Below are 140,480 nucleotides of genomic sequence, written 5' to 3'. Positions count from 1 at the left end.
TCGCCGAAGTGGTGGGGTGGGGCGGGGCGGGCACTCCGGTGGGACCGAGAGGTCAGACGCTTCGCCGAAGTGGTGGGGTGGGGCAGGGCGGGCACTCCGCCGTCACCGGAGATCAGGCGCCTCGCCGGACCGAGAGGTCAGGCGCTTCGCCGAAGTGGTGGGGTGGGGCAGGGCGGGCACTCCGGTGGGACCGAGAGGTCAGGCGCTTTGCCGAAGTGGTGGGGTGGGTGCAGGGCGGGCACTCCGGTGGGACCGAGAGGTCAGGCGCTTTGCCGAAGTGGGTGGGGGTGGGGCGGGGCGGGCACTCCGCCGTGACCGGAGATCAGGCGCCTCGCCGAAATGGTGGGGGTGGGACGGGACGGGCACTCCGGTGGGACCAAGAGGTCAGACGCTTCGCCGAAGTGGTGGGTTGGGGCGGGGCGGGCACTCCGGTAGGACCGAGAGGTCAGACGCTTCGCCGAAGTGGTGGGGTGGGACGGGGCGGGCACTCCGCAGAGACCGAGGAGTGGTGAAGTGAGGCCGAGCAGACGCCACGCTGGGCAGTGATACTGATGAGAACACATCAGCGGGAGACGCGTGAGACGCAGTGGATATTTTTCATGTGGTGGAGCGAGATGGGTGCATGCGCACGCTCTGGTCAAATGGACACTCCGTTGCTGTAGTAGGGTAATACCGGGAGGACAGTCTGCTGGGAAATAGAATAGACACCCCGCTGTAGTGATGGCGTGACACTTGGTGAGCACTCCACAGGGATGGTACGCTGAAGGCCGTAAGAAGTCACCATCCGTTCCCAGCTCGAACGTTCTCATCCCAGCAGCTGGTAACGCGCCTAGCTCAGCGCCAGGGTCGGCTCCCTTTCAGCGCTCAGTTTGATCCCGCCCCTCCGAGCGGCTGGCTTCACCTGACGACACTTAGCACGCCGAGCGTCCACCGCGCGCCCGGCGACAGACCGGCGCGGCGGCGGCCTCCAGACGCCGCGCTTGCGGTAGGCCGTGCGGTCTGCCGGCCGCGGTGCCGCCGGCCGACCGGCGCGCGCCGCGACCGCCGCCGTCAGCGCGGCGTCATGTGTGCTGACGGATAGTGCGTGCGCCGCTACCGTCCCGCCGCCGCGTCACGTGCGATGACGGATGTGGGGCGCGCACCAGTGACGGCGCTGCTGGCTGGGGTGCCGCCAATCCGGGAGATAGAGGCGCGCGAAACCCGGTGGTGTCGCGCTCAGTGACGCAGCCAAGGAAGGGAGAGGGGGTACGGAGGCTATCTTCACGCTAGCGCAATGCTTTACACTAGATACTGGACGTTCTCGCAGGAATCCGGTCCAATTTCGCAGGAAAACGAAGAAAATTTGACAGTTGCCCTGGGGAAAACTCTGGCCACGTTTCCGATGACGCTGCGTGTTTTCGGATCCCAGGATTACACTCGAAAGGAAACTGCAGCGAGCGACTGCAATGTCGCAGTGGACGGTACCCCCATTGAAGACCGCAACGCTGATAGAGACGGTATCACTATGTAGGTGGAAGCTCTGGTGGAGGAAGTGTGTCGTCGGTGATGGACGCGGCAGCACTGCTGGAAGCAGTCGCCCGGCGGGAGGCAGTACGTCGTTTGTGGACTTAGTGTCGCCGCTGATGGTGGTAGCGGTGATGGTGGGAGTACCGCTGCCTGGACCAGTTGGCGGCTGTTTCCATTGCGTCATCGTAGCTGAAGAACAATCGTGAAAGCTACTATCAGTCATGTTACCGCACGAACGTATCATGGCGTTGCCTTGGTAGCAAAGTCGACGCTAATTTGGGGAGGCAGGCGGCTGAATCGGACAGTAACGAATACGCTCGCCAGCCAATTACGGTGCTTTGAGATGAGCGTTTGACAGTGTTCCAAAATGACATGACAATGGCCACAGCGGGTTAATTCCGATCATGAATGACGTGACGCGTGACATTCGCTTGGTGCTCGTGTCGTCAAGGCTCACGCCGCCGTTTTGTTCGCAGGCTTGCGCTCCGCGAGGCGTCTGCAGGGAACAAAACGGTGCCGTTGACGACTTTGACAGGGAGGCGCCGGGGCCTCAGGCATTCTGCGAGCTATACGGGTGGCGGTTCTTTAAACAAGAACGACGACGGCTTCGATTCCGGGTCGTCCAGCTGATTTTGGACGGCTTGTCGACAGGCAATGACGTGGTTATCTGTATTTCCGTCGAAGAATTTGTTCTCCCACCCCCGATTCGACTTTTTCACAAAACAATCCTGCGGCTGCACGGTGACGTCTTGAATGCTCCCAGATACGTACTGCCGCCCCGTATACTTTGCGACTCTCATGCGACGTCTTCGAACATTGGAGATACCGTTATCCCTCTGCGAACTTGCGGATCACAAATCCTCAAACCGTTGGGTTAATTGCTCACCTGTTTCTTTTCACCAGTGTTTAGGTGCACGTCCCCGCTCCACGCACCTGTTGCCCGGGACCAGACCGTTTCAAAACTACCGGTACACTGTCGTTATCTGGCCTCGAAGAGTTGAGATCCCAGTTACTCATGGACGTTTAATCGCACTGTAGTTGCCAGAAAGGACTTTCAGTGTATGGTCAGCTCGCACCAATGACCAGACCAACGATTCAGTAAAGTGTCTTAATCTACACATTGCTGCTGGAGATACAAAAGCACTTAAACCCCCTGGTTCTCCATGACGCATGTGGTAAATGGACAATGCATTACACGCCTTGTCAACTCTACCACTTGGGAGCAGTGTTTGGACTGCACGCCGGATCCTTTATCTGAAGTCTTCGGCAAACCACTGCGCAGAACGCGCCTCCGGTACATGAAAGCCATCCTACTCTTCTGGCGTAAGGACCGATCCAGCCTCGACGCAACCTCGTCCGTGTCCTACTCCTGGTCCGTTCCTGATTCCCGCCCGCCCCCTCGTCAGTACAAACCCGCCGCTGGGCCCCCGGCGACGCAGGCGGGCCAACATCTGCCATCGCAGTCCGTTACCCCCGACCCGCGCGGTCGTGACCGTCGAGTGCGCGGCCACGGCGGCGGCGGCGGACGAGAGGCGTGTCATCTCCGCCGGCGCGTCAGCTGCCGCCGCCGCCGCCGCCAGATGGACGGCCGTCGCGACGGAGCTGTCGGCGCGCGGGCGACGGCGTCGGCGCCCGTTGCAGAGCGCGCCTGGCCGACCGGCGCCGTTATGGGGCCGCGCGCCGCCGCGCCGTGTCGACGCTGGCGGCCGACGGCCGCGTCGAGTTTAGGCGCGCGTCGGCCGCTTTCGATTTTCAGCGCGCCGGAATCTGGGCCAGCCCGCCGCGAGGAGCGCCGCGCCTGGAGCGGCTGGTTTCTCGGTCGCGTGAGGCGTGCGCGCGCGGGTCGGGAAGGCCGACCGGCGGTGGCGCCTGACAAATGATCGCGGCTCGATCTGGAGGGGAGGGGTGTGGGAAAGACGCCGACGGTTCCGGCGACAAGCTTGGGCGTCCTTCGCCGGCGGTGTTTGAATGAATGGAGGTTCGGTGACATGAGGGACCGTTCCAGTGTGATCTTGAATGTTTCCATGGTATGCAAGGTTCGTGAGAGTTTCCCTGCATCATTATCTGTTCTGCAGTCGCTCATAATAGAATTTTTAGCCGCGTGCTCAATATAATTCAAAAGCCTTAAGAATTGTTACGTATGCTGCCGAGGAGTGTCTTCCCCTGTAGAAACCCGCCGGTTCTGGTCACAGGGTCTCTCAGGCCGGAATTTCAGCCGACCCGTCCCGGCCGGGTCAGGTCGAGCCGAGTGTGCTCGGGACGGGTTTTTGTCCCGTTCCGCCCGTCATGGTGGTCGCTGTCCCAGAAAGATCGCGTCGCCAGCCCGGTAGAGCGCCTGGGAGAGACCGCGGCACGGCCGGGCCCTGGATGGGGAGACCGAGGCATGCCTGGGTGCCGGAGGGGAAGACCGCTGTGCGCTTGGGTCCCGGATGAGAAGACCGCGGCATGGCTGGGTCCCAGAGGGGAGATCGAGGCATGGCTGGGTCCCGGGGGACCCGCGATTCGCCTGGGTCCGGGACGGGGAGACCACGGCACGGCTGGATCCCGGGGGGAGACCGCGGAATGGTTGGGCCCCAGAAGGGGAGGCCGCGGCTCGGCTGGGCCCCGGACACGCTGGCGGCGCTGCGGCTAGTCCTGCTGGCCGCCTGCGTAGCTGAGATATGGCATTCCAGCTGCCAGGCGGCGGCTGAGGAGAAACGTGCCGGTGCACGTACCGTTAAAGATACTCCTCGGCAAATTAGGTGGGAGTGATCGATAGCAATCTTGCAGGCTTGCTCTGGCCCTGCTTTATCGGCCTGCATGCCGTCCGCTGTTAAGTGGTGGTCTGCTTCAGACCTTTTAGTAGCACCGATGACGAATCTGTTTGCCTTGCGGCCTCAGACGTCGATGTGTTCTGCCACAGGGTTTTGCTCGCGCTCAGGCATGCAGTCATACTAGCCGACAGGTCCACACGGAATCCCTGCGCGTTAAGTTTAGAAGACTGGCGTTACAAGAACCTACAAGCAAAAACAGGCGAACAAGCGAAACTCGACGGGCCTGCGTTAGTGTCGCGTTTTTGCTTTACATCGCCAAATCCAGAGAAAACATAATAGCCTCCCACGGCTGCGCGAGGAGTGACATAAGCCTTCCCACTAATGCTAGGCTGCAGACTCCCCGTCTGGCTGTGAGAGTTGACACGCGTTCTGCACAGGAGCGTTCAACGTGTTTAAATCCCCATGCAGGCTGAAGGCGTAATTAGGCGTTGGGTAAACGGATTTGATTTGAAACGTGGAGTTTGACACCGAATTTTGCACCTAATTCAGGCAAACTACTGACGCAACGCGCTGGTAGCCGTGTCTCGTTTCAGGCATATAGCCTGCTTTGACAAATCAGCTCAATCTGCGTGTGGTGCCACTACGAACTTGTGGCCCAGACGGTGATGTAACAGGCGACGGTACAAAGCTCAGCTAGATATGGAGTGCATCAAAAACGCGTGCTGCAAGAGAGGAAACTAACAAACTTGACGAGTTTTTATAGCGCAATTCTAGTAATGAGAACGTTGATGGCAGACAGCGATGGTCAGTGATCACCCTGATGACTGACGAGTTTAGGGCGCGCCTACTCCGGAGGCCTCTTTGTGACCAGAAATGGTCAGAGAAGATGGCAAGGATAGAAACTTTTGCAGCGATCAGATTTTCATCGTGGTCATAATCTGGCCATAATAAAATGTAAGCTTGCTGACGACAGCGCTTGAAAATGTCTTCCGAAGCCATCCCTTGGTGTCAGCCTGTTCCTGCAGCCCGCCGGCCATCTGGAGCACGATCGCTGCTGAGCAGCGCAGCAGAAGCTGTGTTCTCTGAAAGTCGTCCGGAGTTCTCCCGAGCTTTCAGACCGAACCGGACCGGAACGGACTGTACCGGATACCGGAACGGGCCGCGGTCCACCCGCGTGGGCCTGATCGAAACAGTCCGTCCGTCCGGACCGGGCCGGAACAGGTCGCGGCACTGGCCAGAACTGCTGAGCCGTTACCACAGAGTGTGGTGGAGCCGGCGGCGCGGCGGTCAGGGCTGGTTCCGCGAGCGACAGCCTCAAATCGGGGACGGGAGGCGGGGCCCTGCACTGGTGTGGCTGCCACATCCGCCTCAGGTGACACGACCGGGCCCGGCGTCGGCGGAAGCTGCGGCCACCTCTGCAAGGCTCGCCTCAGCACCAGCGTGGTACCAGCACCAGCGCCAGCACCAGCACCGCGGAGGTTGCATGCGTCACATTCTGAGGCCTGGTCAAAACTTGAAATGAGGGCGATAGCAGGTTTCTACCTGCTCCTCAGGAATTTGACCTCAGAAGTAAGTTGTGCATAATTTCGCCCAGCATTTAGAAGCATCGTGCGGAAAAATTCGCGACGTCGTCAGTGGCTTAAGAAAATATTTGTCCACTAATTTGACAGCAGCTGGTGAGGTTTCTGCATCTCACTATTTTGTATACCTCACTGTGTTTGCTCGTAAAATTCGCCGCGCCTGACGTGAAATGCTTAAAACTACCAAGAAGATGCCAGAGCCAAGCTTGCATAAAATGTCATGCGTGTTTAATCCAATCAAAAGAATTTAATGTGTTATAGAGCTGCGGAAAACAAAGCATAAGTGAATGTAGAAATTGCTTTAAAATAAGTCAAGCATAAGCATCCAATAGCCAAACAACGTTACGCGTATTTTTGGGCCTAGAAAGCTGAGTGTTTCTCGTTGCTGTTCACAATGGCAGTCATAGTTTTTTCTTATATGTATTTTTTCTTATATATATATATATATATGTATGTGTATATATATATATATATATATACATATATATATGCCGTGGACCTGATCATACTTCTCCATAACTATCGATGCTCTCGTAGCGGGGTAGATTATGATATAAGAGAGAGAGAGAGAGAGAGAGAGAGAGAGAGAGAGAGAGAGAGAGAGAGAGAGAGAGAGAGAGAGAGAGAGAGAGAGAGAGAGAGAGAGAGAGAGAGAGAGAGAGAGAGAGAGAGAGAGAGAGAGAGAGAGAGCGAAAGAGAGAGAGAGAGAGAGAGAGAGAGAGAGAGAGAGAGAGAGATATATATATATATATATATATATATATATATATATATATATATATATATATATATATATATATATATATATATATATATATGCATGTAATTTCATGTATCTTTATATCTTTTATTCATTTATCTCATGCATACTTAGCTGGTCAAAGGTCCGCGGAGGAGGCGGTGCTTTGACCAGCTGGTCGCCCGCCAAAGAGGGTTAGCGTGGTCCGAGGCGGCTGCGTCGGAGCACTACACGATATGATAAAACATCCTATCTAGCACGAAGGCTGCAGACAACAATCCGATGGCCTGGACCAGCCTTCTTCGAGTGGCAGGTTCAGAGCACACGCAACCTCGGAACTTCTCGGAACCCAAACCCGTTCCTCCAAAGGATGCGAGGTAACTTTTAAAAACCTGAGAGGCCGCAATAGCGTTTGGGTCGGGATTTGCTTGGCAAGAAAGGAGCAGTGGAACCCTCGGTGGGGGGGGGGGAAGGGAGAGGGGGGGAGGACAGTAAGACAACATGATGCGTTTTGATTAAACGTGGTGAGATTAATAATTACAGCTCAGCGTCCAGAGTCTGGGTGCTGCACTACCCCACAGTCCGACGATGTGGCGTCTGGCAGGCCCTTTGACGGCACGGCGGGCTCACGGTCAAAGTGAGGAGCGGCTCACGGTGCGGCAGCGGTGCGGAGAGGCTGTCCTCAGTCCGCGCCGCCTCAACCGCCGATGACAGCCATTGCTGAGGGGCTGCGGCAGCCTTCGACAGTGTAGAGAATCGATATACTGTCTGACAGACGTTCTGGGGGAGTGGAAAACCACCCCGTGCTTGAACAGGCTGTGCCAGGTGTGGAGAGCAAACGAATGGTGTAAAAGGTTCGTCAACGGCGTTGAGAAAATTCGCAGGCTGACCACTGAGGCAATCCCAATAACGTCCGGCGCTGCGTGACCACTTGCAGTCGGCGTGTCCAAGACCCCAAATTAGCACCACGCAATCCAAGTGCGCCCCATCCGAGGCACTGAACCTCAAACCGAACGGATTTTGTGCAGCCTGTAAATCGTCCAATAATTACCCCTCCACGGCTGCCGCTTGCAGCGGCAATACGTTATTGAGGTATGCACGAAGGTGAGCCACGCCCCAATGACCCGGTGCTCGCGGTCAAAGGCTCAGCTCCAGTCCCCACCCAATCCCCCCCCCCCCCCCCAGCCATCGGCTGGAAGAGCCTCCCTGCAATAGACGGCTGCTCGGAAGATATATGAGCGCTTCGATCTGCACAGCGGCGCGCTTGCACGACGAGTCGGCATGTACCGCTCGGTTGTAGCAGGCTAACTACCTGCACAAGCTGACGCGCTTGGGCGGAAGATAAGTCCTCATTTGGTCCTCTGGGTAATGAGGAAACTGGTAGGCATGGAAACAACGGTGTGAAGGGTGCGTGTGTGATTAAAAACCGAGTGGCAATCAATCCGACCAACAGCCAGCTTGAACCTCCGGCTTACTCTGCTGCTCTAAATCACTGCCAACCAAAACCAACTCTTTATCTCCTGAGTCGCCGGCGGTACCCTATCGCTGTTCCTGCTCTCCTGCGTTCACGACCAGACTAAGTCAGTAGCTTCATTCAACAGCAGGCATTTAGCTACAGTTATGCAGCTACGCTACCAAGATTCTTTTCGGCCAAATTGGATGTTCCTTGCGTTGTTCATCCTTGCCTTACTCACACCTAAGCCATAGACAATTTCGTCAAGCGTAGCGAAATATCTCCGGAAGGACGGATCATCAAGTGACTGAGGAGGGCGGGCGCTCCGTCGTCACGTGCGCCGGGAGGCAGCCGTGTTCCGGCTGCGAAGCGATCGTTTACGGGACCACATGCCGTCGGTGCGGCGGACGAGATCCGTTCAGTTGACCGCTCGAGGGGCGTCGGTGAGTCGGAACAGACGCGGAGCCGGCGGCAGCGTTCGATGCCGCCGGCCGGCTGCTCCAGCGCCAGCCGGTCGGCCGGGTCTGCAGCTGGGAAATGGTCCTGTTCGCTGGGCCGCGGCCGAGGCGCTGGCGGAGCGGAACGGATATGCTGGCTGGCACCGGTCGTGTTTGCTGGGCTGTGACTCTGACACCAGCAAACCGGAGAGGTCACGTACGGACGTCATCGACGCTGTTGCCTGGTACGGAAACGCCCACGCCCGACCACACGCACTCACCAATAATGAAGTCGTATTTCTTGAAGAGCCGTTTCCTGTTGATGGGCCTGGACTCGGGATCGACCAGGTCGTAGTGGTAGTAGGCGATGGCGGTGAGGAGGAGCGGCACAAACCAGACGCCGACGACCAGCGCGGCCGCGGCCGACGGCGCCGCGGCCGTCACTCCCAGCACCGGTATCAGAGGCATGGCGACTGAGTCCTTGCACGGCGCCGTCCGGTGAACACCTCCCCCCGGCACAGGGGTCACCACAGCGTCGCTCAGGGACGCTTCAGCCTCACTTCGGGGTCACAGCAGCCGCTGAGTTCCGCCGCCGCGCGCACCGGGGCCGCACATCACCGACTGCACGCCGCCGAGGTGGTCAGGTCGTCGCCGCTGCCGCCGTGCGAACCGCCCATGGCCGTGGCGCCCGCGCTGTCGCTGAAGGAAAGTCCCTCGCCGCACACTCACTTCCGCCGGCAGATCACGCGACCGCCGCTGTAGCCGGTCTGCGCCGCCGTGTGGCACGTGCTGACCGTGGCGGCTCTCTCGGCCCACTGACCCGCCGCGCGCGCCGCCGTGCCGCGGCCGCCCTGCCCGACGTGTTACATCAGCCGACTTTCGCCCTCGCCTGTCGCCGCCCGCCGGCCGAGCCGCACGCGCTGACCGGCCGCATGTGCGTGCGCGTGGGGACGCGCTGGGTGGCGCTGCTTTGCTGGTAGGATCGCCCCATTAGCGCGGTATGCGGCCCGCACGCAGGCGCTGTGGCGCTGATCATGCTGCAGGCGGTTACCGGGCTATGGATAGTGAATTAGTGGACAGACGCCGGCGCCGTGCGTATTCAGCCGGGGAAAGTGTGGGTGAAGTGACGCGCTTGGAGGTGTTTACTAAACGATATTCGAGTGATTCCGACGGTCGACCCGCCTGACCCATTTGCCGGGTGGGCCCTCAGACTTCCAGGCCTTGGACCAAGCCAGTCGGCTGCTTAGCACGGTTTATGAGTGTGATGAGTGGCAAGTTTCGATAAATTTTGATGCGTTTGGCTAATACGGTATATTTTTGGACGGCAAATCCTTACCAATTTCTCCGCAGCCCCTGTCTAAAAATAACCGGTTATCATTTTGACGCAACAACTCGTGGTAATAACCACAGTCTGGTTGTCAAACCCGTTTGGTGAGTGCCGAGATATAACTTGAATACATTTGACACTATATTGCGCTAAAGCATCTGCCTGCAGATGTTATACCATGTTTTTTTAAGAACAATAGTTGTTCGAAATGTTTCAGTTCAACAGCACCTGTCACCTCTCCAAAAGAAAGAGCAAGGGGGAAGAGATAGGGGGAGAGGGAAAGAGAACGAGAGCGAGAAAAAGTCACTTTATGACCTTCGTGGGTTGCTTATAACATAACGCTCAAAGTCAGCCCAAGTTATCTCGATGGTACCTATGATGCATTCATGCTAGGATCGGTACGGCCTCTTGATGTTCGTCTCCCATTCCAACCGGCCACACAGGCCACACAGGCTTTGGTTCCCAGAATTCATGGAAATTCTACGCATCGATCTCCTTTATACGAACAATAGATGATAATAGTTCCCCTATCACACCAGCTTGCCTATTCGGGTGCTTAATTGCCTCGCATCTGAGGGCGAGCATCCCCAATTATTGATCAGCGGGGAGTTTAATTCACAAGTGGTTGGAAAATGATCAATTGAAATGGATTATTCCCTGATGCGGGTCACACTTGTTTGCCCAGATTAATCCCTCGCCAGTTTCGCCAGGTCCGGCCAGCCTCCGGGAGGGATGGAGGGAAGAGTGAGGGGCGGTGTTTGGTGCGATTCCCTCACTGATCCCACGGTGGATGTGATTAAATGCATATTTAGAGATCAATGCGATCCGTAATTTTCACTGATATGTTATTCTGGTATCCCTTGCAAGAGACCTGTTAGGTTGAGTTAAAAGTTCTTTTGGGGGTAAAAGCATGTATGCTTCAGGTCCAAGTACTCTGCCATTGCGACACAGTTTGCTCATACGCGCAGTGAGGCTTGTAAGAGCCAAATAGTGACACAATCTGCTTCAAAGAGGTAATGCGATATCATCCGAGGTCATTCCATGGTATCCCATAACCCTAACCTTGGGTGACCTTGTGCGACATTGTACATATGATCTTAATCTAAGACGGCGACATTGATGTATTACGAAACCTCTATAAGCACTACTTCGGGCGTCTTCAAAGCATTGGATCCGACACCACGCGAGCTTTAAATGTCATTTACGTTATTTATGACACACTGCGGTCACCTCTGCTCATTGCATGACTTGTCCGAGAAAGCCGATCGCAGTTCAAGATCTGACTGTATGTGACTTAATGTTATCATGACCTCCGGCAAGGTCTAGATCATTAACTATGTGCATGATGTACATGGCACAACACCTTCATACCATGCAGCACCAGTGGAAAAGAAGACCTGACGCACTGACGCAGAATCAGGAGTGCGTCATGGAGGATTGTTCTCCCAAGTTTCTTGCCGTGCATAACTTTAAAAACGATGTAAAATGTCAGCAACCTGAAATGGAAGGCACTTGAAACGCACAGGCCAGGTGTAAAAAGGTGGTAGGCTTGGCCGTAAGTGCCGTCGGTCGAATCTGCACGTGTTATTACCTCCGGGTGATAGTGTGTCATTAAGACTTTACGACGCATTCAGCTACTGAGGCCATGTGGCATCGCCTGCGCCTCCCCCCGGCAAGAAGGGCGGGCACTGCGAGGAGTCGAACCCCGTACCTCCGGTTTCCCACGCGCCACCGGGTGATAGGTACCGGCCACGGGGCAGTGCGTGTGCCACCTCCATAAGTACCTTGACTGGCGGACTGGGCCGGCACCCTTAGTGAGGAGCCTGGCTGATTTACAACGGCTTGTGGGGATGGGGCTGGGTGGACTGAATCGGTCGTGACTCCGCCCCTCTTTCCTCAGTCGTGTTTCGTCCTTCATCTGCGCAGCGCCCCATTCTGACTTCTAAGATTTCTAGGCTCTTTGTTCCTTTAGCCGGTGAACCAGCTAGTAGAACCTTTTTAAAACCAATGTAATATTGAGCTGCTATTCGTAATATCCTGCTTGTACTTTGGTGCAGAAGCTTGCGGTGCTGAACTCACTGTTAGGGGTCCAAATTTTACTTTTGGGGGACGGGCAATGGCCCGCCCAAAAGAATATAACTCGATACCCGTGCAAAGGAGCCATTTGCCGTGGCTTCGATCCCAAGGTCGCATGAACGGCAAACAGTTTGAACTAGCTAGATAAGAAGAAAAAGTCGACTTGTATAAAAAGTCAAAGAACTCGACCTCTTTGAATAACAAGTTTTCACCCCGCTGCTGTATGACCAGTTACGAGCCGAGGGAATCGAAGCTGGTTTTAGAGCTGTTGTCAGGGAACGAGTAAGAGTCAAAAGGGCAGCTAGGAACCGTTGAGCTGAGACAATACCGTGGGCCAGAGACGAGCACGAGCCAGCGGCGGGGTCAGAAATGGTAGCGATGGTTGCAGGGGTGTTTCTGGTGTTCGTGTGGGGAGAGGCAGCGCAACGGGACGTGCTGGGGCCAGTGACGGCTCGGTCGTCTGCCATCAGGGGGCAGTCGGTGTCAGAGGCCAGAGTCGAGTCTGTGTCAGAAGTCGGAGCTGAGTCTGTGTCAGAGGCGAGAGTCGAGTCTGTGTCAGAGGCCAGAGTCGAGTCTGTGTCAGAAGTGAGAGTCGAGTTTGTGCCAGAGGCCATAGCTGAATCTGTCTCAGTGGCCAGCGTCGAGTCTGTGTCAGAGGTCGGAGAGGAGTCTGTGCCAGAGGCCAGAGTCGAGTCTGTGCCAGAGGCCCGAGCTGAGTCTGTGTCAGTTCCTGTAGGATTGGCTTTGCCATTCCCACACTTCCTGCCTGTGTCGGGCAAGTGCGAAGCTAAAATATGGAATAACTGAAATGTTAAACGCAGCGGAATGAAAAACAATGGTGCGTTGTGGACCAAATGCGCAGTGGTAATGGAAAAATTTCCGGAACGATCCCTACTCCGCACAGGGACCCGTATTCGGGGGGGGGGGGTGAGAGCGGGGGGAAGGATGCCCTTTAGGACGGCACTTTTACACGGTGCTCAAGGTGAAGGCTGCAGCTCAACCCGGGTAGGCGCGCGTTGCAAGGATTAAAAGTAAAGCGATGTGTGAGAAGAAAGGGATGCCTTGTGCCCGTCTCTCTGCCTAGGAGCAGACGTAGCTTGGATTTGTTGCCTGGATTAGAGCCCTTTCAGCCAGTCACGACCATTGCAGGTCCATGGGATGAGGGAGAGAGGATAACGGTGGGATGGAGCTTTACGCGCCAGGGGGTCTCCGTCGAGCACAAGCTCGCACAGGGACCGTATGCGGGGTATGTCTTGGGCGCTTGGAAGGGCCGTACCAAGGGACACTTGAGCCCTCTCATGGCTGGTGTCTGTAGTTTGCCTCGGATTAAAGCAGGCAATGGGGGGACGCAGGACAAAGCAAGGATGAGGATAATGCAGGCGTAGATATTTAGCAGCGACCAAGCGTTCATATGTAAGTGACCTAAGTGCAAGTGACATGAAGGGTATTACATCACAGCAGACGCAAGCGGCGATAAACACGCTAACCACTGTCATTACATGCTCTGAACCCTCTGAGGAGCCATTAGATAGCCGTACTAGGGTTAACTAATGATGAATGATAGCCATGGCCAACGGACGAGGGACGTGCGACACGATTGCCATCTATCGGCGGCGGGCGGAGGCAGAGCCAGCCCGGCCACCTCCCCGGCAGACGAGCAATGAATGGGGTCAGGGGGCCGCGCGACTCGGGTAAACAGGTCGTCCGGCGGCCAGGCGGGCCTCGGCTGCCAAACATGTCCGGTGTGGTGGACGGTGGGGGGCGATACCTGCTCCACGGACCCGGAAAATAACAGGGCAACTGGGGTCGGGTTGTGGTGGGTGGGAGCGTCACACAACACACTCGGCTTTATCGTGTATGTGAGAGCATGACATTACATCGGGTTTTAGAATACGGGAGCCTGAATGGTTGGTTATTCGGATGCATTTTGGCATGACAGTATCAGCCCAGATTTTGAGCACCTCCTGTATTCGCGCGTCTTAGTTTTTCAGCGCCATTTTTTGACTGTTCGATGTTCCCTCGTGACCATGAGCACAGAGGGCACGTCCAGCATCGACACTATAACCCATGTTTCTTTCGATAAGGTCGTTTAACCATTACCTCCTGCCTCCTGGCGTAATAAATGTTCATTATTGTCAGCATGAAAACTCCTAGGTTATGTTGTCCGACCTATATGAGCTTTAAATGATAACGGTGACCTCTGATTGACGTGATGTCACGCAAATTCTGACTGACCGTATTTGACATGCGGACTACTTTGCTGGCCCGAAATATGTTAATAACGTAGTTCGCAGCCTTTCTTTGCAGATGGGTAGCATGCATAAGATACATAACGGAGATGCATACTGGGCTGGACGTGGACCATACCAGATGTACCGTTACAAGAGGATGTCAGGAACCGGGTGCGCACCTAGTATTTTGTCGGGTTATAGGGTCATCTCAATTTCCGGCTTGACCATGGGATTAGAGGCTCTACAAAGCAGAACGGGAGTTCACCATCATAAATATTATTTTTTCCCTGTTTGGGCTACAAAACCCTGCATGCGGCAGCAAAATCACTTTTGTTTCAAATTAGCGACCCTTAGAGGTCAATGTTATAAAAAAGAACGCCACTGACGTTCTTTTTTCCTGCAATTTTATGTTACAGAATGTAAATGTCACCAAACCGTGCGGTGAAAACGTGCGCCACAGAAAATACGTCATGAAAAAGCAGACTATGGGGCTGTTTGAGCATTATAAAAGTAGTTGTAAGACAATCTGTAAGACAGAATCTCTGGCGCGGCACCACGTCATAGATGTAGACGACAGACTTAACGTCAGATAAAAACGCCACTCTACCCTGACGTTTTTGTGGACTACGGCATGACATTCGTGCGTTCGGAGAAAGATTTCAGCTATTTGAAATGGGAAATGAAACCAAGATTGCTCCAATGCTGTCTCAACCATGTTTCCTGCAGTACCTTGCACCTTTCTTATGTCCCGTTGTGGGGAAAGCAATGGTAAGACACCTCACCGAGCACCTTGCTAGGGCATACGACCACGTACGGAAAATAACAATGAAAAACGAAACGCAGGTCAATTCTTAGAGCAGCGTAATTGATATGAACAGTGTGTGAACTTACAACATGCAGATGCCCACACTTCACAGCAGGAAACAGACCACCATATTCCCTCGTACTGTCATGCAATGTCAACTAATTCCATTTTAATGGTGTGATGGAAAAATAACAACTGTTGTTAACATTTTGGCAAGTGTTATCAACAACCTACCGGTTAGGCGCGTTTAGGTGTTTGCAAAGCCTAGGCCAAGAAGCTGGAAGCTTTGTCTGGAGCAAGGCTCTATTTCTTTTGCAATCACAGACGCTGCATTTGTTATTTCACTTTAAATGACTTTGCATGCCAACATAATGATTTTGTTTGATCAGAAAATGCGTCAGCTTATTGTCGGAGTGGAGTGCCACGTTTGATATCCAAACTTATCAAAGGTTGAATTTAAACCTGGGAGGGCTGTCACGAGTTCACATCTTTGCGGCTACGCACGGTAATGATCAAAGTAATTGCGTTCGATTTCCGCCAAAAGAACTTTCACTTGTTCCCTTTTCCACGATGGTGAGGGCAACCATAACACCATCGCAGATTCGTCGATAGGTAACCCGACGACTTTTGATTATTTACTCGGGCTTTTAGGTCATGTGGCTGTACAGTAATACAGCGCCATATAATTGAACTACATTATTACTATAAGGTGCACATCATAGCTCAACACTGCTACACTCATCGGTTTAAATTTAGTCCATTCAGCTCGCAGTTTGTTTGTCAGGCCATGTTAGGGTGCCACTTAAGCATTTTGTGCAGACTGCGAAGCAGCATTTCCACTTCAGTCTTATAGTGTGGAGCAGGGATGAGGCGAAATAATCACGTGAAATTTTGAGCCAAAAATGTTGGGAAAACAACAGAAACTTTAGCCCGTCACTTCTTCACCGGATTTCCTCCACTTTGTTTTCATGCTACAAAAGGCACAGTTTTTTTCTTACTTATTGCTCGCTCACTGTATTCACTCGTTCGACTCCTCTCCCCATCTCCTTGCGTACCACCCGCGTGTGATCACCCGATGTACTGCTTACGGAGCCAATCGGTTATCCTTCAGCAGATTGAGCGATGATCCGTGGCGGATGCGTCAGGCCGTTTCAGGCGGGGGGAGGAACTAAGGAAGGGCTGCCAGGAAGCTGTCATTGCAGGACTTCAGATACATGTGCCACTCGATCATAGTTCGCTTGCAAGTTACAATCACTGCCTGGGGCAATCACTGCCAAAGCACTATTAGCTATACTGATGCTACCAAATGTGTATTTCAAAGGACTGGTGAGAAGCACTTCTTGATGTTGGCAACAACTTCCCTTTATAGGACGTAATCATATGATTGTCATATGATATTCATATGAATCATAATTCAGATACATGTACCACCCTATCATAGTTTGCTTGCAAGTTACAGTCACTGCCTGGAACAATCACTGCTAAAACACTATTAGCTATACTGATGCTACCAAATATGTATTTCAAAGGACTGGTGGGAAGCACTTCTAGGCGTTGGAAACAACTTTCCTTCACATGACATAATCGAGCAAGATAATGGCGCGCTTTTCATGACAACAGTGTGCCAGACTTGGAGCGTGTTGGTTAGCTCATATTTCCTTGAGAGGGTTAGAGAATGCCAATAGCATATCAAATTATAAATAATATAAATTAATAATTTGCCGCCAAAATAGAACGCTAAGAATACGACTTATGGGCCGGAGGTGATTCAAGAATATCCATAACTGCGAAAGATCCCACAGGCGGCACGGGATCTTAGGGAAGGCCATGCTAGTTAGAGGAATCACATACTAGGTACAGAACTGCGAAAAATCGGGTCACGTCACGGCTTTTGTGCATACATGGCTCAAAGCCAAACATCAGCCAGCTGTTCTCAGGACTCAGTAACACCGACAAAGGCTGGAGAGTAAGCTGGCCGAGACGCCGTGTACATGCAACACACCAGACGAGGACGCTAGCTCACACTATGATTCGATATGTCACATCCCGTCACTCGCCTCCCCCGTGCGCGGACTTGTAATTCTGTAGGTTGTTTAGCGCATTTGCGAGAAACATTATTCACAGAGATAAGACATTAATGAAAGCCTTTTATTCCTCGGAGAAAAACCAGGAAAATGGAGATGTAGACGTGTTAATATTTCGGCAACATGCCCTTATCGAAACAATGGCAGTAGTTTATGTATAAGTCTTCTGCTATTGTTTCGATAAAGGCATGTTGGCGAAATATCAGCCCATCTGTATATCCATTCTCTTGGTTTTTCTCTGAGATATAAGGCTATTACTACTGTTTTATATATGTAACTTGTCATTATGTTCTCAGTAGGTCTTATAGTGGCTGGCAGGGATTTTTCTGTGGTCCTTGTAAATTATTTGCGGTACAGCTTAGAATTTGGGAAATTGTAAGCGAAGCTTGAATATTCATGCATCCTCACGCTTTTCTGTTAAGTGGGAGCAGCAATATGATCAAATAGTGGTAGAACCATTTGCTGTAAGCAGGCTTCGGTTGCATTCGCGGCAAAATTGCTGCTTAAGCTTCAAGGTGTCCACACGCTGTGACACTCAAAAATAGCCTTGCGAATTTGCCCTTTTGTTTTAAAAAACTTACCTCAATCATTGTTCCTAAAATGTCAAACTGTGAATATTAGTCACATAGTCATGAGTTTGACAATACCTGGTCGCTTTTACATCAGATTGATGAATTACCAAGTGTTAAGCTTTGTAGCTGAAAAGTAGGGGTTTCCCGGCAATCGATTTGGAAAGGCAGCTCGCCGTCTCCCCCTCCTCCCTTCTCCGCCAAGCCCACGCGTTCTCGATACGGTCTTTTGAAAAATGCGTGATGTTTTAAAAGGCTGTGCGTCCATCGGACTGTAAAGTTTTGACTTTTTTCTGTTGCCATTCAAAACAATGTTTAGACGATTGAGGGCATACTGGATGGTATTCCTATTTCCGGATCCTTGTTATCTCTGAATTGTCTTTTCGTTTTCGTTCGTGACACAATCACACCATGGGCGCAGCAAAGGGGGGGGGGACCAGGCTCAAATACCAACATTTGTTTTCTTTAGCGACATGATGGCTGCTGACGGGAAGAACACAAATCAGTGTGATAAGTTTTCACCGATCTCCCCCCCCCCCCCCCCTGTGAGGGGCATGTCATTGTTTGTTCTTCCATTTATCGTTCGATTCGATCAGACGCGTCCGATTTAGTCGGTGAAAACAGTTTTCTCGAAATTCCTCTGAATAGTTCAGAGTTTGGAATTGAAGTAGCTGCTCCAGCGGAAGAAATTCCTCACTTGTGACTGGACTGCCGTTGCAATTGGACCCCCGTTCACCACTTGTTTTGAATATTCAATCCAAAATTTTCAATGGACGGATTTCTGGGGTCAGAGCTCACGCTAAGCAGAGCTTGTTGCCTGAGCTTCGACCTTTGCCATCCGATCGTGCATTTTAGATCAACGTCAGAATTGAGTGGCGGAAGTTGAACGTACCGCAATGTTCGGCACGGTCCGTCCTGCCCTTTGACGTCACCTGACCTCTCCCAACCACCGCTGCCACTGGCCGCAGGCCATTACTGTCTAGGGCAAATAGCGAGCGCCTAGAGCGACCCAAAGCCAGCCCGCCGCGGGTGGGTGGGTGGGAAGACAGGCGAGCTAACCAACTGAGCCATCAGTAAGGGCCTCATTCCTTGCCTCCTCCGATTACGGAACCTCCGTCACGGTGTTCACAGTGCTATGGCTGGCAATGATTATTGACGGCACTCGTGACAACTATGGAAAGTATTCCTATGAGCGTAGCACTTTTCATATGCCTTGCCTTTTGCAACGTGTGGGCTCTGTAATGTTTGCAAAACACTAATTCGTAAAAATGCTTGTGTCAGAATGCTGCCGAAATTTGAAACACTCTTACGGAAGCAGATATGACAAAGATAACGCTATTATCACACTAATTCAGTGAAACGCTATAAATGGCTTTGATTCTCCCCTATGGATCTTAGCTCGGTGGTTCTTAAAGCGCACTTTGGGTTTGGGAAACACCATATCACATGGTCTATGGCAACTCGTAAGTTCAAACCGAAACCGATGCGCTTCTCGGTAAATGGCCTTCGCCGCCCGCTGAGCCAATCGCAAACGCTCGTTTGTACTGACGTCATTCATACGCAATGCGCGGGTTGAAATAGCTCAAAAGTGGTACGTCAACCAGGGGCGGATCTAGCCTGTAGTTGTTGTTTTTTAGGGGGGCAACCGTTCGTCGACAGCTGGCTGGTGTGGGATCTGAGGTCCAGTGCATGGTGCCTCTCGCGAGCACCTAGTAGGGACACCATTCAAGCGCCGAAATGCTTTTGAATCTTCTATATACAGTATGCATGTTTACAAATCCCGTAACATAAGATATTACTCTCAAGAGTCAATTGGTCAGATGGGGTTTATTACAAATGGTGATCAGGGTGACAAACGGTGAAACAGGGTGATCAGGCCGGACAAAGGACGATTCTAGTGGTTATGGAGCGGTTACACCTGGTTACACCTTAGCGGTCTACTGGTAAGTAGACGAAACTTTTATGAAGTTCTGGGAATGTTTTGGGTGCAAAAACATACTCTCAGAGTTTTGGGGGAGGGGCCATGGCCCCGTCCCCCCCCCCCCCCCATAGGATCCGCCTATGACGTTAGCACCGCAACAGGTTGACGACGGCCCTTAGCAGATTCTACTGCTGTAATGACGACAGTCGCGGCAGCTGCGGTTTTTGCGGCCTAGGTCTTCACTCTGGGACTACCAAGGAAGAAAAGGGTGTAGTACAGAGATAAAACGTTGGCAGCGTAATTTGGACTCGAAAGATTAAAATGACATCCTTATTGTATCTAAATGGTGCTGCAGTAGCGCTACCCAGTGCTATTACTAGATGTGACTGGTTCCGGACTTTCACCAGAGCATGTTTTTAAAGCATGCCCTGAAAGTGGAACGCTCCCTTCAAGTTTGCTCTGAGCGTGCCTCTGGATCACATCATGCCATTTATAGCCGTGAGGCTAAATCGTCGCGACCGTTTGACTTCGTCAGCAATTGACAACATAATAAATTGAAACATCCTGTGCTCGCACGCTTTGGCTTCATTCGTTTTAGACCATCATTCTGTAGTTTGTGTTTTCTGTTTACGCTTTGTCCTACCGGTCCTTAGCCATTCAGTCGGTAAGCTGTGGCGTGGATTACGCGCAGCGTGAAACGCGAGAGGGGGCAAAGCTTTGCGCTTCTCCATATGGCAGGGTTGCATATACTTCATCATAGCCTGATGATGGAAGACAAGTGTGCTGATGGAGAACATACAAGACTTCACATCGTATTACCGGAGGAGATCACTTTATTAAAATTTACGGTTACTTTTCTCGGTCGCATTTGTTGGCACTGCAACACACACAGGGAGGGTTGCGATTTTTAACCCGCAAGCACGTACTGTTAGGATGATACTCAAATTAGTAATACATGTTAAATACATCGTGTACGTAATAGGCTTTTGGAATGTATACGGCTAGATGGGTTTGGAACCGATTACGCAGTTGCGTTGATAGGCATATGATGAGATGTCGAGCTGATCGAGGAGAGATTAGAACAGCCGGAGAGCGCTGAACAGGCCACGGCCAAATGATTTAAGTTACTGCCGCTACAAGCTCAAAGGCTCTCTAAAATACATAACAAAAAATGTTGCACGTGGCTATTGCCTGCGATTCTCTTAGTAATTTTCATTCCATTCACACCAATTCTGCGGGTTTTTTGTGAACGGGCGTCTTTGAAGGCTAAGCGAGACCGGATGTGACGGAACGTGGTCTGCAGGCGGCGGTGAAAACCGACCGGCAGCCGGATCGGCCGGCGGCGGACAGCATTCTTGCTCGTGGACAGGGCGGAAGCCGGCAGGCGGTGAGCCTGCGGTGACCTGCATACGCCGTCGCGGCCGTCAGCCGGACCAAACTGTGCCGGAAGAATCGGTCGGAGCAGTCTCATCTGATGCAACTCAAAGGCGGAGAGGGCGAAATAGGGTCAGTCGGCGGTGGAAATGTGAGGTTGGGCTCGGCTCCAGCGAGTGTGAAGGGACCGGCTGACGAAACACCTGACTGTGAGGGCCTGGATGGACTGGCGAGTCAGCCATGATCAACTTAGCGGCGGTGCAGCGTCTGGGCCGCGTCAGAGCAGCGCGAATTACAAATGAAGTGTGTCTTTGTCTGATGCGATGGACAACGCTGCCTGCTCAGATTCTAACTCCATGGGGGGCCCGAATCAAATGGTATGGGGAGTAAATGGTGTCTATTATAAAAAGTCGAGCAACCATTGAATACCAGAGAACTATGCTGAGGCATCTGAATGCCTTAAGCCAACAATATGCACGCCTTTCAGTCATAATTCATAAACGCAACGAAGGACGAAGACCAGAGGTGCAGACACTTTACATACGTCACAAATTTTGCACGGAATCATCCCAAAGCGCTTTCAAAGGCATCTGCTCTCAATATTTCACCAAAATTGGTAACGTTGCATTGCAAGCTTATTTGCATCGCCGCGATTCTTTTAAGCGCGCATCTCTTGACGGTTTCTTCCCCGGCGAACGGCATGGCTATCACGGCCCGAGTTCGCCCCTGTGCGCCGCGCTGTTTTGTTCGTCAATGGCGAGTGGGAACCATCCCAGAAGCACCGATGGGCATCCTCTGCCCTTGTAGAACTGTGTGTAAAAATAATGTCATGTTGATGTCATTGTGCGCTCTACATACACGTGAAGTTGATGCCTGGGTGATCATGGTCCGCCAGTCATGCAATGAGCCGCTGTCGCACTCTCTCCGCCCTACCTGTGCATCTTCGCTGCTCGTCCTCAGACCGCCGTTATGTCCGCAGCCGTGTCTGAGAACCTGTGGAAACGTCATGTCAACTGATAATCGCACTGCGATCCAGCTTATTGTGGTAACCACGTCACAGTCGTGCTGACATGTGAAAGGATTCTTTGTGATCGCGTTTGGTATCCACTTGAACTCCATTGGAAGGAGAAATGAGCGTGTCCTTGGTCCCCATCAGGATGTGGGTAACTACAACGCCTGCAAGCTTCCGGTGTGGCCTCCAAAACGGTTTGGTGAACCACGATGTAATTTTGGTTACGTTTATTTGCAACATTATAATTGACCTGCAAGCTCTAGATTGCCTTGCTACGGATACTTCGCATGTCTCCAATTTTCAGTTGGCAAGCCCTATGCAGCTATATTTGTGCATTGTCTTCAGCGGTAAGTTCGCGAAGAAGCTTATGTCCGGTTAGAAAATAGGGCTGGAATAAGGGGAATCACGTATGACATTGCATGGTGTATTGCAATTTGTCAGCAAAATATGCTCGTTAAACTAGATTGTTCTGGGTTAGAGGAGAACGTTGGCAACAAGCCGTGCTAGCAAGGAATGCCTGTGTCATAGCTCTCCGTTCCAAATATTCGATTAATTTTAAGTGTCAGAATACGGAAAACCCTTGACCTCGGCTCCACGGCTCTGCACGGCACCAATATAGGCAGTCGGCGCATTTGTGGCACTGTCTGCCTCAAATGCATTTAGCATTGTCCGCCTTGTAAAATGCAACTGAAGGACATAGACACGTCTCATCAAGTATTGAAGCTCATGCCAAGTCGGGCTGCGAGGCCTTTAAACCACGAACTAGAATGACTATGTTGAACTATGGATTTGCACGTTTTTATTCTTTTGAGGGGCTCACACGTTTTTGTGATATATCAGACCCGGGGAATGAAGTACGCCGAGACTGGCATGCTTCAACAGGCGATCTCACGGACAATCACCCAAACGTGTGCGACGTCATGCTGCACGGGTCATGTGGCACGTGCAAATCGTGATTTCGTCCATTTTTAGGCTTGACGGGGGATTTCTTATGACACTTAGCAACACGAGACTGGCATGCTGCGATAGGTCATTGAACGGGAAATCCCCTGGTGTCACAAATGCGGGGTGGCACGTTACACGTGGTCGGACACACACCAGCCAGGAAGATGGCCTTTGCTCTTTCCACGAGTTGACACGCTTTATGCCAAATCTGGGCGCCCAGGGCACGGAGCCACTGGGGAGCTGCATGCGTTGATGAAATGGAGCAGACAAGGACGTTGCATGAATTTTCCTGTCGCACGTGATGCGTGTAACGCGTGCACGAGCCAACAAGATAGATTTGGCCGTCACCAGCCGTTTTTCACATTATGCGTTCCATCTCGGCAACCAGGGCACGTAAAATAGTGATGATGGATGGCTTTTACTTAGGAGGAAGGATTTTGCTCTTTCCTACAGTTCTTCATGTCTTGTGCGACATCGCTGCACCCAGGGCCCGGGGCGCACTCGGGAGTAGCATGCATTAATGGGGAATCAAACGGACAATCACGTGATATAGACTGTAGCGTCACGTATGCACGAGCCAGGAAAATTGACTTGGCCGCTACAGACCGTTTTTCACTCATCAATACAATATAACGCTGTTTAATACAACGGCAGTGCGTGCTGCCATCATTCAAAAGGCTGACAGCTGCTGGAAGGGGCTAACAGCACCGGCTACCTTCCACGATTAATCGCCGATCCCATGGAATAGGTTCGGCTGTGTTGCAGAGAGCGCAGACGAAATGAGCTCCCTTACGGGGGCGGCCGCCAGAGACCGCCAGCACCGCGCGCGGCCCGCGACCGAGTCTCTTTCACACTTTGCGCGATATCTCGGCAACCAAGACACCTACAGCCGTGATTCCAACTGCACAAGATACATGATAAACTTTTTATATTTCACACTAGCGCAGCGAAGCAATCGTACAAGCGTTCATTATGTTCTAATGTAGATGTGAGGAGAGAGCCGTTACGAACTAGCTCAGTCGTCATGTTGTGGTGCCAATGTAAGCTTTTATTACTATCATTCACGTACGGAGCAAGGTGCTAGGAGTGGAGTGCAGCAAGTGTGACAAAAATAATTGATGAATCATCCACTTAAAATGCAAGCATCAATGAAATGGTCGCAATGCCACTGGAAGCTATTGACACTTCCAGATACACCAACTCTAGTAAGGCGGTGGTCCCAACAATGGAGAAAGATCCGAAAAGCTATAAAGCGGGCCCTCGCAGTGCACGTTGCACAAAAATAAGACGCCAAAATGAAAGAAAACGAAATCTAGAGGATCACACTTTCGAAATACAAGAATGTTGTTTTTGACACTCAGAGTTGAAAAATGCGCATTTGCAAAAAAAGCATACGCACTAATGCACTGGAACATCAGCAACACAAGACAATATCCCGGAACAGGATACCCAGCTTTAGGCTGGAAACCCCCTTTGCTGGATGGCTCCCATTCTAGATTTATTCACTGTCGACATTCAGTTGCTTGGAGATGATGCATGTAACAGCATATAGGGGAGCACTCGGTGCCCCGCCCCCTCAAATACAGCCCTGTGGGGAGGCCCACTGAAAAATATATCTCCCCTTTTCTCAAAACTCGTGGTGCCACTCCTACATGCAGCCACCTCTAACATAGTTATCTCTTTTAAGCAAAGGTCGCTAGTGCTCATTTTTGGTCCGTGACCCTCTTGACCTTCAGTAGGCCCTAGTGGCCTACAACCTACGAGATTGTTTCAAGTTATGAAAAATTCAAAGAAGGCATTAAGAATTACGCTAGGGCGCATGTTTTTCAAAGAATAAAAGGTTGATCGGGGTCATTTTAGACAAGTGACCTACTCTAGCCTTCATAAACTCCAAATAAGATGTCTGTTGGCGTCTCTGTGATCGATGAATCGGAAACAGGCGTCAAAAATTAGTACATAAAGCAAGCTTTCCGGTACAAAGGCAGTCCGATTTGGACATCGGTCAGACCACCAAGGTCAATGTAATTAGCCAGAATCCTAGAATAAAATGCCTTATTGCCTACGGAACTATGTCAAAAATGAGTGGCTCCGCCTAATACTCCATTCTCGCATCAGATTGAGCGATACGGTGGGAAATGCCCTCGCTGATAAGCGAGGGCATTTGTCCAAGCGTGGGCATTGAGGGCAATTGTCCAGAAGTAGACCTCATACAGGCCAGCTACCTTACATTTGCAATGTACACGTAATTGGTGAACCAAAACATCGGCTATTCAAATTTCCTACGGCTTTTCAATCACATGATTCCTGGCCTATTCATGGCTAGCCGGCAAATCGATGTGATCAGCTGATGGCTGCTGACTAAGACATAGTTTTGCTTTGTTATCAAGGAGTACAAAATATCGAATGATTTGAAATGCATTAAGAAAGTTACACACAAGTATAACAGGTGTCACAAGTTTAAGAAGCAACGGAAATGACACATGCGACGTCGGCGGCACATACAATTATTTTCGACAACTGCGCGTAAAAATGTATCGGCATGTACCCGTCTGCTGCTCTAAGGCTAAGGCACCAAGGTCAATAGGGATGGAACCTGAGCGATCAGGGGTGCCGCGGCGGGTCAACAAAGAGGCTTTGGTCAACAAGCATATGGTCTTCAGAGCAAGAGAGAAGAACCATGACCAGCGTGGTGCCCCTGAACGATTGGGCGTGCCCCGGCAGGATGACATTTAGGACCCTGACCAGAGCACAGGACCCTCTCAGTAAAGGGGTATTACCCAAGGTCAGTGTGCGTGAAGTGGCGCCCTTGTGTGGTCAAGATTGCCAGGGCACATCAATAGAAAGGGCCTCGATAGGAGTAAAGGGTCCTCCGCAAACGGGATGGAAAGGAAAGGGCTCTAGGTCAACGTAGAGGGCCCGCTGAGTATCGAGAATGCCTCGGTATGTTACCTTACATGGGCCCCAGCAACAGCGTAAGGCCCTCCGAGCAACTGGAAAGATCCCTAGACTCATATGGGGGGCCTTGAGCGACTGAGTGCACCCTTGAATATGTGGCCCGGCAAAAGCATATGAAGTCTTTCGGGTGAATGGGAAGAATTCGTAAAGTGCCCCTGATCAATCAACAGCGCCCAGGCATGTTATCAGATAGTGCGCCAGCAGCAGTGCTGGGTCCTGTAAGAAAATGCAAAGAGATCGAGGACAGCGTGGAAGGCTCTTTAGCGATCGCATTGGCCTAGCAAGTAGACATGTGGGGCCCCGGCAACAACGTAACGTTTCTTGTTGGTGTAATGAGCCTGAAAATGTTCCCCAATCACCAACATCTCAATCAGCGAACAACTAACCTTGTCTGGAGCTTATCGGTCCCATTGGGGAACAAAGGGAACATGGTTCCTTGCCTCCCCCGCCCAGCTAAACCTGCTACTGGTCCGATCAGCCTAGCAGATGGGCCCCAGCTAGAGCATAGGGTCATCCATTCAAATAAGAAGTACCGAAGACACAATATGAAGAACCCGAAATGATCAAGGTAGAAAGAGCAGATTAACAGATGTGCCCCCGACAAGAGCGTAGAGTTTTCCACTCAAACAATAAAAGCCCAAAGCACAATGTAGATGGCTCCCAAACAATTAAGTTTTGGTAAGCAGGTTAACTGATAGGATCCTCGACAAGAGCGTGTGGTCCTTCATTCAGGCAGGAAGCATCCAAGACCCAAGGTATACGGCCCCCAAACAATTAAATGTGCCCGAACAGGCCATCAGAAGCCGCCCTACATACAAATAAAAATTACCCAAGAGCAAGCGTGGAGGGCGCGCGAAAGATCGAGTGTACCCGAGCAGGCTATCAGATGGCCCCCGACAGGAGCGTAGGGCCCTGCATTCAAAATCAGAAATACCCGAAATCTAGTGTGGAGGGCCCGAAAGATCAAGAGTACCCAAGTATGCTGTCATATGGCTCCCAAATAGAGCGTATGACCCTACATCCAGGGTCATACATTAAATAAGTGACAAAGAATTGGAAGGGGTCTAGGGGCCTAGGGACCATTGGAGAAGACCTGTGGGCATATCGTTAGTGTGTTAGCAGGCTAACAGACACCAACGTGATGGGCCTCTGGTTGCCAAGAGCACCCAGTATGCTAGCAGGAAGACCCCCAGTACCAATGCGGGGCCCTCCGAGCAAATCCAAAAAAGTCAAGGGCAACGTAGGAGACTCCATCAGGGTCGGATTGACCCTGCAAGTGGACATGAAGGGCCACCTGAAACAGCGTAGGGCATCTGAACAGCGCAACAGGACTTAAAACCTCAATCAGCTCTGCTTGCGGTTGTTCTAGGTCGTATGTAAGCCTATAACGGCTCAACACTGTTACGCTTGTGTAAAAACTGCATCTGTTTGCCCGCCTATGGGCCCTTCCGGAGCCTATGGGTCCATCGTGGCCCAAGGGGCGGGCATGGCCCCGTGCCTCCCACCGCCCCCCCCCCCCCCACCCCCCTAGGTCCGCCCCTGCTTCTAGGTGGCCTGGTAGCTGGTGAAATCGTGGACACCTTGTATTGATAAGGTGACATTTGCATGATATATGAAACCAGTATGCATATGTTTAAAGGTTGCGTGAGGGAGAAGGTCGGTTGAGGCTTTTCCAAGTTTGGCGTATTGGACTTCGCTGCAATACCCCGAAATGGCTAATGTGTGTTTTGAGATCAAGACGGTGATCTGCGGTCACCATTTTCAGCGCATGCCGTTTTCGATTGGTGTTATTACGGAGAAAATTTTTGCAACGGTGCCTGAGTGTTGTTGGTTGCATGGATGGAGGCGAGGTGGCGCAATGTACACATAGACTCTCTAAGTCTGTCTCTGAGATCGACAACAATTCGACAAAGTCTGTCTCTGAGATCGACAACAATTCCACCCACATTCAATCACAGATGTCATGTGCTGGGTTCAAAGGCGTAGGAACGTTTAAAAAAAAATGGGGGCAAACTCAGGGCGTGCCTCAGGAACTTTTCTGTGAAGGCAACCCGAAGATCGGGGAGAGGGGACTCTAGATGGAGGTTGTTATCGTTCTTTATTCAAATTCCATGGCTGTTTTCCTAAACATGCACCTAGAGCTGTTTCCCACTGGTGCACAATTTTGCCTGTTCGACTCGTCAATGTCATTCGGCTTAGAAGGCTGTACAGCTTCCCAGAATTATTCGTCCATTTCAACGTTGTCTTTCATGGGGAGGCGAAATTCTACGTGCGAATAGGCATTTGGGATTATTGAGGAGGCATCTGCCTCCACAGGGTAAATGCCAAAATACGGCTTGGACGTAGGTTGGTGAAAATTTCGCAAATCGATGCCTCACAGTGCGACAAATTTTGTATGCGCCTTCATTTTGCTGGCTGATTTTCAAGAGTTAAGACTTGCCGCAACTTTTTAGACGGCATCAAATTCGAAAGCCCGGAACTGTCAAAAGCAGTGCGACAAAAGCCAAACAACTGGAAATTCTCCTTTAAAATCAAGCAACAGAATGAAGACCTCTCTGTCATATATTCCTTGCCTGGGCCCTGCTACCGTCCGCCACCGGTGGCCACTGTCCTGGGCCAGCTGTCTCCCGCATGACTGACCGCGAACTGATCGTATGGGTGCTTTGTTGCATATTTCTGGATCAGCATTACTACTAATTGCTCTGTAAAACATCTGTAAAACACCTGCAACATTATCTTTTTCCGAATTATCTTACCTTACACCACACCATCGCAGAAAAACCTCCGTTAAGCTGCCTGCCCTAGGTATCCCAACAACCAACGAACATTGGCCCAACGAACATTGTATTGCCCATCATTCAACGTAGGCGGCTTGATCTGCTTTTCTGTGTAGGCAGTGGCGTAGCTACAGCCTTGCCAAGGAGGAACACGGTGTTGAAAAACACCCTTCTTATCGTGACCTCACACCTCTAAAAATGCCCGCATATAGTCACGTGTTAACAAGGGACACGGATTTCTTCGTTTTATTGATATTTTTCATTTGAAACCAAAACGGAAAACAGGAGCTACCGTGAGATCAATTCTGTTTGTATTTTGAAATCCATAAACTGCAAAAATCGGGCGTTGAAAGATCGTTTGAAATAAATCGCCGGCACCTTTAATTTACGATGGCTTTGTGGACTCTTTCTGAAACGATAGAACTCAGAAGCTTTGTCTGAATTTCTATCTGCGTTCTATAGACGTTAAGGACATTGCGAAGGGACATTGTAGATTGATATGTCAGATCGTAAGTTGAATATGAAAATTTAATTGTAGATCGAGTAGTCAACAATGTGTATTAACATGATCAAGCCATGCTTAGCTGGAAATGTTCAAGATCCAGTCAGAATCAATTAGTGATACAATTTATGTAACGTGTTTGTTAACATGCACGCTCGCAAATCTTAGCAACAAAAACCTCCACTCCGGGCGTTGCAATCTCCGTATTCCGCACAGCATTAGTCTGGTAGCTAACTTCTAGCTGTGGCTCATCGGTGAACAAAAATTATAATACTTCTGAAATAATTACCTCTAGACACTTGCATCGATTAGTGATACCAATTATGTGACATAACTTTGAGCATGCGCACGCGCAAATCTTAGCAACAAAAACTTCCATGCCATGCGTTGCAGTCTCCCGATTCTGCGCGGCGTCAGCCCAACAGTAAATACTAAACTGTGGCTAACGGGTGTTTGCAAATTAGGACGTTTTTGAAAGAAGTACCTTGGAGCATTTCAGGGCATCGAATCTTACATTTAGAAGACAGTCTGGGCGCATATTTCACGTGCGCGGTTTCTAGATTGACGATAGGAATGGATTGGCACCTAAAACACCACAAAGCGATGGTGGAATCTGGCGGGGGAATTGAAAGAAAAAAGTAAAATCTTTATTTTTCGTGTTTCAGTAGCTATTAATCTGTCCAGAAGACATATTATCACGGCGCCCGCCATCTGGTGACACTTGCAGTGGCCGATGCCGTTCGGTTTCACGGAAGCCGCAACCCAGGCCATCACTATCATTGCACTCGTGGTTGCATGCTGACATCTCCAAACATGTCTGTATAATTTGTTTTAGGCTTTTCCAAGTTTGGCGTATTGGACTTCGCTGCAATACCCCGAAATGGCTAATGTGTGTTTTGAGATCAAGACGGTGACCTGCGGTCACCATTTTCAGCGTATGCCCGTTTTCGATTGGTGTTGTTATGGAGAAAATTTTTGCAACGGTGCCTGAGTGTTGTTGGTTGCATGGATGGAGGCGAGGTGGCGCAATGCACACATAGACTCTCTAAGTCTGTCTCTGAGATCGACAATAATTCGACAAAGTCTGTCTCTGAGATCGACAACAATTCGACAAAGTCTGTCTCTGAGATCGACAACAATTCCACCCACATTCAATCACAGATGTCATGTGCTGGGTTCATAGGCGTAGGAACGTTTAAAAAAAAATGGGGGCAAGCTCAGGGCGTGCCTCAGGAACTTTTCTGTGAAGGCAACCCGAAGACCGGGGAGAGGGGACTCTAGATGGAGGTTGTTATCGTTCTTTATTCAAATTCCATGGCTGTTTTCCTAGACATGCATCTAGAGCTGTTTCCCACTGGTGCACAATTTTGCCTGTTCGACTCGTCAATGTCATTCGGCTTATAAGGCTGTACAGCTTCCCAGAATTAGTCGTCCATTTCAACATTGTCTTTCATGGGGAGGCGAAATTCTACGCCCGGATAGGCATTTTGGGTTATTGAGGAGGCATCTGCCTCCACAGGGTAAATGCCAAAATACGGCTTGGACGTAGGTTGATGAAAATTTTGAAAGCGAATCGATGTCTCACAGTGCGACAAATTTTGTATGCGCCTTCACTTTGCTGGCTGATTTTCAAGAGTTAAGACTTGTCGCAACTTTTTAGACGGCATCAAATTCGAAAGCCTGGAACTGTCAAAAGCAGTGCGACAAAAGCCAAACAACTGGAAATTCTCCTTTAAAATCAAGCAACAGAATGAAGACCTCTCTGTCATATATTCCTTGCCTGGGCCCCGCTTGCATGCTGACATCTTCAAACATGTCGGTATAATTTGTTTTACTGATTCATCCTGAAAAAATGAGCGTTCTCAGGTAAATATGGGATAGCCTTATTCGTTTTTTTATAAAACTTATCTCAATGCACCATTCAGCAAGAATGAGGCCATCGCTCTACTCAACAAAATTAAGACCCCTTATTTCCTTCCAGGCAAGGGCTCACGAGTACAACACCCAGCGCACATTAACGCTTCAGGTCAAGGGCTGAAGGGCCATTCCGTCCCATCGCAAAGTGCCTTCTGGCTGTCATTCTAGTGACACGGGGCGAGATCTCATGATCGATCCGGAGGCCATTGGAAGGATATATCATAGCAAATTGTTTCCCTCTCTGACACGGTAGCCTTCTGACCCGCGCAGTTAGCCCTGTATCAGCACAAAACCCCTCACTGACGCAGCAACATCCCTGATCGCCGCAGGGATCCTATAATTGTCGCATAAACTCCGGATTCATGTTTTTTTATGTTCTTCAGAGATATTGAGGACTCCCTGAACGTAGCTTGTAGATGACATGAAGGTCTCAAATTCGTATTGGCATATCTAATCTATGTTCGTCTTAAAATGTTCAAGATTCAGTCAGAATTGATCGCTGATAAAAACTATGTAACCTGGTTTGAACATGCAAGTCATAGCAACAACAGCCTCGATACCCGGCGTTGCAGTCTCCATAGACCGCGCGGCGTCGGCCCTGTGGCTGTAACATTAAGTGGTGGCCAATGAGCAACCGAAAAAGATGACACGTCTTGGGGAAGATGGCTGGTGAACTAGGGAAATCGGCATGTTTAATGTAGTGCAAAAGTAAGAAAAACACAAGCTTGATCTGAAAAGTGGGGGGGGGGGGGGCAGTCCACCTTGAAAAGTGGGGGCCATGGCCTCCCTCGCCACCCTGTTCCTTCGCCCACGGCTGTGTTCACGTAAAACTGTTTGCGTGTGTAGAAAACCTATCGCGCGTCTTGGCAGGGGAGTGAGGCGCAGTGCTGCCATCTAATCGGTATGAGTGGCTGCTGCGACATCTTCTAGCTGTTGTTTGAACTAGGTGTGGAAGTCGGGTGGCGCACAGTGGCGCGTATAGACTATACATCTACAACAATTTTTCAAAGTATGACATAGTTTGTATGCCTAATGCCTTTCTGGATAAAGAACTTGGGGTATTAAGTTTTTAACGGCAAGAGTTCTTTAAGGAAAACGTACGTACAGATAAGTTCGCATGGTGTAATGGTCGTCGGGAAAAAGTTCGTAACGAAAGCGGTCTTCCGCGGAAAAGTTCGAATTGACAAAGGACGTAAAAACTGTATGCACGTGGACGTCAGAAATGGCACGAACTTTAGTCAATGAGAATGTTTGGTTGTCAAAATAATATCAACAAAGGCTCGTATTCTGATATGTGATGTAAGTGCACAAAGTTTGTGGGGAAATGTTCGCCACGAATGAAGTCAGTTTAGCAGTATCACGCTTGCAAAACTTCGTAGGCATCTTTTTAAAGCGATGTATTCAAATGGGGGACTGTTGGGTTCAGAACATTCGCCAATCATAGGGAGATAAGATCCCAATAATGCGTTCTCATGTGATCGCACTCTTACGTGGTGACCTTTTGGACACAACGATGTTATTGCCTCATCTCCAAATGTCAATCTGATGTTATCGCGGGATCACCAGCCCAGGCTGACGTCTACTTTCGAGTTCCGATTCTTGGCAGTTTCCTTCTTCGTTGCGTAAGTTTTCGACTTAATTCATTGGGGGACTTTACAAAGTATACTGTACCCGAGCGTGGCACATTTACCTTAAAACGTTTGCGTGGTTCACCATTCCAAATCGCCCTTTACCTGATAATTTGCGTGAGGTCTGCTCTAACAGCAACATTGGCTCGTTTTCATTCGTCTTTGCACTAGACACTGCCTCTCCCTCAGCTGTGTACAGCATTATGCGCCGGAGGGTTACAGGTCACTGGCGTTTTCACTTTGTCGCGTGTTTGGCCCGCCTACCGGTTGCCCAAGATAAACCCTCGCAGTATGCCATTGGTATGTTGAACATACTGTGCCGAAGTCGAGCTCGTTCCCACGCTAAGGAGTGTGTCACACCGTAGCCATGGTGTGCACCTGTGTGTGTACATGGCCTTGGCAGACCTGTTACGTCCACGAATTAATTTGCCAGTCAGCCAGTTGCCGCTATCCCAAACCTCAACTTGCATGTGTTCAGCTCTGATTAATTTATCAAGCGACACTGGGAGGAGAAGGTGAGATGGTGAGAAGACGTCTGAGCTCTCCGCCTAGATACTGCTATTTTGGCGAGGTCCCTGTGCATTATGAAGTTTTCGTTAAGAATCATCCAGCTTTAGGCTATTTTATGATCAAAAGTCACATGCTGGTGTTATCTGGGATACTTCAATAGTAATATGAGCTCGTTTTACATCGCAATGATACACCGACATTTATGTATTATACTAATGCTAATACGCTTCGTAACTGTTCCATACAGCTACAACAATTTATCGCCCTAAGAGGATTTGACGCCATGGTCAGGAGCACTGCCGTTTTCAATATGAGGAACCACAGTGAAGAACGGGGCTCAGTGGCCGCGACCGCCTAGGCGTTCCCAATCCTCTAATCGTACGAACATGAGTTGTCAGCCCAGCACGTAAAAGAACGGATAGCGCTGTCCTGTGATCTGTTTTCCACATTGTGCAAGGGATTGAATATCATTGTGATATGACATTGACCGTTTTCGAAGCCGAACAGCTTTAGCTTTTAGCCATATATGTGCACGTTATTTCCGTTTTCATCTTGGTACTTTACCTGGGAATTCGCTAATGCATGCGTGCCCAAGCCCAACACGAGGTTTATTCGGGAGGCCTCAAAAGGGTTGACATCATGCACCAATATGCCCACGTTAGCATTGGGCACGGGCAACGCAGCGCCGACGATGATCCAGTCCACACACAGATGGCATTACTCGTGGACCGCTCTTAACTCGGTGACATCCATCTTGTCGGTGGGCTTCTCCCATCGTCGAGTCTCGACGTCTTCGATGGTCTCGGGCAGCCGCCGGCCGCGCGTCTCTGGCAGCAGAAGTACCACCTGAAACAGACACCACCAGGTCATAACGGTGTCGTCCGTCGCACGGAGTAGGAGTGGGTGCCAGCGCTGCACCTCAGCTGGGAGTGGGTGTCAGCACTGGTACCACAGATGGGAGTGGGCGCCAACGCTGCACCACAGCTGAGAGCGGGTGCTAGCGCTGCACCACGGCTGGGAGTGGGTGCCAGCGCTGCACCAAAGCTGGGAGTAGGTGCCAGCACTGCACCACAGCTGGGAGTAGGTGCCAGCGCTGCACCACAGCTGGGAGTAGGTGCCAGCGCTGCACCACAGCTGGGAGTGGGTGCCAGTGCTGTACCACAGCTGGGAGTAGGTGCCAGCGCTGTACCACAGCTGGGAGTAGGTGTCAGCGGTTACAAGAGTGGAGGCTGGTTGGCTTCTTTGCTTAGTTCGTCATCGCCATGGAGAAGCGCATTTTATTGTGATAGGGATGTCTTTGGTTTAGTTGTGGCTTCAGAGGTTTTCGTATGATCGGGTGGTTTGGTTCGCCCTGAAAAAGTCCCCTGACTCATTGAAAAGGAGGTTTGCAGAATGTGACAGACAGAAGCGCTAACTAGATCTGCCCATGGCGACGCTGGACAGAGGTGGCAACACTGCTGGTACAGAAGCGGTGACTAGATCTGCTCACGGCAACACTGGACAGAGGTGGTGACGCTGCTGGAACAGAAGCGGTGACCAGATCTGCTCACGGCAACACTGGACTGAGGTGGCTGCATCGCTGGCTAGGACCCAGTTCAAAAAGCAATCTCTTTGAATCGCAGGGATCCCTGTTATATCATTCGTTCGACTTACTGGATGAAGTCCTAGTACTGTACTCTGTTCCACTCACGGGATGATCTACTGAAGTAGGTTTACAACTGCGGCAAGGGTTTCTTTCAACCATCCCTTCATCGAACCGAACGAAGCGAAAAAGCAGCATCAAAGCGACCAAACGCCACCAGCCGGCCTGTAAATTCAGCCTACACGGGAGGTCAGCGCCGACGCCACGTGCCGTCGTCACTAGTGACGGCACCTCCCGAGCAGCCGGCTACTGACCAGCACGCCGGTGATGGCGGCCACGCCGAACACGCAGCTGGGCAGCGACCAGTGCACGGGCGCCAGCAGGTCGACCACATACGGCGCGACCACGGAGCCGAGCCGGCCCATCGTCACCAGCCCCAGGCCGCCGTTGCGTAGCGACGTCGGGGTGAACTCGAGCACGTAGAGGTACACGATGCTGTATACGGCCGAGATGAACATCTTGCCGGTGATGGCCAGCAGGAGCTTGGGCCAGGCGAGCGCGGCCGGCACCGCCAGGATTGCCAGGATGGCCAGGGCCGTGAGCAGCAGCAGGCCACAGGTGGTGGGCCGGCGACCCAGGCTGGCGGCACGGTCAGCGACGTCAACACGCGGGTGTCGACAACACGGGGTCACAGCGGTCATGGAGTTCACTGGGCTGAAGAGAGCGGTAGGTAACGCAATCACTATCAGCGTTTAGAATTTATCTGAATGTTTCGGTGAAAGACAGCTGATGTGCTACGGCCAGCTGGGCCTCCGGCGGCCGCTGTGTGGCTGGCTGCGAGTCGCAGGCCGGGGGCTGCCTCACCGGTTAATGAGTGGGGCGCCGACCACTTTCACTGGGATTGCCACCAGACCGGAGAGGAAGACGGCCAGGTACGGGCTGCGGCTGAGCTGTGCCGAGTCGAACTGCACGCCGTAGTAGATGGCGTTGGTGATGGCGAACACCCAAATGGATGCCAGCATGCGGCGGCGCATGAGCGGCGTCCCCAGCAGGTGGTGGGCGGGGCAGGCGGCGCCCAGCCACGCCCAGAAGCCGGCCCCTTCGGCCTGCTGTCCGTCGTGGCACGCCCTCAGCAGGTCCAGCATGTGCTCATCATCGGGCAGCGTGCGACCGTTAGCCGCAGCCGCCCGCTTGAGCACGGCGAGCGCGTCAGCGTGCCGGCCGCGCTCGGCTAGCCAGCGTGGCGACTCGGGTAGCAGCCATACGTAGACCAGCACCAGCGCGTACGGCAGCGAGATGGCCAGCTGCAGGTAGCGCCAGTCCCGCACTAGGTACGCCACACCGGGCAACGCCATCAAGCCCAGGTTGTACGGAATCACGAAGAGGATGCCGGCGGTGGCGCGTAGCTTTGGTCCCGTCGCCTCCACCGTCAGCGTGAAGAGCGTGCTAAAGATGCCAGTCAGCGCGCCGACCAGCATCCGCAGCGCCAGGAACACGCCGTAGTGTCGGCTCAGCGCCACGCTGCTGGCCACCAGCAGCTGGACGGCACTTCCGTAGAGCGATACGCGACGCCGGCCGAACCGATCGCTGAGCGCGCCCAGCACCGGGTAGCCAAGCAGTTTGCCCAACATGAAGGACGCCTGCACGGTGGAGAGGAGCCAGCGGCGACCGCACACCAGCGACCACTCGGTGACGATCGTCGAGCGGTACTGGCTGGTGTCGAACTGCCACGCGTGGCACGGTTCTTCTGTGTCGTTACCGGGGCGGCTGCAGCTACCGAAGCGCTGTACGGCATCTGACGCGTTCACCGCTTCGGGAAGGCTGCTGTTCTCCGCCGGCCGGCACCAGTAGTCGGGTGTGGCGCCCAAGAAGATACTACCGACGTTGTGGAAGGCGGAGAGCGCGCCGATGGCCGAGGTCAGCAGCAGGAGGCGCCACTGCCAGCGGCCGCCGCCGTCGCACAGCGCCAGCACCGCCTCGAACGGCGGCTCGGCGTCGGGCGCTGCCTCCTGCCGGTCGGTTCGGCATGCCTTCGGTCCGTCCTTCTCGGGGTCGGTCTGCGTCGGCTGGTCCGGCCCGGGATGGACGCCGTTCGCCTCAGTCTCCATGACGTCGCCTCTGTCGAACGTTGCGCCGCCGCCGCCCACTGCCACCTCGCCCTCAGTCAGCGTGTGCTGGCACGCGCTCTCCGCCACGGCCTGCTAAACGACGGCTCAGTGGCGCAACTGGGCGCTCCGTTCGGTGTTCGGCGGCTGCTCTCCGTACTACGCTGTCCGCACCGTGCGGGGTCCGCTCGGAGCGCCGGCCAGCCTTGACGCCGTGCTGTGTTAGCTGGCGCCTGGCCAGCAGGCCCGCTGTACTGCTGATCGCTATGCTGTTTGACGCGACACTTTATTTGTACTTCGCTCACGACCACGGCTGCCATGTGCCGGCGTAGTGCGCAGGGACTTCACGCCGTGGCCTGGGTGAAGGATATGTAGAGAGTTGGAACTATTGTGGCGGTTGACTGTTTGTTTGAACATTCAGGGATGCGATCGCATTGCCGTTTAGCGCTTATAAGTAATGTACTCGTTTTGGACAATGGGGAGAAACTGCCCAACAAATTGTCCGGATGACTGGACCAAGCGCCTGCTGTCATGCACTGTAGATCTGGAGAAAGCGTTGTGTCGCGTAAGAAGTCTGCTGCAACGCAGCGTGGGTTGCGGGCGCGAATGGCAGCGAGGTCTCCGTCGTAGCAGCACCAATAGCGATTATGGCGCAGACGGGCTGGAGCGTTGATAGGCCGACAACTGGTTTGTCGCTGCTGCCGGCCTGCTTCTCGTACGGCCGGCGGAGCTCAGTGAAGGCCGCGACGACAGGACCTCTCAGATGGCTCTGACTGGCGCACCGGTGGGCTCCACACTCAAATTATCGGAACATTCGTGTGCCCTCGGCTCGGACACGGCTTTAGCAGATGGCGTGGCGGTTGGTCGGCGTTTGCACTAATGTCTGTGCTATGCTGTATAAGAGCCTCTAACGCTGGCTGTCACTTTGACGTCACTAACTGCATAATCCCGCCAGTCGTATTTGTGGCGGAAGCGGTAGTGGGTTTACCGAGTCCGGTGCGTCCTGTTTACTCTGTCGCCTGCATTTGTATCTTGCGACATTACGGCTTTTCATAACTTCGATAGATTCAGTATGCAAGACGGCGTCTGTGAATGCAGGCCTAGTTGGTTGGCTTCATTAATAGCCCTTATGAGGTTCCACTTTGCTGGCATGCTGCTGTCCTTGACTTGTTTATTTGTTAACGCCCGTCCTCCCCATGGCCGGTTGGTGCAATGCCCCCAACATATTTGCTAACACTGCAATATTTGCTAGCACAGAGATAGCGGCGCATTTAAAGGCGCCAAAGCTGCTCCATCCGCCCCGGTATGCCTGTAGACCGCGCCACTCGACCGAGGATTCCATGCTCGCGCGCAGTCGAACGCCTGGTCAACATCAACGACGGCTCTGTATCGTCGGCAACAACGATCGAGTTGTCAAAGAGGTTCGATAGCGTCGACCACGACGTCCTCCTCATCAAACGGTCTTGCTACGGCGTTATCGATGTGGGATGGTTTAGGAGCTATTCGGGTGGTCGAGGGCAGGGGGCGCACAGAGGGCGGCTCAGTCTCCCCGTGCCATGCGGTGTGCCCCAGGGCTCGATCATCGCTTCAGTTTTGTTTATTTTGTTTGCCAATGATGTATATGGATATTTGATTTATGACCGCGTCATATCCTACCCTGACGACACCATGCACGCGGACTGCGCGCCCCCTGACGGACCGGGTCTCGCCAACCTCACAACCAGGCTTGAACTTACCATGCGTGGGCTTCAGAATTCTTTAGTGCCGGCAAAGTATGTCTTTGTTTGATACGATGAGCAATGCTGTTCGTTCAGTTAAACACTGCAAAGGGGGCCCGGGTCAAAAGGTAGAGCAGTAGATAGTGTCCATGATAAAAAACGAGCTAATCATTGAACACGGTCCTACGATGCTGCGGCATCCGGGTGGCATAAGCCAACAGCACAATGCACGCCTTTTAGTCATGATTCATAAACGCAACGAGGCACGAAGACAAGAAGTGTAGGCACATCACAAGTTGCGCACGAAATCATCCCAAAGCGCTTTGAAAGGTATCTGCTCATAATACTTTTGTAACGTTGGTAACATTCTATTGCAAACCTATTTGCATCGCCGCGATTTTTTGAGCGCGCATCTCTTGACGGTTTCTTCCCCGGCGAACGGCATGGCTATCACGGCCCAAGTTCGCCCCTGTACGCCGCGCTGCTTTGTTCTGCAACGCTGAGGTGGGGCCATCCCAGAAGCACCGATGGGCATGCTTTGCCTTTGTATAATTGTGTGCAAAATTGATGTCATTGTGCGCTTTACATACACGTCCCGTTTGAAGCACAGGTGCAAGCCTGAACGCGCTTAAGACTGGGAGTGATGCCTGGGTGATCATGGTCCGCCAGTCATGCAATGAGCCGCTGCCGCACTCTCTCCGCCCTACCCGTGCATCTTCGCTGCTCGTCCCCAGGCCGCCGTTATGTCCACAGCCATGTCTGAGAACCTGTGGAAACGTCATGTCAACTGATGATCGGGCTGCGACCTAGCCTGTCATGGTAACCATGTGACAGTTATGTTGGCATGCGACAGAAAACGTTGTGATATCGTTTTTAATGCATCTAAACGCCACTGGGAGGAGCATGAAGTGTGTCCTTGACCCGGCAGGTTGTGGGATGCTGCAGCGCCCGTGCAAAAGAGGGCAAGGGCAACGTGGAAGGCTCTTTAGCATTCGGATTGACCTGGCAAGTGGACGCGTTGGGCCTTCGCAATAATGTTACGCTTCTGGTCGGCGTAATGAGCCTCAAAATGTCCCCCAACCACCACCCTCTCAACCAGCGAAGAATTAACTTTGTCTGGAGTCTGTGGAGCCTATGGGCCCCTTGGAGGACAAAGGAGGGCGCGGTTCCGTGCTCCCTCCCCTCCACCTCTAGACCCGCTACTGACCGGATCAGCCTAGCAGAGGGGGTCCCGACAAGAGCACATGAACATCCGTTGAAATAAGAAGTACCCAAGACACAGCATGTAGAACCCGAAATGATCGAGTGTTCACGAGCAGGTTAACGGACGAAGGTCTCCGACAAGAACATGGAGTCTCCCATTCAAATGATCACTACCCAGACACGTTGTGAAGGGCCCCCAGCGATTAAGTGCAGCCTGAGCAGGTTAACAGATAGTGCCCCCGATAAGAGCGTGTGGCCCTCCATTCAAATAAGAAGTGCCCAAGACCACGTGTGGAGGGCCCGAAAGATCGAGCGTACCCAAGCAGACTATCAGTTGGCCCTCGACGGGAGCGTGTGGCTCTACATTCAGGACCCCGCATCAAGTAAGTGACAAAGAATTGGAAGGGCTCTAGATTAATGAAGAAAATCCATGGGCCATGTAGTTGGTGTGTCAGTAGGCTAACCGAGACCAACGTGATAGGCTCCTGAGCAAACAAGAATAGCCCGGCATGTTGACATATGGGGCTCCGCCTGTAGGGTATAAAGCCTTTGGCGCGAATGAAAAGAAGCCGTGGAAGGCCCCTGATTAACAAGAGCACCCGGCACACTAGCAGGAAGGGCTCCAGTAAAAGTGCAGGGCCCTGCGAGCAAATCCAAAGAAATCAAGGGCAAGATAAAAGGACCCTTAACGACTGGATTGTGTCCACAAGTGGACATATTAGGGCCACCGGAAACAGCGTATGGCGCCTAGACAGCGCAATGAGCGTTAAAACCTCCCAATCACCTCAGCTCGCGGCTGTTATTGGTCGTCTGGAAGTCCACAAACGTTCAATTTGGTTGCGCTTGTGTAAAGGCGTCGTCTGTTTTGCTACCTATGGACCCTTTTAGAGCCTATGGGTCCCTTCGGGACCCAAAGGAAGGGCGTGACCCCGCATCCCTCGTCTGGATCCGCCCCTGCTTTTTAGTGGCCTGGTAGCCGGTGAAATCGTAGACGCCGCGTCGAAGTGGCGTATTGCACAGGCTCCCTAATATGGTAACACTCGTGGGATCTGGTAATGCGCCACATGTACCTCTCTAGTTTCATTTAAAAACTAGGGCACCCTGTGGGTGCGTGCTACTCGTCGCTACGGGTAACCGGGGCTGTATCGATTAGGTGTCGATCGCCTTTTAGTATCCTGGTATAGACTGGTGTCGTGCTTCTGTGCAGTTTTGACTCATTTTTGCTAGGAGAATCGAGCGGGCGTGACGTTATTTCTCCCTCCGCTAAGGTAAGCGAGTACGCTTGTGCGTGTTAAGTTGAGGCCGAGTGTCTGTGCCTATGAAGTGCATCGAAAGTATGTTGGTACATGAAATGTACATACATCTTAGCATTACTCAGGAGGCGTATTCAATGACCCAGTGCGTAATGGAAGAGAAACATAGACAAATTTGACATCTGTTCTTGGACAGGACTGACAAGTCCTGAATGCCCTGCAGAATGCCTACATATATCTTAATAGCTGTCCAGGCCTGAAAAAGTACCACAGTATTGCAAGACATGTGTTTCCATCCGTGACAGTGTAGTCTGGCTGCACTTAAGCATAGTCTGGCTGCACTTATGTGTGTTGGTGAGGTCTGAGTTATGAGTGGGCACAGATAAGCATCAAACTTGACATTGAAGACAAAATGTTGAAAAAGGATATTGAGAGATAACCTATGACAAACTATGGCTCAGCTCATTTATATCTTCAGACATGCATAAAAAAACACTCACATTCTACTAGGCACAATGGTGTCCTCTTCACAAATGAAATTGAAATTGCTCAGACTGCTTGCGATCTTGAAAAAATTGCATTATGTTATAGTATGGTTCATTGCTGAGGCATGTCCTTTTTGCCATGGTCAACAATTCTGGTGGTCAGAAGTATGGACATCAATTTTTGTTGTATTGATACTCGGCTCAGACCTTAAGGGGCATGCAAAAACATTGGGTTGCAAGGTGATCTTGGAAACATGTTTTGCTTGGCAGTGCTTAAAATCAAGCATCACATCACAACTTTTCCAAAGTTGGAACTTGGTTGAATGGTTGCAATATGAGAACATATGTTTGCTCACCCTTTTTGACTCTCCCAGCCCTCATAATGCTCTTAACATGGTTGTTGTGTGAAGATGTTTTTGCACATTTCATTCCAATTATTTTGCAGTATTTCAGCCTTAACAATACATTTAATGGATTACAACACTAGCATTAGAGGTATCTTGTGCAAACTGCAGGTGGGCAGAAAGCAAGGTTATTTTTACTTGTAGTAGGGCAAAATGATTGCTTGATGACCTTAAGTCTCCCTCTGGGCTTTTGCTGGCAGAAATTTTGCATATCCATCAGGCTGGGCAGGCCAGTTGTTCTGAGACTTGCACTGGATCTACAGCATGTACCTGGTTGCAAGAACAACTGTAAAGTAGCCTGGCTGGTCAGGTGCAGGTCACTATAGTCATTACCAATTCCAAAGATGCTTTTCTATGCTACTTAATTGTCCCATTCATTCATCTTTTTCTGGGATCAACACCAATTCCACCCATATTAAATCACAGATATAACGTGCTGGAGGCAGGCAAAACTGCATGCGTAAAAAACCTCGTGCGCGTCTGGCTAAGTGAGTGCTGGAACATGGTGCTGCCACCTAGTCAGTGCGAGTGACAACAGCGACATCTGCTGGCGTAGGTATAAATAGGTATGGAGCTCGGGCTGCATACAAAAGTACATCTAGAACACGTACGCTTGACAATGATTCGAAGGATAAAGTTCGTGTACCTAATGCTTGTCTGGGTAAAGAACATAGAGTACTAAGGTCGTAACGGTAAAAGTTTGTTAGAGAAAATGTGCGTATAGATATCGATCGTTCGGTGTAATTTTCGTCGGGAAAAGTTCGTAATCAAAACGTTCATAAGCGCAAAAGTTTGTTATAACGGCCGTAAGCAATTGTATATACGGAGATGTTAGTAATAGGGTAAATTTCAGTCGCAGATAATATTTATTTCACAAAGAACGTAAACAAAGGTTCGTATCTTGATATATGATGTAATTTTTCACAAGTTTTTCGTCGGTGCTCGGCCACCGCGCTGACGAACGCAAATGTTCGTCGGCGCCGAAGGCTGTTGGACAGAAGCACGTTTGCAGGACATCGCACGCATCTTTTTTATTACAATTTGTTCCGAATTGTTCTGCGTGGGTGACATTTGGGGAACATGCAAGTTACTTAACTTGTTGTAACGTAACTTACTACTTGTAAGTTACTCAAGCGTAACTTATGTGTTCCCGGAACCCACCATCCGAGTCGTGCCATAAAGTTCGATGGATAATTGTGTTTCCGCCCTTTTGTTAACTGTACGTCGGAATACAGATATTCATCCTTCATGCCGGTGTGAGAGGTGTGAGAGGTGACGGTGTGCAGCGACATTTGCGTATGCCAGGTTAAATACCATGACAAGCTCATCCTTTCATTATATGAAAGAAAACGTCTTTTGGTGGCCACTAGATGAGCCCCGTCAATGGTAGTCGTACGACATGAGCCAGAGATTGAAGGAGCCGGAGTTTAAAGCAAAGAAAAAGAATTGTCCCACAATTCACGTGTCGTGTTTGTTGTGTTACATCCCCTGCCCCCACCTGCCACCCCCACCCTCTTGACGACGCCACTGTCGACATCTTCGCCCGATTACTTCTGAGGGTGGTAACGTATACGAGTGGCGTATATTCGTAGGCTGGTGGGGCGCTGCACGACCTACTGCAGTCAGTGCGCCCAAAACCCCCAATCATCACCATAATCGTATGGCGGTAGCGTCAGGCAGACGGGTGCTAGTGACTCGGTATACGATTGTTTAACAAATAAAGTCGGTGTCCCGAGAGAAGGATGCAATAACTGGACCTGCTTTGATACCCCGTTGGATTAGTCCCGTGTGACACCCTGTGTGACTAATCCAACGGGGTGTCCCGTTGGACACCCCGTTGGATTAGTCCCATTTGCACCCAACCCAACGTTGCCCGAGAGTACCATTTTTTTTTTACTGCACGCTGAAAAACAAACAAAATTTCAGCGATCTTTGAGAGCTGACGGTGTATGATTTGGTACCCTGGTGGTCGAATTGGTTGGTAGTGGCCCTTGGTGGTTTGGTACCTTGGTGGCGGAAGTGAAGCACTCTCCATGGGAAGCACCACCCACCATCCCGAAGTGACTAATGCCCATGTATCGCCATATGCCATGTCACTTACGCCCTGCTCACGAGCTTTTACGTACGTAATTTTGTCAAGCTAACTATATGTTACGAACATTTGTATGCGTTCAGTTAGTTGCGACCAATTCTTTGTGTATTTCTCTCATACAAACTGTTGTCCTGATGAACATTTTTATCAATACGAATATTTTCCATGCGTATTTTACAGCATACGAACATTTGCTTACGAACTTTTGGGTACAGACTTTGGCTTTCTTACTGATGCCTTAAGAGCGTTGTACTTAACGTACATGTGCTTACGAACAGTTGTGTGCTTACTTTATGCGCACATGCATATTTCTTTACGTTGACCCTGACATCGCTCACCAGGAACGAGCGCCATCACGTTTTGAAATACGTTTTGGAGGTTTCGGAGTTGTCAGAAATGTATATTTTGCCAGCCCTCGCAATGACGGGTGGAAGGGACAGTTGTCCGCAAACGTGTCAATTTTGGTGGCCTCAATTTGATTTGTTTTTCAGTTTTATTCGGGAGGCCTCAGAAGGGTTGACATCATGCACCAATATGCTCACGTTAGCATTGGGCACAGGCGACGCAGCGCCGACGATGATCCAGTCCACACACGGATGGCATCACTCGTGGACCGCCCTTAACTCGATGGCATCCATCTTGTCGGTGGGCTTCTCCCATCGTCGAGTCTCGACGTCTTCGATGGTCTCGGGCAGCCGCCGGCCACGCGTCTCTGGCAGCAGAAGCACCACCTGAAACAGACACCACCAGGTCATAGCGGTGTCGTCCGTCGCACGGAGTAGGAGTGGGTGCCAGCGCTGAACCAGAGCTGGGAGTGGGTGCCAGCGCTCACATCACAGCTGGGAGTGGGCGCCAGCGATTTCAGGAGAGCGGGCTGATTGGCTTCCTTGCTTAGTTTGTCATCGCCATGAAGAGGCACATTCTATGGCGATGGCGATGGTTTGTTGTTAAGTTGTGGCTTCGGAGGTTTTCGTATGTCCCGGTGGTTTTGTTAGTCATGGCAAGGTTCCCTGACTTCTTGTAAAGAAGGTTTGCGGAATGTGACAGACAGAAGTGATGGTCAGATCTGCTTACGGTAACACTGGACAGAGCTGGTGACACTGCTGGCAGGACTCAGTTCATCATGTAAGGTTTTTGAATCGCAGGGATCCCTGTACTATCCCTCGTTCTGTTCACTGGGTGAAGTCCTTGTACTGTACTCTGTTCCACTCACGGGTGATCTACTGAAGTAGGTTTACAACTGTGGCAAGGGTTTCTTCCAGCCATCCCCTCAGTGAACCGAACGAAGCGAAAAAGCGGCATCGAAGCGACCAAAGGCCACCAGCCGGCCTGTAAATTCGGCCTACACGGGGGGTCAGCGCCGACGCCACGTGCCGTCAACACCAACCAGTGACGACACCTCCCGAGTAGCCGGCTACTGACCAGCACGCCGGTGATGGCGGCCACGCCGAACACGCAGCTGGGCAGCGACCAGTGCACGGGCGCCAGCAGGTCGACCACATACGGCGCGACCACGGAGCCGAGCCGGCCCATCGTCACCAGCCCCAGGCCGCCGTTGCGCAGCGGCGTCGGCTGTGAACTCGAGCACGTAGAGGTACACGATGCTGAACACGGCCGTGATGAACATCTTGCCGGTGATGGCCAGCAAGAGCTTGGGCCAGGCTAGCACGGCCGGCACCGCCAGGATGGCCAGGATGGCCAGGGCCGTGAGCAGCAGCAGGCCACAGGTGGTGGGCCGGCGACCCAGGCTGGCGACACGGTCAGCGGCGTCAACACGCGGGTGTCAGCAACACAGGGTCACAGCTGTCATGGCGTTCACTGGGCTGAAGAGAGCGGTGGGTAACGCAATCACTATCGGCGTTTCGAATTTATCTGAATGTTTCGGAGAAAGACAACTGATGTGCTACGGCCAGCTGGGCCTCCGGCGGCCGCTGTGTGGCTGGCTGCGAGCCGCAGGCCGGGGGCTGCCTCACCGGTTGATGAGTGGGGCGCCGGCCAGGTTCGCCGGGATTTCCACCAGACCGGAGAGGAAGATGGCCAGGTACGGGCTGCGGCTGAGCTGTGCCGAGTCGAACTGCACGCCGTAGTAGATGGCGTTGGTGATGGCGAACGCCCAAATGGAGGCCAGCATGCGGCGGCGCATGAGCGGCGTCCTCAGCAGGTGGTGGGCGGGGCAGGCGGCGCCCAGCCACGCCCAGAAGCCGGCCCCTTCGGCCTGCTGTCCGTCGTGGCACGCCCTCAGCAGGCCCAGCATGTGCTCATCATCGGGCAGCGTGCGACCGTTAGCCGCAGCCGCCCGCTTGAGCACGGCGAGCGCGTCAGCGTGCCGGCCGCGCTCGGCTAGCCAGCGTGGCGACTCGGGCAACAGCCATACATAGACTAGACCAAGCGCGTACGGCAGCGAGATGGCCAGCTGCAGGTAGCGCCAGTCCCGCACTAGGTACGCCACACCGGGCAGCGCCATCAAGCCCAGGCTGTACGGAATCACGAAGAGGATGCCGGCGGCGGCGCGTAGCTTTGGTCCCGTCACCTCCACCATCAGCGTGAAGAGCGTGCTAAAGATGCCGGTCAGCGCGCCGACCAGCATCCGCAGCACCAGGAACACGCCGTAGTGTCGGCTCAGCGCCACGCCGCTGGCCACCAGCAGCTGGACGGCGATTCCGTAGAGCGATACGCGACGCCGGCCGAACCGATCGCTGAGCGCGCCCAGCACCGGGTAGCCGAGCAGCTTGCCCAGCATGAAGGACGCTTGCACGGTGGACAGGAGCCAGCGGCGGCCGCACACCAGCGACCACTCGGTGACGATCGTCGAGCGGTACTGGCTGGTGTCGAACTGCCACGCCTGGCACAGTTCGTCCGTGTCGTTACCGGGGCGGCTGCAGCTACCGAAGCGCTGTACGGCGTCTGACGCGTTCACCGCTTCGGGAAGGCTGCTGTTCTCCACTGGCTGACACCAGAAGTTAGGCGTGGCGCCCAAGAAGATACTGCCGACGTTGTGGAAGGCGGAGAGCATGCCGATGGCCGAGGTCAGCAGCAGGAGGCGCCACTGCCAGCGGCCGCCGCCGTCACACAGCGCCAGCACCGCCTCGAACGGCGGCTCGGCGTCGGGCGCTGCCTTCTGCCGGTCGGTTCGGTATGCCTTCGGTCCGTCCTTCTCGGGGTCGGTCTGCGTCGGCTGGTCCGGCCCGGGATGGACGCCGTTCGCCTCAGCCTCCATGACGTCGCTTCTGTCGAACGTTGCACCGCCGTCGCCCACTGCCACCTCGCCCAGTCAGCGTGTGCTGGCACGCGCTCTCCGCCACGGCCTGCTAAACGACGGCTCAGTGGCGCAACTCGGCGCTTCGTTCGGGGTCGGTGGCCGCGCTCCGCACTCTCCCGCGCCGCGCGTGGCGTCCGCCGCACCTGCCGCGCACTGTCCACCGCCGCCGCGTGCCGGCGCCCGACCGGTAACGGGCTGGCGTTAGCCGCCGCCGGGTTCCGACTGACGTGATTCGGCAGCCGTCCCCGCGCCCGACGCTGCCCGCATTGTGCGGGGTCCGCTCGGAGCGCGGGCCAGCCCAGACGCCGCCCCGCGTCAGCTGGCGCCTGGCCGGCGGGCACGTTGGAATGCTGACCGTCATGCAGTTGGAAACGTAGCTTTATTTATGCTTCGTTCACGTCCGCAGCGGTAATGCTACTGCGTTGTGCACAGAGACTTTGTGGTCGTGCGCCCACACACTACCACTATATTAATGTGACTTGATACAACTGGTACGTATTTCCGCAAAGACCGTTCGTCTTGCGGTATATTTTGACGGAGACGGGCAGAGCTCAAGCTCACTGGTATCACCACGGTGGCTTTTGGGAGAACACCGGTCCAGTTAACATAACGGCTTTCAGGAGCCTGGCACATTTAGCATGGCAGCTTTGGAGAGAGGACTGGCCGGCGCACGGAACTGGGCGCGCTCGGCAACAGGGTTGTTTTGCTAGTGTGCGATTGCATGACATTAAAAATGATTTCTTGGTGTGCGTTAGCATGACTGTACACTTGATGCTAACGCTGCAGGCGGCGGCCCTCTCGGCCGGGCCGACTGATAAAGCGGCGACGGATGGCACAACTTCACGCCGTGGTTTGGTTGAAAGATATGGAAAGAATTGGAACTATTGTGACGGTTGACTGATTGTTTGAGCTTTCAGGGATGTGATTGCATTGTCGTTTAGCGCTTACAAGTAATGTATTCGTTTTGGACAATGGGGAGAAGCTGCTAAACACAAACTGTCGGGATGACTGGACCAAGCGCCTACTGTCATGTACTGTAAATCTGGAGAAAGCGTTGTGTTGCGTCGGAAGTCTGCTGCAACGCAGCGTGGGTTGCAGGCGCGAGTGGCAGCGAGGTCTCCGTCGCAGCAGCATCAGTAGTGGTTATGATGCAGACGGGCTGGTGTGCTTATAGGCCGACACGTGGTTCGTCGCCGCGGCCGGCCTGCTTCCCGTACGGCCGGCGGAGCTCAGTGAAGGCCGCGACGACAGGACCACATCAGATGGCTCTGACTGGCGTTGGTGCTCTGTTCGGGCGCACCGGTGGGCTCCACACTCAAATTATCGCAACATTTGCGTACACTCAGCTCGGACACGGCTTTAGCAGATGGCGTGACGGTTGGTCGGCAGGGAGCTAGAATCGCTTTTGAACTAGGGTGAGAGTGAACAATTTCATCGCAAAAAGACCATGCGGGAGTGAGAAAAATCAATTAAAAAAAGACGTGTTTCTAAAAAAGACATCTGTTTCAAGTTGGCATGGACGTAATATCAGAAACCTGACAAAACCATTTCGTTTTTTAACATCTTCGGCCGTTAAAGTGAAACAGAATACATGAGCACGCGCTCGGGTGGGGGGGGGGGGTAGATTGACCCCGCGGGCTTTTCCCGAATGATTTCTGAATGGCGCGGCGTAGATGCGCCAAATTTTGCATGGCTGTAGAAAATTGCATAGCGGATCGTTAGACATACAAATTGTAGATGTACCTTGTAAGGTCGCTGACCTATGACAGGTCAAAGTCAGCGCATAGTTTAAGCGAAGGCAAATTCTAGGGAATCGTTCAATCTGTTACAGCAACGGAGTGTTTGACGAGGACGTTCATCTCTGAGATGCTTTCTTAGGCACCACACATATTGAATGAGCAAATTACGTTGACCTAAGGTCAGGTATGATGGTCAGACCAAGGTCAAAACCAACCTGATTTATTACTCTAGGGCTGGCTGTATGAGATAGTTTCTGGTGCTCATTTCGAATTTATTGACCACAGGAACCGCATTATACATCTTCATTGGACTTCTTAGAGGTCAGAACAGGCCATTGACCTAAGATAACCCGGGTCGAACGTTTTACTTTAGGAACACACTGCCTAGTGTAATATTTGTCGCTTATTCAAAGGCAAAGCGCGGATCAGTCCTGTATCATTTTGATCACCATGACCTTCAAAGGGTCTAACAAGGTCAATGACCTCAAATGGGCTTGTGAACTTTTTCTCACAGACAGTTGCCTAGGTCCTGGGGGTGCTTTGGAGACCAACCTGGAATTTGACCTTGTTTGACCTTATTCGACCTGAAGGTCATGACCTAGGAAGCTGAAACCTTAACCAAAGTGAGTTCACGTATAAGTCAAGGCACCCTGTAAATTTGGTGTCTCTAGCTCCCTTAGTTCCCGAGATCTCAGAGGGGGGGGGGGGTAAATTGACCCCCAACCTGAGCGAGGGGTATCTAGTCGGCCAACCGGGAGCGTGTTAAACCATAGTAATTTCATGACAGTATTATGAGCATAACAAATTATTAAACCAATAATTTGATGGTGCAATTTTCAATTCCCTTCCACAGCACTTTTAAAACAAAACAAAGCAAAGGAATTTAATAACAAAATAACAACAGAAAATTCAACAAGCATAAAACACTCAAACAAAAACACCCTGGACTCCTGCACATCAACCCATCACCAAGTCAAACACAATAGACATACTTCTGTCTTCTGTTAAGATGGGGTCAGGGAAAACAAGGATTTTGTCACTTTCTTACAGAATGGCAATGCTTATTCCCATGAAAGTAGCCTAAGCTTAACCTAAAGAGGCCTTACATCATCTCATCCTGTATAACCTGTTTGTATCACAGCAGCAGTTGTGAGTTACTGATTCTTGCACAATTCCTATCGCCATTTGCCATGCACTTGACCAACTTAACCTAACGTAGAGTAGCCCATATGATGAATATCATCTCAACTCACCTATCTGTCGACAGCAGCACTTGTGATAAAAACATTATGTTTAAAGCTAGTTTTTGGCTGGTTCCAGCTTGCATTTTATTCAGTTCGTTAGTGTATGTTTGTTGATGTCCGACAAAGTTGACAACACACAGATCGAAAAACTTTAAATCACCTTGAGCAACTTACTTTGATTGTCATGGTTAACCCATGTCAGGGGCCATAATGGGTATGTTCCACAAAACAATCTCTTCTCCAAAAATAACACAACTTTTAGATGCTATGCCAGTATTGCTGCTTGCCTTTTCAGCTGCAGCAAATGCATCCACTTGGGCTTGTTTATTCATATTCCATGACAAAGTTTGGGATGTTGACTTCACTTTTTAAGTGGGGTGGTCTATTTGTTACATACCAATATTTAACTCATATTATAATTGCTATGCAGCATAGAGTATCCGTGTTTAAAATATAGTACATATATACCGTGCAGTCATTTGCCGGTCAGCAAACCATGACAGCTATAGAAAACATGTCGTACAGCAGCCATAAGGGACCACTTTAAGAAACTTGGGGCAAATAACCAAGAATATGGAACAAAATAAGCCCATCGCATGCCTTGTGGCATCATAATTCGTCTTATGGCAAAACTCGATGCATTTAAACAAAAAATGGCTAACTGGTTACCAATCATGTGTTGAAGGCAGTTAAGGTAAGCAACTACTTGGTCCACAGGAGACTTACTGGCTTCTTCCTGCTCCCCCCCCCCCCAATAAAAAACAGTACCTTTTGCATGGTCTGCTGACAGACAGTCATCCGACTCACTCCCCAAATATAAATATCAACCATGCCCACCAACCTTCGAGATTAAAATGTGAAACAAACAAGAGGTGTTAAATAAACATCTCCAGGGGGCAGAATTCCGCCATCGAACACTTCTGTATTAGCTGTGTCAGGTCTGTGCTAAGGCTCTGTATGGCAACATTTATTCTTACGCTAATGCCTTGCCAGGTAGCCTGGTGGGTCAGACACTCGAAAGGCTTAGATTTATCATTATTGAGCACCGCCATGAACCAAGAAAACGGTTAACCAAAAAAGGTTTAAGAGAGCAAAAATGACGGTAAAGTTAAGTTCCGTGCTTCAAATTGTCTCCTTCATTCCCTGTGTATTGTTCACGCTTGGGTGCATATCAAACATGTTTGGGCGGCTGGCGAATTAATCCAATTTATGTATAGAATACGTACAAGTTTGCAGTTGGAGCATCTTGCAGAGAAGTTGGTCAAAATTTTAAACAGCAGATGGGACCTCTAAAGACCATCGAAAGGGAAGGAAGATTAAAGTGGTATGCTACTGGTATAATACCAAGAAAAACAAAAGTAGCTAAATAAATATAAAGGCTGGTGCTTTTCTTGCAAAATTTTGTTATCAGCTGATTTGACTTAAAATATGTTAATATAAGTGCTCAAATGGTGATATTCATCTTGTAAGTTTAATTTATGGGACATTTCTTGAACTTTTCACTCATGCGTTTCGGGAGTGATGCAATTTAGTGGTCAAGTTTCCTCGGGAAAAAATAAATACGTGGAGTAGAATTCTCTACCAGGCCTTGCTGGTGTTTGCACCAGGCTCTGCTTTCGTGGTGTGGTGGTGAGGCCAAAAAGATAGGGGATGCGTGAAAACCTTTTATTTGGCGCACAGGTGCAGACTGTGATGCATTTTGTAAACAAACCAAACTTAATGCTTGCAAGCGGCTGGGGTCGCTGGGGTTCTTGGGCTTGGAGGTACCTGGCGCCCTTGCTCTGTGCATACATAGACATGATTCAGATGTAGGTGAGGCAGGATATAGCCATTGGTGTCCAGGTTCTGCGGAGCCTCATTTATGCTTGGTGGTTTTGCTCGATTTTGGATGACATCTGAAAACCTTAGGAAGGGAAATAGGGGTTTGACATGTGCTTATAGACAACGTCAGCCAGGAGTGAAAAATTCACATAAAATATGGGTGAAAGGAGTGAAAAATTCCTCCGCATAGGGTGTTGCTTTACACCCAAAGTCGGCAATTCTAGGACACTGTTGGTTCGGTGTTCACACTAATGTTTGTGCGATGCTGTATGACAGCCTCTAACGCCGGCTGTCATTTTTACGTCATTAATTGCCTAATCCCGCCAGTCGTATTTGTGGCGGAAGCGGTAGTGGGTTTGCCGAGTCCGGTACCTTCTGTTTACTCAGTCGGCTGCACATGTATCTTGCCACATTACGGCATTTCATAACTTCGATAGATGCAGTCTTCCGGACGGCGTCTGTGAATGAAGGCGTGGTAGGTTGGTCTCATAACAGCCTTTATGAGGTGTTCATTTTGCTGGTGTGTTGCTGTCATTGATTTGTTTGCTATTCGTTAACACCCATCCTCCTGGAGGCCGGTTGGTACGACGCGCTCGGGTGGGGAGGGGGAGACAGTTGCCTCCCTCCTCGCTGAGATCACCAAAACGAAGATACCCAGAGGCACCACCTACGTAATTTTGAGGTCCCTAGCTGGCGACGTTCGGGTCAAAAAGTCAAATAAGGTCATATTCCAGATCGATATTTAAAGGGTCTCAGAATTCCTCGCGCAACTGACTTGAACCTGAATACCTCTTATGAGCCAAATGTATCTGCTACCCATATCAGAACAGTAGCCTTAGTTCACCTTTATAACGTAAAAATAACGAGAAACCTTTTATTGATATTTTGAATTAAACTCGCAGCCGGCTTTGAGTACTATTCCAGGCGAAATACTCCTCGAAAGAAAAGGTTGATCATTTTAAGTCAGTGACCTCGCATGGCCTTCCTAAACTTACAAATTAAGTATTTTAACGTTGTGGTCCAGGAATTCGAGATGGGCGTCGAAGACAACATAATGCAAAAGATTTTCCAGCAATAAAGACCGCGTTCGATCTGTCGTCAGCACGTTTGTCAGCACTAATCACAGTTCATTATTACCTCCACGTCACGCCACGTGACCACAAAGTCACGGGGTTGGTGAAGTCACGTGCCGGTCGACGCTCCTGCCAGGATTTTTCTTTGTCAGCCGTCAGCATAGAGAGAAAATGCTGTCAGATTAACTAAATTGTATTAACAAAGAAGTACGAGTTTCATATGTTAGCTCTCGAGTTCGCTAGTTCGTTTGGTGGGGACACGTCTGTAATTTCGGACAAATACGACGCATAGGATAGGTAAAAGGGAAATTAGACTGTCTAATACAAGTGTATCCATTGGGAGCTGGGTGGTGTGGTGAGTGGTTTCATTGCCCAGTAAATTAATAGCGTTGGAGCAATCGCAAAAGATGGAGAGCAGGAACAGCGTGCGTCGCGTATCTGCCATGGACTCTCAGTACATGTGGGAGTGGAAAATTAATAAAAGTATGGGTTTCTTACCAGTATAAGTAGCAGTGAATGATAAACCTTTTTCACACACAAGTTGAATGTACCCTTGAAATGAGATGGGAGTGTGAGGAAGCATTTAATGGAAGTGTTCCACATTTGTATGAGGTTTGGAACTGAACTACACATCTTGAAGATCATTCGGTGCAGTTCACAGCCCTGTCCTTCCTAGGACCTAAACCCTTGTAGTTACTGATCTACATCCCCGTGAAGAGGTACAGACTTTTCGGGGAGACTGTTTCAATGTCACCCAGGCATCCATGACGCCATAATAATGCCATTCAAATCCTGCTATTCCATTAGCCATGCGGCGGTCTTCATACTTGGCGTTCGTAAGCACGATTTCTAGACATAAGAGCAGCCAACTGGCTTTCAATCAATGTTGTGCAAGGTGCGATGAAGTAATCAAACGGTGACGTACTGTGAAGCAAATTACTGAACAGAAAAATTGGGCTGTTTAGGACGGTGTTTCCCACCCAAAAATAATCTGATAGCTATGGGTGAGTTTATATCATCATATCTGATGCTTGCTTCAATATCCTCAAATGTGGAACATTTCCCTCAACCAACGGATGGGATACATGGTAGTACCGGAGCAGGAGTCACACTTCCGTACGCCACTCGATAGGTTGTGTGTCATGGTTGACTTTAAGCCAGAGCTGGCTGTGGTCCGAAGGAGTTAAAAGGCAAAGGAGAAAGAAAGATGAAGTTAAAACCTTTACCGTCAGCCCACACATCGAACGCTTCGTCAGCATGCATGACGTCACGCATTCCAGCTAACAAACGTGCTGACGTCAGATCGAACGCGGTCAAAGCGGTTTCATTTTTATCTTTATCTGGCCTTTCTATCTGTCCTAAGGTCAATGAAATAAGTCTCAGTGCTAATTAAAAGTGTTAATGCCTAAAAAATCATATCAAAGTTGTATCACTTTTAACAACGGAGTGTTCTTCTAGCACTCCGTGGTCGGATCATATTGAATGATTTCGCAGGAGTTGCGTTCGCCGACAGCTACGGTCTGGCTGACCTGCCATAGGTTAACGACTTGACAGGGTACACCTATTGTTCGTATACCAGAATGTTGGCTGTGCAGTTGCATACAGCTACATAATTTTTGGTTCGGCTATGCCGCGCTGTTGGCAAGTTATTTTGGAGAGGGTGAGAAAAAGAATCGGGGAGGGGTCAAACCGACCCCCTCCCCGCGGTCGCCCGGCCGAGTGCGTGATAAGGTCTCAAAGGCACGAATATTTATATCCGGCTTGCTGTCACACGGCAGGGTTTGTGGTAGGTTTCCATTCCAGTTATGCATCCTGCAGTCACTCTGCTTATGGCAGACGCTGCGCAGTGCACCCGCTTTGGACAGTCACGCTGACGCCGTCATAGAGCGGAGTGCCTACCGGGAACGCACAAGGCCGGAGGAGGTGGGCAGCTCAGTAGACCCATGTGACATCATGTGAGTGACCCCACAGCGCTGGCTGCGCCGAAACACGACACCGCGCTGGCCCACCAGACGCCGGCACGGTACGGCCGCGACCGTGCCATCTGGTCGCCTGGAGCCAGCATGCGGCCGAGCGATAGTAACCGCCAGTCAGGGCGGCGGGGGTGACGTTGCCGGAGCGCGCTCAAGGCCCCCTGCTCTGTATATAGGTGGCGCGCCACGTGCCCGGGCCCTCAGTGCGCCGTGCAGACTACAACAGGTTGGTGACGGACGCTCGCGCACCTGCGGCGCCGGCAGCTGCTGCGCGTGCGCGGCGTTTGTGGTAGCGCTCGGCGGGCGTGCGGTCTCTCGGGGCGCGGTGGCTGAGTCTGACTGTGCATCCCGTCAGTTATAACCCGCGGATGAGCATATGTCCGTGGCCATATGTTCCGACCGCGGCCGGTGACTGCAGCATCTGCGGGTGCAGAGCTACTTGCGTGTGCTCCGGTATCCTGTTGGTGAATGCAGTACGGTTCATCATGTTTGGACTCGGTATATTTTAAGGTCATCCGGACCTTTCATTTGCACTGCTCAAAATCGTTTTATATTTGCATATATTTGTGCAATGGTATATAATTATGTGAAGGCAATAGCCCGCGATATTGATTTGTGCTACCCTGATCCCGGTAAACACGTGCCAATAAAAGGCTTAACAGATAAACACAACGTAAAGATTTCCCACATCTTGCGGCAAACGTTTCCGGCTCGGTTTAGAATTCGACGTCTTTCGCTGCCAGCCGCGACAATCGTCTTTCTCGTCTGAAAACTAGTGGTCATCACCATGTGTTGCATGGATCCCGACTTGACGTGAGCATTCGCCTGCCACACATTTGGCTGACCGATTCCGTGTCCTACCGCGTGCTGGCGCTGCGGGGGACAGGCTGACTCGGTCCCACCGTGCGTTGGCGCCGCGCGGGTGCTGACGGCGGCTGCTATGCACCCACCGTTGCCTGCCGGAAGCAGCTGTGGCAGCGGGGGAGGGAAGCATCAGCAGCGCATGTTGCGTCACACCCGGCCGGCGTCTTGGGCACAAATATCACATTAGCGCCGTGTCCGCAGGCTTGCCGGGTCCGTGGCCGGTTCTGAACGGCATTTTTCTTGTAAGGAAATGCGAACTACAAGTCATTGGGTCGTAAGTTCAGGGAACGGTTCTGTTTTCGCTTGGTCACGTTTTGACGGCCAGCGGTGCGGTGTTTGCGACTGCTGGGCTCGAAGTACCTCGTTCTGGCCGGCTCCGCGGGGTGGCTTAGTATAATCGGCTCGGTATTTGCCGTCAGTCTGTCCAATTCTTAGTATTTGTGGTTGGTCTACTCGGCTCCAGACGTTACGCTGTTGCTCTGTTGTCAGTTCCGGCCCGGTCCAGTCAGTGCCCTGTTCGGCTAACGGTCAGACGTACGACCTAAATATGATGTGGCCGGACACAGACTCTTCGGAGTCTTTGGGTCGGCTTTTGGCTGTCTGTTGTCATTCAGCCTCAGTCATGAACGAAGGAATGTCCGGGAAAGCGAGGATGTAAAAACCAGTTGTGTGGTATGTTCTTTCCATGCATCGCCATAATGTTCGCGTTCTCAGAAAGTGAGGGTGCCATGGGACCTGCTTACTCCTTCCCCTCCCCAGGTTTTTTCTCCCGAGGCCTCGGCCTTATGTAAATCACTCGTTGAACAACAGTCTCTGGCGCAATTTCTCAAGTAAAACTTTGCAGATCTTCTCCATCAAGAAGACGTTAATTCCAGTGCTCCATTTATAAGATTTTGAACTATTTTGACGACTTGCTGACTGATATCCCTGTAATAACTACTGTGTGATTTTAGGTAATAGTTGTGGCCTGTTTGCACAATCAAATGTGTAAAGTAGACTTTTGGAGCTTTTGCAAGTTTTCCAAATTGATTACTTTCCGTTATGCCCGGCTGTGGGATGCTTTCGCTTCAGTCCCGGGCTCGCAACCAAAGCTCCAGCGTTAGTCTGATGCCAGACGGGCCCAGTCTCCCGTCATGCCCTCCGCGGTGCGGCCTCAGCACGCTGTCAAACTGGCCATCAGCGGTTCGCCCACCCATCACCCCCTCTTCCGCGGTGCGGCCTCAGCACGCTGTCAAACTGGCCATCAGCGGTTCGCTCACCCATCACCCCCTCCTCCGCGGTGTGGCCTCAGCACGCTGTCAAACTGGCCATCAGCGGCTCGTCTGCACGTCGCCCTTTCCGCGTCAGTTCGACCACCGACCCCAGTCCGCTCCAGTCCCCGACTGTGACCGCGTGACCCGGGGTCACACGGAATCGTCCGGCTCGGCCGTGGGCCCCGGTGGCCCGGGAGCGGGTAGACGCCGCAGGTTGGACGGTCAGTCACCCTTCGGACGGCCAGCCACCCTTCCCGTCCGCGCGCAGTGCCGGCCGCCCCGTCGGCCGCAGCTGGCGGGTTGAGACGCGCCCAGTGGGATCGCAAACGCGTTAGCTGATTACGTGCCACGTACCCGAGAAGGCGTTTTGATTATGGAGGCGCTTAGTGGCACATATTTTTACAAGCACGTGCCATATGCGCAACCATGACAGGTTTGTACACCACCGTTTCGAAACAGCTGTCGCTATTCAGATCAAGGACTATTCCGCAGTTCTCCAGACTTTGTCTTCTGTTTGGATATATGTAAACTGACGTGGACGGAGCAGGCGAACTTGTAACGTGCTCGGTGTATGGTTAGCGATGCACCACCGAGCAATGAAGCTTATCCAAGTAAGCATAGGGGTGACCACTTTTGCGAAAAAGTTTGCCCCCATGTGTAATCTGATGCGTATTGCCTGCTGATCACGAATTTGACCCTACAAATGTTGATTTGGAAATTCCAGGCGCCCCGCTTGCCCACAGGCTTTCCCTTTTCACGATTTGCTGATGAAACGCATGGCGCGCCATGGATAGCGTGGTCAAAGCACATAATCAGTATTTGCTGGCAGTGCTAGTGTATTGCAAATTTCAAAATCAGCATTCTACCTCCATCCAGTTGGCATGAGAACCAATCTTCTACATCCATGCAGTTCGCACCAAAATCAACATTACACCTCCGTCTGGTGTCTTGAAATGCGTGCACCAAAATTGACAATGTAGTAAATGCAGCTTGTCGTAGTAGATGGCGGTATTGTCGCTTGTTGCGCCTGCTGACTTGCGAACACCAGGACGAGATGCCAGGGATGCCAGGGACGTTGTTGCCATGGCCCGGGGCGAGCTGTGCTCCTCCTACTAACGGCTACACCCCGTCTGGCTGATCGCTGTGCCCCTCCCCCCCCCATAACCTCCTCGTCCGGCGAAAATTCTTGGTGGCATGTGATATGTGATGCGTGATGTGTATGACATTTTGCATGATGCGTAATATGTGTGATGCGATGTATGATGTATGATTTACATACGTGATATGGCTTCTTGGAAGTGAGCGCAAGAGTGTTCTTGGTACCGGCTGTTGTAAATTATCGCGTAGTTGCAATTTTGTGCTTAAATTTCTACTATCCCGGAGACTAATCCAGCCGGCCCGCTGTTCTGCTTGCTCTTCCCGTTCTCTTGCACATGCTTCTTCCCCCCCCCCCCCGCCTTGTTTGTGTAGTCTCGTTCTCCTCTAAATATTAATTGCCACAACCATGTGACTTTGTGCTCCAATATGATGCTATCGTGCAATTATCAGTGCCGTGGAGAATACGGGAAGACCAACACGTCCACATGTTCGTGGGCAAAGCACAAGTTAAACAAACTGAAAACAGTATTTTGCACTCCTAGGGTCGCGCACGCCCATAGTGGAGCTTGAAAGGAAGCCGACTGCGTCGCATGTTCTAAATCCTTGGAACATACTTGTTCAAAGGCAAACTCGACAAATGACATGTGTTTGTTTAGAAACACGCTCTGTCTGTCTTCTGTCACGTTAGTTGTTCGTACGGCGGGAGATCTAACAGAAAGCGAGTCCTTGTCCAAGGTACCGCCTGGATATGGTCCAGACCAGGAGTACTGCGGACACTTCGTCCATGGAAAAGTACAGCGGTGGCCCCGCAACGACGCGATCGGGGTCAGAGACAGGATGGACCTGGCGTATGATTTCGTATCTTTCTCTGCGCAGCTTGACTGCAGCAATCGCTCGGGGATGTTTGATTTGAAGAGGCAAAAGAGGAGGCTACGCCGTGACGTGTACCTAACAGCGCAGGTAGTGGGGATCATGAATATTGGTATGCTGGAGCTTTAAACACAACGTATGACGATCACCCGATCGGAGGTTTTCCGTCTTAATCGATTTAACCCAAGATTGAGTTGGCTGGCTGGTCTCACCGCAGATTCGAGTGTTTTACGCTCAAATCAAGTATAGATGCTGAATAATTGATAAATGCGTCTTGTTATTACTCCATCGCCTGAAGGAAAACTGCATCGGCGTTTTGGAGCCCACGTGTGGCGGTGACTTGGCAGCTGCGTGTCATACTGACGTCCTATTGCAGTATACTGATATTCAGTACTGTCGCCTGTTGCCATCGCGCGCCACTTGAATTGACCACCCCGTGTGCGCCGACGCCCACACGCCGTGTCCCCTAGTAAGCCGTCTGGTAAGCCGTCTGGCGGCATCTCCCGCAGATCTCTGCCCGGTCTTCAGAGCAGCGTCATGGCCGAGTACCTGCCGACCGACCCGCACTTCGCGACGCGTGCCATCTGCGAGGGTAACGAGCCCGAACAGTGGAACTCGCGCGCCGTCGTGCCGCCCATCTCGTTGGCGACCACCTTCAAACAGGATGGGCCGGCTGAGCACCGGGTAAGGCCGCCGCCTCGCCCGCCCCCGCTCCCACCCCTGCCCACACCCCTATCCCCACCCCTCCCCCTCCCCACCCCCACCCCCACCCCCACCCCCACCCCCACCCCATCCGCCAACAGTCATGTAAACATACAATGAAGTGCGACCTCCTTCCTTCAGTTTTGCACAATCGGCACATGCCTGACGGGTGTGCCGTCTCCTCACCCACCCCTCCGTCCGGCGTCTCTGTTGCTGTCCCCAAGGGACAGGGCTGTCATCGTGAGACTGGACAGACCCTGGTCCATGTTTATCAGCTTGCGGCCATCAATGACGTCGCGCGCCCTCTGGACCTCTGGCGGGGGTGTGTCAGCTCCACACATTCACTTCAAGCTTTTAGTGCTGCGTTTTGTTTACGAATCTGTTGATAAAGTGCCGTCGCTCAGAAAGCGCAGTCTAGGAGTATACAAGCCTGCTGCCAAGCTGTAAACCTGGTGAACCGCCTTGTGATGGCCCACGGGACTTCCGATAATGCCGGTTTTGCTGGTGTTCACGACGGCATGGCGCGACTAAGAACTCCTGACTGTCCCGCTGCATCCGACTTCAACCGGCCTGCGTGTCTCTGTAGTAGAAAAGTGGAGGATTTGCACTGCCTGAGAGACAACAGATGTGGCGTCGGACGGGTCAGTGACCTCTTTATGACAAGGTCCGACTGGTGCCGTGGATCTCCGGATGAGGACTGTGGCGCCGCTCTCACGTGACCTCTTTCGATGCCTGCAGGGCTTTGAGTATTCGCGGAGCGGAAACCCGACCAGGAACGCGATGGAGAAATGCTACGCGTCGCTGGAGAAGGCGAAATATGGTAAGACCCATTCATGATGGTGAAGCGCTGAACGCTGTCGTTTGATTGGGAGTGGAGCCATTTCAGCCAGTGTTGACCAGTTTAGGTTATGGGGTGGCAGTGAGAGGTAAGTGACAGGGAACACCGCGGCCCCGTCGCGGGCCGCGGTGTTCCCTGCCGAGCCCCGCCCGGTCCGGTACAGGGGTATCGTAGTCGGAGCTTGTACGGCCGCTCTGGCGGACCCCCGCCCGGGCGGCTCTTAAGCCCGCTCGAGGCTGGCGGCGGCGGCTCACCCCGCATAGACGGGCTGTTGTGAAGATTGGGTGAGAAGAGCGAGGCGGATGTGCTTAGCACGATTCAGGAATAGCGTGATCTGTATGCGGTTGACTGAGACGGCGAGAGGCTGGTATTTCTCTCGAGGGGAAGCATTACAAAGGGTTGTGTTTGACAATGGTGGCCTGTGTTTGCCAATGGACATTTTGCGCTGCATTCATCGCTCCACTGGCTGTTTAACTGAGGAGCTTATTTCGGTAATGGCCAGGAATAATATTGCAGAGCATATGTAAACGGCGGCAGCCACCAATGTGGATTAATGGAGCATGCACTTCGCGATTTTCTCACGAGATGTCGCTCGAGGCTTCAGTTTGATATGACAGGTTTTCACCAGGCGTCTCCCCTGACAGGCATGGCATTCGCCTCGGGCTTAGCGGCGACCACGACGATTGTGCACATGCTCAGCTCCGGCGACCACATCGTCTCCATGGACGATCTGTACGGAGGCACGAATCGCTACCTCACCAAGGTGGCCAGCAGAATGGGCATTGAGACGACCTTCGTGGACGCGGTTAACACACAGCACGTGGCAGACGCCATCAAAGACAGCACCAGGGTATGTGTGCCTGTGTGTCCCGCCGCAACTGCCTCCCGCCGCAGACGCAGGTCTCGTTTTCGTTTAGAGTCCATTTCACCAGGGTTGTGCGGCAAGTTTGGAATGTACGTGCTAGTGATCAGCGCATGAGGTGTTGGTTTGGAAGTGTGAAGCTGCACCTGCAGCGCCTGACAGGTGTAACTGGAGTTACCCGGGTGCGGTAGCACTATGTCCGGGTCTAGGCGACATGGAGTGTCATGGTTTGATGGAGTGCTTTAAGTGCATGAACGGGGTGTGCAAATAATGAGCAGCATTGGCACTTCACCCGTGGTCTGCGCCGTGGCGGCGAAACGTCTGTGGGGGTGGGGGTAGGGGACGACAAACGTGATTTGTGCTCAGTTTGATCCCGTGCACCGTCATTGGGTTAATGTTGAATGTTGTCCAGACCCCTGGCACGCGGGGAGACGTTCCCTGGTGTCCGCTCGGCTCTGTGCCGTCCCGTGGCCGCCCTCCCGCCACCCAGCCAGCGGCGTGACGTCACCGACGTGGCGCTTCCCAGCTGGTGTGGGTGGAGACGCCGACCAACCCGACCATGAAGCTGGTGGACATCGCCGCCGTCGCCCAGGTGGTCAAGGAGCACCCCAAGGTCAAGCTGGTGGTCGACAGCACCTTCATGTCGCCCTACTTCCAGGTGAGCGGGTCTGTTCACGATCGCCGTGGTGCTGCTGCCGAAACGCTGTGGGTGGGGGAGTGAATCTCGCCGAGCGCGGCGCGCGCAGCCGCGGGCGGCCTCTGACAGTGCCCCGCGCGCGTCTGCCGCCAGCAAGCGCTGGCGCTGGGCGCCGACATCGTGATGCACTCGGCTACCAAGTACATCAACGGCCACTCGGACGTGGTCATGGGCCTGGTGGCCACCAACCAGGACGACGTGCACGACAGCTTGCGATTCCTGCAGAACGGTGAGCGCGCGCGCCGGGCCCGCTTGACCTGGCGCCCCTGAGATGACCTGGTGCCCCCTGGTGCCCCCTCTCTGGGCTGAGATGACCTGGCGCCCCCTGCCCATCTCTCGGCCGCGGGTCGGACCGGGGCGGCGGGGTCTCGCCGCTGGGATAGTGTCGGTGATCGGGGGAAGATGAGTTTTGGGGTGTTGTGTGGTGACGGAGCGCTCCGCCAGGCGGCGGACGTATTTCCGCTGGGTCATTTAAAGGCCGCCATGTGGCCAGAGTTGTGCTCGGCGCGAGGCTGATGACTCGCTCGCCACGTGTTGCGGCCTACTATTTTCGAGCGGATCGTTTGAGAGTGGGAAGGGTCAGGCCATGTCAGAGGAGATGCAGGCTTCCTACACAAGTAGGGCATGCCGTCACATGCATCTGTTTTACAGATATGTCTCCTTCATTCCTCTGGCTGATCCTCCTCTCGCTGCCGTGCCCGGCCAGTGAGGCACGAAATGACCAGTGGGACAAAAATGAAATCATTACGTCACCAAATACAAGTCTGGGTGTAGCGCATAGTTGCTCTTGCAAATGGTGCTCACGAAGCTCCATCAAATAATTTCCCTTACATTCAAAACATGAAAGGATGTTAGGTACTCGGCAGTCTAATCGATAACGTGTCGCCGCCTCGCATTATGTGTACTGTGAGTTCGCACTCGTACGAGCTTGGCGTGCTGATCTATCGTTCTGGACCGTCGGGGAGCGTCGTAACCGGCCGGCCTTCGTGTCGCTGTCCGGGCACGGTCAGGTGGTGCCGCGCCGCGCCTGACCGCCGGACCCGCGCTGACCCGGCCCGCGTCCTTCCAGCCATCGGACCCGTGCCGTCCCCCTTCGACTGCTACCTGGTGAACCGCTCCATCAAGACGCTGGCCGTGCGCATGCGCCAGCACAGCACATCAGCGCTGGAGGTGGCGCGCTTCCTGGAGAAGCACCCGGCCGTGGAGCGCGTGCTGCACCCGGGCCTGGAGTCGCACCCGCAGTACGCGCTGGCCCGCCGCCAGACGTCCGGCCCCTCGGGCATGCTGAGCTTCTACATCCGCGGCGGGCTGGCCGAGAGCCGCGCCTTTCTGCAGGCGCTGAAGCTGGTGGCGCTGGCCGAGAGCCTGGGCGGCTACGAGTCGCTGGCCGAGCTGCCGTCGCTGATGACGCACGCGGCCGTCAGCGAGGAGGAGCGCGCGCGCCTCGGCATCAGCGACTCGCTGCTGCGGGTCAGCGTCGGCCTCGAGGACACGCAGGACATCATCGACGATCTGGACCGGGCGCTCCGGAGCGCGGTAAGTGGGCGGCGGCGCCACGCTTCTGTGAAGGCCTCGGGCGGGAGGCTGGTGCGCGCTGCGCGCGGCTGCCTTTCCGTGGTGATGCACGGATGACCCGGCTGGGCCAGTGTCAGCAGTTGGGAAAGCATAGAAGCTAGTGTGATTTTCGGCCTTGTGTCTTCCTCCATTCTCCATGTAAGCGCCTGAGGTTCTTCCTCGATGATCCTGACGGTGGCATGTGACGGAAGCCCCAGGGCAAAGGCCTCTCCGGGGCGTCGCTATTCCGTGACCGGTCAGTCGCCATCCTGATACTGCATCGTGTGTGTACATCGTGTACATGTGACCGATGTTCTAGTCACGTGTGTCGCATGTGCCCTCGGCATGTCTGGTCGTCCGATATTTCCCCTGTCATTTAAGGTGTTCGGCGCAGACCTCGTCACTGCTCACTGGGACGGTTCCTCGCAACCGGCGGTTCTGAACAGACTCCTGAAACTCTATCCATGATCGTGCTGCTTATTGTAATGGGAGCATTTGCTTCGACCCTGCTGAGAACCTACCGTTCAGTCTTTTCAGAAGGCTATTACACATCCGCATAGCGGTCGACCCGTATCTTCGTTCGCCGTCGCTCCCCCCTCCCCCCCCCCCCCTGATTTCGGCCTGTGGTGCATTTTTGGCACGTCTCGTTCTCCGGCCAGTTTGCGCATTCCGCGCTAACCTCATAACTGTCCACTAAGATCTCCTCTCAACCAGCAGGCGCAGCTTTCAGGTGATAAAGGTCGCCGACCTCTTGGCGTTCCACACATGCGTGTAGTTTCGTCCGTTCTCTCTGCAGCCGTCCACTGTTCACGGGTGAACATGCTCGCACTGCGTGGTGTACTGTACTCCGGTGTACTCCGCGGTGTACACAGTGCCGAGGCTCGTCTGACCGTGCCGCCTCTGTTCCAGGTGCCCGTCTAATGCTGCTGGTCAGCAAGCGGGCCGCTTCCACGCGCTGGCCGGGGGCGCTCTCCGCTGGAGCGATCCGCCGGACGAGACCGTTCTGGCGTCGCCGCGCGCCGCGGTCGTCTTCGAGCGACGGCCGGATTCGCGTGTTACGCTGCTGAGTAGCGGGCGCGTGATCCGCCGACGCGCGGCGTCTGCTGCGCTCCAGCGGGCATGGGGCGGGTTTGGCAGCAGCTGAACGGCACGCCCGCTGGTCGGGCTTATAGTTTGTGACCATTTTAAGCTCAGTGGTGTGTTTTGAGCAGGTTTGAACCCAGGGACTCTGTTTTGTTTTTGCTTGTTTGGCTATTTATTGGATAATTGGATATGTTTAATTAAAATTGGATATTTGGCCATTGCCGTACCGACCATGCGTCAAGACTGCCACATGGCGAAACATCTGGAAAAGGTTTCACTTAGTTTGTCTAACGTGTTCTTCATTTAGTCTTCCGTCATCAATTGCTTTCCATCTGTCACTCTCTGTGTGGCTTTCAAAGACAGCACGAATAAAGGTATTACCAGAACATGTGAGGTGGGACATCGGGCCGCCGCACGTCTGGCCTCCGAGCGGGCGGCGACCGCGAGGGTACATATTTGTGATTCTTAGTCGGGCAAAGCGCAGCCGAAACCGGAATATACAATCCACGTTACCGCAAGCATTCATCTCCAACGAAAACAAAGAAAAGACGGAGATAGCGATCAATACAATTCTGCTTATATTAGATTGGTCCCTCGCCTCCCAGGTGCTCATCCTCTCAAGCAGTGCGGTACTCGAATCAGCATGCACACAACAAACGCCAAGATCAAGAGGGACTGGGGCTTCCGCCGGCCCTGTGGTTTGGGCGCTCACGGCCGGGGCGCACTGGTGCCTCAAGGCCCCTGCTTACCAGGGAGCACGCGTCAGTCATTCGCCAGACGCGCTGACAGGCACCACAACACGCCCCACGCTACACTAAAGCGCGAGAAAAGGTACGAATCACGCATGTAATGTGGAAGGTATCACACCTGCATAGTTTGCTAACACGTGCCCAGAGCGTGCGTCGCTGTCAATAAGCAATCATTTCAATAACGCTGCGTCCTGAAGGTTATACCTGATATACTTGATTTCCAACAGCTGTTGGGCTAGGCCCCGACTTATTTGAGACCAGCTTCACTTGCTGGCAGCACCACCGACGAGACGTTTCGCGTGCCATTCCCCGGATCGGTGTTTATGCAAGAAAGGCCCACCCTTCCATGAGCATTTTGAGACCTGTCTGATGGTCGGTAAATGACAATGCCCGCTGACGGTCGCGACTAGATCTGTGGGCACGTGCAATTAGTATCAGGAAATATGTGAAAATATATTAAATATGCAGGAAATATAAGTTTGTGCAGGATTCATCTACCTTTTTAGTTAACAATAATGCCCATGCCCGTCGCAATCGTATCTGTGTGGGCATTTGTAGTTGCACATGATACCGGACGAGCTTCAGGGAAACTATTGCGTTTTCTTTGGCACAAACTACCTTGTTTTCCTTTGAAAGAACACTGACAACGCTAACGCTATCAGCGCCCCATGTCCGGTAACCGCCAGGGTGCAACGTTTAATACTAGCATCCCGCCCATCCACGCTGGGGCATCGATACGCATTGTGGTCCACATTGGAGCGACGATTCGCCCGATTGATAAGACAATTGAGAAAATATCGCTGCTGCTGTGCGAAACCATTCACAGCTTAACACGACGCCCGCACGTGGCGTGCCCGACGATCCCACGCGACGATCCTTAGTGCCGATTTCCCGATCACCGCAGTGCTAATGGCAGGAAGCTTCATCCAGTCGCGGACTGTGCGCTCGCTATAGACCCTCCACCAAGGTATGGCATTCCTCCTCACGCGGTGCCGGGTGCGTGCCGGGGCGGCGATCGGCTACTCGGCCTTGTCCCTGTTCAGCTTCCAGATGAAGTAGTTGAGAATGGCAGCGAAGCCGGTCCAGCAGAGGTAGGGCATCATCAGGTACGAGGCGGTGCGGCTGACAGGGGCGAACGTGACCACGCATCCGCCGACGGACACCAGGAGGGTCATCATCTCCAGGAACGCCTGCAGGTGCGCACCACACCACATCCGAGGGTGAACGCGAGCACGACTTTGGGATTTTGTGGTCTTGGCGATACAGCAATGTTCAAAGACAAGGAACACTTCTCGTGGAAAGCACTGGTGACTCATCACTGTGCACCGAACAGCTTGTGGAATCACTCAGCTAACCAGATTCCAGCCAGACAGTCATCAGTTATCAATAATTGATCATTTTCAAGGTGTATCTCACCAGTCCAGGACGCTTAAGCCCGAAGAAAATTGGTGTCCAGGCCCAGTTCAGTGCTAGCTGAACACCATACAAGTGCCAATGGCAGTCTGGCGCTCCCTTCGAACAGACGGACACAGGTTGGCTATCCATAAGGAATATACATCGAAAATACAATGTATGCACCGAAAAAGTGTACGAACATGTGACAAAAATCAGGTACGTTCTTTTACAGGCAATGCGTTCTCAAAACAAGGGAAAACAAATCCTGATCACCAGAGGTTCGAAATGTTATCAATTACAGCCGACTGTCATAAGCTGACCTTGGAATCCACCGCCGTTTGCCCAGACCAGGTAGGAAGCGTAGCCCATGCCAGTGTACAGGGCAGTCCATGTTGGGGCAAACACCCAGTTGGGTGGGTTGAAAGATGGCTTTTTCAGATGCTGAAAATAGGAGAGCCTCTAAGCGATGTTGTTTCATCTATAAACAATGACTTAGCACGATTTGAGGGTAGTGCTATTAACTAATTCAACATGACATCTCTCTTACTGCAGCCTTTCACTGTGCAGATGGAAAGTATACAAATTAGTGTGTCAATCGAGGTCAATTGAATTTTGATGCCATCTTTTTTCTTATTCAGCATCCATTTTCTTTCTCCTTCAGCATGTTAAGCTCAGCCCACCAGTGAAGCCCAAGTTGAACAAATGTTTGCAATGCAACAATGACAACTCAAATTGTTAGCCACACATTCTGTAAAATTGTTACCTTAACTAATACATCAGATCAGTTCAACAAGCTTAGCTAACCTTGTACCAGGTGGGAATGGCTCTGGATGTGATGGCTCCTCCTGCCAGTCCTCCAACATGAGGCAGTGCAACAGCAAGCAGCCACTCATACCCATGGTTGATCTCTGATGACACAATACAGAGATGCCACGGTGGTGAGGTGTTACGAGTGAGACTGCAGGGGAATGAGCCCTACAGGAAATATGAGGACATTTCAACTCCCACAGCCCGGCTTGGACCCATTTAGCCACCATGCTTTCTTGAATGATATATTTGCAAGGACTGATTACTGAATCATGGAGTATCCAGCAATCAGAACAGCAATGGTTTCAGTTGGGCTTTTTAGTTGGTCAGATGTTTGCATGATACCTGTGTGATCAGAATATCCTGTCCTCCAACACTGCAATGACATCATAATCCCCCCCCCCCCCCTTCCCCTCCACCACCACCACCACCACGATCTTGTCCATATCCTAAACAAGAAATTTTCAAATAAAGTATGAAGAACATAAGCTAAATTTGGGTCCACATCTCAATGTCCCCAGATCACAGAGTTACAAGACTAACAGGCTATGAAGGGAGAGAAGGCAGACACTCACACTGACAGCAGGTTGACGTCGGCGGACACTCACACTGACAGCAGGTTGACGTCGGTGGACACTCACACTGACAACAGGTCGATGTCAGTGGACAGCCACACTGGCAGCAGGTCGATGTCAGTGGACAGCCACACTGGCAGCAGGTCGATGTCAGCAAACAGCCACACTGACAGTGGGTTGATGTCAGTGGACAGTCACACTGACAGCAGGTTGACATCAGTGGACAGAAATGCTGATGGTGGGTTGACATCAGTGGACAGATATATCATATCTTGCACAAGTCAAGGATCAGTACATCTGGTTGGGTACTGCTGTTGGATTGGCAAGCAGATGGCATGAAACCACTAACATGATGGAGGAGACCATACAAGTAACAGCTTGGTGACCCACAGAATATTTGACTGGAAAGCAGCCAATGCCACCTTTTCTGAGTGCAGCCTAGAGTATGGGATGCACTGTTTATTGAAACCATAACTGAAAAAAATAGGTGATGAAATCACACACTGGAGAAAAGCTTTACAGCTGTAAAGCTGTATTCATTCTAAGCACAGTTCAAAATGTACATTCTCACCATCCTTTAATCATAATTGCAAAAAATTAAATAAGTGCACCTTCATAACTTTGGTAATCTGAATTATCAGGAATGGCCAGACTCAGACAGCCAGCTTACAGGTGGTTGGCTGTGAATTGGCAAACAAATATCACATCTGTGTGCCACTGTCTGTCAGACTCCCATGAGACATGCTTTCCTACATTTCCTGCATTATCCTTTGATAGTTCAAGTAGTAGCTGATCATTGATAATCATATTTATTTGATACATAACCTGCAATCCTCAAATCTGTTGCCTTGCTTGCCCTGACACACATGACACCAAGCATCTCAATGGCAAAATTGACACCTAATTGACAAAAACAAGAGCAATTTAGATAACAACATCCAAATGGCTATCCCACACAATTGAAAAAAACAAGCTGACAATCATGTCTGGATCAAAGCTTCAAAAGAAGTTGTGTAACCTATGTGGTGCATCTCATCCTGATGGGAAATGCCTTAGCAGGTTTATGTTCAGCACCTTACTGCTCATGACAAAACATGCAATATGGATATGGCTGATAATTGGCCAGTTTCAAATGATAGATGCATGAGGGCAAATGCTCCTAAAGTAAGCAGACATTACTAACCTAATGTCAAGCTTTTGTATCAGGCATTATCATCTGGCACTGATGCTCCTGAAAAGTGCAAGGCATGTACCTAACTAGACAATGCATACAGGAGAAAACATATGGACCAAATAAATAGGAATCTACCACTTCATCAAAAAAATAAATGTGCAGCATCCAATCAGTTTGAAAATGTAGAGCCTTTGTGATGCCTTTATATAATTTTTATGCTCTATTACCTGGTGTCTAAAAGCAGTAGGCTCAGGGGTGCTGAGACTAGTGGGACCAATGGCCTAAGCAAGCCACTTATCTATTTGACAGTCTAACATTGGGGCTATGGGTGTGGACTGAAACAAAAGAAGCGAGACTGCCTCTTGTCTTCCTCTCAACTTGACAGAATGTCAATTGCTCTGTGTAAGCCATGAAGAGGATAGATAAGCTTTGTATTCACAGGATATCAAAAGGCATCATGTAAGCTATCAAATACACAGTGTCATGATATGGCATAAATTTTATTTTTGTTAGCAAAATAACCAAGAGCACATTTTCAAATGAACTGCTGTGAAGAATTCTCTGTTGATAACAAAAAAAAAAACTGTGAGATTCCATCTCATCTTGCATGGGTTCACTTAGAATCTAAGCTGGTTTTCATTTAACATACAGTCCCACAGGCCATGCTCCCAGATTGGAAAGCATATATGTTACCCTGAATATATTAAACATGGCAACAACATTTCTGCAGCCAAATTGGTGCATGCATAGTGTAACTCTGAGAGGTCATGGCATACACTACTACCTAATGTTAAAAAGAGCAATGTACACCATCTGTCATCTTTAAGGCAGAATATATCACAAACAATAAAAAAACAGGTCATCTAAACTCTTGGCATCAAAAACCATAAAAATGTATGGGGCCAAGGCAACAGGAATCCAATGAGATATGTTTCTTGCATATCCAAACAGTCTTCCACACTGTTTGAAGGTTGGTCAACATGGTGGTCAAATATGATGTATTTGGGTGAGTAATGAAAAGCAATAGGAGAATATGATGGCTAAACAAAACCTCTTAATACAGTACATACATATGGCACAGAACATGGATGCCAATGGGACACTGGGTTAAAGGGGATAATGTGGGGAGGTTAGGTTAGGTTAGGTTAGGTTAGGTTAGGTTAGGTTAGGTTAGGTTAGGTTAGGTTAGGTTAGGTTAGGTTAGGTTAGGTCAGGTCAGGTCAGGTCAGGTCAGGTCAGGTCAGGTCAGGTCAGGTCAGGTCAGGTCAGGTCAGGTCAGATTTTTATGGTTCTTGATCAGCAGTAATATTGTGACCATGCAACGATAATGCAAAAGCGGCCCTGGGGGGGGGGGAAGGTGGCGAAGTGTGTGTGGTGCTCGGGAGCTCACTATCGTCATTATTTAAATTTGAAGGTAGGAGCATGAATCTGCCTGTCAAATGATTATTTACTATATGATCCACCTTTAACACAACAAACAATGTACAATGCCCTTTTTTAAGACTAGGTACCAATGCATACATATGCTGCTGCAAAGGCAATTACACACAAAAATATCCCAACAAATCAAACAGAAGTATCTCATAATTCAGCACATTTTAAACTGACCTGAAATTCACACACTTTTACTCAGGACACAGTACTCCAACTTCATGACAGCATTTGTGACAATGGGTGGATTCCTGGCAGACCATTCAGGCTCCACCTTACCTAGTACTGGAACTATCTCACTTGGTATTCTGGGAAGGCTTACAGATTTGTTGGATACAAATGAGGGAAATACTCGCAGCTGCAAAAGGAACGCAAGTGCGCCGTGACATCCAGACTTCAGCTTCAGCCGATCGCCTTTCAGTGTGTTTAAGCGTCGAGTAAACACTAGAATGTCAATATTCATACAATGAATTCACAAAGGTCATTGCACACTCGCGTGCATCAAAGCTGGGAGAACAGGTGGCACACATAGACACATATTACGACAAATCAAAGAGATCTAACCTGGGTTAAACGGAACAGAAATACGGAGAAATCGTTTATATAACCCGCAGGCGAAACGAGACTGTCGCAAACACAGGGCGTCACAGGCTCTCACACACCAGAACTTATCCGGGAAAATCGAATGCACAGCGCCATATATGACTACAGATGTTTCGAGCTCGGTAACTCAAGTCTATGCCCACAATACCCAGCATGACTGACGTCACAGGTTCAGAGGTTGATCGACAACGTTACGCATGGCGTGGTACAATACTGACGCGCTATGATCTCCTCACTTGTTTTTTTAAGGAGAAATCAACAGTCTTCATCTTTCCATGCAATTAAATGCAGGAAACCCTCTAAACAGAATATCAGTTCGGTAGGTTTCAAAGCTTGAGTTACTGAACACATTGAAATGGAAAAATAAATTGTTCTTGTTAAAGGTGTTAGACAAAGTTTGAGTTTTCAAACTAAATATAAAATATCCGTTTATACAAAAAATAATTAACGGCCAAAAATATGCTATTGTACATAACTCACCAGCCAAAACAGCAAGCAAGTTGGACTTTATTATAAACATCCGTCCGTTTTCTGCTGCGAGACAACAGCTGCATTCTGCATGACGCACGAGTATGGCGCTGGTCGCCGTGGGAGGTGGGTGGCGACTGTGGATACGCGTTGCTTACGTGAAGAAAAGGAATTTTCGCCAGTGCAGTGATATGAGATCAGTGATTGACGTGTGCGCCTAACGAACGAAGACCTTGTGTGCAAGCATGCAAACAAATGTAAAAGTGGGTATTACGGCGTTCGTCGGAGTGACAATTTTAATATTTGGCTGCGTACTCGGCTGGTATGGATTCCCAGTCATTATCGACAATATGCTAGAAGAGGTAAGACAACTGTCATCGGGCTTTCTGTCAGCGCAGGCTGACCAACAACATGGTACCCGTTACCCACCAAATTGCATCATCTTTCCAGCTAACAGCTCTTTGGCACGACCTGCTGGAGGGGGATCAATATTTTAAACGCTGCGTATATGCACATCGCAGAACAGAGCGATTGCGGTCCCGATTTACCATGTATTTACCTAAGTTGTTACCTGTCGTGGGTGGCTGATTTCTTGTGGCGAAAACCATGCGTAGAGGTTTGAGATGGGAAGGCCAGAAATGTTCCGTGAAGTTTGATCGTGATGGAGAGTACGTAATGTTGAATATTGGTACGGAAGTGGCAGGAAGGCCAACGCAAAGTGCCGAGCATACCAAATTCCAGAGGTGCCCGGTTAGTTATGCAATTATGGATTACCGATTGAGATTTTCGAGCTTTTTGTGACTATTTTCGCCATGGTTATCCCGGTAATAATCACATTTATTTATGCAATGGAAGCATAGGTACTTGAAGGAAACGGCATTTGTATTGTCTGCCATATGCTTGAAATCCCGACCCAGCGTCCGGGTCATGTGTTTGAAGTGTTGATTATATTGCCGTATGATCATGGATGCGCCTTTTGGACCGGTAATCCATTATTTGGTTGGCGTTGCCTTGCTTTTCGGGATCCACTCTTGGTACCAGCCCAGGAGCTACCTTTGGGATTGGATACGTGTCCGCGGAACTGGGATCCAGAGTCCAGACACATTTGTGCCTTCCATGCTGCATTACCTGTCCTTGGGGTGCCTTATATTTATGTTGTTTGCCTACGCGTCTCCCTGCTGTCGCGATTTGCGGCGAGCACGTGGATGTTTTACAACTCGCCACAACGTTGTGTAGGAGCTTCCAACTGTTCAATATGCGTATGGATCCCGACAGATCTTGATCAGTATACACCCATACAGAGACACGAACTGCGTCTGCCACCCCATCCGTACCGGGCAGCTCCACATCTCCTCCATCATGCTGAGGTGCCTGGTGGTCGAAGAGACAGAGACGCCGTCATGATTATCGCCGTGGACCTGTTATTGCATGGCGAGCTGTCACTGGCATTCAGAGCCGCACGTTTCTACTCTCACGGGGGGGGGGGGGAGCGATTGTTCGTCCCACCCCCACCGTCCTCCCTGTTGGCCGAGCTCTCCGTCCGGCTTTAGGGCCGGCGGAGACAGCCACGGGGTGGCGTGACCACGTGACGACCGCGTCCCGGTCCCGACGCAGTCGCCGATGGCCAGTGCTGTGCGCCGTATGGCCCGGGCTCGACCTGCTTCGGTCAACTCCGACTTATGGCATATTGTGTGCTTTAGATTCGGAACAACGCTGTGCGAATTTTGACCCATTCCGATCATGAGTTGGAGATAACCGCCTGACTTCGTAATATATCTCAAGGTGAAAAGTCCGTGTTACTGATAACGGGTAACATCATGGCAGCGTCCGTGAGGTACGTGGAGGCGAAGAGAGGAGGTGTTTACTTGACGGATTCTTACCGCACGTTAAAGCCTTGAAAACAGTAGGATACAATTTAAATCCTGTCACTTTCCTTGCCGGCCTGCCGGCAGCCGGGAACGAATTGCCCTACCTTGACGTCATTCAAATCAGTTAGCGTCGAAAATTGCTTCGATGGCGTGGCCCTGTTCGGAACTGTTGAAATCAGTCACGTTTTGCGTGCGTTTACGCGCTGGGTTATGCCAACGCATCCGTTATGCGCTTTTACATAAACAGCTAGACGCTGAGAGCGTCACGACTCATGTGGCAAAAAAGCGTGTGCTCTGGCGCGGTGCCCTGCAGCCAGCAGAGGCTCCGACCCCTGAGATCCAGCACGCACGTCCCTGCTGCTGCCCCTCGTGCTGCTCCTCGCGGGAGGACGCTCGGAGCGGTGTGTCACGCGGCCGACAGTGACGGCTCGGCTGCAGTTGGCGGCGGGCCAGCCCGCCCTGGCGCAGTCGTCTGCCAGTCTGTCCCGGCGCCGCAGTGTCGCACAGACGGAGCTGGAGCGGCGCCGGCCGCAGCGGGGCGGGGAGGGTGGCCGCCCGGGGTCAGGGGCGTCAGCCTCGGCCACTGATCTGTACACACGAGCTGCGAGCCGTACCTGAGTCAGCCACCTGACGTCTGTGGGCGCCTGAATTGACCTGTTGTGACACTTATTGCCGGGCATGTCGCTTAGGGTTGCAGCTCATTGAATTTGCTTTGAATGTGCTGTGAATTGAATCTTGTCTTTCAATTCCCAAGTTAAGCCGGCTTTGACGGGATATTTAAATGCTCGAGTCGAGTTGGGCTTGTGCTCGATTCTGTTCCAGTGGTTTCGGTTCCTATTGTGATGCACAGTGCATGGACCTGATTCCCACTGTAACGCAGAGCAGCTCAGGACAACCTCGTGTCAACTCCTGTTCTGACTCAAAGAAATTTGGCTCATGTACTTCTCTACTTCGAACTACCTACGGCACGTAGCAGTCCGTGAATGGCTTAATTTCGGAGTCGGGTCTGATGGCATTAATTGAAGCGACTACAGTTTATGAGGTCGCCCGTTCTCTGGCCTTCATAGAAGCGAAAGGAGGATATTTATTTTGATAACCTATGATAAAGATGCACACGAATGTGTTCTGATTCGTTGGCATGTTCACTGTCAGACTACGAGTATATAATTTCCCCATACTCTACTATTCGAGTCGACTTACTCGGAACACTCCGAACCCGATTCACACCAAAACCATAGGATCGATTGCACCCACTCAGTTCAATTCGTCGGTTGAAGCCGGTGTCGCTATCACTATCCGAAGCCGAACACGAACCTGCTGGATAGTTTTGTGCATTCCCATTGGACCAACGTAACTACTTCGCCGGTCCGAGGTGCAATCGATAGCTCCGGACTTCACGGCGGAGCAGATGACCGGTGACCCCGATGTCGTCACCAACTGCACCATAACTCCAGTAGGGTATCGGAAGGCGTGGCCAATGGGCCGCGTGGCATAACGCAGAATGCAGCGTACCCTTGACATCATCGGCGTAAAACAACACTATCATGCAACCGTAAGTTCCAGGGCGCTGCCAGCTGAGACTCTGCGTGTCTCCCTCATGGAGCTCACATGGAGCTTTACAAATGAAGGTATGAATTGCGCTATCCCAAGCTTCAAACACATTGGGGCTTCGTCATCCGACTCCAGCGTCTTTGATTGCAGTGAGAGCCATGATTAAATTATGGCGCCGCGTGCACCGCGCCAGTCTTTAGCGGTAACGAGGTGGTACGCTAAATAGTTAATCAGGCCAGTAGTATGCGCCATGTAGTGTTTCTCGAAAAAATTTTCGCGGGAGCCATTACTTTAAAAGGAGCGAACCCAATTGCTACCACATAAGTTTTTGTATGGATGGTGATGTCTTCATAAAACACCATCGTTTTTTTGTAGACGAAATTATGAAACCAAGCGTGCTGGGGTCGTGTTGCACATTTCAGCGCCTGAAGTTCCCTTACGTCCCGTAAGATCTCGCGAAGCGCTTCGCAGCTCGATCGTAACCACATCTCAGATAGTCAGGCACTTGATGAAATGTGATCCAGTGGTAGCTGTAAAAAGGATGTAGTCCAGGTGCTTTGCGCGCATTTGCACGATCTATTTTCGCGCCGTACGGGCAGACTTCTGTGGGAACGGATCTGGGGTCGATGCAGGCCTACGCTAGGAAAGGGTCTAACTTTTACTCGGGCCAGTGCAAAGTGTTCCGGTGCAGCGCGTGTTTTTGTGGACTTGTATGCTGTCAAACAGTGTCAGGTATGGACAGCGGTTTTTCATCATGCTACTGCATGGCTCAAAATCACCACGTGACTGGTCATCACTGCCCTGATTCCGGCGGAGGAGGAGATCGGCTGGAGTCAATATGCACGTAAAGCGGAGTTAAATAACCCGCCTGAAAGTGTGCAGAAATTGCATGTATTTGCTGTGGAATGATGTCAGGTACCCAGAAGGCCAAAAGCCTATTTAATCCCTTATGCCTTTCTTATCTGATTAAGTATACTTCACTCTTGCTTTACTCCGGTCGGAATCGTAATCAAGTCAGGAATCCTCCGAATTCCATTTTGGGCCAGGCTGGAATCGACCCTTTTAAACCTGCTCCATAGAATTCGAGCTTGGTTGAGTCAACATCTCTATATTGATCGGTGAATCGATTGAAATTTAAAGTGTGAGGTTTTATGAAGCCCGGGTGGCGGGATATCTTTTGAATTGCTGTCACCGGGACCTTCTCCACCGACATCATCCGAGATCGATTCCAATGAACCGAATGAGTCGCAGGTCTTGCTTAAATGGTCTGTGACGATCTAAGCCGGGTAGCGTAGGCTGCAGTGTGACTTAAGCCACTGAACTGGACTAGTGGCAGGTTCTGTTTGCATCGAGGCCCGCGAACTGGCATGGCAGTGTAGGTCTTGTATTAGTCTTGTATTCGCGAGGGAGCAGTGATGCTTCTTGACAGATGATGACTTCATGTGCCGTGTATATGTGACGCTAGTTTGTAACCTCGCACCCAGCTCATGAGCAGTGGATCTTCTGATGTTTGGTAAAGGCATCCGTATTGCGCGTGGCAGCGCAATATGTGGCATAACACGCGCTCGGGTGGAGGTCAAATTGACCTCTCCAATGGTTTTCCAGAAATATTTCCGAACAACGCGGCATGGCCGCGCCAAACGTTGCATAGGTGAAGAGAATTAAGTAGTGAACCTTTTGATGTAAACAAGGTTGGATGTACCTTGAAAGGTTGCCGAGCTATAGCAGGTCAGTCAGGCCATGGCTGTCAGCGAAGGGAATTTCTAGGGGAATCGTTCAGTGTGATGCAACGACTGAGTGTTAGATGAAGCCGTACATATCCGAGATAGACTCTTAGGTAATAAGCTAATCGAATTTAGAAACACAACCAATTCCATTGACTCAGGTTTATGTGTGCATGCAAGAACGAGGTCAAAACTAACTTGCTTTTTTACTCGAGAGCTTCGTTTTTTGGGGCAGTTTCTGGTTCTTATCTCCAATATTTTGATGACAGGTGCCGCAACAGACATGCTCCATGGGCTTTTTTAAGGTCAGAGTAGGGCACTGACCTCAAATGACCCAGTTCAACACTTTTAGGAGCATACCGCCTGGCGTAATCTCTGACGCATATTTGAATAGCAACACATGAGCAATATCGTAGGTATGTGGTTACCTGACATTATAAAGGTCAAACAAGGTTATTGACCTCATTGACCTTTTGCTAAGAACGCATGTCTAGCTTCACAACAATGGGATGAGGAGGTCTAGGGCACTTGAGACACCAATCTGGCGTTTGACCTTGTTTTAACTATTTGACCTGAAGGTCGTGACGTAGGAGCCTCCGATTTTGACACAAGTGAGATAACGTACAGATCAATCTACCCTGTGAATTTGGTGTTTCCAGTTCTCTTGGTTTTTGAGATACCAGGGAGATCAAATTGTCCCCACCCACCCGAGCGAAGGGCATTCAACCGGCCACCCGGGCGCGTGTAAACACTCTGGCGCAGGAGCGATCCAAGCTGACCTAAAATACCACCACGTGCGTGAGCCTTTGTCTCGGACCTATATGTAAGGAAGGGAAAATCCCATACAGTATAAAAGCAGTATTTTACAACATAAGCCGCATATGGAGAGCGTGGCTTTGCACAAAGGTTAACCTTCGATGACCTTGCATGCTAGTTCGAGCGGACAGATGCGTGGCATCTCACGCATTGATGCAGCTAGACGGATTATTGGCCTATGATGACTTGATAAGAGGGCAGGGTAGCCTGGCTTAGTGCATAGTGAACACTCACACTTCGAGTCGTCCGGTACGTCTGCGATCAGATGCAGGTGTCAGTAATGCAGTGGTGAAGGAGCTGATCTATGAGACTAGAGGTGCCTGGTTAGATCCCCGACGTGGCCACACTTTCTGCCACAGCCCGGTACTAATTCCAGGTGCGCAGTTTTGGGATTGTGGTTTGTATAACCGAATGCAAGCGCGTCACTCTTCAGAAGACATTTCTGTCATGTACTTGTCAGAGGACTGTCTGAGTCGAGTCTGCACTGTCGACGTCGTCGGACGCTGCGGGACGCCGCGCGCCCAGATGGCTGTGCAGTGTGGGATCATTCATGGTCTGCCGACAGCTGTACCGGCCACTCGAGTCTGTTTGGTGGCGCCGAAGCCCCTGGCACGCCCCCAATGTTTCTCTTGATCCTCATAAGTCACCACGTGGACTCGGTGGCAGTTCGAAGAGAGCGGATGCGAAAGTGCAGTTGGCGTAGCTTAGCGGAGGCGTGCATAGTCTATGAATGCAAGAGTAATGAGTTATGCATGCAGTTAGTTTTATCAAAGCAGGGGTCCTCTAGCAACTGGTTAGTGGCTGTGCATTCATACATGCATGTTTGTGCAAGTATATGTAGAGCAAGTATACAATACTTGTTTGCATACAATACAAAGTATGCATGCAAGTATATTTGTAGAACCTGTGACAGGGTTGTCAGCGTTGATCTAGTGGTGTCCAGCATATACCAAATACGCTGTCTGGCAGAGCGAAGACGGCCGACAAATAGCTTTCGCTGTGGATACTTTAGAAACATAGAGACGACGCTGACATAGTTTTCAGCGTCGTGGTACGGGTAGATCAGACGTGACTGGGTTGGACGTGTGGCTGCAGGATATGCTTCCTGCGCGCGTGCAATGTGCGATGGTAATGATAAGTGGTATTATAGGACGCGTCAGCTACTTATGTCATCTTGAACTCTCGCCGCGTTTTATTTGCACAACGAGTTTGCTGTACTTTTGAGGTTAGAAATACCACGTGAAGTCTAGCAGCAGTTTAAAAAACAGCAGAACATGATGTAAGCCAATCTCTAGATACTATAAGTGAGGTCAGGGTCACTTCGCGTCCAAACAAACACTGCCTCTCAGCACCCAGAAGCGCCCAGTCAACCAGTGTGACGGGGAGGACAGGGGGGATTCCTCACAGGGAGGATTCGCCGCACCTTTCACATGTCGGGGTGTTTGCTGTGTTGCTCAGTCGGAAGCAGTGCATGCTGAAAGCACGGCCAATACGTAGGCGAGTAAGACGGGTGTTATGGGTTATCCTCTGGGTATATTTAAGCTGGTTAGACGGACCTCCATAGCTGGACGTTCAAGGTAGTGCCGAGTTAGTGTCTGGCTTGGTGATCTCGAAGCCCTTTTGGTCAGCATTGACCATTCCAGAGCTATGGGATCAGTAAGGCAGACGGATGGTGGAACAGTGCTACAGGTCATCGTACACTGTCACATTTACCCACCCTGCCCTCCCGCACGGACGCCACCAAGGGGTGTGCGCGGGCAGAGGGCGGGGCTCCCGCCGAGCTGTCGGGAGGCCAACACGCGGCTGATGGATGCAGCGTGCGCATGCTGAAAAGGACAACGCGAGGATGCAGGGGAAGTGGCTTAAGCATCTCGATGCTAATGAGGATGTCCCGCTAACCTATGAGTAAGTCAAAAGGTGTCTTCATGGCGGAGACGGCGGAGCAGGATGAGAGCTCCTGCCCCCCCCCCCCCCCCTTCGTCCCGAAGAAGGGAGCATTATGCATGTGGCGTTACATGAAAATGGAGCGAAAACCCGGGCTTATGCATAGGGCTAGAGCACGCACCGAGTGGTGCATTCACTGACGCCACGTGCACGTGGCGAACATGTTCGTGAGTGGATGATATGCGATCGCGTGCTGAGAGACACTGGAAAACCGAGCCATGCTGACTGATTGCTATGCTGCTTGCTATGCTGATTGCGAGCTATGCTGACTGCCCGAAAATCGAGCGCTTTGGACACGCAACCAGCCCACCCTTGCTTGCTCCTACCGCTTCATCCTACATCCCCACGACGTCTTCTCACGGGCAGTCGGCTGCGGCCGTCAGCCATAAGTCGGATTCATGGCCGCCCCAGCTGGGAGCCCCCTCCCCCCTCCGGTCACCTACAAACACCCGCGCACTGAAGGCCGCTGCGCAGCGCAAGTATCAACGCCGGCGATAGCCCACGTGACAGCAGTGCTGTTCCACCTCTTGCTGCTGTCTCCACAAGCCAATAGCTCTGAGATGTCCAGGCATGTCCGGACGGGTCCAAAAGTAGCTTAGCCGAGTGTATCCGGCCATGTATGTCATTCTGTCTGTCTCACTGGCGAAGTTTTGCGGCTTTGCTCTCGCCGCTGCACCGGGGTTTCACCGCGGTGTTCCCCCCGTGAGACCGTTATGCCCCCGGCTGCCGAGCGTCTGCAGTCGTTCCCAGCGCTCGCGCTGTTTTCGCGGACGGGAGCCTGCTCTGTTGCCAGGCTTGCCGCTGGGCAGGGTTTGCGGTCTGCGGCCAGGCTAAGACGGCTGGAGCGCCCGTCCTTTTCACACTTCCATACTTAATCCAGGAGCTTGCGTCATTGTCATTAAGAAGCGTTTGCACCGGCGAGGGCAGTACTAAACGGACCAAACCCAGCCACAGTCAGATAAAAGCAAGGCGTTTATAGGACGGCTCAGTGCGCATTTTAGCACACACGCATCACTAGCCAAGTTCGGGAGGTAACCTATGCGACAAGCAGGCTCAGTTCTATGACTGGCGTAGACTGTATGAGCACGTGGCGACATCTGTACCTGTTGCGCCCGCCATTATGTATATATATATATATATATATATATATATATATATATATATATATATATATATAAGTTGTGTGGCTACGCTAGTGCACCGCACCAGTCTCAAGCTGCACACAGAACACATCCAGGGGAGTCCTGTCGGTAACCGCGACCCATCCTGTTGCAGAGTATGGTGCTGACGCCGACGTCGGCCAGCTTCGAGCCGTGGCGGGCGCCCACGGACAAGGTCAGCGTGTACATGCAGTTCATCATGTTCAACGTGACGAACGCCGAGGAGGTGCGCACGGCGGGCGCCAAGCCGCAGCTGCAGGAGGTCGGCCCGTTCTCCTACAGGTGAGCCGCCGCCGTTCGACACTCGCCTCCTCATGCATCATTCATGCCTTTAATTTGAGCTCCCCCAGGCGTTGCAGTCAGTCTTTCTGTCGTATTACATGTCCTTGTGTCGGCCTGTGAAGGTGTTTGCTCCCTCCGTTTTGAGCGTGTGCGACCGACCGCAGGTGCGGTGCGTGGAATCGAAACTGCTCGTGATTGCGAACACAGAAACTCGCAGAACCGATCTGTGGGAGCTGTATGGCACAGTGCGGCAATCAACTTCAGTGGATCGCAAACCTATGAGTCTTTGCAGACGTGTCTCAGTGTGCGACAAACACTGCTCGAATTTCGTTCAGCGCGCTTCACATGCGTCACCAAATGTCGGCGTCTCACTCGGCTCCCGCTCTGGTGCAGTCCATTAACCAGCTGGTGTTGTTCTGTGCCTAATGCCCGCTGGAGCCATTTGGAGACCGTTTGGAAGTCTCGGTGTTGCCGAATTGGTCGTTTTTTACTCGTGACGCGTCAACATGGGCCGGCGGGCCACTGGCCTACTTGGAAAGCGTGAAGCCGCGGAACGAAAAAAGACGGGGTCGGTACCCAGCCGACTGGCGATGGATGAACAGATAATACGGGAGTTCCGGGCAACCACCGTCTCCCGTTGTTCCGCTGTCATTGTCGGCCGTGTTCAGATAACGCGCCGGGGTTTATGGGCTGTGAATGAGGCCAGTAGAGCTGAGATGCAATAGGAGCTGGCGGTCTCGGGAAGGGAAACAAAGGCGTGCCAGTCTGACCATTGTCCACCATTAAGCCTGATAAGCCTACGCATTGCGGCATATACCATCATTGAATCAGAGTGTCCCAGCAGTTTGAGGTGTGCTATCTCGGAGGATACAGAGACGTGATGTTCTGTAAACTATCTACAGCGTAGCCTGATAGGATGACGCGCTGCAGCACAGATCACCATCCAGTCAGGGCGTCCCAGCAGCTTGACTCACGCTGTCTCGCAGCATGCTACTGGAGAGATGTCCTTAAAGACGCATATACGTATCATGATGCAAAACGCAGATGCGTGCATTCACACGCGCATTTGTGAGATGGCAAGTGGATCTGTCTTGTCTGGCTAGTAAGTGTCCGTGGTCCTGGAGCTGCGTTTCGTTTCATATGTGACGGATGTGCACGTGCTGTGGTGAGGTGCAGGTGTGCCCGCTTAGTTAGTAGGACACACAGCAGAGTACAGAGCACTCCTGGTTGTCAGAAAACAGCAGAGTACAGTGCAGCCCTACTCACACGGCAGAGTACAGTGCAGCCCCACTCACACGGCAGAGCACAGTGCCGGCCCAGTGAACAGAGTACACAGCACAGCGCAGTGCGCCCCCACTCAGCGGAGTACACCACAGAGTACAGTTCACCCCTACTCAGCAGAGTACATGGCAAGGTGAAGTGCACGCTTGGTCAGCCGCCCAGTAGTGAGTCAATGCAGCGGCGGCCGGTGTAACCGCTGCTGAACGCAGGTGGGGGTGGCGCCTAACTGCTGCAGCGGCTCGGAGGGCGAGCGTCCGGGGAGGGGATGTCCGTCACCCGGCATCCCAACCCCGCACCGTAGGGTCAGACCTGGGAGTGGGGTCGAGCCGCCGCACCGGTGCACCTCGCAGCACCAGTACTGCTTGCATGTCGGCTATGTCACCGCGAATAAGGCAAGTTCACGAGCCGGCAGCCAGTTGTATGTTTGCCTCCGACAGGGAGAGCCGACAGCGAGGGAACCTCAGCTGGTCGGCGGACGGCACGGAGCTCACGTACTCGGAGCAGATCACGTACGTGTTCGACGCGGAGAGTTCGGCGGCCAACGTCAGCCAAGACACGGCCATCACCACCATCAACGCGCCGGTGCTGGTCAGTAACCACTGCCGGCCGTTACCGTGCAACGAACTCCAGTGTAACAAACCGGTTGTGAGCGTACGATGCTGTCATGCGATCCGGGCACTGCTTCACCGACTCGTGCCATTCATCGATGGCTCATAAAAACATCGAGTCAACATGACCTCCTTCCACGTGTCTTCTGAGCAGCGGTGTATAGCATTCATTTATGGACCACACTGCTGCATGGATCCCGCCCACCTGCAGGGAACCCGCTCTTTTGAGAAACCAGCCATTATTGTTCGGGGACGCCGACAAGGGAAGTGCTGGGAACCCGGGAACCCGGGAGCCCTCCGTAAAGCCGGCGGTGGCGGAGGGCGGAGGTGCTTCAGGCCTCCAACAATGAAATGCTTTCGAGATTAAGTTTCCCGAGTTTATGGATTTAGCGGCCTGCATCATTCGTTTGGGCGACGATGGGATCAGAGTGCTCGCTTAGTGTAGCTTGATGTGAAATGCAGGAAGCGAGCGTCCCGGTATTTGAAGACATTTTGAATGTCTCGAATACCCTCACGTTGTCTGCTTACGAATCCATGGTTACGGCGTCAGGCTGGGGCTGTTGTTTGTACGTCTCTGGCTCTTATAGTAGCCTATGTTGATTTTCGGATGCGTTTTTTGGCGATGGGTACAGCTAAAGGCAAAATATGTTGAACACTCAAGATGCTGGGTTTTCCGGTGCTGCTCGGAAGTGTGTGAGCCACTTTGCGTAAGTGGCCTGGAAGACGAGCCCCCCTCCCCTCAGCCGTTATCGGCGATCGGCAGCGTGCTTTGTGCTAAAAGCACGGTGGGATTGTACTGTATGGCGAGGAAAGTGGACGAGCTGTTTGCAGTGAGCCCTGCGTTGTTCTACGAAGTGTGTATCGCACATTATCAGCACTTCTCGGAAACCCCGTGTTTTGTTGTCGGCGTCCAGGAACTAAGGCATAATGGATACAATTTGGGCTTCTGGTAATAGCGGACCGAAGGAAGCCAAACGACAACTGATGCATGCATACCAAACCGAAGCGTAGGCGGCCGAAACACAATTAACGTGACGAATATTCGACACGCCTCGTGCATGGTTTCATGTCCGCTTCCGATGTAATGGGATGAAGACAGATGTAATCGGATGAAACAAGCTTCCGCAAATCAGCGTGGTCGCTCGGCGAAACTCGCCCGGCCGACGTTCCCAGGAGCCGCCTCTCCGCCAGTGCGCGCGCGCCGCACCGCGTGACGGCCCGACCCGTTTGGCTAGTCACACGCCAAAGTCCCGGTGACCGCGAATGTCAGCCGCACCTCGTGCGCCACCGTCTGCCCCCATCCACGGGGCCCTCTCGTACGTGGACCCTCGAGCTGCTCGCACTCGGTGTGGTTTGCTGCGACCACAGTCGGTCGATCTCGGCGCCGGCACGGAGAGCACCCCGTGCCGGGGCGGAAAGCACTCCTCACCCGACCGTGGTACTGGCCGTGGCCGGCGCCCCTCCGGTGCCCAGCGGCGGGCGGAGGCGGTATCACTGGCCGGCACGTCCTCCTGCTCGAGGCCTTCGAGAACTGCGGTGGCTGTGGGAGGAAGTGCCGCTGCCTGTTTCTCCCAGTACTGACAGTGCCCTCACCCGTCCGTCAGATGCTGTAGCAGCTGGTGGAGGCGGCGGCGTTGCCTCCTCCCGGTACTGGTCGTGCTCGCCCCCCCCCCCCCTCTCCCCGTCCGTTAAATGCTGTAGCAGGTGGTAGAGGCGGCGCCGCTGCCTCCTCCCGGTACTGGTCGTGCTCGCCCCGCTCTCCCCGTCCGTTAAATGCTGTAGCAGGTGGTAGAGGCGGCGCCGCTGCCTCCTCCCGGTACTGGTCGTGCTCGCCCCCTCCCCCCCCCCCCCCCGCTCTCCCCGTCCGTCAAATGCTGTGGCAGCTGATGGAGACGACGACGCTGCTTTCTTCCGGTGCTGACCGTGCCCGTCCCCGTCCGTCAGATGCTGCAGCAGCTGGTAAAGACGATGTCGCTGCCCTTCCGCTCCCCCCCCCCCCCCCGCCCCCGGTGCTGACCGTGCCTGTCCCCGTCCGTCAGATGCTGTAGCAGCTGTAGCTGACAGTACCAGTCCCCGGTACTGGTCGTGCTCCCCCCTCTCCCCCCCCCCCCGTCCGTCAGATGCTGCAGCAGCTGGTGGAGACGACGACGCTGTCTTCTTCCGATGCTGACCGTGCCCGTCCCCGTCCGTCAGATGCTGCAGCAGCTGGTGGAGGCGATGCCGCTGGCGGCGCTGCTGCGGCCGCTCGTCTCGGCCGCGATGGGCCCGCTGCTGGAGCAGCCGTTCGTCTCTGTGCCGGTGCGCGAGCTGTTGTTCGAAGGCTCACCGGTGCCGGCGCTGCGCCGCCTGCTGGCGCTGCCCGGCTCGGGCGCCATCCTGGACGGCCTGTGCGGCCGCGGCCTCTGCGGCAGCCCGCAGGACCTGCGCCGCCTCCAGGCCGGTCGCTTCCCCTCCATGATGGTGAGCGGACGGTCGCCGGTCCCGGCGCGCTGGCCGGCGGTGTACTGGTGTGCTGTGAGCTGTGGACGGCGACACGCGGTGTCAGGTTGTCGACTGCGAGCGGGTTATATGGATAATGACAGGTGTGGTGTTGGACGAGAAATGTGGTTAAATTCACAGGAGGCTGGTTCCGTCTGTGATAAGGATTAAGCGACCGGATTTTACCTTTTTAGCGTTGGCGGCTGTGCGCGCCGCCGAGGTTGGCTTTGAAAGTCCGCTCTGGGCGCCAGATCGTTTCTGGAATTCATGTTGGTAACAACTTGCTGACCTCGCCACGTTCAGGAGCTTAGTTGTAAAGGTCAAACAGCTATTAGGACCCTGGGCACTGAAGCTTAGCCGCTTGGATGCATGCGGTTGTCATTTTTTTATGCGGAAATGCGACAGAATGGCATGTAGAGAGGAGGACGCATGGTTGCCTACAGCTCTCGAAAATGTATGTTGTTAACAGCGAAATCTGTTAAGCTTATTTTCTCACCTAACCTTCGGGTAAATAAAGAGCGCATGGCTACCTTGAGCCCTCGAAAATATCCGCTGTTGTTGGCAAAATTTTTGAAGTTCATTTTCCCCGCTTTAGGGTAAAGAAGTGCTCGTCTATGCACAGGGGTTTCTGTATTAGTTGACTATTAGCCACGTTAATTATAAGATAACTTAGCCGCATCAGTTGAACTTACGATATAATGCGGGACGACACAACCTTTCAGACTAATCTGTTCCATGTTGGATCAGTTAGTGCGCCAAACTGTAATCAGCTTATGCGTGCTTATGCTCGTGAACTGCGGGAGTGCTCGTTATGGATTGCGGACTTATGCTCGAAAACTGGTTAGCACACTCACTGGAAGAATTGGCTGGCGCGGTTTTTTCGTATTGCGAGAACTGCCGCCGGCGCCGCCTAGTTAAAACTAAGTCGGCTAACAAACGCAAAAGAGCCAGCGAAGTCCGTTTGTTCTGCGAGCTGCTCTGGCGCCTGTGACGGTGCGCGCGCGGGGGAGCGCCGGCCGACACCTGACCCGTGTTCCCAGTACAATAACTCTTGGGACGGCCCGTACAAGATTCGGACGGGCAAGGGCGACATCGAGCACTTCACCTACATCCAGTCGTACAAGGGCAGCAGCAGCCTGGACTACTGGGGCACGCCCTTCTGTAACATGCTGAACGGCACGGACGGCATCACCTACCCCCCGCACATGGAGCGCAGCGACAGAATGTACATCTTCAACAAGGACCTCTGCAGGTTGGTCGAGGCGCCGGGCAGTCCTCGCGTGCTGTCCGTCTGGAACATGGTGGTGAGGTGATGTAGCGCTCTTTCTTTCCCGTGCTGTTGGGCTGCTACCACGCACTCAGACAGCAGCAAAACCATCAAACCCGCATCAAACCTACGAAAATCTGCATTACAACTTGTAACGAGCCATAAAGCGCGTTCACTGAACGCGTATGTACGGTCGTCGTGTGATTGTGCAGCGCCTGCGTATAGTGGGGCGTGATGGGCTTGTCCAGAAAGCTCTTGCTCTTCGCGTTCGGTGGTTTTTCGTTGTCATGCGCTGTGCGACGACCACTTCTCGGTAGTTGATTAACGTGGCTCAGCAGTTATTTCTAGAGACGGATGCTCGGTTAACTCCAGGGAGTTATTTCAGGCAAGAAGTTATTTGGTTATTTCAAGCAATGAAGCTAATTTTGGACATCAATCCATGTGAACAGCTTTACGGATGATTTGAAATGTTCCTGGTATTTTCCTAGAACACATTCGTGACAACGGCTGATGTGATGTCAGAAATTCGTAGCGTTGTGTCTTTTTGGTCATGGTTAGCCAGACGGCGTAGTTGTGAATTTACTTGCGATCGTTTTATCAAGCCCCGTGCCTATTGTGTCGTAAGGTCCGATTGTTTTGCATACGCCTATCATTTCTGAGGAGGTCACCATTTGAAAGCAGGGGTGGGGTGGGGCATCCTGAAGCTAGTGCTCTGCAATTCCGCACCGGACATTCAATTGAGGGGATCTTGCCGCTCCCGTCACCTGATCTAGCGAAGAGAACGGCACCTTCGTAGTGAACCCGTTCTCTGTTGTTTGGCCTTATTCCGCACGCCCGGTAACTTCCCAGTCGTTTTAACACCCATGGCAGCGATCAAGTCGTTCGCCGCGGTCGAGCATCACACACTGCATAAGCCCTGGCGCAGGTTATCTTGAAGGTGGCAAATGCGTCCTCACATCGCCCTGCGCATCAAGGGCGGCCCATCGCCCTGCGCATCAAGGGCGGCCTTCCAAACCACGCCCTCTGAGGCGCCAAATGTCGGTACGCCGCCGTCCACCGAGGACTGCTCTGTCGCAGCTGAGTCCCGTTGCTGCTCGCTTGTCGGCCATCTCACTCATCGCGCACTACAGTTGGGACTTGGATGAAGGTTGTAATGCGTTTCATCTTTTCCGACGGAAAGTGTTCAGATGTGGGTGACGTTTGGGGCCCGTCCGAGCACGGGTTCGGAGAGCAGTATTTTCGTCTCCGGCGTTGGTCATTCAAGTGAAGTGCAAATAGCGGCTTTATGTAGCTGCCGTGGACCGCGATGCGGAGTTGGTCTGTGCACTGCGCGGGGGGGGGGGGGGCATTGGTACTGCGTTACTGCGGCAGGCGGCGGCCCGCATTTAGCGCTCTTGTATCCTTTGATATAATTGTGTGGGTCTAAGACTCCCATCTCGTCTCCGCTTGCTCAACGTCGTCACTGTTCCTGTTCTTGGCGTGTGTGGTGGGATTTGCACACGAATTTGTTCGGAGTACCAACACTAGCCCTACTACGCATTTGCGTTAAGACATTCAGTTTGGTCTCATAGATAACCTTCAGCGGCGTCGCCACGTGTTTGGCACTGGAGCCCGTTGCGGTTCGACAGGTGCGACGACCTGGAAACGGAGGACGGGGCTACAAAGTAACGCCACGTCACACCATCGCTACATTCCGCAGAACATTGAGCCTTGGGACGCCCCACACCCCAAAAGATGATTTCCGTGTCAGTCTATGAGTCATTTTGGTGACTGCCATTCAAGCCCAGGTCAACACACCGAACGGTTACCTAGGTAAAAGGCTTCAGGAGCATAAGGCAAGCGCTCCAGTGTACAGCTCTGCAGTCTGTGGCTGTGCAGCTGCTCTGGCTGTCCGCGAATTCCGACACCGCACCCGTCCTGTGATTGGTAGGCGGTTCTGTGTCGTCACGGCATGAAGCTCCGGTTTTCACGGCAAAGCGTTGTTGAGGGGGCGGGGGTCGCCGGACCAGGTCGGGCGTCCGGACTTCCCGCCGCGCCCAGGCGATCCGTTTCAGTCCTTACAGCATGGGCTCCATTGGCCTGACCCGAACGCGTGCCGATTTATGGGGAGAACGCCCATCTAAACCGTGAACTTTTCTGGAAACCGGCAGCCTGGCAGTCAGTAGAGGTCTTTTGGCCTTGCTTGCTTTTGCCCCGCCTCCTCCAGTCTACATGAATGCCCCTAACCTGACAGCCCTGGTGATGTGACTGTCCGCAGGGCACTCAAAGCTCGTGCAGGCATTGTCTGACTGCCGACACCGTCCTTGCTCCCCCGCCCAGCACATACCCGCAGTGTTTGTTTTTTTACAATGCGCGCTGGTCTCGACGGTGCATAGAGGGCCTCCTGTGCCTGCACGGTCCGCCGCAGCCGCCGCCTCCCCGACTCGGACGTTCCGCCGTTTTCCCTTTCCCACCGTTCCGTCATCGTGCAGCGGCGGGCAGCCGGCAGGCCGCATGGCCGGCGGCGGTGAGGGGTTGCCGACCGGGCGGCGCCGGCGGCCGCTCCGCTCGGTCGCTGACCGTCCCGCGGCGCGGCGTGCCAGGCGTCTGCTCTCTGGCGGGAGGCGGCCTGCTCCCTGCCGTGGCCGGGTCCGGGGTCAGCCTCCTGTCGGCCGTGATTGAGTCAGGGGCCGGCTCCGTACCGGGATGGGATCTCGACCTCGCACACGTGGCGTGCACGCGTCGGCGGCGGGTGTGACGCCCCGCCCACGGCGCGCTCGGCTCGGGTGTTGGCGAAGGGTTTCCCCCCCGCCCCCCTCCCCTTCTCTATGCTGGCCGCCTGGGTCGTAGAGAGGCACTCCGGCTGACCGATAGCTTTCGTGAAAGCCGCCAATCGATAAGCACTGGCGTGTTGCGGTCTGCCGCATCGCGTACGGGTCCCGTTTGGGAGATGAGCTGACATTTCGCTGGTGACACCACGTCTCAGGCATGTATTTGTGTAAGGCTGAGTGAAAATAGCAATGCCGTTGTGTTGTTGCATAGCCACGCACCGTGGTTAAATATGTTTTTCGGCTTAACGAACGAAGGCATGATATTTTAGAAGAAATCTTCTCTAGTGGAATGTTTCACGCAGGAAGGATCAGTATGTGTACTAGAGCTATAGGATGCTACTGAGAGACCCTTCGAGGGAGGAACCTCGGGGAAATATGCTTTCTGTCCGACAGCGACACCAATGTTACAAGGGCTGTTACAGTTGTGTTGCTTTACCGACCCTTTCCGGCAGCCCCGCCTTTGACGGACGCATGCCTTTCCAGCCACTGATCGCGCCTCCATGAAGTCTTCAGCGAATAGTACAATTATATAAAAGCTATGCCGTCATACTTTGAAGGCACTTAACGCAGGATGTTGGCGCCGGCGGTGTGTTTCTGCACTCCTCCAGCCCCAGCGATTTCATTGCCCGACTCGCAGTGTCTCCAGCAGTGTCGCAGAGCACACGCATGACGACGGGTCGGCTTCAGGCTTGGGGAAGGCGGCTTCACCTGCCGCTTTGTATGCGGGTGTGTGGTCGTTAGTCGTTTATATCCGCCTGTCGTTCGGCTTCAAGTGGCGTAAACCGAAAATGGGTGCAGGCCACATGTCTAAAAAGACTGCAGCTAAAAACCAAACTGCCGTGTTAGACTTACCGTGTTAGACTTACCTTACTTACCGCGTGTTAGACTTTACTCCTCGCTAAACCTGAGCCGAGTCTAAAATGTTGCGCAATTGCGCGGTACAAGTCGTTGTGGCGCCCAACAGTTGTGGCCCTCAGGTAGTCACTCTCGGTAGTCATCCTCAGGTAGTCACCCTCAGGTAGTCACTCTCGGTAGTCACCCTCAGGAAGTCACCCTCGGTAGTCACCCTCAGTAGTCACCCTCAGGCAGTCACCGTAGTCTCCCACGGAACCGAAACAGATAACACTCTGAAAGGGTTATACTTAGGGGGTCGCATTCAAAGGACTAATCCTACCTAAAATCTGAAGTAGCGAGCGTAACTTGATGCTTGGAAACCAGATCTTTTTCAAGCATGAGCATATTAAATGTGCTGTAAATCGTCCACATTGCGTGCTGCTGGGTGCGTAATATCTCGGTATGGATATTATGTGAGCAGATTTACGGACGCTCAGCAAACCTTGACCGAACATCCCTCGTTGCCTCCTCCGCCTTACATCGTACCCCCGCAGCACCATGTCTTGCCAGGAGCTTGCCGCGGCTGTCCGCTAGCAGCCGGCTTCACAGCTCTCCGAGCGGGAGTCGCGCCCGAGAACCAGCTCAGCCTCGGCTCGCGGGTCCTGTTCGCGGCTTTTTCGGCGTCGGAGATGTCCCACCATGGCTGCGGTATTATCCCACTGTAGACTCAAGGACGGCCCGGGGGGGGGGGGGGGGGGGGGGGGGCAACCGGGTAGTGCCCGCCATGGCTGAGGCCGAACCGAAAATGGCACATTTTTGTACCTTAAATAACATTAAGAACTGTCGTAAATGTAAAAAAGCAAAACCTTTTGAACAGTGCGTCCCCCCCCCCCCCCATGCCAAGTTGGCGCTCCCCATCCCCGGATGTCCTTTTGGATCCGCCCTTGCTGATGACGTCACTCCTTAATCTCAGCGTCATGGGGTGGCTAGTGATGGCGGAATAATATTACCCCGACCAAACAAGCCTAATCGAGCCGTGCGGCCCGTCGTTCACCAGGATTAGGCAGGAACGGAAACGTGCGGCCAGGGCCACGGTCAAGCCCACGTGCTTGCGGTCTTTGAGACCCAGTGTTGATGTCGGCGCCGCTCTGGCTGGCGCAGCCGCCGCGCGGGTAGCGTGGTTTCATCGTCGCGGCCGACGCCGCCGACCGCTGCCCCGCAGCTGGCGTGCGGCGGGGCGCTTGTGTCGGAGGCTGAGCTTGCGGCGCTGAAGCTGCGCTGTGGATGTCAGTTGGCGTTAAGTCAAGCTGTGTCGCTGCCCTGATGATTAAACGGCGCAGTTTGCCAAACAGCGCCGGTTGGTGGGGAGCGCCGACATAGTGCATGTCGTTCACGCTTCCATGCTGGTCGCCACGAAGGGATCGAGCCCCGACCAGGTGCTTAATTTGTCTCCATGGAGGGGGCGGGTGTCAATAAGTCGATCCCTTGAAGGGAACGGAGCCGCGAAACGTATCGGGTTTTTTGTTTTATATGTCGAAGTCAGCGACACCCTCTCCTGCTCCTTGTGGTGCCCTTATTTGCGCCAAGAGCTGTTTCTCTACGATGCGGTGATTCTGCCAAGTGCGGGCCTCGACCGGGGCCCCGGGGCCTGCAAGCAGGCGGCAGTTGTGCTTGCATTCAGGCGCGTTGATGCATTGCGTTAGGGTCGTGCATAAGGCTCAAAAGCGGCAATTTTTTCAGTTTGGGTTTTGTCAGGGGTTGGAAGGCTATTTGTTTTTGCATTCAGAGCTTTTTGCGCGTTTCAGGAAAAAAGAAATACGGTTTTTTCACTTTATAGTTAGGTAAGGGGATTTTCTTTTTATTCGTCTCTCTCTTCTCTTTTTCAAATCAACCTCGACTTCGTTGCTTTCTCTCTTATTGTTTTTTGTCCTCTCTTCTATTTGATCTCGCTCTCTCTCTTATCTATCTCATCTCTCTTCCTCTCCTCTCTCTCTTCTCTCTTCTCTCTCTCTTCTCTATCTCTCTCTCTCTATCTCTTCTCTCTCTCTCTCTCTCCTCTCTCTTCTCTATCTCGCTCTCCTCCCTCCTCTCTCTCTCCCTCTCTCTCTTCTCTCTCTCTCTCTCTCTCTCTCTCTCTCTCTCTCTCTCTCTCTCTCTCTCTCTCTCTCTCTCTCTCTCTCTCTCTCTCTCTCTCTCTCTCTCTCTCTCTCTCTCTCTCTCCTCTCTCTCTCTCTCTCTCTCTCTCTCTCTCTCTCTCTCTCTCTCTCTCTCTCTCTCTCTCTCTCTCTCTCTCTCTCTCTCTCTCTCTCTCTCTCTCTCTCTCTCTCTCTCTCTCTCTCTCTCTCTCTCTCTCTCTCTCTCTCTCTCCTCTCTCTCTCTCTCTCTCTCTCTCTCTCTCTCTCTCTCTCTCTCTCTCTCTCTCTCTCTCTCTCTCTCTCTCTCTCTCTCTCTCTCTCTCTCTCTCTCTCTCTCTCTCTCTCTCTCTCTCTCTCTCTCTCTCTCTCTCTCTCTCTCTCTCTCTCTCTCTCTCTCTCTCTCTCTCTCTCTCTCTCTCTCTCTCTCTCTCTCTCTCTCTCTCTCTCTCTCTCTCTCTCTCTCTCTCTCTCTCTCTCTCTCTCTCTCTCTCTCTCTCTCTCTCTCTCTCTCTCTCTCTCTCTCTCTCTCTCTCTCTCTCTCTCTCTCTCTCTCTCTCTCTCTCTCTCTCTCTCTCTCTCTCTCTCTCTCTCTCTCTCTCTCTCTCTCTCTCTCTCTCTCTCTCTCTCTCTCTCTCTCTCTCTCTCTCTCTCTCTCTCTCTCTCTCTCTCTCTCTCTCTCTCTCTCTCTCTCTCTCTCTCTCTCTCTCTCTCTCTCTCTCTCTCTCTCTCTCTCTCTCTCTCTCTCTCTCTCTCTCTCTCTCTCTCTCTCTCTCTCTCTCTCTCTCTCTCTCTCTCTCTCTCTCTCTCTCTCTCTCTCTCTCTCTCTCTCTCTCTCTCTCTCTCTCTCTCTCTCTCTCTCTCTCTCTCTCTCTCTCTCTCTCTCTCTCTCTCTCTCTCTCTCTCTCTTCTCTCTCTCTCTCTCTCTCTCTCTCTCTCTCTCTCTCTCTCTCTCTCTCTCTCTCTCTCTCTCTCTCTCTCTCTCTCTCTCTCTCTCTCTCTCTCTCTCTCTCTCTCTCTCTCTCTCTCTCTCTCTCTCTCTCTCTCTCTCTCTCTCTCTCTCTCTCTCTCTCTCTCTCTCTCTCTCTCTCTTCCTTTCTCTTTCTCTCTCTGCCTTGCGTGACCGTCGCAGACGATGCGGTCGAGCGCGTCCGTCTGTCCGGCGCCGAGCTCCACAGCGTGAACGGAGTCGCATCCGTCACGTTCCGTTTCCGCCGGCGTGGACTGCCGTGTCGGGGCCTCTCCGGACGCCGCCCGTCGCCGGCCGTACCTCTGGCTTGGCGGCCGGTCAAGATCCGACCACGGTGGCCGCGGGACCGGCTCGGCACGGGTCCACCGGCGACGGGCTGCCGGCCGTCGGTCTGGGTGGGAGCGCCGCGGTCTGCTGGGGCTCGATCGGCTCCGGCTGGCGAGCGGCGTCTCTCCGCCGCTGGCCGGACGTCACGCTGCAGCGCCGCGCCGGCGCGGGCCGCCGCGTGGACGCCCGTCGGGCCCGGGTGGCTCCCCTCCGCGATTCATGGCACGGAGGGTGTCATCATGATGGGTTGACGTCATCAGCATCCGACGTGTTGGTGTCTTCGGTGCGGCAGCCGCGTGGGGATGTCGGAGGTCATCGGAAGGGCCGACAGTCTCGTCCGCGCTGACGGTGCTTTACGCTGCGAGATCGCACTTACCTTGCAGCTGTACGCCGTCTCATGTCGACGACATGTGATTTAAGCTCCTCATGAAGCCGTGCGATGGCGCACGTAGGCTGTGGATTTTTCCGTACCTCTTGCTCTATCAAAGCGGACCTCTACCACATCGGTGTGCGTAAGCACTTGCGTCGGTCATTTGTGTGTCCCGTCACCACTCGTCGCCGAGGCTGCGCAGTCGCGAGGCGCGTGCTGATGCGGCGTCTCCATCTGACCGCCCGTCTCGCGCCGCAGGTCCATCTACCTGGACTACGAGCGCGATGTGGAGTACTTTGGCATCAGTGGGCGGCGATACGTGCCGGAGCGCGCCGTGCTGGAGGACCCGGCCGTCAACGTTGACAACCGCTGCTTCTGCACGCCACCGGGGCAGTGCCTCAAGGCCGGAGCCATGAGCCTCAGCCCCTGCCAGTTCGGTGAGCGGGCGGGCGCGGAGCAGGGCCTGAGCGGTGTCAACAGTGCGACCGCTGAGGAACGTCAGATGCGGGCGGGCCCACTTGTCAGCGGAAAGCAAAGGGAAGCTGGCGGAAGGGAAGGGGTCTGTTTGTTGTGGGGTGGGGCGAAGATAACGAACGTTTTCGACGTACCCGTCTGCGAAGTCGCACAACTCGCTTGTGGCAGCTTAACTGCCTGGCGTAGGTTTTCTCAATCACGGATGAACTGATAAACTGACTACGGAGCCAGCGCTGGGAATTTAATGGACTCAGTGTTTACGCGGATGAAGATCCTTACGGACAGCATGTGTCCTCCAGCCACTGTTTATGTCCAAACACCTCATAATGCATCCGTTTCGTAACAGAGCAGTCGGTGACCTCTAGCTGGGCCCTGCGCGTAGCTGGGCATCATGCTTCTTCTGCTCGCTTGACATATCGAAAAGCGTCTTGGTGGGCGTGTTATGAGCGAGCTCCCTGCGAGACCCGGTGCTGCCCGAGCGCACGTGAATCGTGTCGCACGCGTGTGTGGCCGGCGCCTGGGAGACGCCTGCTCCGTTGGCAGGTGCACCGATCGTCGCCTCTACGCCGCACTTCTTCAACGGTGACCCCGAGTACGTCAACAGCGTGGTCGGGTTGGCGCCGGATAAGCTGCACCACGAGACGTTCATCGACATTGAGCCGGTGAGGACCCGCGAGAGGCGCCCAGGCTCGCTCGTCCGGCCTCCGTGGCTGCGCGCTGGTGTGAGTGTGGGTGTGGGCGGCGATCGGTGTGGACGCGGGCGAGGCGAGCGATAAGACGCTGTGTGTTTAGGGTGCGTTCGCAGCAAACCGACGACAAGGCGTTATGCCATTGACGTCATTCATGACGTCATGCCACATAGATGCTGCGCCTTTTAGTGTTCTCAGCGACCCGCACATCAGAGACTACGTGACGTCACGTATGTGTTTGGCAGACGCACATGGTCTTTTCTCCGTTACTTGGTCCAAGTGGTACAGAAATCGCACAACAGGTGCATCATGAACAGGTCAACTTGCGCGCCCAGAACCGACGAGGGGCAAAAAAGTGTGTTATTCGTTACAAACAGCATGTTTGCCGTTTCCATTGTTAGTAAAACTCTTATTACTTGCTGAAGTAAATGTTAGTGTCTCCCATGCACAGTGATTGTGACGAAAGCTACAACTATTTCAACATGTGTCGCGCTGTGAAAACGTCTGACAAAGCTTCTGCCTGACGTCATGTTGAATAGAACGTGACGTCAGGTAGAAGCTTCGCCGCCTGGTGCGTTGCTGCACCTTTAGTTAGCCCCGGGGCGAGGGCCTGTGGCCCGACGGGTCAGCTGGCAGCTGGCCGATAGAGGGTGGACCGGCACGGGGTGAGCGCGGAGCAACGGCGGTGGAATTGTTCGAACCCCGTGCTGTTTGACTTCAACGACGGGGCAAAGATCATCCGTTGACCCGAAATAGTTTTGCTGAGGTGTGGCGTCAGGATTTGCGTTGCAGCGTCTTCGAATGAGGCTTTGGGACTATCTCCCCAAAGTGCTTGTAGACGTTAGACCCTAACCTTCCCAGAAAAATAGTCACAGCACGCTGCCAGGCCGCGCCGGCCCGCAGCGTGCACGAGGTTCGGCACGTTAGCGCTGTGGCGGTGCCGACTCGCTGCAGCGGCGCGGTCGGCCCGGTCGTCGGGCCGCGTCGGGGGTTAACATCGGGCGGCGGGCGCAGAGCTGCCCAGGCGACGGGCCTCGGCAAACCGGTGGCCGTGACTCTCCCACCGGCCGGTCTTTCAAGCCTTTGTCTCATTTCATCGGAATACCCAGGACGCGAAGCAAAAAAACACGGTGCTGCTGGTGTTGACAAGACGTTTTTACAGCTGACGTTTTTGTGGCGGTTGCTTATCTCGGGATACCGGGGATACCCGCCCCCTTTCAGAAACGCAGACGTCAGGTGCAGGCACACCACACACACGCACACGCATACACCTACCTCCCAATCACAGACACGGGGATGCACCCGACGTGACATGTAAGGGTATGGCGATGTCCATCGTAAGAGCATTGCTAGCCGGAAGCGCTCGGTCTCCCACCTTAGGGAAGGTTATATGCAACGCCGGACAGACTGATGGCGACGTCTGAGAGGCATCAGCAAGGTGGGTCCAGGCCTGTCCAAACACTGCCATCGGTGCAGTCCGACGGCCTGCATGGCGAAGGACGGAGTCACGCTCATGCGCGTGCGTGAGCACGCGCTCATGTCTGGGAGCGGCACGGCGCCGCGCGGGCGGCGGGCACCGGCTCGCCGCTCCGTGCAGACGCCGGCTCGCCGCGTCACGTGCCGACCGCCGTCGAGCCAGGCCGAGCGACGGTGCGTGAGACTGTGTGGCGCCGCTCCACGGCCCACGGCCGAGCCGGCTGCCCTCCTGGCCTTCACTTCTCACGCTCCGTCGGGGCCGTCCCTGCTGGCTGTCCCTCCTCATCCCCCGCTCGCGCTGCCGTTCCTGCTCTCCATCTCGAGCTTTTCGCCGGGACGTCTCGTCCGACGTTTACTCCCGACTTTTTCTCCTGGCCGTACCTCTTGACCCTGCCTCCTGATCTTCCCTCCCAGCTGTGCCTCCTGACCGCTCGGCGCCGGCCGGTGTCGCGGCCGGTCGGTGGCCTGTCGCGCGGGTCACAGCCTCTACCGGTGGGCCGCGAGGCCGGCCGGGTCGGGCCCCGCCGCGACTGACTGGCACGCCGGGTTTGACGGTCCGCGGCGCCGCTGCGACCTGCTCGGACGGCCGGGAGTGACGTCACGGCGCGGCGTGTTTCCGTCCCGCTCGGGGGGCGGGGCGATCTTCTGCCGTCTCGGGCCGACGCCCGCCAAGTGCGCGTGAAGTTGGACATGTGGTTGAGGGGGGCGAGGCCGTGTTTGTGTGACGGCGTCGTTACCTGAGTCATTTACTTCGGAAATGGCCCGGCGAACCCGTGATAAAGGGAGGGAGGGAAGGACAACAACAGAGCGTAATCGTGACTTGCAAGCACTGTGAGTCACTGCCACGGGGCCTCGATCCCGTGATCGCCGGTCGGGCTGCACTCCGGCCCCAGCCGCAGAGGTCGGGGCAATCCCCGACATCCCCGACCGACAATGCATGGTGACCCCGACAACCCCCGACATCAAGTAATCTGCCTTGGGCCGTGTCAGTTTGCGAGACTCGCGTCCGCCGTCTCGTGGCCCGGCCCGGCCTGGGGCGGGGGAACGCCAGGCATCGGCGCTGCCGTTCCCCGTACCGGCGGTGCCTGTTTTATTCAGGCGCACACAGTGGCTCACCGTCGGCGGTGCGGCGGCGGCACGGGTCGACGCTTGCCGGCCGGCGAGACGGTCATTGCAGCCGGTCCGCCGGTGCGGGGAACGGAAATTTTGTTGCGGCCCCGCTGCTGGGCTGCAGCGGTGTGGAGCGTGACTCGACGCCGCCTGCTTTGCCGCCGGTGCCCCGGGGTGTCTGGTCCGCCGTAACGCCGCCGTGACGGTCGCCCTGCCCTCGGGCTGTGACGCTTGACCCATAACAGGGCCGCTGCAGCAGTGGGAGGCTCGCCGCTGGAGGGTGGCAGTTGTGTCAGGCTGCCTGTCGCAATCCAGTGTCTTGCTGCTATTGTTAATCGTCTGCACTAATAGGGAGGGAGACTGTGTCAGGGTCGCCATGTACTCGAAAAGCCGGGAGAGGGCACGAAGGCTCGAGTCCATTTTAAAGAAGCTGCTTTGAAGAAGTAGTGCCAATTTTTCCAGAGTTGGAGGAGGAAATGTTGGTTTTTTCGGGCTCGGAAGATGCTGTCCTCTTGCCTTCTGGTCCTCGCGCTTCTGGGCTGTTTTTGTCGGCCGCAGAATCGACACGTGGACCCAACCACTTCGCGGTAGGGCCCGTCTGTTGTGTCATCGGGGTCACGTCTGCGGTCGGGCCTCCTTCCACTCACCCCGTGTCGAGAGCCGCTGCGCTGTCTCGCACCTGCCGTGCACATGGACGTCTGCGGGATGCACACTGCTGCAATCTGCCCACCACTTCGCTAGTCCATGGGTGTAACCTATCTTGGAGAGGCGGGGGGAGCAAGTCAGGATTGGAGGGATAACGCTGACGTTTGGGCAGTCCCGAATGAACGCCGGGCTATCGCCTACCCATCCCTGGCGGACATATGGATGACTGATAGGTCGTCAGAACAGAGATAGTCACCCAAAAACAGACGCGCTGAAATACGCGCAACGGTTAATGCACACCAGTCACGACTCCGCCGCACAAACAGGTCATGACATCCTCAGATGTCCCGCGAGATGTCTCTTCAAATGTTTGGGGAAAGAGATAATCGGAAGAAGTCGAAGGTGGTCCGGGAGTTGTACATCCTGGATGTGATCAGATGCAAGTCCGAGAAATTTTGCTTCCAAATAGGGAACGAGAAAGTGATCGCGGAGCTTGACAATGAAGTGGAGTACAGTGCGGAGATTTTGTTCGCTTCCAAGCAGCGTCAGCTGCGTTTTTTCGGGCATTGACTGAAAAGCCGGTGAATCTAAACCAGTCGTCCAGTGAGACCAATGGTCCAAACAAGCGATAGTGTTATTTAACCGGGAGTTGGGTCCACTAACCAAAAACTGGGTATCGTCCGCGTTCTGGACCACAACATCGTCCTTCGTGACTCAGACTGCTCGCGAATACGCCGAATTGGAGGAGACCCAGAGCGGATCCCTACAATACAACGATGCTGTTTGGAAGCTTAGAGGAGACTTGCGAGGTACCCGTGCGACCAGTGAGACTAACCCCTTGAGTGTAATTACGAATGTGATCGTGAATATTGTCCGGCTGCTACGCTTCCTCTTCCCCGTCATGTACACCAACGGGGCGGGCGCGGCCGCAAAACAAGAGGGATCGGTACCGATACCGATAGAGACGTCATACTGGAGATTAGTGGACAACCTGACCTGAAAGTGGCATTTGGAACGCGAGACGTGAAAAGCGTAGATTCCACGGTCAACACTCGGGATGACAGCATCCCGTGTCGGAAGAAACGGTGGACGTGATCGGCGGCAGAGACAGATGTGTAGCGGCCCGTCTCTGTGTGCCGCCAGCTGACGGGACTGGCTCTGAACGGCGGCAAGAAGATCCAGATCAACATCGACCTGGCCCGCTTCGACGGCCTGTCCAGCCTGGGCCGGCTGCCACGCATCCTCTTCCCCGTCATGTACACCAACGAGGTGGGTGCGGCCGCGGATGCCAGCCGTAGCACCGGCGTGGGCGGTGGCGGGGTCAGTCGCCTTGTGGTCGGAGGCGGCTCGGGCGCGGTTTACGCTGGTCGGTGTGTGTCGTGTTTTCGTTTCGCGTCACAGTACGTATGCTTCGTATGTGTCACAAGTACTCGTGATCATTTGCTTCTTCGCGAAGGTGGCACTCAGGCGTTGTAGGGTAGCGGTGGTCTGCAACTATTCGCTTGAAGTACGCGTCATGGCAGCATTTTTGAGGTGATATGATTGGTTAGTTGGGTAGGTTTTTGTGGAGCGCTGTAACTGGATTTTATGCGCACCAAAGTTTATTCCGGACGCTACCGTGTAGCGTAGATTGTTGAAAAGTCGTGCGACTAGGGAGAACGACGTGTGACCAGTGCAACTGCAGGAAGAACTCAGATCTGTGAGGCCGCGTTTTTTTCTCCTAGTTTTTTTTTCTCCCAGAAAAGGTTTCCCTGCAGCTGCACCACCTGAATCGCTTTACTGCCAATTAAGCTCTTATGGATGAACCGTGCAGACGGGGTCGACCTGTTTTGGTCCGTTTTCCTTCCGCTGTCGACCCGCTGTGCGAAGCTCCGGATAGACCGGCGCCGGAGGTGCGCCGGCCTCTCCCCCTGAAACCGGCCGTCCGCCGTCGTAAAGCACGCACTACACCGTTTTATGGCTCCTCCGCGGTGGAAAACCCGGCGCGCTCGGCTGGGGAGCGGCCGACCGTGTGTCCGGTGGACAGTGAGGCGCGTCTACTTGGGCAGGCGCGCAGCCAAGCGTGATACTCGACGCTGACTGGCCGGCGGCGCGGTGACGGACGTGTCCGAGCGCCGCGTCGGCAGCGGGCGGTGGCGCTCGAGCGGTCCGGCGCGCGGTGGTTGTTATTGAGCTCGACCTCCAGCCACGTCCACTGCGCATGTGGCTGTGGTCAGACCGCTCTTTGTGTAAGACGCGAGGTGATGCTATCACGTTATCACGTCAGAGGAGGTTAGTGATGTAGGAGCGCTGGAGTAGGATAAAGAGTCGAGGGCTGGAGTTTGGAAAGAGTAAACGCCAGACAGCGACGGCTACGGTCCAGGGCGCGTGTCGGTGGCGGGTGGTGCTGGCTGTGCGCGCGTCCGATCGGACGTGCGGCAGTCGGCGGCGCCGCCTCCTCTCGGCCGTCGCGCACCGGCGGCCAGCCAGTGCCTCCCCGCCCCGCCTGACCCTGGCCGCCCGCCTGCAGACGGCGCGAATCGACGAGGCGACGGCGGCCGAGTTCCGCCGCCGGCTGCAGCGGCCGCTGCGGCTGGTGGCGGCCGGCCGCTGGCTGCCGGTGGCGCTCGGCATCAGTCTGCTGCTGCTGGCCGGCCTGGTGCACCTGCGACACCGCGGCGCCCGCGCGGTCAGTGCTCACCCCGCCGACCGGGCGCCGGGCGTCGGTACTCCGGTCGCGACACCGGCGTGCGCCGGCCGTCGGACGGCTTTTGGACCTGATCTTGCTCTAGCACTCGTGAATTAGAATAGTCCTACGAATTGGTATAATGTGTGTCGCTCAGGATGTGGTCATCAAATAAGCTCGCGGCAGGTACGAGCCGAACTGTCGTGCTCAGAAGTTGGCTGACCAAAACACTGTTGTTAGGCAGATGTTTTGCATAACACCGGAGTCCTCATGCATACGTTCCGGCTCACTATTTTTTTAATTTTTTTACATCCGATCATAGCGGCGTTGCCCTCGCTCCCGTGCTGTGGGCGGATACTCCGGTGTCGCCGGTCCATCGTCCCGCCGCCGCCTTCGCGGCCGGCGGCCCTGTCATCCGACCCCCCTCCCTCCCGCGCCTCAGCAGGTGCCTGTGTTGCAGATGAAGGGGCGCCGGTCGCTGTCGCCGTGGCAGCTGGCCGCCGACAAGGCCGCGACCGTGCTGGACGACCAGGACCACGCGGAGCGGCAGAAGCTGCAGCCCGACGCTCGGGATCGGACCGAGCCGCCCGACATCCCCGACCGGACATCCCCGCCCGCCAGCCCGAGCAAGACGAAGCTAGCGGACAGTTTGCACCAGACGCCGCGGCAGACACTGCTGCAGAACGGCCACGGCCAGGCGGCGTGAGGCCCGCCGCAGCAGGACGGCCGCCTCTAGAGCCTTAGACGTGTGCGTGCTGCGCTCGACGACGGACGGCGAGGCGGGAGCTGGCCGACCGACGGGACCTGGCCTCGGCCGCGGCGCGTCCAGGGCTGTGATCGGTACCCGTGCCGGGTCCCAGTGGCTTAGCGGGGCGTGTGGCCGCGCGCGCTGCCGCCTGACGACGCCGCGCACCGGCCGCCGGCCGAGCGATGCCGTTTTCGGCTCCGTTCCCTCCTCTGTCGCTGCGTCGCGGCGGGCGCCGAGGCCGATCGCCCCACGCTCGGTTGTCGGCATCGCACCTTCCAGATCTTGTTGTCACGGATGAACGGTTCATATTATGCACGTAGTTTGTTAGGTGATATTGGGACTATTTATTGTTGCGTGCTGCGCGGATTGAGTTACATGTTGCGCATTCCGTTCGTGCGTTTAGTGCAGTGCGGTCCGAACGCTCCGTACCGTACCGATTATCTTCACCGTATGCGTCGATCGATTGAGGCAGTGATTAGAGCTTATGTGTAGAATCTCCGAAAAGACGCATTTTCCTATTTGTGATGTTTGCACGACGGCGATGGCGCGTACTTACCTAGCTCTTAATGCCGGCGCTCGTCCAAACGGTCCGGACAGAGCAGCGTTTGAACTGCGGGCGGACGACCTATATTCAAATGATGTGGGAACAGCGGTCGATTCTGAACAGTGCGGCAACAGCAGCCGGTTGTCCGGGACGTCCGGGAACGAGCGGTGTCAGATCCGGGAAGTGAAGAGCGAAGTGACTGCAGGGAAGTTTCAAAACAGAAGTGTCCAGCTTTCACATACCGGGACGGTCACGCGGCCGGTGACTAACTCCGCGTTCCGGGGTCCTCACGTGGCGCACGCGAGGGGTCGACTCTTGCCTGCCTGTGACGCGGGGTGTCCGGATGATGTCACGCCGCCGTATTTTCTTACCTCGTGGCCGGCTACGTGCCGATCTGTCCGCCGATCTGTCCGCTTCCTGCCGCCATGCACGCTTCCTCGGCGTCACGTGGCCCACGTGCGTGAGCCGGGGCCGTGCCGCGTGTGCTGCGGAGCGGCGCGCCGCGGCTGCGACCGGCGCGCCAGGCGACCAGCGAGCTCGTGAGTCCCGTGCGCTCGGGACTGCGACATGACATCTTGGAGCCGCGCCTGGCGTTCCGCCGTCACATATACCTCCAATCTCCCGCGGGCTCTCGGTGATATAACATGTCAGTGTGCGCGTGTGAGTGCTGATCATGATCCGGTGTATATCCGTATGCAGATGGCGAAGCGGAGGGGCGGTCGCATCTGAGCTGTCCTTTGTGGCGCCGGCCTGGCCGCCGACAATACAATCAAAGACACGGGGACCGCGCGCGCATGTGTTTGTGGCTCTCGGACGACATGAGGCGACTCATCATTGTCTGTGCGAAATAATGGTGATTATCTGAATGCTCTGGATGAAAGCTTACTCGCTGTTGGTCAAGTAGTTGGGATCAGTAAAGAAAAAAGTGGCGAGTGGTCGCCTTGTTGCATTGTCCATCGTAATTGAGGCAGAGAATGGTTCTTGCCGTCGTAATGCCCCTTGATTGTTGGGTGTTGGTACCGAGGTAATGACGGCTTATACCTGTCAAAGGTGGAAAGAAAAGAAAGCGGCTTGATGGCACACACGCCACACGACCACGTCCATGAGTGCATTCAGCTCTGGCAAGGGGGGGGGGGGTGCAGAGTTAACAAGGGGAGCTTTCATCTGATGGTGGCCCCCCCCTAAAAAACAAGTAGTCGAATATGGCCCATTCGTTTATAGGGAGCACGATTTTTAGTTACTTTGATCTTCTTTGACTTGAACAGAAGCCAGAGGTCAACGGGGACTGAAATTAGATTTTGGATTTTAAAGCCAATAAACTGAAGAAAGCAAGCGTCGAACGACTATGACATAAATCGCCGGTACCATTCATCGCTCAGTGGACTCTAAAACATGTACAACTCAATGGCTCGGACGTAGTTTTGTCGTGGATTCTTCCCAGGTGTTTAGGACTCGGTGGCCTGATATAGTTGAGCAAAATGGGCTCGAAAATTTGCATTGACATGGCCAACCCATATTTACCTAGAAATAATTCACCTTCGGTCAGGATCGACTGGTGAGACGAATTGTGTAGCGTGGTTCTGAGTATATGTGCTCTCAAGTTTTAGAAACAAACATTCATACTCTCGATGGTGCCGTGTCCGTAGGCCGCGCGACGCCTTTGTTGGCGTTGGCGTCAACCACCTTCGTTGGCTTTGGTGATACAAATTGTGTAGCATAGTTTTGAATATATGCGCTCGCAGGTTTTAGAAACAAATACTCCGACCCCGATGACGCGGTACCCATAGGTCGCGTGGCGTTGGCCCCGATGATGCAGTACCCATAGGCCGCGTGGCACTGGCCCCGAGGCTAACACTAAGCTGCGGCCAACGGGGATCAAAATATTTTGCACCTGAGAGAGTGAATCATATCTCTGAGCACATTCGTGTATTTGGGAGGCAGTCCGGCTGTATATGTCGCCGGCGCAGTTTATAAATTGATATCGAAACGGATCGAAATGTGCGGCATTGCGAACTGGTTCTAGAATTCGGTGGTGAGGCTTCAACAGCAAGGGCGGAATGTCTGTTTTGTGCTGCTGAACTGATAACACGCGCCCGGGTGGCCGGCTAGATACCCTTCGCTCGGGTGGGGGTGGGGGTCAATTCCCCCCCCCTGAGATCTCGCGATCTAAGAAAGCTAGAGACATAAAATTTACAGGGTGTGTTGATCCGTACGTGAACTCACTGAGGTAAAAGTTTCAGGTTCCTAGGTTGTTCCTAGAAACTATCCCATATAGCAAGCTCTAGAGTAACAAAACAGGTTGGTTTTGACCTTGGTGTGACATTCATACCTGACCTAAGGTCGATGTTATTTGTTCATTCAAATGTTGTCTGGCCTAAGAAAGCATCTCAGAGACGTAGGGCTTCGTCTAACACTCCGTTATTGGATCAGATTGAAGGATTTCCTAGAAATTGCCTTCGCTGAAACTATGGCCTAATTTTGACCTGCCATAGGTCAGCGACCTCACAAGATATATCTAAATTTTTGATGTCACAGAATCTGCTATTCAATTTTCTACAGCTATGCAAAATTTGGCGTGGCTACATTGCGCCGTTCGGAAACCATTCTGGAAAAACCTTCGGGGGGGTCAATTGGACCCCCACCCGAGCGCGTGTTAATATGCACACGGGTGAGTTAAGTTGACCCCCCTAAGGGTTTTACTACATACTTTCAAAACAGTACGGTGTAGATACATCAAACTTTTCGTACATGTATGTAATTAAATGGCGGATCTTTCGGTAAAAAATTAGATGAACCCTGTGAGGTCGATGACATATGGCAAGCCAAAGTCAGGTACTGGCGGCCAGCAAAGGCAATGTCTAAGGAATCGTTCAATATGATGGGACAGCGGAGTGTCAGACGAACCAAAATCTCTGAGTTCATGTCGTAAGCAATCAAATAATTGAATTTAGGATGGCAACAAATTCCCAATGACCTTGGGTCAGGTATGAGGGTCAAACCGAGGTCAAAACCATTCTTTACAGGCGAACTCGCATTATGGAGTAGCTTCTGTTGTTCATTTTGAATTCCTTGTAACAGGGACCGCAACAGGCATATTCCATCGACTTATTTAAGATTGGAGTAGGTCGCTGACCTAACAAGACCCAGATCGACCTTTGTTTTTAGGAGCTTACCGTCTATCGTAATGCTTAACGGTTATTCAAAGAAAAAAAATTATTCAAAGCAGTTTTGTAAGCTTATAGTCACCATGACCGTTTGAAAGTCAAACAGTCACTGACCAGAAATGAACATCAGTGACATTTTGCCTTAAAACGGATATCTAGATTGAAGGCTGTTGCCTGAGGAGATCTGGGGGCGCTGTGGATATCAATCTTGTTTTACATCGTTTACCTTATTTGACCGGAGGATTTTAACACATGGACCTTAAATTTTGACATAAGTGGGTTCACATCCGGGCTAATCCAACCGTAAATGTTGTGACTCTAACTATCTTACTTTTGAGATTTCAGGGGTCAAGTTGCCCACCCCATCCACCCCACCCGAGCGCAGGGTATTCAACCGGCCACCCGAACGCACGTGTATCAGTTCAGAGACAATCTCACAATGATAAAAGATACGCCTCAACCTAATCTATGAACAGTAAGAACTAATTCTGAAGGACATCCGGAGTCATTGTTTCACGGCGCTCTTTCTCACGCACCCTGCGTCCGCCGCCTGGTGTTACCTGCAGAGACCGAGGCTGTGCGGTTTACCGGAAACTGTAACGCCGACCAGCGTCGCTCTTGCTGCTGAGAATGCGAGCGGGCTCAATGTTTTTATTTTATTTAGTATGTTTTACTTGTCATTTCTGTGAAAGGATGGGCGTTCGCAGGCTAATATGGACTGGCCGTTCTCATATTTGACCTCATTTGGATCCACTCTATTAAATACAAATAAGACTCCGTACTTTTCCGGGCAAGGGGCCCGCGAGTAGAACACTAGGGGGCTAAAGGGTCCGTCGTTCCTGGTCAAGGGCTGAAGGACCATACTGTCCCAGCTTGGGGTGCCTACGGGCTCCCATTCTGGTGACGCCGGGGTGGGGTCCCCTGATCGATCTGGAGGCCCTTAAAGATACAGTATACATTTAGCATTGGTCCCTTCCTGACGCCGAAAGCCCTCTGACCCGGGTAGTTGATTCCAGATCCAGGATTGAGCCCTCATTGGCGCAACAGACCTTTTCACCGCAGGGGTTCCAATAATTTTGGACAGAGGCTTTAACAGGCTGTCTGCAGGAATGGGGTTGCCCCCCCCCGCTCCCCCCCCCCGCCGTTCGGTGCTCAGGGTCCTGACAACACAGGAACCTTCCATAGTCTCAACGTGGTATTCGGTGCCGCGTCCCTGCTCCGGTTCAGCAAATGTTCTCCTGGCCGACTCGGGACCCCTTGTCGGCACAGGGCCCCTGTTAAGCGCTGTGCACCCCCGACCGACACGAGGTCCCTCTTTGTTGCAGGGGCCCAGGGCGGTGTAAATCGCGGTTGCGACCTTGTCTCTGCTTGGGAAATGGACCCCAGGTCCTTCACCGATATGAAGCCGACTGTTCGTTGTTGTGGTCTCTTGCCGGAGAAGAGGCCCGCACTGTCCCATTGGTCCCAAATCGGAGCAAGAGGCTCTTTGACTGGCATTTGAGAGCACCGCCCAACGGGCAGGCACCGGGCTTCATTTGACCTATAGAAAAACAAGGGGCACATCGGCATTCCAATCTGTTCAATGCAAGTCGCGATTCCAGTCGACTCGTCGGTCTCAATGGGCACTTCGGGTCCCCTTCGGACCTCCTCGAACACCGCCTCTGACCGATTCAGGCCACTTTCCAACATATGAACCCCTGTTAGGCATTGTGACCCCCTGGCCGACAAAGAGAGCCCTGCATTGACTCAGGGGCTCGACCAATATAAATTGTGGGCCCGGCCTTGTCGCTGCTTAGGAAATGGGTCCCCAGGCTCAACCGAAACGGGATCGATTGTTCTGTGCTTGTCGTGCCCGACCAACTTAGGGGTCCACATCGAGTCAGTGGCCTCAATCAGCGCAAAGGCCCTTCTGATCTGCATTTAAGGGTCCAGTTATGCGGGCCGAGACCCCTTAATACAACTTCCGGCCAGCCCTTCGGGCCCACTGGGCCCTCAAATCGGGCCAATAATCGTTGGCGACACTGGCCACACGTCAAACCAACCAGCCACGCAACCGCACGCCGCACACCCACACACCACATGCTGTACACCCGCACACCACACGCCGCACACCCACGCATCAAACACCACATGCCACACACCCGCACACCACACGCCGCACACACACACACACACACACACACACACACACACACACACACACACACACACACACACACACACACACACACACACACACACACACACACACACACACACACACACACACACACGCACACACACACACACACACACACACACACACACATACACACACACACACATACACACACACACACACACACACACACACACACACACACACACACACACACACACACACACCACACGGCCACACATCCACACACTGCGTGCCACGCGCCACAATCCACGCGGGTGCACGGCCATACGCCACACCCAAGGAGTCACTCACCACACGGCCGAACGGCCAGACACCCACACGCCACACACCCACACGCCACCCCCCCCCCCCCATACGGCCACAAACCACACGGCCACATGCCACATGCCACACGACCGCAGCCCGGTTTGTCTCCCTGCCTGCCCGGCGGATGAAAGGCGTGAGGCGTACCGACACTGACTATCCGCCAACATATGAGGCGTGCCGACAATGACGATCCGCCAACATGTGAGGCGTGCCGACGCTGACTATCCGCCAACATATGAGGCGTGCCGACGCTGACGATCCGCCAACATATGAGGCGTGCCGACGCGGACGATCCGCCGACACCAACATATAAGTGATGGCACGATTAAAACCCACGCAAGGAGCTTCCGCTTCAGCACATCAAAGCGATTGACGTGCAGACAGCGCTGGGTGCGTGCTGGAAGTCCGCGAGCCCGTCTTGTTATATAACGGGTGACCTTGTGGTCCCGGGAGAAAACATCTAAATTTTGCCGATATATCACGTCTGCGTACTCCACGAGGCTCTGCAGATCTGTCGCACCATGCGGCCAAACAAGCGTCAGGAATCTGGATGTCTGATACACCGACGACCGGAGGGCATGCCGGAGGGCGGCACGCGATCGCACAATATCGGGGCTCGCCGGTGCCGCCGGCTGGTGGCAAAGTAAAGTAGGGCCACTGACAAACAGACTGGGCGACCAAGGGTCTGGGTGCACGAGACCCTCGAAACAGCAGTAAAAGGTCGACAGCAGCGGAGCAGCGCAGCGTTGTGCTCTCCGCATAGGGATCATTGTGCAGATCGAAATGAAGTAGAAACTGTCAGTCTGTAACACCTGTTTGCGACCTGCCGAAAATATTAGATCACATCAAGGGAGCAAACACGTATCTCATCACTTCCTCTGCGCGGCTGAGCTACAATATCGATGCCCTCTGTCTCCACGGTAACGTCGAAAAGACGACAACCGTTTTCTCTGGTTCATTAATTATGTCCATCGTCACTGGCCGGGGTTTATCACAGGTGGCCTTCGCAAGACCGGAGGGGCGGCGCGCAGCTAACCGCTGCACCTCTCACTAGGGTCGTCGCTGGTGCAGACTGAGGTGGAAGACATACCGCGGCACTGTACTTTAAAGCCATGAGCAAAATTTCGGCACAGCCATGGCTGCTTAAAAACGGTCCTTACATCACGCGTGCGGAAAGCGATGCGATGAGCGTGTATCTTCTGAGTCCCTGCGGTGTGACCATAGTCGCGATAAAAAAAAACACATTTGCCGTGAAAACGGATATCCGGAAGATCGAGGGAGGGCTGCCTCTGGTGCCAAACGTTTTCAATTTAACGATGCACCCCGTTCGCAAAGAAGTAGAAAGCTGAAAAGCAAACTTTGCGTATGCAAAAACCCCGCTTGCGGTTGACAACATGAGCAAACAGGTGAATCCTTTACCGCAGCATCGAGTGGTTTGCACCGCCTTAGGGCAGTGTGCACTTGAGATATTTTTTAAAAGTCCAACTAGTTCAAACAGGCTTTGAGACCTTGGCGTTTCGAGCTCGAAGTGGGGTTCCCCCAACGTGCTAGTTGGCTGAAAGGGGAACGCCCACGGAAGAACGTAGCACATAAGCCTCCCACAACCTCTGCCCAGGGAAACCTTATGTGGGAGAAGCGAAGACTAGTGCTCGTAACAAGTTTAATGAATAACACGGAAACGCACGTTTAAGTAGAGCGTACAAGCCACTAGGTGAACACGTGGCACCGCGATGAGCGACAATGGATCATGGTGCTGCAACCACCACCCTTAAGGTATAATTTTGGCAGCAGCAAAAAACAACGCGGATCCGAGCATATATGAGAAATGCCTGCAAAATCGTGACCTTCGTTCGGGGCTCAATGCACAAATGTTGCTTTGGGACTGCGTTTGATTAGCGTTGTTTTCGTTGTAATAATTTAGAGATAGTCCTCCAGTCGTTGTGGTGAACGCTGACGCTTACTGGCAACTTTCTTTCTATATATGCTTGGGCGTCGAATAACCCCCACAGGGTTTTGTTGACCTATAAGCATTAAACTTAAGAACATCCAGCTAATTAGCATTCGACTGAAGATCGTCTTCGCGAATACGAATTCGACAACAACGCATTATTTCGGTGGTAAGCAACCCACTCAACAACTTTTCAACTGATTGTATTCGACTTAAGAACATTTCAGTTGGTTAGCATTTGACCAGAGCATTTTGTATTCGACTTAAGAACATTTCAGTTGGTTAGCATTTGACCAGAGCATTTCAGCAAATCAGCATTCGACTAAAAACACAATCAGCATTCGACTGAAGATCATTTTGGCAACTTGGCATTCAGCTTAAGGACATTGACATTCGTCGGATTGACATTTGGTAAATATTCATCCTTACCTGCCAACGTTTCACCAATTTGACTCGTCGGCAGGGACACATGTTGGCAAACCGCCTTTAGATTTTTAGCATTTCGCTTTATGGAAACGGCGGTGCAAACATACGTCGATAAAATAGCATTCGATTAAATGCGTTCGGCAAAACTATATTCGGCATAGCGCATTTCGGTTATTTGTGCGATTTTTTTTTCATAACCGCTTATTGTTGCACCACATATGTTCGTATCTATCTGTACATGACGTGCTCGTAACATGGACGTCCGTGACGCAAGTTCGTGTGCTCGAAAAAAACCCGCAAAATAGGATAGTTCGGGAAGGTTCTGGGGCCTGCAATATTAAAAGCAACAGATATATCAATAAAGTTCTTATGACACCCCGGCAACCACATTCCCTGCTTGTGATGTTTGTATCGTACTTGCAGATTCACGGTGTCTCCCGTCTCAAGAGTTCCACACATCTAAAGAAGTTCCTGACAATGTATGGGGCCGCACTTAAGACCTCAATAACAATCGCCTCTCGTGACTACCGCTGTGGTCCGACAGAGGCACCGCCAGTGGGCGTGGCCATAGCCAGCCGCGCGTCCGCCATCAAAGCACGGGCCGCCGCAGCTCTGCCATGGCGGGAGTGGGTGTGCCACATGTACCTGAGCTCGATATGTAGACTGCAGACGGCCGCGGCAGTCTACGGAATCCCCTGGTTGAACTTGATTTTATTTCTTGTTTGATTACATCTGTTCCCCTTTTTTAATCGACTGACCTGATTGACTATTTTTCTTTTTGCCGGGATTAGTTTTTCCTTGCGATGCAGTAGTTTCCCAAAGCTTTCACTTTAGCATGAGCTTGGTGGGAGGACAGCAACATCTGGTGCGTCTGGCGCTTTTATTCATTATGGCGGCGTTCTGCTCCACGCTTTGTCTCCGGTCTACGCTGCGGCCAGAGACAAAGCAGAGGTTGCAGTGTTTCAGATGTTCTTGATTTGTTGGGTTGAGAAGCTGTTATAAAACTAGAGCTTTCTGCTCGTTCCTGGAAGCTAAAAAAACAGAACTTTGTAGGTGAACCCCAACAACGTGAGTTTCGTAACTGACCGTAATCGATGGAAGCTATAAAACGTTCAGATTTTGTCCTGGGCTTCTCTGTAAGCTCTTAAGCCACGCTGGAGCTGAGCTTGCGACTAAATGCCAACACGGACCTCTAACCCCTGTAAAGATAATCCCTTCTCCTTCCCCTGAAACATGGGAACGGATTCAAATAATTAAGTGAACTGTAACTAAAACACGTCCCAATGCTCCACCCGTCGACTATGTTAAGTATTAAGCGGGACATGCGTGACTCTTTGGCTTCCTCTCCAGGGGTATTAACCTGGAGTTGGGTGTCACCGCGCGTACCCCCTCCCGGTGCATGCGCACGATACACGCGAACGTTCGGGGGTGGAAGCGAGGCTGGTGATAGCTGGCTGCGCTCTGGTGGTTCCAGAGCCCCCCTCCCCACCCCACCCCTTCCGCACAAGACGGCAGACCTGCGCGGCGGCTGCATATCCGGGGCCTGCCCTCCCTCAGCCTGGACCACGCCGCCTGCGGTGGAGGCAGCGCGACCAGCAGCGCGGCATGGGAACCGAGCCCGAGGGAGCATTCAACAGGCTCAGACGACCGCAGTAGCCGCGGCGGCCGTAACTACCGCTCTTTTTTGGAGCTCCGCCTGGGTTTCCACGGCGAGCGGGTGCAACGACCGCTCACGCCCATCTGTGCACCGGAACGGATCCCCGGCTTTGTTCACAGCGGGCGGCTGCGTCTCGCCCGGTCATCCCCGCCGGCATTCGATTCGCGTCCTGCTGCGCCCCATCAACTGCAGAGGGCGCAGCAGACGTGGTGAGCAGGGGGGCTTCGACGACGGTGGGACAATAAGACCGTCATCTGCTGGTGCGCATCCGCGGACCATATCTGCTCAGCCCGGCGGACTCGTCGCCAGCTCAGCTCCACCCTCCACACAGCGCGGTATGCGCACTTCCATCCCCCTCCCCTCTCCGCGGCGGCCCATGCAGGGTCATTACTCGCTCTGACGCGGCGGAACATGCGGCAAGCGCTCGGTGGTGGTGATTTGGACTTTGGAGCGCATGCGGCCAGCGCTCGGCGGGGTTCGGCCGGCCGCTCTTCGCCGCAGCGGATGCTTGAACGCGCGTTTTTACAGCCGCGGCAGGCCGCGGGCGCCGCCGCCGGCCGCACACCGAGCAGAACGCGATCGCCTGCCGGCGGCCAGCGGAGCCCACGCCCGCCAAGCTCCGCGTCGGCGGCGGGCGCGGGCGGCCGGTCCGGCGTGCCGACGGAATGGAAGCACGCGCGGCACACGGCGCGTGCCGAACGCCCAGTCACTGCCGAGGTGTGTTGCCGGCTTACATAACGGGCGGGAGAGGCGGCGGCGAGGCAGGCAGCGCCCGTCACGCTGGTTTCCGGGTCGGCCGACACCGCTGACCTTGACCGCAGCCGGAGCGGCGCTTGAGGGCGCACCACCGCGCCCGAGGAACGTGCCCGGTCAGCCCCCACCGCTGCCGCCGGAAGCGGGCCACCGCGCTCGTGATGAGCTCTTTGATCGCTGACAAGCGCTGGGTTTATTTTACCGAAATAGCAGCGGCTTGTCACGTTCTCTTTCAGTGACGACGGAATAGGGAATGCCCCGGAAATTTGCTTTGCATTTTCCGGTGACATTTCCATTTGGTTACGCCCACAGACTTTGTAACAAAAGGATTGATCGGCATTGGCAGAGCTGGCTCGGCTGCAGGCACATGCCTATTCCAACAGACAGCTCACCACTTGCCCGGAAGTGACTCAGTGCATGTGGTCGGGAGATTTCGAATATCATAGCTGAGTGACGACCAAACAAGAAACATAGAATTACCGCATATCTACGGCGCTCGTAACATCACTAACCCACTGGTGTTACGAGCAGATTTTGAAATTTGCCGAACAATGCACGTAACGTGAAAATGCAACCCCTAGGCCTTATGCATTCTCGATAATTTTGCAGAAGAGCTTGACATCATTGGCCTGTTTCGTCATTTCAACTTCCCTGCTTTGGCGCTAACCTGAATCAACATCCACTTATCCGTATAGACAGCAGGTGGCATCACCGGAAACAATGAGCACAGAAAGACAAGGGAACAAAGGATGAAAAAGACAAATCCCCCCTATTCATCTCGCACAAGATATAGATATCAACGCAGCCTGAGAGCATTTATTTCACCCATGTCGCCACACCACGCAACAGTACCCACGTGACCGCGCCACAACCAGCCATCACGACGCTTTTCTTCGCTTGAACCCGACCTGTTTGTCCTGCATCAGTCTCCTCTTCTTTGCAGTGCGCTTCTTCATGTGTTTCTGTATTTTCACGCGGGCCGTCTTCACGGGGTTGGTGAGAAGCTGCAACAGAGGGTGCGGCGACGTGAGTCGAGAGCTGCTGGCAGCGGCGTGACGGCGTGACGGCGTGACGGCGTGACGGCGTGACGTCCGGCGAACCAATCCCGGGGTACATCGCACCGCCCTCCCGGCCCGACCGGAGCCGGCCGGGCCCGGAGGGCGCGGTCCAGGCCGGCGCAGGTCACACCTGGCACGTTTGGAGCGTGACCGGCGGCAGGGACAGCGGAGTCGGCGCAGGTCACACCTGGCAGACACGGGGCGTGACCGGCGGCAGGGACAGCGGAGTCGGCGCAGGTCACACCCGACACGCTCGGGGCGTGACCGGCGGCAGCGACAGCGGAGTCAGCGCAGGTCACACCCGACACGCTCGGGGCGTGACCGGCGGCAGCGACAGCGGAGTCAGCGCAGGTCACACCCGGCACGCTCGGGGCGTGACCGGCGGCAGCGAAAGAGGATGTCGGCGCAGGTCACCCCGTAACGTTTGGGGCGTGCCGGCGGCAGCGACAGCGGAAGTCAGCGCAGGTCACACCCAACATGCTCGGGGCGTGACCGGCGGCAGCGACAGCGGAGTCAGCGCAGGTCACACCCGACACGCTCGGGGCGTGACCGGCGGCAGCGACAGCGGAGTCAGCGCAGGTCACACCCGACACGCTCGGGGCGTGACCGACGACAGGAACAGCGGAGGCAGCGGAGTCGTGGATCGCCGTGTCAGAGTATCAGTCTCCAGCGGGCCGTTCCAGACTGGAACTGCTGTCGACCGGATTCCCCTCCTGGTCTTGAGCTGAAGTGCGTCACAGCACACAACATGGACAGCTATGTTATATCCACGATCCCGTAAACTGTTTCTGAGCGGCGGTGATTCAGGCGCGTCGGTCATTTCTGGCATATCGAGGGAGGTGATATGCTTCTAGGAAAAAAGGCATCGCTATCACGTCGCGTCGTAGATGTAAACAACTTCTCTACGTACCGCCCCAACGCAAAAAGCTCGGAAGTGTATGTGGGGTGCCGGAACTAAGTCACGGTGAGAGGACTAAAAAGAAGCCGACCAAGCCTCCCCTCCCCTTCCCCATGGCAATACGAACTGGTCCTACGCTTGGTTCTCAGGTGACGGTCACGATGTTTGGAGCTTGCTCGCGATGCCGGATCCGTCTTGTAGAGCCCAGCGACCGGGCTTCACAACGATAGCCTATCAAATTTCGTGCCGTGCGGAAACGGGTGCCTTTCGGACGTTTTGAACGGTCGTTCGAGGCTGGAATGCAGCTATTGTGGCCTCGGATTGGGATCCATGAATACCAAGCGCCATTTCTAGTGCAAGCCTTCGCCGGGAGCTCCAATCAATTCCAATTTTGAATGCAGCCGCCCCATAGAGCCACCCACTTTAATATCGCCGCCCGGCGTCCTACGCCATGAGTCATGCATGTTGGCGCCCGGATAGGCTTCTGCTACCCGACTTCCTCGCTTCACGTCCAAACATTCGATGCACAACCCATGGCAGCTCACTGTATCTAAAGCCTGCAAACCCAGTCAAAGCGCGTCTTAGCTCGATGACGCTCACAGAAAACGGCTCCTTTTACAACGGCCGCGCCAACCTTTATGCAGCGCATCTGACTGCAGTGGCTATAGAGGCGTCCAGAGACTATGACTCGTGGCAAGAACCGAACACAGGCCTTCAGTGCGGAAGCCGAGCTCGCTCCCAACTTAGCTGCCTCTCACCCCGGAAACGGCTCCGACGAGCGGCCATTGACAGGCATCGTTTCTCAGCCGCGCACGGCACACCCGTCGTCGGGGTCGACAGTCCGGTTAACTGCCGTGGACAGACAGACAGCCGTCCCATCACTGGGAACACCCGAATTCCAAGGCGAACGGGTGCGCCGGTGCCGCTGGTGGTGGAGCAGCACTCAGCGGTGGCGGAAAAACGTCCTGCGCGCGCATACAGCGCGAGCTTTCCAGCCACCGCCGGCGGACCCAGCCACCGCAGAGGAGCTCTGAGCAGCTCAAGCCCATCCCTCAGCCCAACTAACCCCTCGCCACGAGAAACCGGAGCGATCCCTGCCCAGTCACCGGCCAGGGGCGGCGCCAGGCTTTCACGTCCGGGGAGCCAAACCGCTGAGGCAATAGGGCCGCCGCTGCCGACAATGGGTCAACACCTTCCCCCCCCCCCCCCCCCCCAGGGGCGACGTCAAGGCACGGAGCCGGGCGCGGCCGCGCCGGCGGTCACTCGGCGCCGACGGGGCGGAGCGTGAGGCCGGCGTGGACCGCCGACGGCGCAGCCCCGGGCGGAACAGGCCCCGGCCATCAGCAGCAACGGTGTCGTCAGCGCACCAGTGAAACCGTGCCGTGTGACGTCACAGCATCGTAGCGGCACAGATGATGCGACGGCGAAAGCTCCAGACGTCATACGGCACGTTAGATTGCTGCAGGGGAGATCCGGGACCGTGTGCTTGGCATCCGAGAACCGCAGACGTTCACACGAGGCGGCAGCACACGTGTCGGGCAGCACATGTTCACACGTGAAGGCGGCACACGTGTCGGGCAGCACATGTTCACACGAAAAGGCGGCATACGTGTCGGGCAGGACATGTTCACACGAGGCCGCAGCACACACGTCGGGCAGGACATGTGCACACGAGAATGCGGCATACATGTTGGGCAGGACATGTTCACACGAGGCCGCAGCACACGCGTCGGGCAGCACATGTTCACACAAGAAGGCGGCATACATGTCAGGCAGGACATGTTCACGCGAGGCGGCAGCACACGCGTGTCGTGTGACCACGTGACACGACGTCGCTCACGTGCCACGCGTCCGCACTGGGCGCACAGAGGGAAGAGTGATGCGTCCCAGAAACACAGAATATCACTTTTCCCTGTGATGGGGCACTTTCTAAGGACACTCTTCCCTGCAATGGGGCACCTCCTGGGGACACTATTCCCTGTGATGGGACACCTTCTAGGGACACTCTTCCCTGTGATGGGACACCTTCTGGTGACACTCTTCCCTGTGATGGGACACCTCCTTGGACACTCTCCCCTGTGATGGGGCACCTCCTGGGGACACTATTCCCTGCGATGGGACACGTTCTGGGGACGACCACGTCGTGTTGGGAGCCTCGAGCCGCCCCCAGGGTCTCGGAGGGGGGGGGGGAGGGTGCCGTTCACGACAGACTCGCAAAACGTAAATCTTTGGCTGCAAAAACGAGGCCGCAGACAAGCCTAGCGCGGCTGCGTAGGCCGCTGACGCTCCGACAGCAAAGCTGAATTCTCTGACAGCGATACTCCCCACCCCAATTGTTAATCTGATTCGACGCCCCAGTCAACTCTGATCAGGATGATGGTGACCATGCGACGCCTAACGTCACACCACATAAAGCAGCACAAAGGGGACTGGAGCACAGTCGGCCCACGTACGCCCGCCAGAACCCGAAACAAAAGTGAAGAAAATCGAACCCCACTGCGGTTGCTCAGGCTGCAGGGCGCAGCATCTACCAGACGCTGATGTTGATCGTTCCATGCTCGATGTCGGCTCTTTCAAAGACAACAGCGAACATACACACGCCTGCTAAAGTAACTGACCACATGGAAAGGCCAGCCGACGTCGGGAGAGGCACCCAATAGCGCACTGGGCGAGGCGGGACGCCGGTTGCCAAAAGCACGCCACCTGTGCGTTGTTCATCACCGCTTGTAACACGCTGTTCCGGCCGTCAGCGTCGACACCTCTCATGAGGCTGCTCCGACAGGGCCCGCCAACCACATGGCGCGTCAGATTCGTGCCACCACCTCCCGATTACGTCTGCCGCACTGCAGAGCGGGCGCGCCATTCGCCGTCTCCCTCACGTGGCGGCGAGCGGGTGTCGTGCAGTCCCGGAGGGGTCGCTCGATCGCTGCGATACTCATCACTGCTATGTTCCCAGCAGGCTTAGGGCCGCAATGGAAGTTACGGCGGATACGGCTTTACGGTTAATCACGGTAGATACAGTTCTACAGCTAAGCTCCCTGAGATGTCGATATCAAATCAATCGACGAATGCCGAGAACCGCGTCATATCATTTCTCAGAAAACGGACACCCAGTCTGTTTCTGCACATCCACCTTGGGGCAAGAAGTTCACAGTGCACACCAAGTCAGTGCGTCAGAAAAACATGTTTGAAGATGTGTGGTGTTTTCCTCAAGCACTTAAAGCTTATCAATGGGTATCAGTCCTTGTCTTTGAACGCCTAATTACTGCCGATTACCACGCTGATTTACCGAGGCATCATCGGCAAATTGCCACGGGTTAATTGCCGCACCCTAGAAACCCGTCAAAACTATCCGGCCAAGCATTCCCCAATCGCAAGCATGCCACTCCAGACGCGAACAGCGCGGGCGAGCCGCCTCGCCGGCCCCTCGCCGGTGTTGAGGCGGCAGCGGCGGTGCAGCAGCGGCCGCTGGCCGGTGCCGGCCCCACGTGCCGCCGGGAGGGCTCACGCGGCGCCCCCGTGTTCGTCAGTCGATACCGGCCCATCGACGCTCTCGGTGGTCCGATGCCACGGCACGTGATGACGACAGCCAACCGCGCCGGCCGGAGGGGAACATGCCGGAGTGGGCGGGGGTGTGCCGCGCGGCTGGAACCGCGCCACACCGCAGCGGACCACACGGGGCTTTCCCTGCCCGGCAAACCGACAGACTGCATGGGCCTGGAACGGTAGCACCCCAGTCCGGGCCGAAGGGCAGTGCCGAACTGGATTAAACCGGACGTGACCGGACCGGACTGAGACGGATCGATCCGGACCGGACGGCGATCAACGGACTCGGTCAAACCGCACCACACGGCAGCGGCAGGCCAGCTGTGGACCAGGCCTGCCGGGCTGGGACAAATGAGACCCGGCACAAGAGAGACGACCAACGGCGCCGGACGGGCGGAACGCTGCGCTTCGGGGAAAACAGAAATCAACCGAGTGCCCGCACCACGTGTTCGGGCAGCGATACTAATCCGATCGAAATGTGCGGGAGAAGATCGCCTTCACGTCAGAAATGTGCCGTCTTTCAACCACAAATTTAAGGCATATGTTAAACTTCCGGGAAAGTGACAATAACTGCCTATGTCTCTATTCGCAATTACAATTAATATAAGCATGTACTATATTGGGCAAGGACTACAAAATTAGTTATCTGAAAAATAATTGATAAAACACAAGTCCCTTTCTAACGAGAAATAAACAAGACAAGGGAGCTTGATCATCTTGACCACTATCCAGTGCCCCGAAAGAAAATCCAACGCATTCATATGAAGCATCCCACACATGACCATGTCTATATCCATCAGCAAAGCATCATCAATTTACACTCGCCGTTGCGAAGCGGTGCTGATAAGTTCTTAACGCACGGGCGCACCCATCGGAATGCAACAACATGCGTGTCGGACAGCAGAGCCGTCGCCGCAGAGCGCTCCAGATCACTACCCGACCCCAGCCGAAATGGCTCATTGTCGGACTTGCAACACGCAACAAACGGTGAGTCAGCGGGGGTTGCATAACCGGCCGCGCGCCATGCAATCTGCCACGTCACGGCGATGACCGGGACGAGCGGAACAGACCCAGAAGTGAGCCGGGACAAGCAGAACAGACTGACGGAGTGGCACGGAGTGAACACGGCAGAACGAAGGTAGCACCGACACAGAGCCGACAGCCGACAGACGTACGAACAGGAAGACGGATGGACAGGCAGGAGACAGACACATACACCAGCAAATACGAGCAAACGAGCGCAGACAGGGCGCCAGAGGCAGACAGATACGTGAGCATGCAGACAGACAAGACAAACCGAGTAAGACACCGACAGAAAAGACGCATGACGCGCGACGAATAGGTCAACGCACAAGGTCGACAAACAAAGGCAGAAGCAGAGACGCGCAAGAGAAAAAATAGATTGATATGATCGGCCGTATGACTGAGCTTGGCCAGGTCCCTGGCTGGGGTGCCCGGCCGCGGGCGGTGAGTCCCGTGATCTGCCTCGTGCCCAGTCGACCCGTCCGACCGGCGCGTCAGTCACGTGACCTACCTCCTGGGCGCGCTGCACGCGCCGCTCCACCTTGCGCTGGCTGAGCACCTGCTGAGCGCGCGTGTAGGCGGCCGTGAACGTCTCGACGCCGACCGAGCGCTTCATCAGGTCCGTCACCTGGCGAAGAGGCGGCGGACGGTCAGCGGGGGAGAGGACAGGCGGCGGACGGTCAGCGGGGGAGAGGACAGGCGGCGGACGGTCAGCGGGGGAGAGGACAGGCGGCGGACGGTCAGCAGGGGACAGGACAGGCGGCGAACGGTCAGCAGGGGACAGGACAGGCGGCGGACGCACGGGGGAGAGGACAGGCTGGCGACCGGTCCAAGCAGGGGAGAGGACGGGCGGCGGACGGTCAGAGCAGGGAGAGGACGGAGGCGGACGGTCAGCAGGGGACAGGGACAGGGCGGAGGACGGTCAGCGGGGGAGAGGACAGGGCGCAGGACGGTCCGAGGGGGAGAGGACAGGCGCGACGGTCAGCGGGGAAGAGGACAGGAGGCGGCGGTCAACGGGGAGAGGACAGGCGGCGGACGGTCAGCGGGGGGAGAGACAGCGGCGGACGGTCAGCGGGGAGAGGACAGCGGCGGACGGTCAGCGGGGGAGAGGACAGGCGGCGGACGGTCAGCGGGGAAGAGGACAGGCGGCGGACGGTCAGCGGGGAAGAGGACAGGCGGCGGACGGTCAGCGGGGGAGAGGACAGGCGGCGGCGGTCAGCGGTGGAGAGACAGGCGGCGGACGGTCAGCGGGGAAGAGGACAGGCGGCGGACGGTCAGCGGGGGAGAGGACAGGCGGCGGACGGTCGCGGGGGAAGGGGACCAGGTGGGGCGGTCATCAGGGGACAGGACAGGCGGCGGACGGTAGCGGGGGAGAGGACAGGGCGGGGACGGTCAGAGGGGGACCAGGGAGGGGCGACGGTCAGCAGGGGAGAGGACAGGCGGCGGACGGTCAGCAGGGGAGAGGACAGGCGGCGGACGGTCAGCAGGGGAGAGACAGGCGGCGGACGGTCAGCAGGGGAGAGGACAGGCGGCGGACGGTCAGCAGGGGGGGAGGGGAGGAAGGGAAGGGGCACCCGCTGCGGCGCCCTGGCCACGGGCGCGGCGCCCCTCGCAGTGTGGAAGCATCGCCCAGACAAATGGTGCCATGAAGGCCGAAATGACAAAACCAGGGTTGGCGGAACATTCGGATGGCAGACGGAAACTATGAGCAAAGTGCACAAATGCGAGCACGAAGTCGCCCGTAAAATGGCCATTTTGCATCAGGAATCTTAAATCGTGACACACCGGTCGTGCGAGAGCTGTGAAAATGGCTACGAAAGTGTCACGCTATCAAAACTTAAAAGACTACGACACATTACCATTGCACCACATTTAGCACGGAATTACGCCGGTGTCGGAAACAGGACTGGAGAGGAACGTCACTGGACCCGCACAATCGTACCCCGGTGTCAACGCGACTATGCGGGCCTGCACTGAAACTCCTCCGGGTCTGCAGGACCTTACCAAACGATCAGCTGGCCCACAGACAGCAGCCCGCCAACGGGCGACCGCAACCCGACACGGTCCCGTCCGTAACCAGCCGTCCCCTTCCCACCCCACCCCATCGGCCGCCCACCTCCGTGGCCAGCGTCTTCAGCGCCAGCGGTGCCGTCGGATCGTTGACCTCGCGCACCAGCGGCGGCAGCAGCAGGTGCAGGAAGGCGGCCAGCTGATCTTCCAGCGACATCGACACGGCCGCCATCCACTTGAACACGCTGGAGCGCTGGCGGGTGGGTCGGGAGAAGGTCAGGGTCCGGGGTCGAAGCGGCACGACGAGGGGCGAGGGTGGGCCCCACGGGGACACACCGACCGATGGGGACGACAAAGCAGCGGGATGCGACACCGCCCGCACCCGACGGCCCGGTCATGTCATGACATGACGATCAAGGTCAAGTTCACGGTCTAAGGTCAAGTTCACGGTCCAAGGCCATGGTTACGGCCCAAGGCCATGGTCACGGCCCAAGGCCATGGTCACGATCCAAGGTCACTGGTCATGGACATGCCTTCACACGCTCCCGTAGTGATACATACAGGGTCGCATGGCAACGCATGTCGATCGGTGCACAAGGCGACTTCGTGAAACACGCGACACGAACGCAGATACCTGAAATACGCTCGGCCCCGTTCCCGCTATGACAACAGCACAAATTCCCCAGCGGTGCCTCAGGTGTCGGCCCATGGCCATCATCCCGCCTCAGCCAAACGTACCCGGATTGTGATGCGTGGACTCTTGACCACCTCGGCGTTCACCTCCCGCCGCAGGCGGCGGGTCAGCCAGCGCAGACTCAGCCCCGACTCCGCGTCAGGCTGACTCGACTCGGACTCGGTCCGTTTCCGCCCGGCGCCGGTCTCGGAGTCGGACCGCTTCCGGGACGCCGTTGGTCTCCGAGCCTGGTCCGCTTCCGCCGCCCGCCCTCAGGCTGCGAGTCGGTGTGTTTCCGACCGGGCGAGGCCTCCGAGCCGGTGCGTTTCCCCCCGGGCGAGGTCTCCGAGTCGGCGCGTTTTCGGCCCGACGTTCCGTGGTCGCGGCGGGCCCGCTTGCCGCCGGCGTCTGAGTCCCGACGCGGCCTCTTGCCGCCGGTGTCAGCCGGGGGAGCGGGGTCCAGCGCGCCGGCGCAGATCAGCACCTTCGCCACCCACACCAGGTTCTTGATGCACTGCACCGGAGCAAAGTATGTGTCAAAGAGCGGACGGAGCAGAACTGCATGCACTCGAACGACTGCTGTGATGCGCAAGGCACTGCCATTCGCGGGAGGAAAACATAACGGATGGAGGTAGGGGACGGTGTGGCAACTAGGGTAAAAAGGAGGAAAAGAATGAGAGCAAAGGCGAGAGTGATAAACAGAGCCAACAAAGGTGAAAATAAGGCTAAAAACGAACAAAGGTGCCCAGAAACAGACGAAAAAAACGCGCGACATCACGAGTGACAGAAGAGGTGGAGTAACAACAATCAACGTACAGAGCACAGCACGTACAGAGCACGCCAGAACAGGCCAGGTTTGGCACAGCTCCCATCGATCGGCGGCCCACGCCTCAGCTCCCATCGATCGGCGGCCCACGCCTCTCACCTGGTCGGCCAGCTGCTGGCTGAGCAGCTCCCATCGATCGGCGACCCACGCCTCTCACCTGGTCGGCCAGCTGCTGGCTGAGTAGCTCGGAGCTGAGCTGGACGCAGAGGTCGAGCGAGAGTCCCCGCAGCCGGCGTGCCGTGTCCGCGCGCAGGTAGGCCGGTACGGCGGCGGCGGCGTCGGTGGGGCAGGTGAGGCAGGCGGCGGCCGCCGCCGGCTCCAACTGGGCCAGCAGCAAGCCCAGCAGCTGGCCGGCCGCCAGCCGCACCCACGCGTGCGGGTGCAGCAGGTACTGCTTCACGTGACCTGGCCGGGGGGGGGGGGGGGGTATCAGACGGCGGGACGGTCACCGATCGGCACGCTGCGGTGGCGGTGACTGCGGAAGGGGACAGCACAACGGAGGCAGCAGGTGAACAACGCGACCGTCTAGGCGTCCCACCGCAGAGTACACCCTTCAACCTCAGCGGGTGCCAAGTACATAGCCAGCCTCCACTTTCCAAAATGACGGCATCAGAGTAGCTTGAACCAGTCCAGTACTGCAGCGTCCGGCAGCTGCCTGCGGCCGCTCAGTGTCTCGGGGCCGCGATGCCGCAGTGACGTCATTGATGACGGCTGACCAGTCGGCCAGCTGTGGCGCCACTGACCCCAGGTGTGCGTCAGCTGCGGCGCCAGCCGGTGGTCGGGCGCCAGCACCTCGGGCCAGCGGGTCAGCAGCTTCAGCAGCGCCGACAGCAGCTGGTACAGCAGGTGGTCGCTGTGCTGCTCCGGTGGCCGGCTGCTCAGCTCAGTCTGCTGCAGGACCGACTCCCCGTCACGGCTCAGGCGGTGGCGACCACACGGAAATAAGGGGGGGGGGGGTCTTTCTAGAGTTAAGAGTCATATTGTTATCGGGATTTCCGACCACGCGCACGCGGAAACTCTTCACCAGCGACGAAACCCTGACGGGACAAGAACTAGTGAAACAAAGTTATCCCTTCAATCTGTCCCCACCGTTGTTGTTTTTTACAGCACGGCGGTTTTTTCCCACTTGGAGCCTTCCCTTGACACACAACAGAACAAAGTAAACCGCATGACTTTCCCCGTCTCTTATTTTGACGCGGAGACGCCTGGCCGCTCGCATCCCGTGCCGTAACCAAGGTCAGGGTCAAGCGACCCCAGGCATGTCATACTCACCGTGACTCGACGGTGACTGGTTGGCTCTCAGCAAACATGGCAAATCACCCCAAGGACGGACAAAAAAGAACGCAGCGTGGATGTGCTACATGCGCATTCCTTCGCCAGTTCCACGGCATCGCCAGATTTACAATGTGACATAAGAGTAAAAAAGCTTCAAACGACGAAATATTAACGGCGAATTCGCATCTTAGCACCTGGCACTTACACTGCGACTGGCAACGTGAGACGGCGCCCCGCAGACAGCTGCGGCGACAGCATGCACGTCCGCTGCCAGCAACACACAGAATGCGACAGGTGTCGTCAGACCACCCACCTGCGGCGAGCTGCCGAAGAAGTCGTTCGTGTCGGGGTTCATCCTGCTGCAGATCTGCGGCAGGATCAGGTCGACGTCCGAGGCCGGCACGCTGACGGCCGGGTCGGAGATGAACAGGCCCACCAGCTGGGCGGCCATGCGGCCCTGCTCCACCTGCGCGGCACACAACCGAACACGTCCAGTGTAGCAGACCACCTGCGGCCGGATCTGCCCGGTACAGTGTAGCAGACCATCTGCGGCCGGATCTGCCCAGTCCAGTGTAGCAGACCACCTGCGGCCGGATCTGCGCGGTTCAGTGAAGCAGACGACCTGGGGCCGAATCTGCCCAGCCAAGAACAATCGCTCGCTGCTGCTCTCCGCTCAGATTTCGCCTCCCTTCAAGGTCACAAACCACATGGTATCGATTTGAGGACTGCTAGCACGATTTGAGAGATATGGCTTTATCATAAGCTGTGGCCTTTGTACAAATTTGAAATGTGTGATTCGACATCGAAGAGCCTCCTAAGCCATATATTTTCATTTCTACGCTTTGATTACGCGCATTTTTCCTTCTAATCCAGGACTCAACCCAAAAGTTAACCCCCAAACACGTCCTGCACAAGCATTGCCTTGCGAACTCTCCCCCCCCCCCCCCACCCCACACACACACTCGGCAACCATTTTGGACACAATGCACGGGTCGGACACTGCCTGCCCAGTCTGCATCTCGCATCGTCTGGCCGTAAACAGCGTCTTCCAAAACACCGTCCGGGATCAGACGGGGCTCAAGGCAGCACAGTCGGACCGGCATTACGGCACATCCAGCCCCGGCGCCGTGCCGTCGCGGTGGTGCGGCACATCCAGCCCCGGCGCCGTCCCGTCGCGGCGGTGCGGCACATCCAGCCCCGACGCGGACCGGCACGCAACGGCTCGACACATCGATCGGTCGGCGCGCGGCAGCTGTAGAGCGGACCTTCAGGAAGTGTGACACAGCTGGGCCGACGGTCCGTATCAGACTGATTGATTATCGGACGTTACGGGCGCTTTAATTGCTGGCCTTACGTTGCGTCCCGCGAAATGAGTGCAATCGATCGGCCAGTGACAAGCACAAGCCACGTATATTAAATGCTGGCCGCCAGGTGGTTTCAACTGCGCAGGTCACTCTGTGCCGAAAGGACTGTCTTTCCCAACCGAGCAAGACGAGCTGAGCGCATTAGTCGAGTATACAGAACGCCGCCATCGGGCGTCCATGAGACGCCAGAGCCCGGCCAAGTTCGCGGCGCCATGCGTCCGAAGGCCCACCCCTGCCTCTTTACCTTCTTGGCGGAGTCCTCGCCGCGCAGCCAGGTGAGCGTCATGTCGAGCAGCTGGCGGCGGGTGTCGGAGGAGACCCGCCGCAGCAGGCCGGCCAGCGCCGCAGCCACCTGGCGACGGCAGGCCGGCGCCGGCTCCGACACCAGGCGCGCCGACAGGTACAGCAGCAGCAGCGGGCCCAGGGAGCTCAGCAGACCCTGGAGCGGGGGAGAGGCGGGTTAGCAGACAGGTACAGCAGCAGCAGCGGGTCCAGAGAGCTCAAGCAGACCCTGAGCGGGGGAGAGGCGGGTCAGTAAACAGGTACAACAGCGCAGAGGGCCCAGAGAGCTCAAGCAGACCCTGAAGCGGGGAAGAGGAGGGTCAGCAGACAGGTACAGCAGCAGCAGCGGGCCCAGAGAGCTCAGCAGACTCTTGAGCACGGGAGAGGCAGGTCAGCAGACAATTTTAAAAAGGCGAGACAGACCAGGTCACACAGAGCAATGGCTCGGGGATGATGCCACTATGCCTGGAAAACTGCCAAAAGATGTCACCCGGGGGAACCGCCGATAGATGTTCAACTACCCCTAGGAGCTGCCGACCGGTGCTCATGTCACCCTACCTGCGGGAACTGTCGGCAGATGTCCTCGCACATCTCGAGCGCGGCGAGCCGGCCCGGCTCGTGCTCATAGCCCAGCTGCTGCAGGAAGAACATGACGTGCCGCTTGATCTTCTCGCCCAGCGGGTAGTCCAGCATGTACTGCATGAGCACAGAGCGGGCCTGCGCGCGCTGCTGCACGCCCTCGGCCGTCACGGCCAGCTGCTCCAGCCGGCGCACCAGCTGCGCCAGCTCGGGTGCGTGCAGCCGACGGCTGAGCACGGCGCGCAGCAGCTGGAAGGCGGTGCCTTGGCGGCCGGCGTCCAGCAGGTCCTGCTCAGCGTACGTCAGCAGCACGCGCAGCTGGTCCTCGGTCAGGGTGTGTGAGCGCACGTCCCGCACCAGCACGGCTACCGCCTGAAGAAGAACGGCGAAGGTGAGCAGTCGCGGCTCGGGCAGAGCGGCGGAGGCGTCGTGGCATCGGCAGACGTCCAGGGGTGTGGTCTTGCTAAAATAACGGCGGCTGCTCAACACCCGTAGGCATACATGTGGCGTTGTAAGAGAAGCCCGCATCCAAACACGCTGCCGAGTGTACAGATCTTTGACAGCCGACCGTGACAATGAGTCGCGAGGCTATCAAAAAACGCCAGTCAAGTTCACGCCGGCCTTCGCTTTTTCACGCGCCACCTGGACAAGGTGTTTTAATTGGGCGCAACGCAGATACGCGCATATTACCTGCTGTATTGCGCGTCGGATTATGCGTCAGTTCTGCTGCGTCCGCGTGCATGGACCGTCGCTGGTCAGACACTGTTGAGGTGAGCACTGACACGTGTCTGCAGCGGTGACAAAGCCTGCCAGCTGCTGCTATCGCAACACGCGCCGAACCAGAAGCGACAAGGCGAGAGCTCACCTTGAAGGCGACGGCCACCATATCGAAGTTGTCGCCTCGGCCCAGTCCGGGGACGGCGTACTTGTGCAGCAGGCTGAAGATGGCGCCACTGACGGCCGCCAGGTGGGACGGCAGCGACGGCAGCGGGTACGTCAGCAGGTGCGTCCAGCAGCGTAGACACACCGTCACCAGCTGCGGCGGCCGGGACGGCAGCGTCAGGACCACCACGTCTGCCCGCCTCCCGCGCCTCACACAAGCCTCTGCAGACACCCAGCCATCGGTCGTGCGCCAGTCGTCACCGGCCGCCTTCTCTGCGCGATCCGCAGTCACCCCGGCTCTGGCCCGATGCCTGCTCAGCCCGGACGGCTTCCCCGCCTCGTTGGCGTCATGGCCCGGTGCCGCTCAGCCCGGACGGCTTCCCCGCCTCGTTGGCGTCATGGCACAGTGCCGCTCAGCCCGGACGGCTTCCCCGCCTCGTCAGCGTCATGGCCCGATGCCGCTCAGCCCGGACGGCTTCCCCGCCTCGTTGGCGTCATGGCCCGGTGCCGCTCAGCCCGGACGGCTTTCCCGCCTCGTCAGCGTCATGGCCCGATGCCGCTCAGCCCGGACGGCTTCCCCGCCTCGTCAGCGTCATGGCCCGATGCCTCTCAGCCCGGACGGCTTTCCCGCCTCGTCGGCGTCAACTTCGGCGCTCACCTGTACGTTAGGGTCGTCCAGACACTTGACCAGCAGCGGCAGGAAAGGGTCCAGCATGGCCAGGTGCTGGTGCTCCTGCGGCGACACACGGTCCTTGCGAAGCAGGCAGGCCAGCAGCTGGAGGCCGAAGTCGACCAGCAGGTGGGCGTTGACTGAAGCCGTAACCTGCGGTGCGCGCTGTTGTCAGCACCGGGGACCGTCAGATCCGGCCACACCGCCGCCGGCTGGCGTCAGTGCCTCGCAAATTGTGCCGAGCTGCTCCCAGTAAACGACCATAAAAGTACCTACGATAAAAGCACCTAAGTTCCCAACGATAAAAAAACGATAAAAGTGCCTGAGAGTCAGCTCGTTTTTCTTTTCTTTGTTTGGACCACGAGTGAGAGCGCTAATTTGTTGAGGCTTTCAGACACCATACGGGAACAACCAACGTACAGATATTTACACCCACGCCACATTCTACTTTATTGCGACTGGGCATCACACCAGCCAGCTAAGTGACGCCTCATCCCATCCTCCCCTCCCCCTGCGTCTGCCCGGGTCCCTCCTCCGCCGACAGCTCGGCGCATGCCGGCCCCGGGACTGACCTTGGCGGGGGCGCCGCTGCGGCCGGGCGGCGGCGGCACCAGCAGCGGGTCGGGCCGCCGCAGCCAGGCGGGCAGCGGGCGGCGCGTCTGCCGCGCCTGCGCCGTCGCGCCCGGCGCCGGCAGACTCTCCGAGATCAGCCCGTGGCCGAGCACGAGCAGCGCCGGCGTCGCCAGCTCGCCGTTCTCCACCAAGCCGCTGCACACGTGACGCAGACACTCGGCCACTTTGGTCGTGGACTTGGCCGAGCGCGAGGTTAGCGCCCACTGCCGGAGAGGAGGGGTGTCAGGGCTGATGTCACAGTTACGTCTCGACGCGTGAAACTATTGTCATTATTAGCCTGGAAGTCTGTGTCTTGGGTTCAGGTGAGATTGAGGAGGAGAGCTTCCGCTGAGCAAAAGACATGACATCTCCAGCTGTTGGTAAATCCCCCAAACTAGTCGGTAACCATGGCGTCATTTTACTACCCAGGTACCGCCCGCCAATCAGCCGGCGTCAGCAACGCTTCCACCGCAGCGTGATGTCACGTCCCTTCCACTGAGTCAGAGGACTCCGCATAGACGGTCAAACGGTAGTGGGTGATACTGGGCGCGTCCCACACTGAAGACACCCGGGGGCTTCAGGAGGGAGCGTATGAATACCGGCCAACCAAGGACATTGCTGGCCGGCGGCGCCAGACAGGAGAACGCTATCATTCACGTGATTTCGACGCTGAACGTGGAGCGGCGCGCCAACGTCCGCTGATGTGCGTCGCCCCACTCGCCGCCCACCTCCTGCAGCGGTCGGATGAGGCTGAACAGGGCCGACTCGGTGATGAACTTGGCCAGGATGTGCATCATCTTGTAGCTCTTGACGCCCTTGGCCTCGGCCGTCTTGGAGGTGATCTTCTGCACCTCTTTCTCCTCGGCCGTCATCCCGAATAGCTCCATGTGACACGTCTGGCGGGCGGACAACGGCGTCAGCGGTGTCTGGCGTCGGTGGAAAGTCGGCAACGATGCTGTCACAGTACGCCGAATTTGCGGATGTTCGCTCACACCAGATTTCCGTGCGGGTACGGAACACACTCCAGACATTTTTGTTCCCCTCAGTTCATCCATCGAGTTGCCCCTATAATTAAACCAACTGAACTAGCTTACCAACCACTCAATTCAGCCTGGCTAAATTATGCATTGTTTCGAGGCTGTCTGCACGACGCACAGCACAGTGCTCAACTGACAGCATGGCCAAAAAGTATCTACCTCAGGGGGTCGGCACAAGGCGCCAACCCGGTGCCAACACGCAGCACAGCGCGCTAACGACACCCCACCACCGTAACCGCCCGTCGTCCTCAGCCGCGTAGCCGCCACCCGGGCTCACCTCGACCACGCCGGCGACGCAGGCGTCCAGGTCGCCGGGCCGCAGCAAGGTCGGCCAGGCCGCGCAGCAGAGCGTGCGTGGTGAACACCAGCACGTGCAGCTGGTAGCCGCGGCCCGAGGCGGCGCGCAGCTCGGCCAGCGCCAGCGGCAGGTGGGCGGCGCCCAGCGCGCGCAGGCAGCGCAGCAGCGTGTCGCGCGCCGCCTCGCGCACGCTTCGGCGTGCGCGAGCGCAGCAGCTCGCACACGCGCACCAGCACGCTGCCGCAAAGGGAAGAAGGTCAGGGGCGGGTGGTCAGTCCAGCCCGGGCCGCACTTAGACACTGCAGACACCCTGATCGGAGACATGCGACGGCAGGCGACTGCGGTCACCGAGCAAGTATCAGCCCATCCCCGAGCCACATGCATGTATACCGGTTACTCCACGACCAGTCAACAGTCCCTTCATCACATATCACTACGAAATGATCTTATATTGCGTGATTCGGATAAGGGCGGAAGCCCGGGCAGCGCATGGAACTCAACGAAGGCATCACAAATCTGACAAAAGTGGTCCCCAGTCGGCGGCCGTAGTCAGCCCGGGCCACCCCCAGTACCCTGCTCACCAGCCCAGGCGGCGGTCGTAGTCAGCCCGAACCACCCCCAGTATCCTGCTCACCAGCCCAGGCGGCGGTCGTAGTCAGCCCGAACCACCCCCAAGTATCCTGCTCACCCAGCCCAGGCGGGCGTCTAGTCAGCCCGGGCCACCCCCAGTACCCTGCTCACCGGCCCCCGTCGGCGGCCGTAGTCAGCCCGGGCACCCCCAGTTACCCTGCTCACCAGCCCCGGCGTGCGGCCAGTCGTAGTCAGCCCGGGCCAACCCCCAGTTACCCTGCTCACCAGCCCAGTCGGCTGGTCGTAGTCAGCCCGGGCCCCACCCCCTAGTACCCTGCTCAACGCCCAGTCGGCGGCCGTAGTCAGCCCGGGCACCCCCAGTACCCTGCTCACCAGCCAGTCGGCGGCCGTAGTCAGCCCGGGCCACCCCCAGTACCCTGCTCACCAGCCCAGTCGGCGGCCGTAGTCAGCCCGGGCCACCCCCAGTACCCTGCTCACCGGCCCAGTCGGCGGCCGTAGTCAGCCCGGGCCACCCCCAGTACCCTGCTCACCAGCCCAGTCGGCGGCCGTAGTCAGCCCGGGCCACCCCCAGTACCCTGCTCATCCCCAGTACCCTGCTCACCGGCCCAGTCGGCGGCCGCCGTCTCCGACGCTCCGCCGCGACCCACCTGGCGACGTTGGCCTCCAGTATGCCGGGCGGCAGCTTCTGCAGCAGCTTGATCATGGCCAGCGCCAGCGGCAGGCGCTGGGCGCGCTCCTCGTCCGGCTGCAGGGTGCGGTTGAGCGCGTGCTGCTCGTCGCCGCGCGCGCGGCGCACCAGGCCGGCGTGCAGGCTCGGCAGCGTGACGCGGATCAGTGTGCGGCAGATGAGCTCGGCGGATCGGCCGGCCGCCGCCCCCGGCGCCGCCGACTGCTGCTGCTTCGGCTCCGGCTCCGGCTCCTCCTCCGGCAGCTCGATCAGCTGCCGGCTCCACCGGCTCTTCGGCGACCTCCTCCGCCCCGGCCGTCTCCTCCGCCACAGCGGTCTCCTTCCCCGCCGCGGCGGCGTCATCCCCACCAGCGGCCGTCTTCTCCTCACCGGCCGCCTCTCCCGTCGCGGCGCTGCCGTCCTTCTTCGCCCCATCCCCGGCGGCGTCGGCCGGCGCGCCGGCCGCCTGCTGCGTGCGCCAGCCGCGCTGGTCGGAGCGCGCTGCGCTGATGATGCTCATGGTGACGTCGGGCGTCACCAGCGACAGGTCGAAGTGGAAGGCGTCCAGCACGGCCACCAGCACCTTGACGGCGTCGCGCTGGCGCGGGCAGGTGGGCAGCAGCGCCAGATAGTGGCGTAGGAACGTCTGATACTGGTGCCACGACATGCGGCAGGCTACCAGGCCGATCAGCTGCCGGGAGGCAGAGGGTCAGGGGGTCGGGGGAGGGGAGAGATGCGGCGAAGAGCCGGCATGAAAAGGCGCAGCCGGGAAACGAGCGACGGGAGCGGAGAAACCGACAGAGCGACTCCACGTCACCATCGCGACGGCACGAAGCGTGGCCAGAGGTTGACTTAGCTGCAGCGGAATCCCCACGAACCGCACTGACTCGTCAACGCAGCACTACCAACCCCACACTCTAGATCGGAGCACATATTACTTTGATCCCTCCCACCTCAAACACTGGCGCCTGCAGCCCCACTGCCTCTCAGCCCGCGCCCTCACGCCCGCCGGCGGCCGGTGCCTCACCCTGACAGCCGCGTCGGTGAGCGCCGTGTACTTGGCGTACTTGTCGTTGAACAGGTAGACGTTGGCCAGCGGCAGCACGTAGTTGGTGATGACGTCGGCGCGGATGACCAGCGATCCGTCCGCCAGGCCCTCCACCACCCTGGCGGCCGGGAGGCGTAGGCGGTGACGGGGTGACGGCGACCGGCGCTCAGACGCCGGCGCCGGTGGGAATGACATCCATGTCGACCGACGCGGTAACGAACGACGAGCGGCACGTGCCATACGGTGAGATGGCACCGATACAGCCAGATCAGCAGCTGCTACTGCAGGCGTCCCAAAACGTGGCAAACTCACACTCGGTTACTGGCAAAGGCGCCAGCACGATGTAGCAGACGGCACCACGTTGTCAGCGGATACAGCTCAGCCACAACAGCTGGCCAGCACCAAAGACACGTCAACACCGTCAGAGGAAAGGTTTCAGGGAGTCAGCTTGCACCAACCACCTACCCACCGTATGGGACCGCCATCCCATCTGCCGGTCACCCACCGTATGAGACCACCACCCCATCCACCATTCACCCACCGCATGGGACCGCCACCCCATCGGCCGGTCACCCACCGTATGGGACCGCCACCCCATCCGCCGGTCAGCCACCGTATGGGACCGCCACCCCATCGGCCGGTCACCCACCGTATGGGACCGCCACCCCATCCGTCGGTCACCCACCTTTTGAGCGCACGCGTGCGCCGGTGCACCTGGATGTGGCGGATGTTCTCGAAGAAGTCGCGCTCGGCATCAGCCGGGTCGCCGAGCTGCGCCAGCTCGGCCAGCTTCGGCACGTGCGGCCCGCAGGCGAGCACGGCCACCTGCAGCACGGCCACCGTCTCGTGCCGGAGCTCGTCCGAGCGACTGCGCAGGCGCAGACGCAGTGCCGGCAGCAGGCACGAGGAGAGGAACGAGGCGGCCGCCGACGGGCCGGCGGTGAAGAGGCGGCCGACCGTGCGCGCCACCTCCTGCAGGCAGAAGGTGGAGCTGTCCCGCAGTGCCAGGTCCGACTCCTGCCGGCCAGAGGGCGAGAGAGCGGTGTTAATAAAAGACCGCAGCAGACACGGACAGTCAGGACAGCAGACCGACTGCTGGTATTCAATCACTGTTGGGTTAAAACTAGCGCCCGGGCACTGCTGGCTCCCAGGAGACGACAGCCGAGATCGTAACACTACCGGCGTAAACAAGAACCAAATCGAAGCAAGAGACTTAGGTACGCAACGCAATGACGCCAACATACTGCTGACGCAAACACAGGCCATGCCGAAACACTGTAAGGTGAACACAAACGCATGCACCCCAAAACGCTATAAGTTTTGTGAACGCACATGACACGTGGCGTAACTGTTATGACACGCGTCAAAAACGGCGGACACCTCTCGACAGTAGCCCCAAGGAGCAGTCTCCCAATCATTCAAGCGATCCGCTTCGCTGCGAGTCAGACTCATCGCGGCGGCCCCGTCGTCGGCGCCCGCACTCACGTGCTCGACGGACCAGAGGCAGTTGTGCACCACCAGCCGCAGCAGGTCGTCCTCGAGCCGCTCGGCGTGGCGCAGCCGCTCGTTCACCTGGCCGTACACCACCAGCCGGCGGTCGAAGTCGGGCTCGTCCACCTGGCGCGCCGCCATCGCGTTCAGCTCGTCCACGATGGCGGCGTGCGGCCGGACGGCCGGGTCGCGCTCGCCGATGGCGTGCAGGCAGCCGGCCTGCCGCCAGGTGGCTCTCGCGGCTCGGCAGGTGCGAGAAGAGCGCCGAGAGAGGTCTGGCGGCAGCGGCGCGTCAGAACACGGTCTCCGAGGGAGGCGGACGGCGAGGCGCGCGGATGGCCGGCGGGGCGGACAGCCAGGTTAGATGGTGAGCGCAGGACACAGCTAAACACGGAGCAAGCGATACGGCATCCCACGTCACTGGCTTAGCTTTCTACCGCCGACAAACACAAACAAGCAAACGAATACGAGTGACGACAATAAAGAAAAAAGGATGATGAATAAACCAGTCCTACGGAATGCCTATGGTATGGCTAGTTCAGGGGACAGCTGAAGGAGTTCACAGGAAATCTCCAGCAGCACCAACAGGCGGCTACAGGGAACACATCAGGCGCTTTCCTGCCCGCGTCCGCTGACCTGACGAACTGTGCCGGCTGCTCCGCCGCCGTCAGCAGGTGACGCAGCGTGCCCAGCAGCTGGCGCTGGCGCAGCTCGGGCGGCGGCCGGGCGGCGGCCAGCACGGGCAGCAGCAGGGCGGCCAGCGCGGCGGCGTGCTGCCGCGCTGGCGCCGCCTCCAGCCGGCAGACGGCGGCGAGCACGGCCAACTCAGCGGCTGTCAGTCGGCCGGCGCCGGCCGTCTCCAGCCGGCCGCGCAGGTACGTGAGCAGCGGCTCCACGTGGCGCGAGATGATCGTTGCGCCCGTCACTGGCGACACGGCACGACCGGCGTGAGGAATGGAACGGCACAGGCAGCGGCGGCCGGGCGGCACCAGTCAAGTGGTGGCAGCGAGTCAATGTTAACATGTGCCCGGTGAGCAGACAGTATTATCCAAACAACGATCAAACACATGAAAAACACTTGCTAATGGAAACAAATGCTTCTACTCTTGGTTTTTCGGTATTTTGAGTTGAAAATACTATTTTGAGTTAACAACCTTTAATATAACAGGAAGTACTGGTTACACGGATCTAAGATAAAGAACGATAATAATGACGGTCATATTGAGCTGCATTGAACGATACGATTATAACGATTACATTGCGAAATCACGATTATATAACAATGATTATATTGGCCGTCAATTTCATCGTTATTTACCATCACAACGCCGTTTCACCAGTACCCTCCCGTATAATGAAGGTCGTTTAATCAACATGACAATTTTAAACTCGTAACATGACAATCAAACCCACTCATCGTTTACTCACCATCATTCATGAATTCAACAAGTTGAGCGACGACGAAGTAAAACGCCGGCATATCCCGCCCCACGTGAGAGGCGAGCTCACTCCTGATCTCCTCGCCTCCCGCACCGTGCCCATGCCCCACTGACCTGTGCCCAGCTCGTCCACCTCCGGCACGCCGGTGACCTGCAGCGGCGGCGGCGGCGCGTCGGCCGGGTCGGCGGCGGGCCGCGGCGGCGTCAGCAGCTGCTCGGCGGCGCGCACCACGGCCCGCAGCACGGACACGTGGCAGCCGCGCACCGTCAGCAGCGCCAGCATGCAGCCGGCCGGCGACAGTCGCGCCCCGTCCGCCGACTCCTTGGCCAGTAGAGGGTAGTACCTGCGGCGGCGCCGGGCGTCAGCCGGCGACGGGAATGGCGCGGGCGGTGACGGTGTGGTCGGCGGGACGGAACAGGCAGCAGGGATGTGCCCGTCTCTGCTTTAGCGGAGTGCTTCGGGGATGGACGCGCTGGCGCTGAGACGGAGCACACGTGGGCCCCCAGCAAACGTGGGGGTCTACCTGCCGCTGAGCCACGCTGTAAGTTGTCCACCGTTACCGGTGGTGCCGGTGGTGCCGCCTCGTGGTTACCTGTGGTGCCGCCTCGCCTGAACAAGCACTCACGCGCGGAAAACTGAGCTTTTCCATGCATCGCGGTCTCCGCATACCGCAGGGTCTGTCAGCGTCAGCAATTGAGCGCATTCGCGCGGAATGCGTTAGAAACTGCGTCAACCATCATCTGTTACAGCAATCCGACCGCACTCGCCTCGCCTCGCCTCGCCTCGCCCTGCCTCGCGTCTCGCCTGCAGCTCCCGTACCTGGCGTTGCCCGCCCAGACGAGGAAGAGCTTGAGCAGGCCAGGTGGGCGCCGTGGTGGACTGCTGCGTGAGGCGCGGCAGCGACGGCCAGACCGAGGCCAGGAAGACGGCGTCCGTCTCCCGGGCCGTCCACTGGTGCGCGTCGAACCGCTCGAACATGTCGCCCAGACAGGAGAGCACCATGACGCGGATCTGCAAGCGCGCGAGGGTCCGCCATTACGGGACACCACAGCGGCGTAGGGTCAACGTGGCTCGGCCAGCAGCCGTGCTGCACGTCCAGACTGGTCCTTTAGTGCTGGACCAGCGGTCTGCAGCGTTGTCGTGCAGACGGTGCGGGCGGAGTCACGTCGTGCCACTCGTCGCTAATTCCGGCAGCAAACATAACCTGGCTTTCGTCAAGTGCGGGGAGCCGAGACACCGGGCACGATCGAGCGCGTCCGCTTCGCCCGCTTTCCCCGGCGAGAAACCTCGCACGCCACGCGACCTCTCCCGACGCCAGCTCGATCCCCCGACGGCCGGGCGGGGCCGCCTCCGCTCACCTTCTTCAGCGTGCGCACGTGCCAGGCGGGCAGCCGCTCCTGCTGCGCCAGCAGGCCGGCCACGTGCGCGGCGGCGCACAGCATGAGGCGCAGCAGGCGCGGCAGGCTGGGCGCCAGCCGCCGGCCCAGCTTGAAGAACACGGCCTGTGATGAGCAGCAGCGAGCTCTGCAGCTGGCGCAGCGGCAGCGCGCGCTGCACGTCCGCGCCTGCCAGCACCGCCTCCACCATCTGCACCGCGTCATCTGGCGACAGCGCGGCGGAGTTAGACGGGGTCTGGGCGGGACGCTGCGTAACGCGGGCGGGAGGTCCGGGCAGGTGCTGCAGACGGATGGGTCACAAGAAACACGGCGCAAAGATACGCAGGCAGCTGCGGTGAGTAACTGTACATGGATTTCATCATGATTTTATGATGATCTGGGGTTTTTGGCGCATCGACTGCGGGAAGTCAAACAGCACCTCGATGTATTTCATAAAATGACAATAAGAACTTCACAAACTAGTGTTACATTTCCATAGGCACGTCGTTCTGGAGTTACCTTTGACGTGCGCAGACAGCGCCCCTAGCGTCAGATCGAGGAACTGGTCGATCTCGTCGGGCTGACAGCCGACCAGAAAGCCAACGATGACGCGGCGGCGCGCGGCGCTGTTATCTCGGCTGGCAGCGCCCTTCCCCGTGCTGGTGCGCATGCGCCCGTACAGGATCCTGCAGCACAGAAACACGGGCCGCACTGCAGCGCACCGGCCGCCAAGGGAGCCAGGAACACAGACATGGCCTCAGGGCTCGCCGTGTCCGGTGCGACCTTGCTCCTTCAGGCTACAACTCGGGCCAGTCTGAGCCGCCGGGCCACCGCGTACCGAGGTACTTCGACGAGAATGCTGAACTAAAGCACACACTACATGAGTTTCACGTTCTTTAGCATTACCACACTATTTCCGGAGGATCTCTGCGAGCCGACCCAGTCTGACGGTGCCCGACTTGACCCCGCAAATCCGAGCCGAATGTCACCGCTGCTCTGAGCAGGTGACACGCCCGCCCCGGCGGTAACGGCGTCTCACCGGGTGACACGCCCACCCTGGCGATAACGGCGTCTCACCGGGTGACACGCCCGCCCCGGCGGTAACGGCGTCCCACCGGACGACACGCTCACCCAGGCGGCAACGGCGTCCCACCGGGTGATACGCCCGCCCCGGCGGTAACGGCGTCTCACCGGGTGACACGCCCACCCCGGCGGTAACGGCGTCCCACCGGACGACACGCTCACCCAGGCGGTAACGGCGTCTCACCGGGTGACACGCCCGCCCCGGCGGTAACGGCGTCTCACCGGGTGACACGCCCGCCCCGGCGGTAACGGCGTCTCACCGGGTGACACGCCCGCCCCGGCGGTAACGGCGTCTCACCGGGTGACACGCACACCCTGACGGTAACGGCGTCTCACCGGGTGACACGCCCACCCTGGCAGTAACGGCGTCTCACCGGGTGACACGCCCATCCAGGCGGTAACGGCGTCTCACCGGGTGACACGCCCGCCCCGGCGGCAACGGCGTCCCACCGTGTGACACGCCCACCTGGCAGTAACGGCGTCTCACCGGGTGACACGCCCACCCAGGCGGTAACGGCGTCTCACCGGGTGACACGCCCGCCCAGGCGGTAACGGCGTCTCACCGGGTCAGCACGGGCAGCACGTGCTGTCTGTCCTCCGGCTTCAGCATGCCCGCCTCTGCGTCGATGCTGAGATTGGTCAGCTTTGTCTTGAAGTTGGTGTCCTCCAGAAGGCCGAACTAGCATTTCCCTGTGCAACGCACTCACCCAGGTCAGGTCAGCCTGTGATAGCGCGCCACCACACGGAGGCCGTGTATAGCGGCGTCTATCTTCCGGCGACCCAGTTCGATAATCAACGTTTTTTCCACATTTTCTGTTGACTACTGCACTGGTTATAATATATTTCATTTAACGACTTATGTCGCTCTATTCCTGGACGTTTTGCCTCGTCCCCGCATCTTTTGATTTTTACTGCTTACAGTGAGCAGAAATGACCTTCGATAATTGTTGACTTGCACCGTACGCGAAAAGCAATAAATTTCATCATGGAGAGGTAGCGTGTCGTCAAAATCATAGTGTCGGAGCAAAAGTGAAATCCAGATCCAGCAACCCTGATGTCAAAGCATTAACAGGCTTCCACCTATTTCCCTGAATTATCAGGAAACCCCTGGCAATGCAGAAGCATCGGCCATCCTGTCGGGCCGTCCTGCGCAAGCCGCCGCTGGCCGCGCCGCACGCCCCACCTGTATGGGTTGAGGCCCTTGGTCTTGTAGGCGTAGACGCACTCCAGCGCCACCTTCTGCACGTCGGAGCGCTTGTGCGTAAGGAAGTGGAGGAAGGTGGTGAAGAGCTCGGCCGCCCGCTCCGACCGGCGGAGGCTGGTCATCTTGGAGACGACGGCCAGGTGGACGCACAGTGTCCTGCCGAAGAGCCGGCCGTCAGCACACGGAGGGAGCGGGAGTGGTAGAGAAGGGGAGACCGCTGTTGACGAGCACGCCCCACACACCACGGGGCGGTGGGACGGGGCTCAGGCGGAGCGGAACTGTACATGTGAGATGAGGCCACGTCTCACTTCCAGGAAGGATCGGCCGATACAAATAGGACCAGAATGGATGGATGTTACTCTCTGATGCATTGGCGGCAGAGGCGGAGGGAGGTTAAGTTCAATACAACGGCCGTTTGCATTTGACAAGTAGGCCTCAGAATGCTCCTTGTGAACAGATACCTTCTCATTATCACAGAACTAGACGAGCGAGTACTTACTGAACGATGCCCTTCTTTTTGCCGCCGTCCTTCTTCTGCGGACGCTCCTCTTCCTCTTCCTCCTCGTCCTCCTCCTCTGCGTCATCGTCCTTGGGCAGGGCTGTTGCGCGGGTCTTCCTCTTGAAGGGCGGCGCTGGCTCGTCCGGCCTCTTCCGGTCCAGCAGGTCCTGCTGCCTTGGCGAAGCTCATGTCGCTCGAGAAGAACTCAGGCCCTGCAAAGCGGGAGGTCCGTCAGCGGGGCCGCGTGACGTCACCGCCCGGAACCTCCACCGCGACGCAGTGCTATGTCCGCACGCACGACCAAATCGTCAGCTCGCATATTGAAACGAACCACCCCCTGGCGGTGGATCACCGAACCACGCTTCTGTTGCCACAACCGGGGGCCGATCGAGAAATACTCACGAGCTCGCCACAGCCACGAAGGTAAGCTTTTTTACAAAAGTGGATCACACGGGTGGCATCCAACACGCTGGCCCAGGCCAGAGTCCGGCTCGTGGTAACACGGCAGCTGCTCTCCCGGCGGAGACCAGCGCCGGGACCAGCGCCGGGGCCAGCGTCAGGACCAGCGCCGGGACAAACGTCAGGACCAGCACCGGACTAGCGCCGGGACCAGCGCAGGGACCAGAGTCGGGACCAGCGGCGGGACCAGCGCCGGGACCAGCGCCGAGGCCAGCGTCAGGACCAGCGTCAGGACCAGCGTCAGAACCAGCGCCGGGACCAGCGCCGGGACCAGCGCCGGGCCAGCGCCGGGACTGAGACTCACT

General features: G+C 55.0%; 7 protein-coding genes and 1 pseudogene across 8 annotated transcripts in view; 2 read left to right on the top strand and 6 right to left on the bottom strand.

Annotated features, from left to right (window-relative positions):
• The window catches only part of LOC119107662 (glucose dehydrogenase [FAD, quinone]), a 34,418-nt gene extending 25,143 nt beyond the window's left edge, over positions 1-9,275 (bottom strand). The window contains exon 1 of the mRNA XM_037231179.1: positions 8,750-9,275. Coding sequence (XP_037087074.1) covers positions 8,750-8,936 — 187 coding nt within the window. The 5' untranslated portion in view covers positions 8,937-9,275. The remainder of the gene's footprint in view (positions 1-8,749) is intronic.
• Positions 9,276-33,436: 24,161 nt separating this feature from the next.
• LOC119107821 (organic cation transporter protein) lies at positions 33,437-36,887 on the bottom strand. The gene is made up of 3 exons (XM_037231380.1): positions 35,548-36,887; positions 34,998-35,322; positions 33,437-33,947 (listed from the first exon to the last, which is right to left on the bottom strand). Exons 1-3 carry the CDS (start codon positions 36,789-36,791, stop codon positions 33,819-33,821), a joined length of 1,698 nt encoding a protein of 565 aa, XP_037087275.1. The 5' UTR covers positions 36,792-36,887; the 3' UTR covers positions 33,437-33,818.
• A 3,933-nt stretch (positions 36,888-40,820) lies between these two features.
• Cth (Cystathionine gamma-lyase) lies at positions 40,821-65,259 on the top strand. Of its 2 annotated transcripts, none has more exons than XM_037230417.1 (8): positions 40,821-40,977; positions 59,647-59,821; positions 60,578-60,659; positions 61,322-61,527; positions 62,066-62,197; positions 62,330-62,465; positions 63,306-63,772; positions 64,700-65,259. In XM_037230417.1, the coding sequence occupies exons 2-8, from the start codon at positions 59,675-59,677 to the stop codon at positions 64,709-64,711; spliced, it is 1,182 nt and encodes a 393-aa protein (XP_037086312.1). In that variant the 5' UTR covers positions 40,821-40,977; positions 59,647-59,674; the 3' UTR covers positions 64,712-65,259. The 2 variants fall into 2 exon arrangements, with proteins under 2 accessions (XP_037086312.1, XP_037086313.1); XM_037230418.1 differs by lacking the exon at positions 40,821-40,977 and adding an exon at positions 55,174-55,278.
• On the bottom strand, positions 44,323-47,344 carry LOC119107062 (organic cation transporter protein-like; annotated as a pseudogene).
• Positions 65,260-65,428: 169 nt separating the features above from the next.
• Positions 65,429-71,482, bottom strand: Tspo (Translocator protein). Its single transcript, XM_037231864.1, has 5 exons — positions 71,284-71,482; positions 67,822-67,925; positions 67,324-67,458; positions 67,039-67,134; positions 65,429-66,812 (listed from the first exon to the last, which is right to left on the bottom strand). Exons 1-5 carry the CDS (start codon positions 71,465-71,467, stop codon positions 66,642-66,644), a joined length of 690 nt encoding a protein of 229 aa, XP_037087759.1. The 5' UTR covers positions 71,468-71,482; the 3' UTR covers positions 65,429-66,641.
• Positions 71,483-72,193: 711 nt separating this feature from the next.
• LOC119107907 (lysosome membrane protein 2) lies at positions 72,194-101,415 on the top strand (the record flags this gene model as incomplete). Its single annotated transcript, XM_037231492.1, has 9 exons — positions 72,194-72,437; positions 81,254-81,420; positions 83,139-83,289; positions 85,503-85,769; positions 86,828-87,039; positions 94,756-94,934; positions 95,515-95,633; positions 100,035-100,160; positions 101,401-101,415. Coding segments are annotated over exons 1-9 (1,353 nt in total), but the record flags the coding sequence as incomplete, so codon positions are not given.
• Positions 101,416-114,092: 12,677 nt separating this feature from the next.
• Positions 114,093-123,574, bottom strand: LOC119107755 (small subunit processome component 20 homolog). Its single transcript, XM_037231306.1, has 5 exons — positions 123,476-123,574; positions 122,558-123,006; positions 121,926-122,072; positions 120,321-120,437; positions 114,093-114,288 (listed from the first exon to the last, which is right to left on the bottom strand). Exons 3-5 carry the CDS (start codon positions 122,049-122,051, stop codon positions 114,163-114,165), a joined length of 369 nt encoding a protein of 122 aa, XP_037087201.1. The 5' UTR covers positions 122,052-122,072; positions 122,558-123,006; positions 123,476-123,574; the 3' UTR covers positions 114,093-114,162.
• Positions 123,575-130,894: 7,320 nt separating this feature from the next.
• Positions 130,895-135,836, bottom strand: LOC119108287 (small subunit processome component 20 homolog). The gene is made up of 9 exons (XM_037231863.1): positions 135,783-135,836; positions 135,668-135,704; positions 134,921-135,039; positions 134,109-134,333; positions 133,309-133,640; positions 132,603-132,741; positions 132,046-132,266; positions 131,556-131,720; positions 130,895-130,943 (listed from the first exon to the last, which is right to left on the bottom strand). The coding sequence occupies exons 1-9, from the start codon at positions 135,834-135,836 to the stop codon at positions 130,895-130,897; spliced, it is 1,341 nt and encodes a 446-aa protein (XP_037087758.1).
• Between the last annotated feature and the right edge of the window lie 4,644 nt (positions 135,837-140,480).

This window comes from Pollicipes pollicipes, unplaced genomic scaffold, assembly GCF_011947565.3.
Source record: "Pollicipes pollicipes isolate AB1234 unplaced genomic scaffold, Ppol_2.1 Scaffold_6686;HRSCAF=7923_pilon_pilon_pilon, whole genome shotgun sequence".
In the NCBI taxonomy this organism is placed as follows: domain Eukaryota; kingdom Metazoa; phylum Arthropoda; class Thecostraca; order Pollicipedomorpha; family Pollicipedidae; genus Pollicipes; species Pollicipes pollicipes.
Note: the sequence above shows the minus strand (reverse complement) of the source record. Positions and strands in the feature narration are given on the sequence as shown.

What these genes read in the sequence shown, in the direction of transcription:
- LOC119107821 (XM_037231380.1), bottom strand. Translation starts at nt 36,791, where the DNA reads ATGGAGACTGAGGCGAACGGCGTCCATCCCGGGCCGGACCAGCCGACG. An exon ending in GGCGCCCCACTCATTAACCG is followed by an intron (nt 35,323 to 35,547) that starts GTGAGGCAGCCC and finishes CCGTGCCGCCAG; the next exon opens with CCTGGGTCGCCGGCCCACCA. An exon ending in CCGCCATCACCGGCGTGCTG is followed by an intron (nt 33,948 to 34,997) that starts GTCAGTAGCCGG and finishes TGTCTGTTTCAG; the next exon opens with GTGGTACTTCTGCTGCCAGA.
- Cth (XM_037230417.1), top strand. Translation starts at nt 59,675, where the DNA reads ATGGCCGAGTACCTGCCGACCGACCCGCACTTCGCGACGCGTGCCATC. An exon ending in CCATCAAAGACAGCACCAGG is followed by an intron (nt 61,528 to 62,065) that starts GTATGTGTGCCT and finishes GGCGCTTCCCAG; the next exon opens with CTGGTGTGGGTGGAGACGCC. An exon ending in TCATGTCGCCCTACTTCCAG is followed by an intron (nt 62,198 to 62,329) that starts GTGAGCGGGTCT and finishes GTCTGCCGCCAG; the next exon opens with CAAGCGCTGGCGCTGGGCGC.
- Tspo (XM_037231864.1), bottom strand. Translation starts at nt 71,467, where the DNA reads ATGAATATTGACATTCTAGTGTTTACTCGACGCTTAAACACACTGAAA. An exon ending in TGAGATAGTTCCAGTACTAG is followed by an intron (nt 67,926 to 71,283) that starts GTAAGGTGGAGC and finishes TTGTGTCATCAG; the next exon opens with AGATCAACCATGGGTATGAG. An exon ending in GGCTTAAGCGTCCTGGACTG is followed by an intron (nt 66,813 to 67,038) that starts GTGAGATACACC and finishes GCGCACCTGCAG; the next exon opens with GCGTTCCTGGAGATGATGAC.
- LOC119107755 (XM_037231306.1), bottom strand. Translation starts at nt 122,051, where the DNA reads ATGGCGGCCGTGTCGATGTCGCTGGAAGATCAGCTGGCCGCCTTCCTG. An exon ending in TGAAGACGCTGGCCACGGAG is followed by an intron (nt 120,438 to 121,925) that starts GTGGGCGGCCGA and finishes CCTCTTCGCCAG; the next exon opens with GTGACGGACCTGATGAAGCG. An exon ending in GCGTGCAGCGCGCCCAGGAG is followed by an intron (nt 114,289 to 120,320) that starts GTAGGTCACGTG and finishes CCTCTGTTGCAG; the next exon opens with CTTCTCACCAACCCCGTGAA.
- LOC119108287 (XM_037231863.1), bottom strand. Translation starts at nt 135,836, where the DNA reads ATGCTGGCGCTGCTGACGGTGCGCGGCTGCCACGTGTCCGTGCTGCGG. An exon ending in CGCACGCGTGCGCTCAAAAG is followed by an intron (nt 132,742 to 133,308) that starts GTGGGTGACCGA and finishes CCCGGCCGCCAG; the next exon opens with GGTGGTGGAGGGCCTGGCGG. An exon ending in TCACCGACGCGGCTGTCAGG is followed by an intron (nt 132,267 to 132,602) that starts GTGAGGCACCGG and finishes GCCTCCCGGCAG; the next exon opens with CTGATCGGCCTGGTAGCCTG.